The sequence below is a fragment of the Medicago sativa genome, chromosome 8 (assembly GCF_051527215.1).
Source record: "Medicago sativa cultivar Bolivia chromosome 8, Bolivia_mono, whole genome shotgun sequence".
NCBI classification, from domain to species: domain Eukaryota; kingdom Viridiplantae; phylum Streptophyta; class Magnoliopsida; order Fabales; family Fabaceae; genus Medicago; species Medicago sativa.
Window position 1 is genome coordinate 73864244 of NC_140756.1, and position 144179 is coordinate 74008422.

A 144179-nucleotide genomic window follows, 5' to 3' on the forward strand; every position below is an offset into this window, starting at 1 on the left:
TCCTTTAGTAGGAGCAGCATCAGATTCAGAACTAGTTCTGGCCCTTTTTCCTTTAGGTGCATCAGAAACAGCAGCTTCTGACACAGCAACTGCTTTGGCCTTCTTGCCTTTTCCTTTAGCAAGAGCAGCTTCCTCCTGAGACCTCGCATCTTCCTCCAAGACGTACTCAGCTACTAATCTAGCTAAGTGTTCAGGATTACTTTCCTTAACTATGGAAGGAAAGTCTCTGATAATCTCAGATTCTTCTGTGGTCAACTCCAACCATTTCTCATCTTTAGGAGCTTCTTTGAAGAACTTCATAGAGTGTAAGCTCCTGCTACTGATAGTCCTTTCAGCAGTAGAGACTTTGAAACATTTATCAGAAGCACTCCTTGTCCTTTTTAAGAACTCCAGCACCCTTCCTTGATGAAAGATTTCAGACAGCAATCTTCCATAGGGTACTTGTTTTCTTCCTCTGATAGTGCTTTCATTTATGGCCCAGCAGAGATGATCCATTACATATCTTAGGAAGTTTATCTTTTCCAAAATAGCCATGAAGTAAATTGCTAGCTTCTGTTGATTGTTGGGTTGGTCAGATCCTCCTGCTCTTTGAAAGAAGCAATCATTACTGAATTTCACCAACATCCTGTTGTGAATCTCCATTTCAGAAGGCTTTGCATCCTTCTTCCCACCCAAAAGAGTGTTGTAGTAACCTTGTAGCAGGACATCTTCCTTCCTGACTATTTCTTGGAATCTTCCCTCTGCATGCCTTCTACAAGCTTTAGCTATAACTTCCTCAGTGATGGTTATAGGAATGCCCATCACTTCAGACCTTATTTCTAAGCTGTCAAATGATGTAGGATTCATATCCATGACCATTTTCCCTTTCTTTGACCCAGCTTGTTTGCTTACAACTTTTGGGGACTTTTCATTGTACACTTCAGCTTTTAACCAAAAGTCCTTGACCAAATTCACATATGTTGGCCCATTTAGCATTCTGAAATACTCAGACAGCTCCTGTGTTTCTATTAAGCCTTCCATGTTTACTTCGTACTTCTTGAGTGAAGTAAAATCCACTGGTGACTCTATTTGGACTATCAAGGATTCCCATGGAATATCCATAGTCTTTTCTTTGTAGATGGACCCAGATTCTGATACGCTTTGCTTGTTTGAAGTAGATTCTGAAACTTTTCGTTGCGAGCTTGATGATGCCATTTGATGATTGACGAAGATTTGAAGAAGATGAAGATTTTTAGGGTTCTAAGGTTGAGAGAATGCGCTTACTTCGCAAACGGTTTGAGAGCAAATGTGTTTGTTGTGAGTGAGTAGTGTGTGAATTGACAAAGTGTTAAAAGTAAAACGATTGCAATTCAAAAGAGACAAACAAACATAACATTAATGACAAAATTGGGGGCGCGTGAAAAGTACTTTCAAAGCTTTTAAATCATCATTGCCCTTTTAGTTATACACCAACACATACAGGCCACGTAAGAAGTTCACAGAGTAACTACCAAGTTAGTGGGCCAGAAGTTACTTTAAAAAGTAACTCCTAACGTTTACACTAATCCAACTATTCAGAAGCAACAAATCCAGCTTCTGGACTTCAGATGCTGATGTCATCATCAGAAGCGAGTTTTCCTCAGAACCTCAATAAAGAGCTTCTGATGGACTACTGCTTCTGAACTAACTTCAGAACCTAAAATCCTATTCAGGAGCAAGCAAACATTTAATCAGACACGAAGTGCATGTTCAAATTTTTCTTAATAAAATCAAATCTTTCAACAGTTAAAGGCTTAGTAAATATATCAGCCCATTGATTTTCAGTATCAATGAATTGTATATCTAAAATTCCTTTTTGAACATAATCTCTGATAAAATGGTGTTTGATTTCAATGTGCTTAGCTCTTGAATGCAAAATTGGATTTTTAGACAAACAAATAGCAGCAGTATTATCACAATAAATGGGAATACTGTTAGCAGTTATCTGATAATCTTCCAACTGATGTTTCATCCAAAGTAGTTGTGTACAACAACTTGCAGCTGAAATGTATTCTGCTTCTGCTGTAGACATAGCAATAGTTGTTTGTCTTTTGCTAGCCCAGGATATAAGATTATCACCCAGAAATTGACAATTGCCACTGGTTGATTTTCTTTCAATCCTATCACCAGCATAATCAGCATCACAGAATCCAATTAGCTTATAATCTAAGGATTTCCTATAAAGGAGTCCAAGATTAGTTGTTCCCTTCAAATACCTGAAGATTCTCTTGACAGCAGTCATATGAGATTCTCTAGGATCTGATTGGAATCTTGCACACAAGCATACACTGAATAAAATATCTGGCCTAGATGCAGTGAGGTATAACAAAGAACCAATCATACCTCTATACAGCTTCTGATCTACTTTAGCTCCTTCATCTTCTTTGCTCAGGTTGCACGTAGGATGCATTGGAGTGTTCATCACTTTACAATCTTCAAGTTTGAACTTCTTCAGAAGCTCCTTTGTGTACTTTGATTGATGAACATAGACTCCATCTTTGCATTGATTGATTTGAATGCCAAGGAAGAACTTCAGCTCTCCCATCATGCTCATTTCAAATTCATCCTGCATTAACTCAGAAAATTCCTTGCAAAGAGATGCATTAGTAGAACCAAATATTATATCATCAACATATATTTGCACAACAAGAATATCTTTCCCAAGGGTCCTTCTGAAGAGTGTAGTGTCAACCTGTCCTCTCTTAAAATCATTTTTGATTAAGAAATTACTTAGTCTATCATACCAAGCTCTGGGAGCTTGTTTCAAGCCATATAGTGATTTCTTCAATTTAAAAACATGGTCAGGATATTTAATATCCTCAAATCCAGGAGGTTGCTTAACATACACTTCTTCTTCTATGACACCATTGAGAAATGCACTCTTGACATCCATCTGATATAATATTATGCCATGATTAACTGCATAGGAAAGAAGTAACCTGATTGCTTCCAATCTTGCAACTGGAGCAAACGTTTCAGTGTAATCAATGCCTTCTTGTTGACTATACCCTTGTGCAACAAGTCTGGCTTTGTTTCTTGTTACTTCACCTTGCTCATTCAGCTTGTTTCTGAATACCCATTTTGTTCCAATAATGTTCTTGTGCTGAGGTTTGGGTACCAGATCCCACACATCATTTCTTTGAAATTGATTCAACTCTTCTTGCATAGCTAGGATCCATCCATCATCTGAGAGTGCTTCATCAACTGTTGTAGGTTCAATCATTGAGATTAGTCCAATCATTGACTCTTCTTGTCTGAAATGTGATCTTGTTCTTCTTGGACTATCTTTGTTTCCAATGATTAGCTCCTCAGGATGTGAAGACTTGTGTTTGAATGTGTTTCTGGGAGGATCTTCTTGATGTGAGCCATCTTGTGCTTTATCAGAAGCAGTTTCATCTTGCGCTTCTGATGTGGGTTCAGCTTCTGGACTATCTTCAGACTCAGCTATCTGATCAGGTTCTGGAGTAGCTTCAGGAACCTGTATCTCTGCAAAACTTTCACCCTGCTTTGAAGTTTTATCTTCAAGCTCCTTGTCATCAAATTTAACGTGCATAGATTCTTCAACACAGAGTGTTTCTGAATTATACACTCTGTATGCCTTTGACCTTTCAGAGTAACCTAAAAAGATTCCTCTTTGGGCCTTGGCATCAAATTTCTTTAGGTAGAGCTTGTTGTTCAGAATGTAACAAGTACATCCAAATTGATGAAAGTAAGAGATATTGGGTTTTCTTCCTTTAAAGAGTTCATATGCTGTTTTCTCCAAAATAGGTCTAATATAGATCCTGTTTTGAACATAGCATGCTGTATTCACTGCTTCTGCCCAAAAATGTTTTGGTAAATGGTTTTCATGAATCATGGTTCTGGCCATTTCTTGTAAAGTTCTATTCTTTCTCTCTACAACTCCATTTTGTTGTGGTGTTCTAGGAGAAGAGAATTCATGGAAAATTCCATGTTTTTCACAAAAAGCTTCAAATGGCTCATTTTCAAATTCTCCACCATGATCACTTCTGACTTTCAAAATTTTTGATTCTTTTTCAGATTGAATTTGAGTGCAGAAGCTACTGAATACATCACACGCAACATATTTACTCTTTATGAATTTCACCCAAGTCCATCTGCTGTAATCATCAACAATGACTAATCCATATCTACTTCCATATAAGGATGCAGTACTTACTGGTCCAAATAAATCAATATGGAGTAATTCTAAAGGTCTTGAGGTTGAGACAATGTCTTTGGTTTTAAAAGATGATTTCACAATTTTCCCTCTCTGACATGCACCACAAAGTGCATCTGAATGATAGTCAATGTCTGGTAGCCCTTTCACAAGTTGTAACTTACTAAGCTTAGAGATTAACCTCCAGTTAGCATGTCCCAACCTTCTGTGCCACATCCATTTCTTATCATTCACTGATAGTAGGCAGATCACCTTCTGATCAGCCAGTTCAGAAAAATTGATTTTATAGACATTGTCAACTCTCTTTCCCTTGAACACAATGGATTTGTCTTTCTTGTTGATTACTGTACAGTTGGGTTTTTCAAAAAGCACATCATAACCATTATCACAAAATTGACTTATGCTCAAAAGGTTATGTTCAAGACCATCTACCAACCATACATTATTAATTGAGGTAGAGGAATTACCAATAGTTCCTGTACCTATGATCCTGCCTGACTGGTTGCCTCCAAATTTCACATTTCCTCCCTCTTTCATTGTTAGGCTGAGGAACATGGACTTGTCTCCTGTCATGTGTCTTGAGCAACCGCTGTCTAGGTACCATGATCTTTGCTTTGGCACTGCTCTTAGACATACCTGCATCATTGACATTTTTAGATTTAGGTACCCATTGTTCTATGGGTCCTGGAAGGTTAGTACTTAAGGCTTTACTCTTCACTTCTTGTACCTTGTGCTGTGAGTTGGGTTGCTTCTGATTAACCATCACCTTAGGTTTTGGTACTTCAGAAGCAGCAACTGTCTTCTTCTGAAACTTAGACTTCAGAACCCCAGATTTTGGTTTCACCAGACTCTGAGGAATAGGTTCTGATCTTTTCAGGATCCTAACCTTTGAAGTTTTGGAATCAGATTTGATCATAGCCTTTGACTTAGAGTTCTTTGGCTTTGAAGTAATCTTAGCCTTAAAACTGGAAGCTTCAGGTTCTGATTGAACAACAGTTTCCAACTCAGCCCCTTCTGGTACAAAGAATGTTTTCAGACCTTCCTTGATGCATTCACAACAAGACTTTAGATTGGTTTTCTCCAGTTTCACTTCTGGAAAACCAATTCCTCTGCCATTGTTCTTGTAAATGCTATAAATCATAGAAGCCACTCTGCTTCTGTCAATGCCAGATATAATGAAGTCTTCAAGAGCAATTTCAAGATTACTTAAAGGTTTTTCATTACACTTTTCTTGTAGCTTCTGACATAAGAACCTGAGCTGGTCTTCATATGTTTTACACATGAAGTCAAAGCCCCTAAGTCCCTGTTCAGAAGCTTTCAGATCCAATAGAGTTGATTTTTGCTGTTGTACCAAATCAGCATATTTTTCTTTTAAATCCTTCAACTCATTGGTTCTTACTTCAAAATGTGTAAGAAGTTCTTTAAGTGACTCAACAAGTTCATCTCTGGGAATTTTGGAATATACCTCATTTTCATCTTCTGAGTCTGAATCTGATCCAGCTTCTGAAGTTGCTGTTGCTACCAACCCAACAGCTACCTTTGCATCTTCATCAGCTTCCTCTTTATCAGATCCAGATTCACTACCCAAATCATCCCAGGTTGCCATTAAACTCTGCTTAATCTGCTTCTTGAGTTTGCTTGGTTTGAAGGTAGACCTCTTTGACTTGTCCTTTGACTTTTCTCTTTGAAGATCAGGGCATTCAGCAATGAAGTGACCTGGCTTCTTACAGTTGAAGCATCCCTTCTGATCTTCTTTCCTTGAGCTTCTGGAGTTACCCCTTCTGGAGAGAAACTTTCTGTTCTTCTTGGCCAGATATTGAAGTCTGTTTGAGAGCATGGCCATTTCTGCAGCATCTGGTTCAGAATCTGAACTTGACTGTTCTTCCTCTTCAGATTCAACCACTTTGAGAGCTTTTGATGACTTGCCTTTGGATGGAAGAGCTATTGATTTACTCTTCTTAGTAGACTCATGTTCATTAAGACTTAACTCATGAACTTTGAGAGAACTAACAAGATCTTCGACACTTAAAGTGTTTAAATCTTTAGCTTCCTCAATGGCAGTCACTTTTGGTCTCCATCTGGCAGGTAAGCTTCTGAGTATCTTGCTTACATGATCAGAAGCAACATAGCTCTTCTTTAGAATCTGTAGACCAGAAACTAAGGTTTGAAACCTTGAGTACATCTCCTCAATAGTTTCATCATCCTTCATTTTGAATAACTCATACTGATGTACAAGCAGGAGAGCCTTTGCTTCTTTGACCTTCTTGCTCCCTTCATAATTTGAACAGAGAGAAGCAAACATAGCTTTAGCAGTGGATTTGTCACTCATCTTCATGTATTCTGCTTTGGGTATGGCAGTGACAAGAGCTCCTCTGATAATATGATGCTTCTTGTAAAGTTTCCTCAGTTCTGGAGTATGTTTCTTTCTATCCACAGCAGCTCCTTCTTCATCAAGGACTAAACTACCAACGCCGTCTTCCAGAATATCCCACAATTCTTCATCTAGGCTCATGATGTAACTGTAAAAATTGGTCTTCCACCAAGAGAACTCTTCAGCATCTCCATTGAACTTTGGAATTTTTCCAACACTGGTTTTCTTACTATCACTATAATCATGTGAGACATTTTTATAGCTAGTATCACCATCAGGAGGAGGAGTAGTCATGTTTTTCTCAGATCTTTGACTGTTGCACGGTTAAGTGATACACAACAGACCAAGGCTCTAGATACCAATTGAAGGTGAGAAAAAACACAAGAAGGGGGGTTGAATTGTGTTTTTGGAAAATTCTTCGTTTCTCCTAAAAACTGAACACACTGATCAGAAGCTAAGTGAGACAGCTTCTGAAGTGATAATCAGAATCTAAATGCAGCGGAATAAATCAGAGAGAGAGAAGAAGAACGACACAAAGCAATTATACTGGTTCCTTCCACAATCCGGAAGTAGTCCAGTCCCCCTTGCACTTCCAAGGAGATTTCACTATGAGTAATATCTGATTACAAATGCTCAAGCACACAAGCAAGAGACTTCCAATGCTCAAGCACACAAGCAAGAGACTTCCTTTGCTCAAGAACACAATCAAGAGACTTCCTGCTCAAGCACAACTGCAAGAGACTTCCTAACTAAACAAAATTACACAGAAAATTGTTTAAGGTTGAACACTTGATATACAATCAGAGGTGCTCACAATACAAATCAGATACAGACTCAATGGACTTAAGAATTTCTAAGATATGACTTTGAGACACAGAAATTCTAAGTGAATGCAGAACAATTTCAGCAGAGGTTTGGTACTTGTGAAAATCTTTTTGAGTCTTTCGTTCAGCGTTCTTGCATTACCAATTCTCTAGGTCTTCACTCCTTTATATAGAGGTGTGAAAGAGACGTTGTGAAATTGCCAGCACACCAAAGAGTCGTTGTTGAAACTTGATCTTTCACCAATGATCTTTTGCCTGATTTGGTTGTTGTCCTATGAAGAACCAATTTGAAATCCATTCCTTATCCAAAGGAACATCTATGCAGGCGAGACCGTATTCTGGAGCTGTTTTCTTGTCTTGAAGTGCAGACACAAAACAGAGTAGTGGAGAACGTGGTTGTACAATTCGTACAAAGTACAATGTCAACGCTTTCGTCCAAATTGCAAACACATGCCTTCAAACACCTTTGAAATGACCGTTGCAAACTCCACTAATCCTTTGTTTGTGTTTTCGAATCCAATAGACAGCTTTTGCATTGATGATTCTTCAATTCTTGATTCTTTGCAAATCCAGTTGATATTCAGCTTCTAGTGAAATGGCTTCTGATGAGGCAGCTTCTGATGATGCAGCTTCTGATGAGATGACTTCTGCAGCTTCTGATGATGCAGCTTCTGATGATGTGACTTCTGGACCTCTTGTCTTCAGGAGCACTATTCTTCAGGAGCAGCTTACTTCAGGAGCGCTATTTCTTCAGGAGCAGCTTGACTTCAGGAGCGCTTTTTCTTTAGGAGCAAGTTGCCTTCAGGAGCGTCCAAGCTTCAAATTTTTGTTGTTTCCATAGCTCTTTATTTGCTCATTCAGAACCAATGATGATGTAACTTTATAATTATGGTCCTGTACACTTGAACAAATATTAGCTAATCCAATTTACAATTTTTAATACCTTGTTATCATCAAAACTCTTTAAGGTTTATTGTTAAACACATTTTGTTCCAACACCCTTAACCAGAAGGTAGTCCTTTTCTCATTTTGTTTTGTTTTTATAGATCTATAAGTTTAGGTTTCGTGTTTGGGAGTTTTGGAAAAAGAATCACGTAGAGGAGAGAAAAAGAGTGAGGAAATCGCAAAAAAATAAGAAAAGAAGAGGTTTAAACCTCCGGTGCGGTGGCGCCGCCACTCCGGCCGGCCAACCACCGTACCGGATAAAAGAAGAAGAAGAATGTTGAGGGGAGAGAAGAGAGAACGGAATAGAGAAAGGAGAGAACTTCTCTCACTAGAGAGAAGGTTAGAGAGAGAAAGAGGGTGTAAAAATGAAAGAAAACCAGCAAACCCCTCTTTATACTCTTCTCCTTGAACCGGTTTTATTTAATTAAACCGGTTCACTCTAAAAAACCGAACCGGCCCAACACCCAGCCTGCACTACTTAAGCCCAATCAGCCTTCATTTTAATTCCTGCACCCCCCTTTCTATTGCCTGCACACCCCAGCATCTAACTTTATTTATTTTGCATGCATTTTAACATCCTCTTGCAGTTTCATATTTTCTTTTGCATTTTTATTCTTTTACTTTTATGTTTATTACATCATCATGCATATTTAAATTTTGTCCATTCCTCAATCCAGAGTGCTCTGGTCCATTTTATTTTCGCATGCATTTTATTTTACTTTCGCATTACATTCTATTATCTACTATTATCATATGCATATTTAAATTTTGTCATTAAATATACGCATCAATCCAGAGTGCTCTGGTCCTAAATTAACTATTAATATTATTTTATTCTCCAGAACAATCTGGTCCTTGTTAATTAAATTTATCCAGAGTACTCTGGTCCTAAATCTATTTTCTTTCACGCATTTTAATTTCTCTAGCATTTTTATTTTCGTTCTCATGCATTTCTATTTTATTTCTTGTTCGTATCTCATCTCATCTTATTTTTTTTATCGCATGCATTTAAATTATTGTTATTTCTTTTATTTGCAAAATTTAGCATGTAATTAGGGCCAATGTAAACATAAACGAAAAATAGCGTGCGTGTGTGGGTCTTTTATTTCTTTACAGCTTTATATATTAAAAAATGCAAAAAGATTAGGTTAGGGACTATGTAGTAATCCAATGTCATTACAAGTCCACACGTTTTTTTATTGCTCTGTTAAGTCTAAATTTCAATCATTATTCAAAAACAACAAAAAACATGCAAATATATCAAAATCACAAAAATATTTTCATAAACAAACCTTGATCTTAAATCAAGTGATCGTGCATTTTTGTTTCCTTTCTTAATCAAATCATCAAATCAATTTAATTCTACTTTGAGTCATCTTTCTTTAAATATAAAAAAATACAAACAAATTCTAATTTGCCAATTGGCTTTTTTTATTTCAAACCCTTTTTTAAACTAATATAAAAAACACAAAAACAAATCAAACGTCAATTTCTACCCCGAACTACGAGGTTTTGATCCCTCACGGGTACGTAGGCAAGGGACACGCGTCCTTCCAAATCAATAAAAATGTAGATAAATTAGGTCTCTCTTTTCTTCCATCATTGCAAATTCCATTTTTTTAAGCAAGCAAGTTTATAGCACAAAAGTTTAAATAAAACAAGAGGTTCTCGTAGAGTACTACGAATATTTAGGGTGCTTAACACCTTCCCTAAATATAACCAACCCCCGAACCCTTAATCCCTAAAAATGTGGTATTTGAACCTTTTTCCACTTTCTCTTGAAAAGAATTAAATGTTCAGTCGTGAAATCAAAAGTGGGTCGAACGCCAATCAAATGGCTTTTCGACCGTCCGAAAAATGGCGCGACAGAAATGGCGACTCCGCTGGGGGAATAAAGTAAGAGGGTTAAGCCTAACTTGGTTTTATTTAAATTTTGTGCTATAAACTTGCTAAAAAATAAAATTTTAGTAAAAGATGGAAATATGTGTATATATGTTCTTCCTTCTTGTTTCTTCTTTCCTAAGTATGAGTGGTGAGATAAGTCCTAACCCGGGCTTGAGAGAAATATAAGATAGGAGTGGTAAACTCATAGTGTCATACCGAGGGTATACTCGTGTCTTGACGCATGTGATATGACCACACTTGGCGGAGGAGCTTAAAGTGATATATGTCGGCGTGTGTTTTCACGTTTAGACTTTATTACTCTTAAGTTTCCGTTTGAACGCTAAGGACCTTTAGTAACCCTTAAACCCATCTTGGCTTTTTAGGACGTAGTGCGGTGGCTAACCGGGTGTTTTCTCGGAATTAGTCGACACGCGATACTACACTCAAACGAGACTTTCCTACGAACGTTGTTGGACCGGGTGTTTTCTCGGTATCCGATAAAATTCGGAGGGGGTTGGACTTTGGGAACTTGGTAGAACCCTTGTTACAAATGCAAATTAAACCATAGTCCTTACCAAATGGCGTTGTTACCTTTGACTCCAAAATTATGGACTTATACTTCACCATGTTTTCACCGTTTGTGTAGCATAAATCATGCATACATGCATTCATCCATAAATTTTTTTTCCATCCATTAAAATATCGAAGGACTTATATAGGATTTTCTTTGTAAACATCATAGGATATGGAGGGTGTCGGAAGAAGAACTCACGGGTATAAATTCAAAAGTCCGGATGTAGAGAGTTTAAAGAGTCTGACAAAGATGTTGAAGGATCCGGATCGTTTTCAGAAACGGTATGGTAATTTACTCGATATTCTCAGGACAAAAGTGGATGTGGTACTTCTCAATACTTTGGTCCAATTCTACGATCCGATCTACCATTGCTTCACATTCCCAGACTTTCAGCTTGTCCCTACTTTAGAGGAATACTCTCATTGGGTTGGTTTACCCGTGCTCAACGAAGTACCCTTTCATGCTTCTGGACCCACTCCTAAGATCCCTACCATCGCAAAGGCCCTTCACCTTGAGGTAGCCGATATAAAAAACGAATTCACCCCCAAAAATGGTCTCCAGTGCCTACCATACAACTTCCTTCACCAAAAAGCCACCACTTGTTTTGAGAAATCCCAGACCGTTGCCTTTGAATCTATCCTCGCCCTGCTTATTTATGGTATGGTCCTCTTCCCAAATGTTGACAATTTTGTTGACACGAATGCCATTCGGATCTTCTTAACCCAAAACCCGGTTCCTGTTTTGCTAGCTGACACCTATGTTTCTATTCATGAACGCACTCGTAAAGAAAAAGGGACCATCGTTTGCTGTACACCTTTACTCCACCGCTGGATTACTTCACACTTACCCCGTCCCAAGCTTAGACCAGAACGTCTCCCTTGGTCTCAGAAGCTCATGACTTGGACCCCGAAGGACATAGATTGGTTTAACCCAGTTTGTGACCCAGAGTTTGTCATTAATAGTTGTGGGGACTTCAACAACGTACCTCTTCTCGGTACGCGTGGAGGAATTAGTTATAGCCCGGTTCTTGCTAGACGACAGTTTGGTTATTATATGAAGATGAATCCCGTGTACCTCATCCTAGACAGGGATTTCTTCCTCTACAAAGAGGATGATGGGAATCAAGGAGCACAGTTCGAAAAAGCTTGGTATTCCATTGTCAGGAAGGATAGAAATCAGTTAGGAAAAAGGTCGGTTATCGCTCATGAAATTTATGTCCAATGGGTCATCGATCGAGCTAATAAATTGAAGATGCCTTACCCTCGACAAAGACTTGTGACCTCAACTGTTCCAGCTATACCTTTACCTTTACCTCTTGAGTCCTTGGGAGGGTATCAGGAGCAGTTGGACATCGAAAGGCGTGAGAAGTCCATGTGGGAAGGGAAATACCGCGAGAAGGATCGAGAATTAGATACTGTGAAGAATCTATTAGATCAGCAGATTCGGGCTAATCGCAAGGAAAAAGATGAAAATGCTAGATTGAAAGCCTTTATCCAAGAAGACCAGGATTTGCTGGACAAGATTTGTCCTGGGAGAAAGAAGAGACGCATGGATCTCTTCGCAGGGGCACACCCAGACTTTGAGGAGTAATATGCTTCAGGGGTTCAAGAATTTCCCATTTGTTCTCTTTTCTTTCAAGCTTTCCATCATGTACTTGGGAGTCTATCCTTGGCTCGGTTTTGTTAAAAGGAAATTACCTTGTGTTTATTTCAATAAAATTTTTTGAATCATAATGTTTACGGAAATTGCTGTTATAAGTCCTTCGATAAACAAAACAAAAAAATAACATATATGTTTTTGCATAAACATATCATGCATCATCCTGCATTTCATAAATTCAAAACTCGAGTCTCACCAAATTTTCTTGTCCAAAAGGTCAAAAGTGGTCCGATGTCTTCATCCATCTTCGGCTCGCATATGCAAACACTCGTGCAAACACATCAACTTGATCAGCTGGAGCAAGAAGTCCATGAACTTCGTGGAAAGGTAACAACACTTCGGGTTGAAATAGGGAAGTTAACTAGTCTAGTATCTTCATTGATGGCTACAATGGAACCACCGTTTGTCAAGCAAAGGCTTCAGCCACCATATCAACCAATGTGTATGCAACAGCCTCGACAACAGGCTCTGCATCAGCGCACTCCTCCGAGTCCGGCCCCTCAGTCGGTTACTTCTCAGAATCAGGCTCAGGGAGTATCGCAATTCAACCCAATTCCTATCAAGTATGCGATTTTGCTTCCTATCTTGCTTAAGAAGAGACTTGTTCAAACCAGGTTACCGCCTCGTGTGCCAAACCCCTTACCATCATGGTATCGCGTTGACCACACATGTATTTTCCATCAGGGGGAGCCGGGTCATGACACGGAACAGTGCTATGCTTTGAGGGATGAAGTGCAGAAGTTAATCAAAGATGAATCATGGTCCTTTGAGGACCCAGATATAAAAGTACTACTTCAACCACATCATCTGGCTCCTCACTCTATTGCCGCTGTTAGGCCCACCATGGATGCTGTTCAAAATCCGGGTCATCAGCCCCAGTTTCAACGACATCAACAACAGCCTCGGCAACAGGCTCAGAAAGCTCCGCAATATGACCTGATCCCTATGAAGTACGCCAAGTTGCTTCCGTATTTGCTTGAGAGGAACCTTGTTCGGACAAGGCCACTTCCTCTAAAACCAAAGAAATTGCCAGCTCGATGGAGACCTGACCTCTGTTGTGCCTTTCATCAAGGGGGACTAGGTCACGACACTGAGCAGTGCTATCCTTTGAAGGAAGAAGTCCGAAAGTTGATTGAAGACGATCTCATACCTTTTGAAGAGTTTGAATTGGAATGTGCAAGTTAATCCGCTATCGGATCTTGGAACCTGATGTTGATGCATTAGCTGCAATTGGGTTTTTGTTGATGTTTATTTCTACTACTCATTTGTTCAAATAATATGTTTGTTTGTTGCTTTATGTTTTTTCAAAACAAAAAAAAATCCTCCCGTCCCACCCGAAACGGAAGTGAACTTGTTTAGGGCTTTCTGCTTTATGTATTTTCATCATTAGTAAAAAGTCGCTTCGATCCCGACTTTGTTTTATTTTTGTGCTTTTCTGGAAAAAATGGTAATACAGAAAACCAAAAAATATTTTCCTTTAATCATCTCCACATATCTGCATAATCATAATGTTTATATCAATAATCAAATCATGCATTATTAAACCCGTTGAACACTTAAACCCTGTACTCTCTCTCGACTTTGAGTTCCTTATATCCAAGACTGAAGAGGAGGATGATGAAGAAATTTCCAATGAGATTTCTCGCATACTGGGGCATTTTGGTCGTCGAAGCCGCAATTATCAAGAAAGATTTGTCCAGGAGAGGACATTCATGTACAAAGACTGACACAATTTGCCTCACATGGGTATTGTACTTCAGTACACACTTCAACAGGGGCAATCCCCCTCTATCCCTCAATATACAACGTAAAGGCAGTGCTTCTCGTGGAAGTCAAAGTCCCGTCAACAGAAGTTCCAGTGATATAAAAGTGTTGCCACTGTATGTCTTGGACAGTTATGTCAAAAGGATAAAGCAAGTATGCGACAAATAAAGTTCGTCCCCCGCGAATGTCAAAAAGTGACTTTGTGCTCAAAAGTGTTTTACCCAATTCCGGGGGCAAATGGATGCCAAATTACAATCCATGGTAGCAAACTTGTATGTCCAGATGCAGTCAAGAAATACTTTGTCAAAAAATGAAAGCTCGATGAGTCACAAACATGATAAAGCGACTCAGGCAAAAATGAGCGTCTCGGTGGATTGAAAACCTGAAAGGGCGGTCCAGGCAAAAATTAGAGACATAAACAAAAATGATTATCCTGATAGATTGAAAACCTAAAAAGGCGATCTATGCAAAAATTAAGGATCAAATGACAAAGTAACTACATCCAATCAATAACAATCCGCTTGGGGCATGCCTGCTATCAAAGAACATCCAATTCGAAGCTTGGGGCATTTCAGTCGTAAAAAGTCCTCCAATTTATGGCAAGGAAACTGCATCAAATCAGACATGGTTCATCTGGGGCATTTTCAACTGTCAAAAGGATCTCCGCTATGAAGCATCTGCAAATCAATACTCGGAACAGTGGAATTCAAAGTTGTCAGGGAGTATAACGGTTATTGTGTTCAACGTACCTTTCCCTTTATAATTACCATTTTCCAAATTTTTTAAAATCTGTGGAGCCACGCCTTTGGCATGCTACCACTCCATTACATTAATTTGAGCCTATGCCTATTTATTTGAAATTCTCGTTTATTTGGTGTGCAAAAGTTTTCCTCTATTTTTTGATATGAATACTTAAAGCAAAAAAATTTTAAAACTTTTTCATGTCTTTTGGAATGCATAAGCAACTTGTACGGTTTCTTTGAACTTGTGAGTAGAGGAAACATACATCAACATCCATCTCAAGGACATTTAAACTCTGCAAGTCTGACCAAATGTTGGATGATGCCTCTGTCAAAAAAAAAGAAAAAAAAAAGAATCAAAAAAAGAGAGAGCTCGCTGAGTCGAAAACCTGAAAAGGCGACTTAGGCAAAAATGAGCATCCCGGTGGATTGAAAACCTGAAAGGGCGATCCAGGCAAAAATTAGGGATTTTCAAAGCAAAAAGCATGACTGCTGAAGCATGCCAATGAAGGAACACTCTGCGTTGGTCTACAAATGACAACTTCTTCCAGACTTCTCGTCAGCAATGGGCTTTATCCCCAAAAGGCATCAGTTGCTACTTTGTGCCAGATTTTACACCGTCAACGGCTCTATTTGCTCACAATAGTATCATCTTCAAGGAAGTTTGCCGAGTGTTTGTACTGCGTCGTCAGTCCACCTCCGATCTTACTTGTCTTGTCTCGTTTCACCGAGTCACCTGTCATATACAGTTCATACATGCATACATTCCTACATTCATAACAATCATATATTCATACATTAATATTTTCACATTTCATTTATTCATGCATACATAACACGTATACAACATCATTCATACATAACTACATCAGTCACCTAGAATCTCATTTCGGTCGTGTCTCCTCAGTCCGGTCTTTACTTATCATGGTGTCAAGCCGCAAGTTTCTATAAATGAACATCTTGCATTTACCTTCTTGTCATCAAAAGTGTCATCCCCAGTGTGTCTGGTCCAGAGATGTCACTCGTTATGAGCCCGTTGGATTCCGGCGAACTCTTACCAAGCCGGGTGGATTCTCGCAAATTCCAGCAAGTACACAAAAAAAAAAGAGAAAAAAAAAAAGAAAAAAATACATTTCATAGCAAAGATTATTATTCTAACCGCGATTTCTACGAGAACAAATCTCCATAGTCCAAGCCAGGATCAGTAACGGTAAACCAAGCAATACCGCTATTGCGACTTCAATCTCTCTTAGAAACGCCATTTCTTCATCTATTTCTTCATAATGGAAGATGTCGATGAGTAGAAGAACGAATGCAAGGAGAGTGATGACAATGAGAAGGAATATAGTCATTTTAAGAAAGAATGAGGATGGAGGTTGTGAAAAAATAAGAGATGAATGTGAAGTATTTATAGAAGGAGGGAGGAATGTAGCCGTTAGGGGGAAAGAAAAAGGGGTTACTTTTCACTATTCATGACCGTTAAAAGGGGGAATATAACCGTTTATTTAGACGCTGGAAGGCTCGAACGGTACACACAGATAAATCACCTCATGGTAATGAACAAAGATTAACACTTCACATATCAATCACGTCAAGCTGTCAGTTCACCAACGAACGCTTGAGTTTACTTTTTGTTTCAAGTCACAAAGTTCACCAACGGACGCTTGGGTTTACCTTTTTATCTTGTTTCAAGTCACCAAGTCCACCAACGGACCGATCAGGTTTACTTTCATCATGTTTCAAACGGCCAGTTCCAACTAATGAACAGTTTGAAATCACAATTCAATTTCAATAGTGTCATCCCCAATAGGACTGATTCAAAGAGCGTCACCAATCAAATTTGTTTCAAGTGGCAGGTCCCACCAAATATTCATCTTTACCAATGTCTATCCAAATCTCCCCAGTAATTGTTCAAACCTTATCTCAAGTGTCTTTTGTTAAACACACACGTCTTTACTAATTCAAAAGTAATAGACGGTTTCATTTCTCATTATGTTCGTCTTTGCCATTTCAAAGGTAATAGACACGTCTTTACTACTTCAAAAGTAATAGATAGTTTCTCTCCTGCATTGTGGGTCTTCACCAGTTCAAAAGTAACAGACATTGTCCTTTACTAATTCAAAAGTAATTGACAAATCTACTTCTTGCACGTCTTTACTAATTCAAAAGTAACAGACATTGTCCTTTACTAATTCAAAAGTAATTGACAAATCTACTTCTTGCACGTCTTTACTAATTCAAAAGTAACAGACATTGTCCTTTACTAATTCAAAAGTAATTGACAAATCTACTTCTTGCACGTCTTTACTAATTCAAAAGTAACAGACATTGTCCTTTACTAATTCAAAAGTAATTGACAAATCTATTTCTTGTTCGTCTTTACCAGTTCAAAGGTAACAGACATTGTCCTTTACTAATTCAAAAGTAATTGACAAGTTTACTTCTTGCACGTCTTTACTAATTCAAAAGTAACAGACATTGTCCTTTACTAATTCAAAAGTAATTGACAAATTTACTTCTTGCACGTCTTTACTAATTCAAAAGTAATTGACAAATTCTACCATGTCCATTTTTACTAGTTCAAAGGTAACATACTTCGTCTTTACTACATCAAAAGTAATAGACGGTTTCTTTCCTCGTAATGTTCATTATTACCACTTCAAAGGTAATTGGCATTCTCTCCTCCCCAACAATCATTATCCGTTTGTCCCTCAGTCGGCATATGTTCATCTTTGTTGCATTCATAATTGCATCGCATACATACATACCATGATATTCATAAGCATTGCATTCATAACATCTTAGGTCAAAATTGGTGCACTTTCGGTATTTAAGTCTCTTCGGCCCGTCAAATCAAATATTTCATCTTCAAATCGCCGGACGAAGAAAACTTAAATAGGGGCATCTGTCATACCCCAATTTTTGACCCAAGATATTACAGACACGTGTCCTCGAACCCTGATCAGTCTTAGACTTTTCAGCGAAAAATTCGGCAGAGAGGTATTTTAAAATACCTCATATTTGGTTCCGAGTCGGGCCCTCTTCTCTCTTTTTTATTTATTATTACTTTTAGTTTTATTTATTATTCTCATTATTATTCTCATTATTATTCTCATTATTATTATTATTATTATTATTATTATTATTATTATTATTATTATTATTATTATTATTATTATTATTATTATTATTATTATTTATTTTAAGTCCAAAAATATCCAACACAGGCTGTCGCAGGCCTGTCAAGCATTTCCCTTTCATTCCTCTCCAAGCCAAAACAGCCTGTCGTGTTCCTCTCCAAGCAACACAATGTCTCAATCCAACTCTATAAATGCAAGCACCTGCAACCAACAAAAATTACACAAAATTTTCCAGCAATAAACACAAACACATAAGCCAGAAACAGAGAGAATTTTCGACACAATTTTCCAGTAAGAACAACAATAAAAATTCTTCCAACAATCCACAATTCATCAATCTGAAATCACAAACACATATCGGCTTCCACAATCAAACCAGCAAGCATATTTCCAATCAATTCACAACACATACACAAACACACGCACACAAACACACTCACGCATACACACACACACTCACGCACACAAACACACGCACTGCGACACATACACCGTCACGTACACACACACTGTCACATACACACACCGATTCAAACACCCAACCACCAACATCTTTCAAACCAATAGCCACGAATCCCTTAACCAGAAGGTAGTCCTTTTCTCATTTTGTTTTGTTTTTATAGATCTATAAGTTTAGGTTTCGTGTTTGGGAGTTTTGGAAAAAGAATCACGTAGAGGAGAGAAAAAGAGTGAGGAAATCGCAAAAAAATAAGAAAAGAAGAGGTTTAAACCTCCGGTGCGGTGGCGCCGCCACTCCGGCCGGCCAACCACCGCACCGGATAAAAGAAGAAGAAGAATGTTGAGGGGAGAGAAGAGAGAACGGAATAGAGAAAGGAGAGAACTTCTCTCACTAGAGAGAAGGTTAGAGAGAGAAAGAGGGTGTAAAAATGAAAGAAAACCAGCAAACCCCTCTTTATACTCTTCTCCTTGAACCGGTTTTATTTAATTAAACCGGTTCACTCTAAAAAACCGAACCGGCCCAACACCCAGCCTGCACTACTTAAGCCCAATCAGCCTTCATTTTAATTCCTGCACCCCCCTTTCTATTGCCTGCACACCCCAGCATCTAACTTTATTTATTTTGCATGCATTTTAACATCCTCTTGCAGTTTCATATTTTCTTTTGCATTTTTATTCTTTTACTTTTATGTTTATTACATCATCATGCATATTTAAATTTTGTCCATTCCTCAATCCAGAGTGCTCTGGTCCATTTTATTTTCGCATGCATTTTATTTTACTTTCGCATTACATTCTATTATCTACTATTATCATATGCATATTTAAATTTTGTCATTAAATATACGCATCAATCCAGAGTGCTCTGGTCCTAAATTAACTATTAATATTATTTTATTCTCCAGAACAATCTGGTCCTTGTTAATTAAATTTATCCAGAGTACTCTGGTCCTAAATCTATTTTCTTTCACGCATTTTAATTTCTCTAGCATTTTTATTTTCGTTCTCATGCATTTCTATTTTATTTCTTGTTCGTATCTCATCTCATCTTATTTTTTTTATCGCATGCATTTAAATTATTGTTATTTCTTTTATTTGCAAAATTTAGCATGTAATTAGGGCCAATGTAAACATAAACGAAAAATAGCGTGCGTGTGTGGGTCTTTTATTTCTTTACAGCTTTATATATTAAAAAATGCAAAAAGATTAGGTTAGGGACTATGTAGTAATCCAATGTCATTACAAGTCCACACGTTTTTTTATTGCTCTGTTAAGTCTAAATTTCAATCATTATTCAAAAACAACAAAAAACATGCAAATATATCAAAATCACAAAAATATTTTCATAAACAAACCTTGATCTTAAATCAAGTGATCGTGCATTTTTGTTTCCTTTCTTAATCAAATCATCAAATCAATTTAATTCTACTTTGAGTCATCTTTCTTTAAATATAAAAAAATACAAACAAATTCTAATTTGCCAATTGGCTTTTTTTATTTCAAACCCTTTTTTAAACTAATATAAAAAACACAAAAACAAATCAAACGTCAATTTCTACCCCGAACTACGAGGTTTTGATCCCTCACGGGTACGTAGGCAAGGGACACGCGTCCTTCCAAATCAATAAAAATGTAGATAAATTAGGTCTCTCTTTTCTTCCATCATTGCAAATTCCATTTTTTTAAGCAAGCAAGTTTATAGCACAAAAGTTTAAATAAAACAAGAGGTTCTCGTAGAGTACTACGAATATTTAGGGTGCTTAACACCTTCCCTAAATATAACCAACCCCCGAACCCTTAATCCCTAAAAATGTGGTATTTGAACCTTTTTCCACTTTCTCTTGAAAAGAATTAAATGTTCAGTCGTGAAATCAAAAGTGGGTCGAACGCCAATCAAATGGCTTTTCGACCGTCCGAAAAATGGCGCGACAGTAATGAATCGACATTAATTGTTCAATTTATTTTTGGTTAATTGGTAAACCATTGACCCTAATCTTTACCATTCAAATTATGTATCGTTGGGTCTTGTTAATTGGTGCCCCCAGGGCACTGGTTAAGGAATCCATAAATAAAATTTCTGTCTTGAAAATATAAACTGTCACTTTTTATCAAGTAATAATTACATTACTTTTTGATAAAAACTTACACCCTCCGGTCACTATTATAAGCAAAAATCTACTTTTTAGGTTCATTCAATAAATGATGTATGTGATCCATTAAATAGACCACATTCATCATTTATTGAATGAACCTAAAAAGTAAAATTTTGCTTATAATAGTGACCGGAGGGTGTACTTTATTTGGTGCTTAACCAATGCCCCGGTGACACTGGTTAACATTCTCCTTCAAATTAATTGCTCGGTTTTTTTATATTGGCAAACCATTGACACTAATCTTTTTTGGTTAATGATAAACCGTTGAAGTTAATTGGCATTGACCTATAGTAAGCCACTCATATGGCATTGACTACAATTTATTAATTCACATTAAAGTTGCTCTGATCTTGGCATTTGGACGAAAATAAAATAAAATAGAAAAATGTTAACTTGTGCCCTTGGGGCATAAGTTAAGGAACCAAAAGTAGACGTTTTTCTTTGAAAATTGTGTGTTCAATGTCTTGAAATTTTCAAAAGTTATTTTTTCAACATAAAATTTATTACTTAATTCTATTTTAAGTTCCTTAACTTGTGCACAAGTTAACGTGACCCTATTCATCAGTGAAGATCTCCTATCTCTTATACATACATTTTAACTTAGTAAACATGAACAATCCACTTGAAAATCTAAAATCTCCTAACAAATCAAATTGTCAAATTGTTCACATTTTTTTTAAGCAAACTATTCACTTGATATTTTTTTTGTAGATGCTAAACCCTTCAAATTAAATTGCGTTGCCATATGGTTAATGAATCAACATTAATTGTTCGGTTTTTTTTTTTGTTTAATTGACAAACCATTGTCCCTAATCTTTAACATTGAAATTAAGTATCGTTGAAATAATTTATTAATTCACATTAAAATTTCTTTGATATAATTGATAAATATATGCGCACGAGTTTCTTTCTTTATGAAATAATTGATAAATATTAAAAAAAACACTAGACAAATATTTAAAAAAAATGGGGAAATATTTTTTTGACAAGGACAAAAAAAAATACGAGGACAGGTATTTATCGCAAATTTTTTATGAAGTTTTTATCAGTGATAAATATGTAAAAAAAATGGGACGTATATTTGTCAATAATAAACAGATAACAAATATTTGTCATTATAAATATAAAAAAAACATGGGACAATTATTTATTATTGATAAATAAAAAATTATGAATCAAATATTTTTCACTAATAAAAAAACTATTAAAGTATGGGAGAAAAATTTGTCATCGGTAAATCTAGGAAATAAAGAAAAAAATTGTGATTGATATATAAAAAAAGGTAAAAAAAAATATCGTTGAAAAATATAAAAATAATAGCAATATATTTTTCATATTTTTTAATCAAAGTAAAAAATTAAATTAAAAAGATAAGAAAATACAAGAATGAGGGGGGCAAGGACAACCACAAAAGAAAAACCCAACAATTCAGTACAAAAGTGGTAATAAAAGAGAACATCCTTGAACAACCACTACCACATACAATTCAGCGAACCCACACAAGGGTGTAAAACCGAATTGTAGAAAACACATAATGAATATTTTGAGCATTTAACTAGGCGTATGAATCGTCTACCAACACAGAAATGACACAAGTTCCAACACCTCCCTTCAAAGTATCAGCAAACCATAAACGCCGTTTTGAGCCAAAGCAACCAATTGTGAACCGAATCCACAGAGTCCCAGTGGTCGTAAAACTTTAGTCACAGTCCAGATTGAGGGATGAACAAACAACATAAATCTATCATTATCCACCAATGACGCAAGAAGCAACCACAACGAATAGAATCCTTTAAGTACGATGAACGACTACTACCGTCAACATGGAGCATCTACGCACCTAGCCATTTCGAGCAACATCATAATAAAATTAGTCATGTTGAATCGAGATATGCATCCAACATAACAACATCGAAATCTCCTATACATACATTTTAACTTAGTAAAAATGAACAATCCACTTGAAAATCTAAAATCTCCTAACAAATCAAATTGTCAAACTGTTCACATTTTTTTTTGCAAACTATTCACTTGTTTTTTTTTTTTAGATGCTGAACCCTTCAAAATTAAAATGCTTTGACATATAGTTAATGAATCAACATTAATTGTTCGATTTTTTTTGGTTAATTGACAAACCATTGACCTTAACCTTTACTATTCAAATTAAGTATCGTTGACATAAGGTTAGTAATTCACATTAATTGCTCGTTTTTTATATTTTTATTTTTTTGACAAAAACAAAACGATATTCATTCATTCAAATCGATAGAATACATCAGAATCAAGATCGCTAAAAACGTAAAGGATGAATCTGCGAACAAACTCACATCACCCAAGTTAATAGCATACAGCGGCAAAATGCCTACAAATAATATGATAAAATCTAAATCACCAGAATACTCTTGCTTCTGGATCTGCAACGTTGACGTCCAAATCATTGATTGAATCTATGATTGACTGAAGCTGATCTTTCAATATGAACCAACGAAAATCGCAACAAGATGCCAAACCAAACAACGCCGCACAAGACGACGAACAACACAAGGTCGCACTCAGACGACAAAATCACAAAAAAAAAAACACAAAAGAAAACGCTTGATATTTGTGAAAATCACTTATTTAGATCGAAAGAAATGGAAAAAAAAGATACGATAACTTAGAAATAATTATATCACTTTGGACACGAAGGGTAGTTTAGAATTGATTGTGATAATGTTGCTTATAAAGCTAGAATTCGTATGGATCATTTGGTTACGTGTGACGCTTGGTTAAAGAACGCTACTCCTAACAAGTTTCAATCCTTATTTATCTCATTTTTACTTTTCGCAATTAGTTTAGCTAGTTACATTTCAATTCAAACAAACAAGTACTCTTAATACTTGGAATGATAATTGATGTTAAACTGTCATTGATAACACACTATTCCCTGTGGAGACGATACAAAAATACTTACCTTGTTTGATGCTAAGAACGACTTTCATCAAAATGGCGCCGTTGCCGGGGATTTTCTTAGCTTGATATTTTCTTAGTTTCTCTCTTAGGTTTTAGCTTTAGATTTCTTTAAAGAGAGAAGTAAGGTAGATCATATAGAGTGAGAGTGGTTTTGGAAGTTGGATGCTTACTCCTTAGTTGAGACATCACAAGTGTAATGAATCCTTCCTTTTCAAGCTATCCTTGCAAGGCTTCCATGATGATGTGTAGCTAAACACTCTTTGTTAGGATGAGAGGTACTTGATCTTGCTAAACATGTAATCCTTTTGATCTTGCAATATATGATTCTAGCAATTTATATTCAATATTGTTGTTATTCTTGTGTTAATGCTTTCTGATGAAGTAGTTTTGCATCAAAAACAAGATAAGTATTTGTATCGTCTCCATAGGGATTAGTTCGACATCACGGATATTTCAACATCAAATATCATTCTAAGTAAAAAGGGTGATTGTTTGTTTGAATTTACAACTATGTTAACTAAATGCAAAAAGTAAAAGATGAGATTAATAAGGATTGAAACTTGTTAGGAGTAGCGTTCCTTAACCAAGCGTCACACGTAAACTAATGATCCATACGAATTCTAGCTTTATAAACAACATTATCACAATCAATTCTAAACTATCCTTCGTGTCCAAAGCGATATAATTAATTCTAAGGTATCGTTTAAACATTCGTGTCCAAATCCCTTAAACGATAACAAAGTCGATCGAATAACCTAATCGACCGTGTCCAGCCTGATTAAGTATCCGAAAGCATTTAACTCTTGATTATGGTGATTATCACAAGATTAACAAACTTGTCAAGAATGATATAACCTAAGATATATTGCTACTCTAGCTCTAGATTCAAGAGTTTGTGTCCAAATCATCTTGAATCTCATTGAAAGCATTAACACAAGAATAACAACAATATTGAATATAAATTGCTAGAATCATATTTTGCAAGATCAAAAGATTACATGTTAGCAAGAATCAAGTACCTCTCATCCCAACAAAGAGTGTTTAGCTACACATCATCATGGAAGCCTTGCAAGGATGGATTGAAAAGGAAGGAACCATTACACTTGTGATGTCTCAACAAAGGAATAAGGATCCAACTTCCAAAATCACTCTCACTTCATATGATCTACCCTATTTTCTCTCTAAGATATTACAATGAAAACTAAGAGAAAAGCTATGAAAAACTAACTAAGTTACTAAGACTAATATGAACTATATATCTCTCTAATGAAATTCTAATAATATATAATATATCAAGCCCAAAATATCTAAAAAATATCTAACATAATATCTAACATAATATCTAAATAATATCTAACATAATATCTTCCAAGAATAGCAAGTGGGCCACTTGAATTGAGCAAACCGCCTAACTTACGCTAATAGCGCCAAAATCGCTAATAGCGAAATTTCTTTAAGCTCCAGATACGCCAATAGCGTATCTCTCTGGACTTTGACACTTCTTTGAACACGCTAATAGCGTAGAACACGCTATTAGCGCCATTTCTTCAAGCTTGCTGGACAGCTTTTACCATTTTGCACTTTTTCATGATGAATTGGACTTTGATCAGTGTCTCGAGGCTAATTACTGCACAAAAGGATAGAGTAATGATAAGTAAAGCGTAATAAGGCATTTAACGCTTATTTCTCGGCTTTTCCTTCAATTACTTGCAAAGCAAGCAACAAAAAGTGCTTAAAATATAACATGAATTTAACACTTTTATGACACTTATCACTCTCCCCAACTTAACTCTTTGTTTGTCCTCAAACAAAGGATTGAAAATCAAACAAGTTAATGACAAGACACAAGTACAAAAGGCTTTGAAAACTTTCTCAGATGAATGATTCAAAATGAATGCGCGTGCAAGGCTAAGTTTCCAACTAATTTAGAATTCTACTACTAATATGAGATGAGTCCTATGTACAAAGCTCATGCCAAATAGTTCAAAACAATAATACATATATTCACGAACCACACCTAACACACTTCTTTGAAAGTAGATAAACAATTGACAACAAATAAGTGAGGGTTATGAACACACATCCGGAAATCAAGTTAACATTCCAATCAAGTTATGTGTCCATCCAAATATCATTTCAAAAGGCATAAAAACATGGATCAAAAGGTCTTTGAGGGTTATAACTTGGCTTGGCTATAAAAGAAATGTCATATGTGGGGCAATTGAAATCAAAAAGCCTATCAAAGAGGAACATTCCTTGTATCAACCATTAAAATTCACAATCTTTCCTACCAATCATTACAAACCCTTGGTGCTTAAACATGACAAACTTTGATCTTAACAACTTATTTTCTTTTTGGATTTTTCTTTCTTTTTCTCTTTTTCTTTTTCTTTTCCTGTACACATTGTTTTTCTTTTCTTTTGTATTTACAACAACATGTTGTCTTGATCAAAGATAAAATTACACCATAGTACTTGACATAAGATTTACATCTACCTTCTCTCCCCAACTTGAATCAAAATACACCCTATTTGAATGTTCCTTTACTCTAAGGCAAAAGGGACAAATAACAATGAAAGTTTAGGGTTCAACAATTAAAAACAACTCAGAGTCCTAAAGTGCGTCAAAAATGAACTGGATATTGAAAAGTTTTAAAGGCAAATTCATCAAGCATTGTGCTTATGAATTGACAGTTCATAATTGAGGACTCCGATTCATTTGGCTTAAGTGGGTTAGCAAATACTCGCTCTTCTCACAAGGTAGGCTATTTGTGGTCAAGTACGTTTCTCTCATTAACAAAAATATGCCTTGATCACTTCCATGCCTTCACACAATTTTAAAACAAATATCGGATTTAAAATAACACAATTGAGTTAAACAATGAATCCGGTCTCCTTGCATATGTACAAACATTTGAGGTTTCCTCACTTTTAGGCTAGTACTACGTGGTTCACAAACAAATAAATTATTGTAAAGAACTAAATGAAATGAAATTTGCACAAAGTACTCGTTCCATATTCGAGTAAAAACCTAGAAAAACTGGAAACTTGTACCTTGGCTTTGTGCTTTAATCACAACTATGAATCATTATCAATCATCTGCGATTTGAAATTAAGCAAGAGTGATACAAATGAAGCTTCCATGATTCTCAAAACAAAATGAAGTACTTAATCAACAAAAAATGCTAACACATTATTCAACATAAAACATAGTACTAATAAAACAAAATACGAGTTCATGTGCCAAAATGAAACAAACAACAGAAGCAAACTAGTGTTTAAAGGTATCAAGAAAGAAAACAAAAAACCAAACTATGCTTGCTCGCAATTGCGAGCTGTTTTTACTCGCCATTGCGAGTTGTGTCAGTTCAGGATTCTGCTCTCTGTTTAACTTCTGTTTTTTCTGTTTTGATGCATGCACATGACTCCTAGACTTATTATGCATTAAAACAGTAAATGAATTGGGTTGCCTCCCAACAAGCGCTTGTTTAACGTCGTTAGCTCGACGCCTTTTTCGTTAGGGTGGCCAAAATGAGACGGACAACACATCATCCTTTGTGTTCCTTCTCTGTGGGAGGAATTCCATGAACTTTAAGTACAGATGATGTGGAGTCCATGTCCTCCTTAACTTTGATTTGAACAAGGCGAAAATTTCATCAATGACCCGGTCAATTTCGGCCTTGCTCACTTTCTTCCCCTTTTGTTCAAATGTTTCTTCCATGCTAAGTAACCGTTCCTTTCTCTCTACCACCTCTATCACTTCTCCGCTATCAACAGTTTTGTCCTCTTCAGTAAATGACCTTTCTTGAGGAAGTTCGATTTCATGTGGTGGACCACATTCCTCTACTATTGCATCTTCCTCAAGTTCAACAACACCTTCTCCAACAATCTCTCCGTCATGAGTGGATTGAATGTTGACTTGATTATCCATGATTTTAGCTTGAATCATCTCCAACTGAATTGATAAATTCCTCAATCTTTGGTTGGTATTTTGCATGTTTATCATGGATTGTTGCATGAAGATATTCAAAGTATTTTCCACATTGGTCATTCGTTCATCTTCAAAAGGATATTGCTGATGCTGTTGATATGGTTCATACTCGGGTGGAGTGTAGAAGTTGTTATAACCATGATCAGCCATGATTTTGTCTAGGTGATGATCTGAAATGGAAACAACTAACAAGAAACTTTTCTTTGTTTATCAAAGAGGGGTTAGTGGTAACAACTATTAAGTAAAGAAAAATATTTACGGAATATATACGAATACTTAAAACAATAAATCAATCGTTCTATCTATGATATCTAAACACCAATCCCCAGCAACGACGCCATTTTGATGAAGTAGTTTTGCATCAAAAACAAGATAAGTATTTGTATCGTCTCCATAGGGATTAGTTCGACATCACGGATATTTCAACATCAAATATCATTCTAAGTAAAAAGGGTGATTGTTTGTTTGAATTTACAACTATGTTAACTAAATGCAAAAAGTAAAAGATGAGATTAATAAGGATTGAAACTTGTTAGGAGTAGCGTTCCTTAACCAAGCGTCACACGTAAACTAATGATCCATACGAATTCTAGCTTTATAAACAACATTATCACAATCAATTCTAAACTATCCTTCGTGTCCAAAGCGATATAATTAATTCTAAGGTATCGTTTAAACATTCGTGTCCAAATCCCTTAAACGATAACAAAGTCGATCGAATAACCTAATCGACCGTGTCCAGCCTGATTAAGTATCCGAAAGCATTTAACTCTTGATTATGGTGATTATCACAAGATTAACAAACTTGTCAAGAATGATATAACCTAAGATATATTGCTACTCTAGCTCTAGATTCAAGAGTTTGTGTCCAAATCATCTTGAATCTCATTGAAAGCATTAACACAAGAATAACAACAATATTGAATATAAATTGCTAGAATCATATTTTGCAAGATCAAAAGATTACATGTTAGCAAGAATCAAGTACCTCTCATCCCAACAAAGAGTGTTTAGCTACACATCATCATGGAAGCCTTGCAAGGATGGATTGAAAAGGAAGGAACCATTACACTTGTGATGTCTCAACAAAGGAATAAGGATCCAACTTCCAAAATCACTCTCACTTCATATGATCTACCCTATTTTCTCTCTAAGATATTACAATGAAAACTAAGAGAAAAGCTATGAAAAACTAACTAAGTTACTAAGACTAATATGAACTATATATCTCTCTAATGAAATTCTAATAATATATAATATATCAAGCCCAAAATATCTAAAAAATATCTAACATAATATCTAACATAATATCTAAATAATATCTAACATAATATCTTCCAAGAATAGCAAGTGGGCCACTTGAATTGAGCAAACCGCCTAACTTACGCTAATAGCGCCAAAATCGCTAATAGCGAAATTTCTTTAAGCTCCAGATACGCCAATAGCGTATCTCTCTGGACTTTGACACTTCTTTGAACACGCTAATAGCGTAGAACAAGCTATTAGCGCCATTTCTTCAAGCTTGCTGGACAGCTTTTACCATTTTGCACTTTTTCATGATGAATTGGACTTTGATCAGTGTCTTGAGGCTAATTACTGCACAAAAGGATAGAGTAATGATAAGTAAAGCGTAATAAGGCATTTAACGCTTATTTCCCGGCTTTTCCTTCAATTACTTGCAAAGCAAGCAACAACAAGTGCTTAAAATATAACATGAATTTAACACTTTTATGACACTTATCAATGCAGAGGGGTGATTTTAGGTCAAAAAATGACCTAAAACCACCCCTCCTCGATAAGGGAAAGAGAAGGAAAACTTAGAGAGATGTTGGAGTTTCTCTCACTACGGTGTGGTAACTTTGCTGAAAAATGCTCGTTTTTTTTATATTGGCAAACCATTGACACTAATCTTTCTTGGTTAATGATAAACTGTTAAAGTTAATTGGCATTGACATATAGTAAGTCATTCATACAGCGTTGACTACAATTTATTAATTCACATTAAAATTGTTTTGATCTTGGCATTTAGAAGAAAATAAAATAAAATAAAATAAAATTTCTTATCTCCTATCTCTTATACAAATATTTGTTTCCGATAAACATTAAAAAAATACAACTTTTTGTCACATATAACATAAATAAAATATGAAACAAATATTTATCAGTGAAAATTATATAAAAAACACAAGACAAATATTTATAATCGATATAAACAAAAAAACACGAAGCAAATATTTTCCACTAATAAATATCAGACGCACGAGACACATTTATCTTTGATACATAAAAAATATCATTGGTGAATAACAAAACACGCGTCTAACATTCGTCATTGATAAGTATAAAGAAAAACATTTCTTATAGTAAGCCATTCAAATAGCGTTGACTTATATATTTGTTAGAACTACTTTAAAAAAGACACGGCACATACTCATCGCTGACATATATTTGTCATCGATAAATAAAAAAATACATGAATCTAGGTCATGAAAGCCTAACTTATATCTTATGTAATCTAGGTTAATACTATTAGGAAGAAAAGGGATCTAACAAAAAATAAAGGGATAAACTAATGTTAGCTAACCTATATGCACACGAGTTTATTTTTTATGAATTAATTGATAAATATTAAAAAAAACACTAGACAAATAATTAAAAAAATGGAAAAACATTTAATACTCATACATAAAAAAGTACGGGGACAAGTATTCTTTTATAAGACACTATCCACTTTCTTTATAAGACTTGCAATTTTAAGTAGATATTCTTTTGTAAGACTTGCGATACTGAAACATGAGTACGTTTTTATTTTTATTTTTTTTATAAGACTTGTAATTTTGCTGCACGATGAGTTGTGCTTAGTTTGTTTAAAGTCTTCCACCCATATTGTATAACTTGAATTCTTTCTTAGTCAAAACATCACAATGTGAGTTTGTCCGGTATTCATATTATGAATTATTCTCTCCGTTTTAAAATGAGTGTCGTTTTAGGAAAAAATATATTTGAAAATGAATGTTATTTTCAGTTTCCAATGTAATAATAACTTTTTATTTTCAATTGGACCCTTCAATTAATACTATATATATGCACTACTTCCAAAGTATTATTTTTTTTTTAATGAAAAACAAACCAATAGTTGATTAGGATATTTGGTAAAATAACATCTCTCTTTCATTTAATTAATGTATTACTTAATATGTGTATAAAAACATTAAACGACATTCATTTTGAAACGGAGAGAGTACTTATCGATTTTTTTCTCCGAAAAAAAATTATTTATTACTATTCGGTGCCTTTGTCTTGGGACTAATCTAAATCTTATATCATCTCTTCATTAATGAACATCTATACTGGTTTATGCGTTTAATGATTCAGTTTAAGTCTAAAAATTGGTTGATTTACTATTAGAGCTAGTGATAAACACACGCAACCTGACCCAACTTGTCTTTTATAAATACAAATATTTTGTTAACAAATACTCCCTCCGGTCTTATTTATAAGAAACATTTGACTTTTTTGATTCATTGCATAAATGATGTATTTGGTCTATATTCTATACCAAGTACATTAATTATTCAATGAATTTAAAAAGTCAACTTTTTCTTATAAATAGGATAGGAGGGAGTACACCCCTAACTAATGTAACACTATACACCCTCCGGTCACTATTATAAGCAAAACTCAACATTTTAAGTTCATTCATTAAATAATGTATGTAGTCTTTATTATTGACTACATACATCATTTAATGAATGAACTTAGAATGTTGATTTTTGCTTATAATAGTGACCGGAAGGTGTATGTGCGTACAAACGTGCAACACAGGTTGATTCTTTTTTTGTTGAGGGAAACACAGGTTGATCTTAAAAACAAGTTAATAGAAGAAAAAGTATAAAGTATTCATTTAGATCACGTAACACTAGTATGACTTTGAATTGATAGTTACTTGAGTAGTCGAACCGGGACTATATTGTATATCTTTTAACTACTTATGCTAAACTCCATGGATGGTCTCCATGTCCTGCTTCTACCCATAAGTAGTAAAGGTATTACATCTAACATTGACGTGCTAGATGCATTCCCATTTCATTTGAAATTGATAAAATGATAAATTTGATTAGAATATATCTCATATGAATCACACTATACTATCATACCATTTTTTGGGGAAAATATAGCATATGCCATATGAATCACGTTCGTAATACATAGTGGATAGTAAAAAAGTGGTAACACTATAACGCGCAACATGTAATCAACCATATTTTTCAGTTGAGAAATAGAGACCACCGACCCACACATCGTAAACGTGTAAAGTGAAAGCGACAAGCAGGGAACATGATTCTAAATTTTGAAATATGAAAATCGATGATAAAGACAAAGAAACAATTATAAATATAGGATTAAAATTTGAAGATTTAATACTATACATTAAATTTGAAGATTTAATACTATACATTAACATTGTTCTTGTTTCAAGGATAAGTGTTCATACTAGCACACCGTGTTGATCATCATGAGATGTATGAATATCATCAGAGTTAACAAACAACCATTAGATGCAACTCGTTTAGATGAAGTTTATTTTGAACTTATGCAAAATAACTTATGTACATAAATAAGCTTTTATGTCAATAGTTTTTATTGACAAAAATTGTTTCTTGATAAACTGTTTTTCATAAACTACATTTACATATTTATAAATAATACATAAAAACTTATTTATTTACATAAGTTGTTTTACATAAATTCAAAATAAGCATAATCCAAATTCCAAACTGGCCCTAAGTAGTGAGAGGGGCTAAATAGCAAAACATATAATCTCTCTTCAACAAATTACTCATTCCATCCTTAATTATAAACATCATTTGAAAAGAAAAAAAGTTGTTATTGAATACAAGTCTTTTTTCAAATTATTACTAAATGGATCTTTTTTTTTTCCAAATACAATCTTAATTAATACAATTAATTTATCTTAAAATATGAAATACATTTGTACACAAAAGATAATTTACTAATAATTATATACAAAATATACATATTAATTACACTACTAACTTTTATTATTATATGTGTAATCTTTCAAAAAAAATATTATATGTGTAATCTACAAAAAATACTTGGAAAACGAATAAGATTATATTCAAGATTTATAAAAGGCAATGTTGTTTGTACAAAAAGAATAAATAAAAGGCAATGTTGGAAGATACTGAATAAAGCTTTGGATTTAAAATAAGAGGATTGTTATTTGAACAACCATTTATGTGACAACTTTTGGGACAACCATAAATTTACAAAGAAAAGCAGGTACCGACACGGAAACCAAAACAATAGAGAGAAAGTAAAAACATAATTTGAGCATGGAAGAGAAAGTTGTCACAAAAATTATCACAAAATGGTTGTACAAATATCATTTCTCTAAAATAAAGGAACCACCTAAGACACATGTGACCAACTTTCAAGTTTCAATATAATAAACCACACTAAATGACAGCCTCTTGAGAAAAAGGAATAGATGAGAACATCACCTAAACTAAATTTTGATTGGAACAAAAGTTGCAGCCACATCTTTATATATTTCTCGGTTGATTGTACAATTGGTCCGTAGGGGTCGCTTGAATTTTCGTCTTTGTAATTTCGAATCATTTCAATTTGACAATGTCAAATGATGAATGGAATTTTCCACTTTGTTGAATCATCTAATTTAATTATAGAATGAAAAAACAAAGGCCCTTAATTAGACTCGAATAACTCATTATAAAAAGTTAATTCACGCTTAGATATTTTAACGTTTTTTTGTTGATGTACGATTTAAACCTTGGTTTTTTGTTGATGTACGAACAGATGTTTCATCTACTATTATGGTTCATACAACATCTCTTATGAATACTCATTGATTAGGATTCAATTCGATAAAAGAGTACATATTCATTGATTCAAGAACAACAAAAGTACATAATCATTTATCATAACAGAGTATATTACACCATAATCGAACACCTAAATTACATTGTTCCAGTTATATCAAGTTGAAGGTGATCAGCAACCAAGGTGATTATGATTTAGCAGCTGATGTGAAGTTATCCTATATGACAATGTTGGAGGGACTAGGCAGACCTTCCAACATTGTACAGTGCTCTTCCCTTAAAATCTTGAAGTATAAAGTCCTAATATGGATCTTAAAAAGATGTTCAAAGGTAGACTTAATTTACATTTTTTTTGTAAAATAGTAGATTATATACTCCCTCCGTTTCAAAATGAGTGTCGCTTTAGCAAAAAAAAATTGTTTCAAAATGAGTGTCGCTTTCAGTTTCCAATGCAATAATAACTTTTTCTTTTCAATTATACCCCCCAATTAATACTCTGCACACTACTTACAAAGTATTACTTTTAAAACTAACCAATAGTTAATAAGGATAATTTCGTAAAATAACCATTCTCTTTCTCTTAATCATTGCATTTCTTAATATGTGTGTAAACACCTAAAACGACACTCATTTTGAAACGGAGGGAGTAATAAAAAAAGGGTCTTGTTAACGAGTGCCCCCGGGGCACTCTTTAAGCATCCTATATTTAGTACACCCTCCGGTCACTAATATAAGCTAAAGTTTGATTTTTAGATTCATTCATTAAATGACGTATGTAGTCTTTATTATAGACTACATACGTCATTTAATGAATGAATCTAAAAATTAAACCTTTGCTTATATTAGTGACCGGAGGGTGTAATTATTCTTTTAAAAAGTCAACTATTACAATTTTCAATGCATTCAATGCACAACTTTTTATTAAAAACTTACTAATTAAAGTGCTTAAAGAGTGCCCCGGGGGCACTCGTTAACATTTCCCATAAAAAAAGGGAAGATACGTAATAAATTGTTAAAATTTACTAAAAATGTTAAGGCTCGCCTTTAAAAAAAAGGGAAATGTTAACTTATGCCCTTGAGGCATAAGTTAAAAAGGCTAAATGTAGAAAAAAATCTTGGAAATTGTGCATTCAATGCATTAAAAGTTTCAAAAGTTGTATTTATAATATAAAAGTTGCTTTGACTTTCCATTTTAAGCTCCTTAACTTGTGCCCTTAGGGCACAAGTTAACATGACCCAAAAAAAAATCATATTAGATCCATCAAACTCTTTGGTTGAAAAGTTCATATATTAACATGGGCCAGCTGAGGCTACTGTGAAAATTTCAAACATATCATTGTACTGCGTACAACTTAAATTGTATAAACTTGCTAGCTGCTAAAAATTTGTTTAAGTTGGGACTTCACTTGCGTATAATATGTGTTAGAGCCACACGCACACTTCACTTTATTTATTAATTGGTCTTGGTCTCTTTATAATTCAAATTATATTGAATCGATCTGTCATAAAGTTCAAAACAATTTTGGTCAAGGCATTCCATTCTGTATGTCTAAATTAGTTTCCATTCTCATTTCCCTACTGAATGATTCACGACGATAACAAGCAAGGACACTACATACCTTCTAGTCTAGTCAAGAATGTGGTACATTAATTTTATTTTGTGTAACATAAATCCCTATTTGTATTAAATTCAATGTCTAGCTATTTTATTTTATTTTTACAAGTAAAGTTATTATATATTGGGGGTATTGGGCTATATTAATTGGAGACACGACCAAAGGGCAAAGGTGGAGTACTGCCCAACCCATCAACTTATTTTTATTTGATTATTTATTTGATTCAACATTACATGACATAGTTTTTTCATATCCAATGTTGACGAGGTAGGGAGCATGGCGACATCAATTTTCTGTGTGTCTTTGGTTTGGTTTTAAAATATAATAACCAATAGTTAGTATTACTTATAGAGATTGGAGATAGAGAAGTCTTGTTATAAGTATTACATAAATGAGCAATGATATTCTAACAACAAAAAATCAACAACTTTTGTGACAACCACCAATGCAATAGAGAGAGAAAGTAAAAAGATAATGTGAGTATGAGAGATAAAGTTGTCACATAGGTTGTCACAAAATGGTTGTTAGAATATCATTTCTCTACATAAATACATGCATCATAACATATTTGTATATTATTATCATATTTTTGGTTCAAAGAAATCAAAGTGCTCTTTTTCAAACATAACAAGAATAAAAAGACATAATCTGACATCTTGCTTGAATCACCTTGCTTGAATTAGTAGTAGTGTTTTCTGGTGTAAATGGCTAGACTTAGGACTTGGATCGATTCAAATACATCATAAAATATTGATTTACTGAACAGGTCAATATTGATTTTTTGAAGTTCCATGCATGTAAAATTCTTTGTTAATTTGAATAAATGGGTGTTGCAAAGCATGTAAAGTTTTTCATATATAGTATAGTTGATTCTTTGAAAAATAAAAGCAATATTTTTTTGGTTACATAAGATAAAAAAAATATAATAAAAGCAATATATGATCATCTAAGTTTATTTTTGAAGGATATGATCATCTATGTTATACATCATTATTAAATTAAATTTATAAAATTACAATGTCAAATGTATTGAATCATTTCATAGTCAAGTCCATAGTATAGTTGATTTAGACTCTGTTTGGTAAAAATAGCGGATAGCTGATAAGCTAGCTGATAAGCTAGCTGATAGCTTTTAGCTGATAAGCTAGCTGATAGCTTTTAGCTGATAGCTTATAGCTGATGACTGATGACTGATAGCTGATAAGCTAATTGAAGTGTTTGGTAAAAATAGCGGTTCAACTAGCTGTTAGATGTAAAATGACATAAAAGGACATTTTTATTCATACTATAATTCATTATTATTATTATTATTATTATTATTATTATTATTATTATTATTATTATTATTATTATTATTATTATTATTATTATTATTATTATTATTATTATATGTATATGTATTATTAAATATTTACCAACAATGCATAGTTACATAATATTATCTTGAGTAATTTTATTATACTGAATTGTTATAGTTACGTAATAAGACTTTTTTTGAAGGAAGTTACGTAATAAGACTTAACAACGAAAGTAATATTCAGCTTTAAAAAAAATGAAAGTAACATTCTTATAGGAAAAAAAAAATCGAAACGTACTCTATAAAAAAAACTATGGAAGGCATTTTCTCAAAAGAAAAAAAAGACGGAAGCGCAACTGATAATTATTTCATAACTATTTTAGTTTGAGTTAAAAGGATAAAAGTGGACTTTAAATAAAAACATAAGGGTAAAACTGGAATTAAAAGTGAGACGCTATAAGCTATAAGCTCAAACGCTACTTGAAGTAGCTTCTGAAAAATAGCTTATAAGCTCATGGAAATTCGTGAAATAAGCTATAAGCTCGTTGTAAAAAATGTTACCAAACAGAACTTATTTTGTCAAACGAGCTTATAAGCTATAAGCTATAAGCTATAAGGTAGTTATGTGGCCTTACCAAACAGTGCCTTAGTTCTTCGATTTTGAAGGAGCTAAAGGACTTTAGGCAACAACGTTTGACGTCATGTTTTTAAATTCTATTTTTTTTAAGTGAAACTAAAATATGTAGTCCTTTTACTTTATATTCCATTTTTTTTGTTAAATAGTCTAGTGACTAAAAATTTATCTTTTTAAAATGAACAAATGAGATGTCTGAAATTCAAACATGTTTCATTAGGTATTTGACGGGGATATTAGATGTTTTCATCAAAATGGGCACGCTATACATACCTATTGATTTTGTAGTTATGAAAATGGAAGAAGATTCTCATCTCATATCTAAATTCTTCTAGGATTTCAAGAAAGTAAGAAGCTTTTGTGTTTGATTATTTGTGTCTTATCCTCCTAGCTGAAGAAAGGAAGTAAGAAGCTTACGAAGGCATGCATGATTTTACCTCTGGTTCATAAATGATTTTTCTAAGATTTCAAAGCCACTAACCAGACTGATCCTTAACGATGAAACTTTTGTGTTTGATTATTTGTGTCTGGAGTCTTTTTGCAAGTTAAAGGAAGCTTTGATATCAACTCCAATCATGCAACCTCTAAATTGGAATCTTCCATTCGAGATTATGTACGGTGCAAGTGACTGTGTAGAACAAATGAAATTTAGTAAGGTTCATGCTAGTTACTATGCCAGTTAGACCTTAGATGACACATAAGTAAACTATGACACCACGAAGAAGGAATTATTAGTTGTGGTATTAACCCTCGATAAGTTTAGACAACAATACTTGATGGAAAAAAAAAATATTTGTCCACACAAATCATCCAACCCTTTAATACTTTTATTAAAGAGCGTGTGAAACAATATTTTCATTTAGAAAATATCTAAGATGAAAATTAAACTTCTGTCTTCATATTCGCTAGTGTTTTTTTTTTTTGAAAGAGTACTTTATTTTTATGAATAACGTTTAAGTTCGTGAAACAAGCCCCTTCCCCTGAAAGTACATTTGTTTTAGATTTAAAATAAATGATTTCATTTTAAACAAATTTGAAGCTAATTTCTATTTGTTTAGTATGATATGTTTTTTTAAAATCTAAAATTATAAAAAAAATGGTAGATTATTTGGTTGAGTTAAGAGATTAAAACAATTAAAAGATATATATCTAGTTAAGTCCCTTATATTAATTAATTTAAAAAAGTTAAATGTTTATTCTGTCAAATTAAAAAAGATATTAGATAAATATATAGTATGATTTCACCGCTTAAAGTTTCTCTATTCCACTTGTTACCACAGGAACATGCAAGAAGGATCTGATACGACGGCGAATCTTCGGTGCCGGAGATAGTCCCGTCACCAGAACTAACGGTAAACACCATCGATCGCTATATATTCTCATCATCAATCTTGAATTTCTTCTCCACCACTTATATTATTTTTGTATCATTCTCAATTCTTCGTTTTTTTTTTATTAGGTAATACTCTTATTTCACTCTTGTTTACACTTTTCAATTAGAAACTACTTTATAAATTTTAATTACTACATTAAAAAGATACTTAGATTTTATTTTCCATGAGTAACAACCACAAAGATATTAAGATACCTAGATTTTACTTCGCTCTTGTTATTTTGTCTATAAGTTGTTTTTATAAGTTAGGTTAAAGAATTTACAAAAATAAGTTGAAAAAAGCTTATGAAAACTGTCATAAGCTGTTTTCATTATTGTGTGCTGCAATTTGCTTGATTTCATTATTGTGTGCTGCAATTTGCTTGATTTCATTATTGTATCATGAATGGGTCAGATTTATTTTCATGTTTTTAATTAGGCTATTTTCTAGGTTTGTGTTGCACAATTAGCTCTGAAGCATGGGTACTCCAAACATGGAGAAGTACCGGTACCGGGTACGCGTATGGTACTCGTAACTTAGTACCAAACCGTACCTATTTTTACATCGTTATTTTGTCGTAGTTGGTGCAGCAAAAACGTACGTGCTGAAAAAATAACCAAAATTATCTTGCTTTTGATGAAAATAGTAGAGGGGATGCACAAAAAAAATAAAACTCTCAAGCAACATGATGATAGAAGTGTAGTAATTCACTTGAAAAATCTTTTTTGATGTTTTATACGAATGTACCCGTACCTTCATTTTTATAATTTGTCGTATTACGTACTGGTACCCGCACCTATGCATCATAGACAATTAGTGTAAATGCAACAGATTATGCCGCACATATCAAATTTATTGGTGCACTTAGTGATTATTCATATAATTGTCTTTGATATATATTTCTTCACTATAATTTCCTAAAAGATATAGGAATTAGGAAATGCTATCAAACTTTGTAATATGGCATTTTTTAAAAACCATTATAAAAAGTGCCAATGCTTGTTTTATTGCTTTCATTTTAAGTAGTCGAAGGATGTTCAACTTCACCGGTGAGGTTAAGGTGTACCTTGACTCTATGTGAAGAACAATATATCTAGTAATCAGTGTTGTTGATGGTGGACCATGGTGGAGAGCCAAAAATCCGACGTATGGTGCGCCATGTTTGAGTATGGCGCCGCCATCCTTCACAAAATCGGCCATGAAAGAAAGGCATAAAGCCAAAAACCCGCCACCGATATCCGCCGTGGCCGATATTTGACAACACCGCTAGCTAGTAAGGTCAGAAATATAACAATCGTGTTCTTCATAGTTTTAAGAAAGGAAGATTGAATGGAGATGCATTATTGTTTGGTTTGATATTGTGTGTTGCAATTGCTTGAGTGAAGGATTTGTCGTGATTTCCATCCTCTCTTGGGTATGTGAATAAGCAACTCAATGTTCTTAAGATGAGATATTTGTAAATGTTTTGTGCTCTTTTTCATGAACAAATTCTGAAATTGGATCAAACAAACACAAAGTTCAATGTAATAAAAGTCTAAAATTGATGATGCCAAACAAGGGTATGAACAAAATCAACCTATTTTACTATTGTCGTATGTAAGAAAAATCAAATTTTACATAGCAAAAACCCATTTGGGGTTGGCCTAGTGGTTGGCTTGGGATCTTGGAGTTTGCTCCTCCAGAGGTCTCAGGTTCGATTCCCTCTGGTGCCAATTTCGGTGGGCTAAGTCCATACAGAGCTTGCTCTGGCTTTAAACGGGGCCCCCGCAAGTGGGCGGTGGGATTGGTCCCCTCGGAATAGTCGATTCTTGGATCGGATACCGAGTTTTCAAAAAAAAAAAAATTTAACATAGCAAAGACTGCATTGAGACTTGGTTGCAATGATTTAAATAAGGTTTTAGTATAAAATACAAAATGCTACTGATAAATAGTCAAAATACTTGAAAATAATTAGATTCAACAAAATAACACGAGTCTCAAACAATGCATAATTTAACATAATAATAAGTTTCTTTTTGAAACAACAACCTAAAAAGTTAAACACTTCAAATGTCTACATCAAGAGAAAAACATGTAGAAACAATTCAGCCACAACTCTGCATACTACCAAATCCAGTCAAACTTCACCAGTTGTACTAATGATCCCTTGCATTTTTTCTACTCATCTTGCTGATCCGGCTCTAAATTCAAGTCCGGAAGTAGTCTCCTTGGAGATTCTTGACCAATCTGAATATCACCTTGAGCACCGTTCTCACCTGCAACATTTTCTTCACCTGATGTTGAGCTTCCACTTGGTATGTTACTTGTTCCTGATCCTGCATTCAAATTTGTATTAGATTCCACCATTTCAGTCTCCATTGCTTTTTGAGCTACCAAAATGGTGTTGTCAGCTGTTGAATCGGCTCCTGAGTTCTGCAAATCTGTTGAGTCTGCCAATTTATTATCATCTGCACTTGCACCATCAAAACTCATGTCCAAGTCAATTTCAGAATCGCTTAATTCTTCATAGCTTGCTCTTTTACTGCGAGCCCTAAGATTGTAGGCAATCTTTTTGGATGTTGTCCCTGAAAGTTTTGATCAAACAATATCAACTTTATGTGTCTAAATAGTCATGACAAATTATAATAAAGATAGTTTAAAATATTATATTTGTATAAGAAACATTTGCACAAATGTTGATTCTGATATTGAATCTGGAATTAGATTATCTGTTGTAATTGTGTGGTGCAATTATTGATCTTGATTGTCTGATCGAAATCAATGACAGATATTATTTGAAGTTGATTTGTGAATATACATAATCAGAGCCCTTTGGTCATAAATTAACGACCGAAATTATTTACTATGTAACGCAGTTACAACAAATTTGAACCCTTTGAAATTAGAGTCTGAATACAACTTTGGTGTAGTTACTAAGAAGTGTCAGCTTGCCTTTGCTGAAGTTCTAACAAACTTCAACATTTATGTATTGACTTTTGTTGAATTTCTATGCAAGTATATAAGAAGAGCCTTATGTCACAAAATGATATCATGTGAATATGCTGTTATTTCTAGTATGGTCATGTCTATAAATATTACACATTATATATGTTTTTGTTTTAAGTACACATGTTACTTTCTACCAAAAAAAATTCCCTCTGTCGGGATATCCATTTTGATTAAGAAAAAAATCATTTCTCATTGCCAGGAGGGTACAAGAGGAAAACTTACATCTATAAGATTCTTCAAAAAAACTAGTTGTGGCAAGGCAATCAACAAATACCGATAAACATTTGTTTTTTTTTTTTTTTGCTTTCGCACCGGTTTTCGACCCACCAATGGTGGGCGACTAATCCGGCTCGTGCGTAGAGGCATGCACACTGACCAAACGTTGTTCCTCTTGTGGATCGAACCCGGTATTCCCCGGGTACGCCCTTGGAAGGAGCTCCTTGCTACTGGAGCCCAAACAACTTGGTTAAAGGTCTATGAATTGATGTAACAAAATTGATTGATGGCGAATTAATTGTACAGAAGAAATAAGCAATTAACAATCCACTTGAATGAAGTACAAGTCTCAAAATTTCAAAATCAATTAGGTTAATGACGACACGATCAACACTCGAACGAATTTAAAATATGTACATTAATCAAGCAAATCAAATAACGAAGCTTTCGAATACATTAATGAAGTTACATCCAAACAATTTATATTTCAATTGAAGAGATCGGAACACTTCCCCGACGGAGGAGGTGGTAATTATCTACTACATAATAAAATCTCAACCATTGCGCAAATTACTGAAAAGAAGTGAACATACCATCGATTTCGGAATCAGATCTACGCTTTACGTTTTTCATCTTCAAATATTTTGGACTCTTTGGAAGTTTGGGTAGAGACCACCGAAAAAGCGAATGATCAATCAATCAATGAAATATCTGCACAGAAAAATGTTTTCAAAAATATGCAATGAATAATCCAATGAAAGAATTGATGTCGCATCTACGAACAAGAATGGAAAAGTTCGTACCAGAGAAGGTTGAGAAAGTGCTTTTCTCGTTCCCTAATTTAACAAAATAAAATGGATATATCACTCTGTCGAGCAAAAGCAAGTCGCCTGACAACAAAATTAGTCCCGAGTCGTATTCTTTGGCTAGGTTTGTGTCTCTAGCATTGAACTAATGACTAAAGTTGAATGAAATTGGTCTAAAATTACAAACCCTAAGGCAAAGGCAGAGCCGTTGTATTTATATCGAAGAGAGTCACTCTCTTCTTTTGTTCTTTTTTTTTTACTAAGAAATTATTTTGTGAATAAGAAAAGTGTTACTTTTTATAAGTTAAATAAAATTTATCTTAAAATTATTGTAATGAAATCAAATCGAAATTAAACACCTAATTGTATTGGATAAACCCTCACCAACAACATCAATCCTTAGCCCACTAAATAGGGTCAACTACCTGAAAATTGTGTCATAATATTTATCATAAATTATATTTGGATCCAACTCATTAATCTCTAAATATTTTCTTATAATTTTTCTAGATCTTTCTCTATCACTTTTGATCTGAATATTTTTCATTTGATTCATTTTTCTTAGTACATAATCTACATGTTGAGTCCTCATAAAAAAAATCATCATAAAGTAGCAAAAATTTATGAATTGCCAAACTAACAACGATGATGATTCCACCATTGTTTGTTGTTGAGTCAAAATTGTGTCATCTTTTTTCAAGCAATTAGAGTGCAAAAATATCATGTGACGACTACGACATCCCAACTATGTTGACACACCAAAACCATTATCTATCATTTATTAGCACTCAAAATTTATTAATAAAAAGAAATAAAGTACAAACTTGGAGCGACTAGGTCAATATCTAAGGCAACATGCAAGATACATAAAAATCTCTGTCTCGTTAAAAATTGAAAATACATTAGGTTTATCTATGTTTAGATTCTATTTAATGTTGTATATATATATATATATATATATAAACTAGTTGGTTTGTTCTAGCAAATCCTTATGAGGTATGCATACACCCACTAGTTTTTCTTAAGGTGTGTTTTAGCAAAGATATAACTAAAAAGTTGTTAAATACACCTTAAGGTGAATGTTGCTAAAACACACCTTCCAAAAAATAAGTCGGTGTATGTTAGCAACTCCTATAGGCATTTGCTATAATACACCCACTTATTTTTTAGAATGTGTGTTTTAGCAAGTTATAACTAAAAAGTAGTTAAATGCACCTTAAGGTGTACCTTGCTAAAACACTCCCACATAAAAACTAGTTTGTGTGTTCTAGCAAATCCTTATATATATATATATATATATATATATATATATATATATATATATATATATATATATATATATATAGAGGACATATCTAGTGAGAATGGTCTTTTTATATGAGAATATGAGAATGTGTTTTCAGCCTTTGGATTAACATTTAATGGCTGAGATTAAAATGCTCTATTAAAACAACTATGTGCTTCTCCATTTCTTATAACAACGTTCACCCCTTCTTCTTCCATATAGCTACTGCTTTTTTTTTTTTTTTTGGAACAAACCAACAAACTTGAATGATTAAAAAACGTATTACACCTTCTTATCTTTTCTATAGAATGAATATATCTCTTTTTTCTTGTTCATATTATTTTTTCTCGTTATCAAAATTGCTGTAACAATCATCCATATTAAAAAAAAATATATATGCCTCATTCATCAATATTTGTGAACCCATTCAACATCTTCAAATTCATGAATCCAAATTTAATATCGATTATTTTTCTTATTTGTGAACTCAGATATTGGTCAATCCCTAAACTAAAAGTAAAAGAGAAATAGAAACAAATCAAAACCCTAATTCTCAATTTTTTGAATCTGAACAAAAAAAAATCAAAAATGGAGTAGTTGATCTGAAAAGATGATTTCAAACCTTTTTTTTTTTAACTGGAAAACAAATTTAAAAAAGGGGTTGTTAATGTTGATGACCCTAAATTTTCATCTTTAATCTTCTTTGCCTTCAACAGATTTTTTTTTTGAACAGCTTGCCTTCAACAGAATAGAAGAGAGAAGTGTAACCTTTTTCCAAATCGCGATGCCGTTTAGAGATAAGCAGAGTAATCTTAATGTGTTGTTATTGGAATATGACAGCAAATTGGAGAAGATGAGTAGGGGAATAGGAAGCAGGTATGTGGAAGAAGAAGAGATGAGCGTGGTTATGGGAAAAGGAGAGGCACATAGTTGTTTTAATAAAGCATTTTAATCTTGGCCATTAAATGTGAATCCAAAGGCTGAAAATTCATTCTCATATTCTCACATAAAATGACCATTCTCACAAGATATGTCCTCTATATATATATATATATATATATATATATATATATATATATATATATATATATATATATATATATATATATATATATATATATATTAACTCTACACCCTTTTCCCTATACCAGAATTTTGATCTAGCGAGTTTTTCATGACAATGGAAATCATCCCTAATGGTAATTTGAATATTTTCATACCAATTAGAGTTTGAAAAGAGTAAATCAGTGTTAGCAATTTTATCGGCACAACAATTTTCTTCACTGAAAATTTGAGAGACCTCTAAAGACATGTTTCTAAGCAAATGTATGTACTTTTGCTATCTATTGTGTTAAATCCAAGGAATAACATTAGGCTGCTTGAAAGATAAATTAATTAACTGAGAATTGGTTTCAAGCCAAAAGTGAGTCTATATTTTATTAGAAGCTACTCCGATAGCAAGCATATCATCCATAGTTTCATCATTCATAGCATATAATTTACCAATGTAAAAAGCAAAGCAACTAAGAAAGATAGCATGATGATCTTTGAACAAACTTGATCTTTAGAACATTAGGAGATTAAATCATCACAAAAAAAAGTTTTTAGAATCATAAATTTTGACATGTTGGGAGCGACAACATTATTGGAGAAATTACCACTAAAAAAACATTTGGAATGATAATATTGATGAAAGCCTTTCAAGGAATAAGCTTATCCTAAAATCTACAAATGTTTATACAATACCAAATACCAGCAAAAATATTAATAATAGCACTACAAATTAACAATTTGCATTGAATAGACAAGCCCTAGAACAAGTAGCAATGATGTTCAAGACCAAACTAGTATATCCAAATGCACATTGATGATGCTTCCCAACCATCTCCAAAAATTAGCGATATAAGAACAATCACATAAAATATGGTTCTTGATCTGGTTGGATCTAAAGATGGTTTGCTTATTGTAGAAGATTGGATGTTGTCGTCGTCGTCCAATGCAGTTTGTCATGAGTCTGTCTCTACCGGAGAGGGTGGTATACCTTCATACACTCTAACTCTCAAGTTTGTGAGATTTTAAGAGAGTCCGGATAATGATAGGGTAAATAGTGAGATACCTGACCCAATGTTGTTCATAAGTATTTATAGGGAATAAGTAGAGTTTTAGTTGTTAAGCCTTCGCCTGGATAGATATCCATACGGAACAGGTGTTACCATCTGAGGGGTACTGCACCATCATATCCAGGATAGACAGTTAAGATATTGGTAAATTATCCCCCATTTTTCTATATGGGTAACCTAAGTTCACCTATAAAAAATTGCATGTATTTTGAAATTAGGTTATTTGTGCAAATTATTGATCAACTCAATCACCTTTAGCGGGATCTCCCGTTCGAACTATATTCTTTCTTTCCACAATGCTCGAACACAGACCTTTACTTAGGATTTAGTTCAACGCCATACATACCAATGTAATGTTGATTCAAACCTGTTTGGTATTTAGTTTTTTCATGGATAGTTATTACTGGCTAAATCTGTAAGCAGAATCATCCATCATCGTATGCAAACTATCAAGTTCTAACACAAATATGAAGGACATATAATAGTATCATATTATCCTCACAGTCACAGAAACATTGTTTCTAATTGATAACATTATCTAGATTCAACAAAACAGGTACATAAAGAGAGCAAGAAGTTCAACAAAATAGACACAAAAATCCAAAAAGAGATTAAAACAGGTACATTGCTTCTAATTGACAGTATTAGGCTCAACATCCCCGAATGGCTCATTCAAGTCCAGTAGAAGTCTTTTGCTTAATCGTATAGCTCCGGGGAACATCAAAAGGTTATATGAAGCCATATCTTTCTTCAACTTTTTGTCGTTGACCTCACTGAAGTTATATTTTTGCTTCCACATTTCAACAGTTTGTGGATTAGATGGAATGGTCAACCTTTCAACTTCAAGACTTCGAAGAAACTGCAAGATGAATATTGAAACTAAAGTTTAGATGATTTTTTTATAACAAAGATATTATAACCTTAAAACAAGTGAATTAAATTGAAACAAACATTATACAATGAATGAATGCAATTAAGTTCAATGGAAAAGTGGAAGGTTATGCATCAACATATCTCTCTCTTCTACAAGGAGTGTTATGGACACTCTCATTCTAGTTGTAACTCTCTTATTTGATGAAACTTATGTGCATATCACATTTTGAAAATGGATCACACACATATATATGATTGAATGACATACAACATGCATGAGATATAGGAAGCTGTTAATTACTCACCGATTCAATTATCTCCATTAACAAATGGCAAATTCGTTTGCCTCTGTATGCCTCATCTGTGGCAATGAAAGGCATTTCTGCAAGTTCTCTCCCATGAAATCTGTAGAGTCAAGGAATAACAATTCAATGATAATGTGTATCACAATATTTGATAAGAAAATAAAATTATACACCCGTGAAGAAATAACAAATTATTACAAATTAAACTCCATAACCAAAACAAAATAGTTGAAAAAGTATCAACAATTGGAAAGAGGACATACCTTACGGTAGCTGCAGCAATTATCGCGTCATCTTCTTCGATGATAAATGTATAACATCGACGAAAATCGAGCCTCCTCAGATTTGATCTAAGCAATTAAGGATAACAATGAGTAGCTTGAAATTTTTTTTTTTTTTTTTTGGGTTAATATGCTTGTATTATATATAAGAAGAAAAATATTATGAATAATACTAATAAAAAAAAGTTTGTATCAGAGACAAAATATGATAGATAACAACACTAATGCATGTCGTATAAGAAAATAAATTAATTAAATGTAAAGTGTTGTATTGTACCTCCACTTTGTTAGACACCCGATACTCTTTTAATCTAAAGTGTCATTACATGGTATATAGTGAGTGATAAATGCAGTGGTAAAAAATATATTTGGTTGGTGCGGTAATGACTAATGAGAATGTACACTAAACATACATAAGAATTAAGAAGTGCTTACCTGCGGTTGTATAGAACACTCTGCACCACATTGACGCCAGTATGTGTGTCTGTTATCATCCCAAAAGCTTCTTCCATCAACATGCAAGCAGCTGCAACCTTTGAATTGCTTATTACATAATGATCCTCACTTTTCGTATCCATTTGTTGGAGGACTCTCCAAGAATACCTCTCATTCCCATTGATATTATTTTGGATTCCGATTGATCCCTTCAATTTCTCATCAATCTTTCAAAAAAATCATAACCCACAAATATCATGTATTTGATTTTCATATTCGATGTACAAATCATAATCCACAGAAAAAATGAATGCATACCTCTTTACAACTTACGGAACAGTGAGTCCTTAATAAATCTTTCACAGTTTTTTTTAGGCACTTCCAATGACCTACAAAATCATTTTGTAAACTACTTCAGAGAGTTATGGTCATGAAAACAAAGGAGGTGAGGTGGATGAGTAGGGAAGATTTGAATTTGAAATATCAGATGATGACCGGAGAAAACTTACACTGCTTGTTGCATTGGCTGCACATGATGTCTAAAGGATAATCCTCTTCATCATCACCCTTACAGTATTTGCACTTGCAGTAAGAACATAACCAATGGTTGTCGTTTTCCTGAGAAAAACCCTGCAGTATAAAAATGAAAAGAAACAATTCACACTTATTTATTAATTCATGTGCAAGACCCTTCATGTAAGCAAAAGAAAAAAAAAGTAAATTAATTAATTACCTGTATAAAAGCACAAGAACGGTGATAAGTGGAGGGACACTTTGTACAGTTAATAAATCCCCCTTCATCTTCTCCTTTTCCACAAACTAAACAAACAATGTCATGTATGGGAGCATACATGAACATGTCCCGACGTTTTTGTTCATCCTCTTTCAACCATTTACTAATCAGGATGTTTTGGAGGAAGGACTTCCGCTTTGCCACCGAAATGCGTTTGTATGGTTGCATATTATCACTTTCAGCATGCATCTCAAACTTCCATACAGAGATTTCCTCGTCGCAACAGCTACATAAGATGGCTCCATTGAAAATTCGACCGGTTATCGGTTTTTCCCCATCATGGTAACGCACCTCGGTCCCTTCATCAATTTCCTTGCAAGTTGTCAACCATGCTAGGATGGTTTTTTTATAATGTTTTATTTCTGGTTGACGCGATGAAGTCCCCGCTGTTGCGCTTGGAGTTTCTTCTGTCATCAAGCTATGTTCCAGATTATGACTTGTTTGTTGAACATTACTTGTTTCGTTCATTGATGATGGAACTGTTTCCATTGGCAAACTTTGTTCCGGATTAATACTCGTTTCCGGAACAATGGTAGCTATTTCATTCACCGATGATGGAGGTGTTTCAGTTATCATACTTTGTGCATTATTTCTTGTTTCCCAGAAATTACCTATTTCAGGTCTTGGTCTACGAGAAAATGACCGTCGACCTCGTCGACCTGGTTTTTCCCAGTTTGCTTCTAACCCTTCAATATTTGACTCACTTTCTGATTCTGAGTCACTTATTTCCACATAATTTGGTCTTGTGCGTACCCTCAAAGTATATGCCATCTTCACTGAAGCTATATTATTAATTTGATCAAACAATGTAAATGTAATATGTTGAAATACTGTGACACAATTATTAAATAGTGCAAAATCAAGTTTGGATAACAACAATTATACACACATTTTCATCACCCTTATGAAATTAGAATTTTTTTACTCTACGTACAAGTAATTGAAAAACTATTACATGATCAGCTCATAATATGCTTCTTCATAGTTTTTGTACTACAAAAGATGCTTACTTTCACTGTCTTTGAACTCCTCTGGAAAAAAAATCTATGAACTTGTCAATTTATATTATTTGACTGAATGAACCAGTAAAATAAAATACAATTAAATGAGAAAAAAAATTCTTAAGAAGAAAATCTAAGCAAAACATAGGACCGAATAAAGATATAAGACATCCATTTTAATGATTTATATGTAAAAAAATTCAAAATCACAAAGATACAAGACATCCACTTTAATGATTTATAAGTAAAAAAATTCAAAATCAAATAGGCCACAAAGGTAATATATTCAAACAAATCTTAAAAGTTGTAAATTACTCCGGCAAAAGAACTAATGTAGCTTTCAAATACATGGATTTTAAGGTAAAAAATTATTTGATCCAAAGATTAAAATTAAATGCGGTTGTGTTTAATTTGGATGACTCCTTTAAAAAAATATGATCTTTTTTTTTTATCAAATTAAAAAAAAAGGTGCTTAATTTGATGACTCCTTTAAACGCTATTTTTTCCCGTTGAGCTTAATTCAGTTGGTAGGAACAATGCATAATATATACAAAGGTCGGGGTTCGAACCCTAGACATCTCACTTATTCACTTGAAAAAAAAAGTTGAATTTCTAGCTACTCGGTTATTTGACACCAAAAAAAAAAAAACACCAATTTATGCATCTATTGATTTTTTTTCTCATTTTTCGAAAGACTCAGGTTCAAGTCCCGACAACAGAATTTAAAAATATATATGTATGATTTGATCCGATACAATTAAAAGATGTTTTGTTTAAATTGGTTTCAGTTGATCCAAATTACAATTGTAAAAATCTACTAATACAATTTTAAACAAATTTAATGAAAAAATTTAACATATATATACTAAAAATTAACACTATGGAATAACAATGTCGATTGTTTTAAATTAATAAGTGTTATTAAAATTAATCAAACCAATATATAATATATTAACATACTAATTAAAAAAAGGATTAAAATTTTGAGCAATGATATTTGTACATCTTAATAACAACTTTGGTGACAACCATGGGGGGGGGGGGGGGGGGGGGGGTTAAGAATAACATGTGAGTGTGAGAGAAAAAATTGTCAAAAAGTTATCAAAACTGATGGTACAAATATCATTTCTCTAAAAAAATTGTATGCGATTCAGTTCAATTTTGAAAAATAAACATGAAATACAGTTCAATTTGAACGGTTTTTACAAAAGGCATTCAATTATATTTGGTTTTGTGGTGTTTTTTCAGATCTGTTTGTGGTTTAGTTTAGATCGATATGAATACGAACATCCGCATTGTCACGACAACGATGATTGTTGGATCAAGATTAAACGATCCTCGTATTAGGTTCGGTATTTTAAATTTTAAAAAATGTGATGTGCATGTTTTTTTCGCTGATTAATTTTGATCGAACGACCATCGATGTCATGAGCAAGGATATCTGACTATATGCAATCTAGATCTACAATTATCAATCATATAATAAAAATGCGGCCATGGAATAAATTGCTATTGAGGAGATAACATACCAACAATTATGGAACCAAATCCTTCCGTTAGATTCCCTGCTTGTCAGATGTTTAGAATACGCCGTAGTGGAGAAAATTGACATAAAGTGTTGCGTCGTTAAGAGAGAGTTACTCAGAACCACCTTAGACGGCGATTCGCCTTCTCTTGCTAGGTATACGATGGTTGTGAACTAGTTACTCAGAAACACCTGAATTTCGTAAGACAATTTAGCAAGACGATATCATGAAGATTGTGTCTTGGAATGCCAGGGGTTTGAGGGTTTTTGAGAAGCAGAATGAGGTTAGGTATATGGTAGGGCATATTTATAAGAGTAAATTACACTCCCCTCCCCTTAAAGATGCTTGAATTACACTCCCCTCCCCTTTTATGTTAAAATATACACTCCCCTCCCCTCTTATACAAAACATATTAGAAAATTTTTCATTCCCCTCCCCTAAAATATCATGTGAGTATGAGAGAAAAAATTGTCAAAAAGTTATCAAAACTGATAGTACAAATATCATTTCTCTAAAAAAATTGTATGCGATTCAGTTCAATTTTGAAAAATAAACATGAAATATAGTTCAATCTGAACGGTTTTTACAAAAGACATTCAATTATATTTGGTTTTGTGGTGTTTTTTCATATCTGTTTGTGGTTTAGTTTAGATAGATATGAATACGAACATCCGCATTGTCACGACAACGATGATTGTTGGATCAAGATCAAACGATCCTCGTATTAGGTTCGGTATTTTAGATTTTAAAAAATGTGATGTGCATGTTTTTTTCGCTGATTAATTTTGATCGAACGACCATCGATGTCATGAGCACGGATATCTGACTATATGCAATCCAGATCTACAATTATCAATCATATAATAAAAATGTGGCCATGGAATAAATTGCTATTGAGGAGATAACATACCAGCAATTATGGAACCAAATCCTTCCGTTAGATTCCCTGCTTGCCAGTTGTTTAGAATACGCCGTAGTGGAGAAGATTGACATAAAGTGTTGCGTCGTTAAGAGAAAGTTACTCAGAACCACCTTAGACGGCGATTCGCCTTCTCTTGCTAGGTATGCGGTGGTTGTGAACTAGTTACTCAGAAACACCTGAATTTCGTAAGACAATTTATCAAGACGATATCATGAAGATTGTGTCTTGGAATGTCAGGGGTTTGAGGGTTTTTGAGAAGCAGAATGAGGTTAGGTATATGGCAGGGCATATTTATAACAGTAAATTACACTCCCCTCCCCTCAAAGATGCTTGAATTACACTCCCCTCCCCTTTTATGTTAAAATATACACTCCCCTCCCCTCTTATACAAAACATATTAGAAAATTTTTCACTCCCCTCCCCTAAGAGAAGCTTGAATTACATTACCCTCCCCTCTTATGTTAAAATCTACACTTTACTCCTTCAATATTTTTTTTTTATTCTAATAATCTTGCAAAAATAATAATAATCTAACACACTTCCAAAAAAATAGTACTACGGGTCTATTTTAGTATAATAAAAAATTGAATACATATTTTTAGCTATTTTTTATTCACAATTTCATTAGCATGTAGTTTTAAACTTTATTATAAAATACAAAACAACCCAAAATAAAATTAAAATATGTGAAAAATTACTAAAGACAATAAAACATGGTTATTTAAAAGTAAATTTTATACTCTAAATTATAAAATCAATAGCAAAATATTTAAATTTAATTATCATTGACATTTAAATTATAAAGAAATGAATTAGTTTTTCTTAAATGGTGGTTCAAAATTAATATATATCATAAAAATAATTATTTATGTTAAAATAGATTAAAGTATAGTGCATATTTAATGATTAAGGAAGAGGGTTGTAATTCAAGCATCTTATAAAGGAGGGGAGTATAAATTTTATTTTTCAAGGGAGGAGAGTGTATATTTTAACATAAGAGGGGAGGGGAGTGTATTTCAAGCATCTTTGAGGGGAGGGAAGTGTAATTTACTCTATTTATAATGAAGACATCTACCTTTTTCTTAATCAAATAACCTAATGGAGAGAATCCAACACATTAAATGTTGAAATCAAACACCAACATATGAAATGTCAAATGTCCATGCAGTACCATTTTACCCACATTAAATATGATTTATCTTCAAATAATTGAAATATAACCAACAAAAAATAACAAATTGTATTGAAAAAATCTACAAAAACAAATAAAATATAAATCAGTAAAAAAACTTAGTAAACTGTTAAACTGACAAACACACTGATTATACCATCAATTGTTATTGAATTGTTTTAGCCCATGGTCTTAGATAAGCATAACATACGTGAGATGCTACCTCAATGATAATAGCCTAGTCTTGTTTTAAATTTATTGTTCAATCCACTTTCACCTAAAAAAATTTACTTTACATTCAACTTAATTCAGTAAAAACTAATTTACATAAGTAATTCATTTACTCAAAAACAATTTTACATTATTGAGAGGCAAGTGTTGATAGAGTAGCTTTCGTTGGGGGTGTAGTGTGTGTGTCATGAAGACTGTGTCTTGGAATATTAGGGGTTTGGGGGGGTTTGAGAAGCGGAAGGAGGTTAGAAATTTGGTGGGAGAAGAAACCGATTGTGTTATGTATTCAAGAAATAAATTTAGCAGTTATTGATGAGGGTTTTTGCTCTTCCATTTGGGGTAGTTCATCTTTTGATTATTCTTACTGGCCTTCAGTAGGAGTGTCAGGTGGATTGTTGACCGTGTGGGATTTTTCGGAAGTGGAGGTTTGGTCAACATGTAGTTTTGAGCATGTTATGTTGATTCATGGTAGGTTTCTTACTAATAATGATGAATTTTATTTGTTCAATGTCTATGCGCCTTGTGAATATGTGGCTAAACAATTGTTGTGGTAAACTTTATCTGTGAGGCTCAGAGCTTGTGTGGAGATTTCAATACGGCATGGTGTGTGAAAGAAAGAAAATCGAAGAGGGTATTAGTTCGTTTTGAGGATCTTGCCCCTTTCAACAATTTTATTGATGAGAATTTGTCAGTTAATCTTCCTCTTGCTGGTTGATCGTTTACTTGGTATCGAGGAGATGGTCGGTCTATGAGTAGGTTGGATAGATTTATGGTATCTGAGGAATGGTGCTTAACTTGGCCTAATTGTGTGCAGTTGGCTCAAATTCGAGGGTTATCGAATCACTGTTTTATTGTGTCGTCTGTCGATGAGGTTAACTGGGGGCCTAGACCAAAGAGAATGCTGAAGTGTTGGGCTGAGATTCCTTGCCATAAGCAGTTTGCGTGTGATCAGTGAAGATCTTTTCAGGTTGAAGGATGGGGTGGGTATGTGGCCAAGGAGAAGTTTAAACTGATTAAATCGACTCTTAATTTATGGCATAGTAAGCATGTTCAAAACTTACCAGGCAAAATTTCTTCCCTCAAGGAACATATAGCCCTGTTAGGTTGCAAAGGTGAAACTAAGATGTTGTCAGATGGAGAAATCAAGGAGTTATGTGGGCTGACGAACGATTTACATTCATTATCTCGGATAATTACTAGTATTTGTTAGCAACAATCTCGACTCTGATGGATCAAAGAAGGAGATGCAAACTCTAAGTTTTTTCATGGTGTTATATCGAGTCACCCGAAGGGGAACAATATTTCTTCTATTACGGTGGATGGTTCTCAAGTGGAGGGAGTTCTAATGTGCATAATGCAGTTTTTGCTCATTTTGCAGATCATTTTAAGGGGCGTCATGCTGATACACCTGTTGTGAATGATTTACACTTTTGCGCATTTACACAGATGGATGGCGGGAACTTGATAAAACTGTTTTAGCTTGGAGGAAGTTAAAGTCACGGTTCGAGATTATGATAGCTTCAAAAGCCTTGGTCCGGATGGAATCAATTTCAATTTTATTAAAGATTTTTTTGTCTAAGATTAAAGATGACATTATGTGTTTTATTTTAGAGTTTCATCATAATGGAAAGTTGACCAAAGGTATAAATTGTACTTTTATTGCTTTGATACCTAAGGTTGATAGTCCCCGGTGCTTGAATGATTGTAGACTCATCTCTCTTGTGAGTAGTTTGTATAAGATTTTGACTAAATTGGTCGCAAATAGATTAAGGATAGTGATTGGTTGGGTGACTTCAGATACGCAATCAGCTTTTGTGAAAAACTAGCAGATACTTAATGGGATTCTGATAAATAATGATGTAGTGGATTAAACTTCAGATATGTTTAAGGTCAATTTTGAAAAGGCCTATGATTCGGTGGATTAAGGGTATTTGGATGATGTTATGAGGAAGATGATGTTTCCGACTCTATGGAGAAAATGGATCAAGGAGTGTATCAGTACGACGACGGTATCTATCCTGGTTAATGGCAGCCCCACGAAAGAATTTCCATTAGAGATGGGGTTGCGGTAGGGAGATCCTCTTTCCCTTTTCTTTTTATGTTAGCAGCCAAAGGATTGCATGTGATGATGAATTCGATGCTGGCCCAACATGTTCATTGGGAATCGAGTTAGTAATCATGATTTTTTTGTCTATTTCTTATTTACAATTTGTTGATGACACGTTTTTTTGGGAGTAAAAGTTAGACAAATGGTCGAGCCTTGCGTGCGGTTTTAAATTTGTTTGAGGAAATGTCTGGTTTAAAAGTAAATTTTCATAAGAGTTTGCTCGTTGGCGTTAATATCAATGATTCTTGGTTAAATGTGGCGGCATCGGTATTGAATTTAAAAATTGGGAAGCTTCCATTTGTTTATCTGGGAATGCCGATTAGGGGTAATCTGAAACATGTTTTGTTCTGGTAACCAGTGCTTACTCGAATCAAGTCTAGATAGTCCGGGTGGAGGAGCAAAAATTTATCATTGGGTGGTCGTTTAATTCTTCTGAAGTCTATCATGCCCTCTTTTCCTGTCTATGTTCTTCCCTTCTTCAAAGCCCCGTCAGATATCATTTCCAATATTGATTCTATTTTATGTCGTTTATTTTAGGGTTGGTGTTGATATTAGGAAAGTTTCCCTGGTTGCCTGAGATTCCGTTTATTTGAGAAAAGAGGAAGGATGTTTCGGGGTGCGACAGTTGAGGAAGTTTAATGTCACCCTTCTTAGTAAATGATATTGGATGATGTTGATGGAGAGGGATAGTATGTGGTATCATGTGTTGGTTCTGCGGTATGGTGAAGAGGGAAGGCGTACTGTGAGGAAGGGGAAGGAATGGGTCAGGTTTGTGGAAGGAGATGGTGAGGATTTGTGATGGCGTTGGCTTTGAGGGGGGGACTTGGTTTAACTATAATGTGACTTGAAAGGTAGGTGATGGGACATGTACATTTTTTTGGACGGATAGGTGGTTGAGGGAGGTTATATTGTGTTATAGGTTTAGAAGGTCGTTTGATTTGACGAAAGATAGGATGGTGACGGTGGCAGATATGTTTACATTAGGTTGGGGTGAGGGTTGTAACACCCTATTTTCCCAACATGTAAAATAATACATAAAGATCAGAGTATTCAACTTAAAACAGGATGTCACACTTCTTACATAAATTTCAAATAGGATAAAGTCACTATTTATTCAAACAGCACCTGTCAATATTTCAATTACTTTGCAGCAAAAAATAAAACATCTTAATTAATTCATCATAATGGCACTATGGCCTCAACATCATTCAACTTATTAAAATCTAAATCAAAGGTTCTTCAACATAATTCATAATCAAAACATAGTTCATGATAAAATAACATCGTTCATGGCAAATACGTAACACATGGAAACAAGCAATATCCCCATCCCGTGACATATCAGAGCAACCTAAGACGACACAACGGAGACTACTCAAGACTGTGAAGAAGATTTCCTTCTTAGACTTGGCTGGGTTTTGATGATAACAATCTCACATCACAAAAGAAGAAAAACTATGGAGGCACGGTATGAAGATTAAGAATGAAGATTAATGCCTAGGCTTCTTGGTTATACATTTTGTAAGTATGGCAATTATTTTTTGATTTATCATTCTTAACTAATGGAACAACTTAGAATGCTCATAAAATAATTCCTAACATTTTTCTAAGTCTCCATATGAAGCAATGTTAATACTCATGAAAATAAATCACACACTCACAATAATTCTTATTTAAATATGTTTTTGCTAGAAAATGTTTTTGCATGAAAATTCATAATTTATCTTTCAAATTGCATAATTGGTTTTTAAGATTAAAAATAGTCGTATATCAAAAAGTCCTATATCATTTTTCTCATGCAAAATAGCCATGATTTATTTTGCATGAAAATATGATTCAACGGCTAGTAATTTAATTATGCAACGGCAAATTATTTTGGAAAGACATAACTTTGAATTATGCAACGGCAATTCTTTAGTGAAACAGCATCCTTTTTAAATTGCACCTTTTCATATTTTTTTCATAAAGTAGCATTGCTTCATAAACATCTCTTTAGCCTCTATAAATTCAATTGAGAATTAAAACAATATATACACAACAACTTTCATTATCTCAATTGACATTTTCAATATCACTTGCTTTCAAACTTTCATTCAAATTGTTTGGAAAACTTTGCTTACACTTTAACATTTATTAAAAAGTTTTCTGAGCACTAAGTTCATTTGTTAGAGTGATATTGATAAAGATATACAGTCATACAATTGTTATTCTTCAATCATTTTGTTGTAAAGTTTCTTGCCATTGTTGGTGAGAATTATTGTTAAAGATAGTGGGGTGCTATCTTGCGATTGCTGTAAAAGGTTCTTTGATTCGGGAAGATTCAAAGTCCACCAAAAGTGTTTGGTGTTTGTGTTGTAATCAAGAGAGAGGGTTTCTTTCTTGTGCTTATGTTAGAAAGATTGTTAGGGGGTCTTGGGGTGAGATTGCTTGTAACAAAGATTCTAACATAGTGAATTCCTTCACGGGGTGTGAAGGGAGTGGATTGACCCTAAGGTTTAGAGGGGAACCACTATAAACTCTCTTGTGTCTTTTCTTCTTCCCTTACTCTTTTATTTTTCCGCATTCATACTTTCATCATTATTTACCGGAAAAATAATCAACAACGCGAAACTCTTAAAAATTGACCAATATTCCTAGAAACCTAATTCACCCCCCCTCTTAGGTTACAATCTGAACTTACAATTGGCATCAGAGCAAGAGTAAAGATAACTTACTTCTTTGATCCAGAAAATGGCTTCCGCTAAACCATTTCTAGCAGAAGGTCCTAATTCAAATCGACCACCATGTTTCACCGGAGATCATTATGATTTCTAGAAAATTAGGATGACAACGTATCTAGAAGCCCAAGGTGAAGAAATTTGGGATGCTGTCCAAAATGGTCCTTATGTTCCCACTACAACTGTGAATGGTGTGACTAGTATCAAACCACAAACATCATGGGATGATGGTGACCGGAAAAAAATGTTATTTGACAAAAAGGCAAAGAACATTCTTCAATCCTCTCTTGGGATGGATGAGTTTTTCAGAATTTCTAACTGCAAAACGGTCAAAGAAATCTGGGACACTTTGGAAACAACACATGAAGGAACGGAAGAAGTAAAACGTTCCAGATTGAATACCCTCTCACAAGAGTACGAGATGTTTAGAATGCAACCAGGAGAAAAGATTCTAGACATGCAGAAGAGATTTTCACATCTTATCAATCATCTTGCAGCCCTTGGAAAAACCTTGTCCAACAATGAAATAAACTTGAAGATTCTCAGGTCACTAACAAGGGAATGGCAACCAAAAGTAACAGCCATATCTGAAAAGAAAAGTCTTTCAAACATGTCGTTGGCAGCACTTTTCGGAAAATTACAAGAGCATGAAATTGAACTTGCAAGACTAGAACAACATGAAAAAGGAGTAAAGAAACATAATAATATTTCATTGAAGGCAGAATCCAGCGTTCTCCAACAAGATGATAGCACCGATGATGATGAAAACATCATTGTTCTTGTGAAGAAATTAGGAAAATTCCTCCAAAAGGATAAAAACTTTAAATTTGGAAATAAAAGAAAATTTCACAAGAAGAACGATGTTTCTACATCAAGTCAAAGTTTCACATGCTTTGAATGTGATAAAGAGGAACATGTGAAGGCAGACTGTCCAACCCTTGCAAAGAAGAATAGCCTTAAGGGAAAGAAAGAATTCAAGCCAAGAAGGGCCTACATTGCATGGGATGACAATGATATAAGTTCATCTTCAGAATCAGAGGATGACGAATATGCAAATTTAACATTAATGGCGTCACACCACTCTGATGATGAACAAGAGGTAAGTGATTCTGAATTAAATTTTAAACCTTCTTATGAAGAATTACAAAATGCATTTGATGAATTGTTTGAAGAATTCATTAATCTTTCTAAAACTTGTGCAAAGCAAAAGAAACAAAATGTATCTCTAGAAAGAAAAGCTTTTGATGCACAAGAAGAATTAGAAAAGGTTAAAAGTTCTTCATGTAATAAATGTAAAGAAAATGAAACAAAAATTGTTGAATTAAATCAAGTGATAAAAAAATTTGAAAAAGGTCACAATGGTTTGGAAGATGTGCTTAGTAAACAAAGATATTCCAACAACAAATCCGGGCTTGGTTTTTCTAAATTTGATAAACCAAACACCAATAAAACGGTTTTTGTTAAAGCAAGCACAAATCCCAACAACATAGAAACTAAGAAAATGCATGTTGTTAATTCTTTCAAGAATGTGAATCAAAGAATTAATTCTAAAAGAAGAAATTATTCTAACAATTCTTTTAAGAAAAATAATTCAAATGTTAAGAATAATTTCTCTAAAGGAAATAATTTTGGATCACATTATGTTCATAATTTCACATGTTTTTATTGTAACATAAAAGGTCATACTCCAAATAATTGCTACATAAGAAACATTGGTGTTCCTTATGGTGAGTATATTTGGATAAAGAAAGGTATTGACCCACAAGGACCCAAAGAAAAATGGGTACCTAGAAAGTTCTATTAATTGCTTTGTAGGTACTTGAAGAACATATGCAAATCTTGTCAAATTAAGATTGGTTTTTCAAGATACATGACCATATGATATGGTAGGATTAAGATAGTTTGAGAAAGATTGACACTTTGATAATGCTTTGAAATTTATGTACACTCTTTATCATGTTCTTATTTATTCATGACTACGGTGAAAGGTACACATTTAATTTTCACGGAAATTATCTGCATGCATGAAAGTTGTTTCTTTGGACTTTGAAAATAAGTTTTATATGAATTTGAAATCATTTTCATGCACGTGCCATTTTATTCATACAGAGTTTTAAGATTTAAAATTTTGGTAGTTAACTGGTAATGCATTTAGAGAAAGTATTATGTATTATATTAGTAAAAAAAATGGTACAATGATTTTTTGAAGGAAGTAAACTTGTTTTTTTTGTCTCTAAAATTTTGTAACTGAATTGATATGTTTCGTTTATAAAGCATGTGTGTATGTTTTGCTTTGTTATAAAAGTAGTGGATATAAATTGTCTCATATTGAAGTGCATGCCTGAGTGATTTTTTTTTCGTTGTAATTTGCTATTTGACCTATAAATTGAATATTTGGAGAGTTTATAGCAACATGATGATAAGGTTGCATGATTGAAAGTCAATTGTATAAATGGTCTATAGATAAATTCAACCTTTCAGTTTTCGAACTTTTGTTCTTTATTTGTTCATGATGTTCTGTTAACAACTTAACATGTCATATATAAATATTTGATATGCTTGTATATTTTATAGCAACATGATAATAGTATATCTAAATCAGTTTAAATATCAAGAACAAGTTTTATCAGTATTGTTGCTTTGTGTAAGGAATTATGATATTTATAATTGATGATCTCGTCATATGTGCAATATATATGTGAAAGATTATTGAATATTCATTGTGAAGAAGATTAATTATTTTTACACAAAATTTATTATTTCCCTTATATTACGACCTTTGGATTTTACTCTTTTTCTTCTTTTTGATGATGTCAAAGGGGGAGAAAGTGTATGTTTGTGTTTTGTGCTTAAATTGTTTCAGGTTATCCAATTGCAAAACAAAGGGGGAGATATACAAGATAGGGGGAGTTTCATTGAGCAAACATTGTCAAAAGGATATGGTTTGTCATCATCAAAAAGGGGGAGATTGTGAAGAAGATTTCCTTCTTAGACTTGGCTGGGTTTTGATGATAACAATCTCACATCACAAAAGAAGAAAAACTATGGAGGCACGGTATGAAGATTAAGAATGAAGATTAATGCCTAGGCTTCTTGGTTATACATTTTGTAAGTATGGCAATTATTTTTTGATTTATCATTCTTAACTAATGGAACAACTTAGAATGCTCATAAAATAATTCCTAACATTTTTCTAAGTCTCCATATGAAGCAATGTTAATACTCATGAAAATAAATCACACACTCACAATAATTCTTATTTAAATATGTTTTTGCTAGAAAATGTTTTTGCATGAAAATTCATAATTTATCTTTCAAATTGCATAATTGGTTTTTAAGATTAAAAATAGCCGTATATCAAAAAGTCCTATATCATTTTTCTCATGCAAAATAGCCATGATTTATTTTGCATGAAAATATGATTCAACGGCTAGTAATTTAATTATGCAACGGCAAATTATTTTGGAAAGACATAACTTTGAATTATGCAACGGCAATTCTTTAGTGAAACAACATCCTTTTTAAATTGCACCTTTTCATATTTTTTTCATAAAGTAGCATTGCTTCATAAACATCTCTTTAGCCTCTATAAATTCAATTGAGAATTAAAACAATATATACACAACAACTTTCATTATCTCAATTGACATTTTCAATATCACTTGCTTTCAAACTTTCATTCAAATTGTTTGGAAAACTTTGCTTACACTTTAACATTTATTAAAAAGTTTTCTGAGCACTAAGTTCATTTGTTAGAGTGATATTGATAAAGATATACAGTCATACAATTGTTATTCTTCAATCATTTTGCTGTAAAGTTTCTTGCCATTGTTGGTGAGAATTATTGTTAAAGATAGTGGGGTGCTATCTTGCGATTGCTGTAAAAGGTTCTTTGATTCGGGAAGATTCAAAGTCCACCAAAAGTGTTTGGTGTTTGTGTTGTAATCAAGAGAGAGAGTTTCTTTCTTGTGCTTATGTTAGAAAGATTGTTAGGGGGTCTTGGGGTGAGATTGCTTGTAACAAAGATTCTAACATAGTGAATTCCTTCACGGGGTGTGAAGGGAGTGGATTGACCCTAAGGTTTAGAGGGGAACCACTATAAACTCTCTTGTGTCTTTTCTTCTTCCCTTACTCTTTTATTTTTCCGCATTCATACCTTCATCATTATTTACCGAAAAAATAATCAACAACGCGAAACTCTTAAAAATTGACCAATATTCCTAGAAACCTAATTCATCCCCCCTCCCCCCTCCTAGGTTACAATCTGAACTTACAAAGACTGCAACTATTCTTGGTCACCTGCAAGTTACCCATGTAAGGCAACAATTTCCAAGCAGAAGGGGTGAGATTTCACATTCAATAATAATAAGCATATAATTCATCAGCAGAATTTAACAACATATATAACAGTTATTTAACTATGTTACATCTTCATAATACTTCTTAATTCAACTCCTTAATTTATTGATAACTTGACAACAACGACAATAGATCAACTACGACATCCACAACTTCGACTAGACATCAAGGACGATGCAACAACAACTCTTTAACTTCGACAATGCAACAACAACTAAGACATCATGCATGTGGTACCATTCAGGGCATAAACCCTCGTCTCTATTGACCATAAAAGGCTCCCAGGGCTTGAGCCCTCGTCACTTTTGAGCACAAGGCTCCAGGGCTTGAGCCCTCGTCGCTATTGAGCAAAATGCTCCAGGGCTTAAGCCTTCATCGTTTGTATGAATAGACTCAACAACTTGACGTCTTAACATCCTAACATCTTAACAACTCAACAACTTGGCATCTTAACATCTTAACAACTCAACAACTAAGACATCATATAACATCGTATTCAAACATCAACAATTCATCATGCATCTTTGTAAAAACATAATAAATTATACATAACATATTTTCATGTCAAACCAAGGCTACTAGAAAGAAATCGCAATTATCAACAACTTTCATGTTTATACCAAAGACCAATTCAAAACAGAAACATATGAACAAAACGCAAAAACATGAAATAGAGAATGTTGTCACTGTGCAATTTCGCTGTGACCTACATGCAGTAATTTGACTATAACTCAAGTTCTATAAATCATTTTGACGTCAGATCAACGACATTAGAAAGCTAACATCCATACCTACAACTTTCGTGTTTACACCTAAGACCAATTCGGCACCGATCAATACCAGTTTTCATATTAAAATTCGGGGCAGAGATGAAAAGAATCAGAAAAATCAACTTATATTATTCAAGCTTCACATTCATTCAAAATCATCACAATAAACAACAACAACTCAACATAATTCATACCCAATTCATAATATGACATTAACAACAACAATCATCAACAACCACAACTCATAATCATGAATCCAACCACAAATCAACAACAACATAATATAAATCATCAACTGAGCATAATTTATCAATTAAATTGCAATTCAAAACCCTATCTTCTTTTCAAACCCTAACTTCTCTAATCATCAAAATAAAACAACAACAAACATGTTAAACCTTATTTCAGAACCATATACTTATGATTAAAGAAGGTTAGTGTAACACCCCGTTTTCCCAACGTAAAAATTTCATAAGAATTATCAGAGTTTTTCATCACAAAACGGAATGTCACATTTCTTAAAAATCATAAATGGAATAAATTAATATTTATCCTTCAAAATTCAATCAACAATTAATTAATACTTTGCAGCGGAATTATTCATCATCTAAAATAGTCTTTGGCACGAAGGCCTCATCATAAAAGTCTCATAAATAGTCTAAAACATAATAATTAGTTCAAATCAAACAACTTCATTATAAATCTCTTAAAACAATACGTAAGGAATAGAAAACAGTGTCAAAATTCACATCCCGTTACGTATCAAAGCACCTAAGGACACAGTGAGAGATAGTCACCCACGGCCGCAACTAATCTTGATTACCTGCAAGTTACCCATACGAAGAGCAACATTTTCAAGCAGAAGGGGTGAGATTTCTCAAACAATAATATTAAACTCATAAATCATAAATTACATTTAACAATATAAACATCTTATAATTTAACAATTATAATCAAATACATAGACATCATCATTTCATCTTAGCAATATATCATCATATAACAGTCACAATCATCGTCACATATCATCATACTAAAAGGCATCACAAAGTAATTCGTTAAAACATCACAACTTAACAACTTGACTTGACAATGCATCTAGACTCGACTATGCAACTCTTAACGCCTTAAAACATCTTTGATCATCATGAAAATGCAAATGCATGTGGTACCAATCTAGGGCATAAGCCCTCATCGTCGTTGAGCATAAATATACTCCTAGGGCATAAGCCCTCATCGTCGTTGAGCAAAAGCTCCTAGGGCATAAGCCCTCGTCGTCGTTGGGCAAAAGCTCCAGGGCATAAGCCCTCATCTTTAAATGAGTATGCATGGACTCAACATCTTACGTCTTAGAAACTTCATGAACATCTTACAACTCTTTGACTTAGACCGACATTTACATCTTAATAAAGATCAACAGCAACATATGCAGCACTTATAAATTCATTTCATATCAGCATCACAACATAACAGTATCAAATGATAATAATAGCGTCTTAAGCATCACATCAACATAAGCATCATAATAACACATAATGCATATACGATTATATATATCATCAGTAACAACATTAAATCATCTTATAACAACTTCACAGATCATCATTAATATTATATTCAAACATCAACAATTCATCATATAACATCGTATTCAAGTATCAACAATTCATCATGCATCTTTGTAAGAACATAAATAATCATGCACAACATATTTTCATGTCAAACCAAGACTACTGGAAAGATATCACAATTATCAACAACTTTCATGTTTACAACAAAGATCAATTCAGAACAGAAACATATGAACAAAACGCAAAAACATGAAACAGAGAATGTTGTCACTGTGCAATTTCGCTAAGACCTCCTTGTAGTATTTTCATCATAACTCAAAGACCAAACATCATTTTCACGTCAAACCAAAGCCACTGGAAAGCTAACAAAATTATCTAAAACTTCCATGTTTACGCCTAAGACCCAATTCTATACCGATCAATACCAGTTTCCATTTTAAATTCGGAAAAGTTGTGCTGAAAGTCCATAAAAATTCACTGTGACCTACGTGCAGTAATTTGACCATAACTCAAGTTCTATAAATCCTTTTGAAGTCAAACCAACGACATTAGAAAGCTAACATCCATACCTACAGCTTTCGTGTTACACCTAAAGCCAATTCAAAACTGAAATGTGTGAAAAAGATGCAAAAACATGAAACAGAGAATGGTGTCAGAGATAGCTCTCGGGGAAAACTCCATTTTTCATCCCAAAATCCCAATTTTGAATCCCCTAAGCCTAAATTTGGTCCCAAAGTTTGTTTAAACGTTTCTAAACATGTAAAGACACCCAAATCCATATAAAACTTGAACTAAAACACCCTTTCAACAAAAATCATCATTTGACCCATTTTTCATGAAAACCTTCAAGAACAACATAAATTCACTTCAAGCTCTATGATTATGATTACCCATGGATTATCTAAGGTCTGTACACAATTTCCTCTATTTATAATACTAACTTCTCTTCTTAAATCTAATTAGGCCCAATAACTCTCTTCTTTCTATTTCAGCCCTCAAATCTACTTATTCTAATAATTATATTTCTCCACTAAATATATTCTTCCACTAAATATATTCTTCCACTAAATATATACAATAGGGGCTACTTAAATATATTTCTACACCAGATAACATATATATTTCCACACAAAATAACAAATATATTTCTACACCAAATAACATATATATTATACTAGTAAATACCAGCGTATAACATAACAAAATATCACTCATCAAAATAAGTCGACTAAATTATAAAAAGACATCTAATCTCAATAAAATAATAAATAATAAAAGTAGGGTGTTACAGTTAGTCTCACCCTTACCTTAGATTAATTGACAGCAAGGTTCTACAGACTTCTCCTTCTCTGACTCTTCTCTTCTCTTCGTTTCTCCTCTTTCTCCAGGTTTCTCCTCTTTCTCCAAAACAGTTTTGCACGTAATATATTTTCTAACTCTAGCTCTCCTTTTATATAAACCTTAACCTATTTATTTTCTCTTAATTCCAATTCTGCCCCAAAGCCTCATTATTCTAAATAATTATATTTCTCCACTAAATATATTCTTTCACTAAATATATTCTTCCACTAAATATATAAAATAGGGGCTACTAATAAATATTAACACATAATAAAACTATCACTTATCAAATATATTAATTAAATTATAAAAAGACTCTAAACTCAATCAAATAAATAAATAATAAAATAAAGCCACTTAAATAGACTCTAACTCAACAAAATAATTAAATAACCAGAAGGCCGTTACAACTCTCCTCAACAAAATAATTAAACAACCAGGAGGACAATACATTTTTTTTAAGAAATAAAATAATACAAAATTTTAAAAAACATTAATAATTATTCATGATATAATAAATGAAAAATAATTAAATATTTTATTGATATTGTAAAACTATATATAAAATAAGAACCACTTCCTTTCAAAAAAAAATATTTATGGAAAAATGGCTAATTAGATTTACGATTTAAGTAATAATTACTACTCTGGTATTACCTATAAGCAAAAATTAAATCCTCTCATTTTTTTTTTGTTCAAAAAAAAAAATCCTCTCATGTTTTTATAAGTCAAATGTATCTAGTCCAAAACCCTTTACAATTCACTCTATTTTTTCCAAGTTCACTTTAAAAAATATGTTATGAAATATAGTTAAAATTTATCATAATCCTTGTACCAATTTTTTATTATCACAATCCACACTATTTTAAAATTCACAATATTTTTCTCGTTAAAAAGCACAATATTTTTTAATACTTTGAAATAACTTATAAATTAAAACCACTTCATACACTTATTTTTTTTGAAAGATCCACTTCCTACACTTGATGTGTTAGTTTGGTGGTAAGAGTTTAAAATTGCAACATCTATAAATTTTGTAAAATAATCATTAGTGCGATTATAATTAATAAAAATTTCTCCTTAAGTTTTTAAAAATATATTTTAATCATTTTCTAGAAAAAAAATTATAATATGAAATTAAATAAGATGATGGCAAATAACATATTTATGATATTCATTCAGAAAACAAAATTCAATCTATACTTCCTTCAAAAAAAAAAAATTCAATCTATACTAATAATTTTATAAATTTATTTGAAAAATATTTTTTTTTTGAAGGATTTTGAAAAATATTTAATAGTGTGAATGAAATGTATTATACATTCCCTCCTTTCCCATAATATAATTAATTGTCGCTTAAACAATTTATCTCACTCATTTTATTTGTCATTTTACAATACAAATTGAAAGCTGAAATTTTCATCTTTTTCCATCAAATTGGTCCTCGTACACGTGGCTTCTTGTTGACACGTGTACGAGACAACATAAGAGCATTTGAACGAAGGAACTATTTTGATGGACGTCTAATAAATTTAAGGATTATTTTGATATTTCGTTAAATTGGGGGACGAATTTGATCAGTAACAAAGTTGATGATTCACTCATTATCTATGTGTAGAGGATTATTTGCAGCAAAAGGATCAAAACACAAACATCTTGTTCTTGTCCGAAAAAGCATTGAAGAAGTGAGCTTCAACTTAATTCAATTCAATTCAATTGATATTAAACAAAACAATAAAATGTGTGCTTTGAGAGTGTTGAACAGATTATCGAATACAACCTCCTACTTCAAAACTTCGAAACCCTATCATCAGCACCAAACCCATAGAACACTTATCTTGGACTCTTCAGCTTCTCAATTTGTCAAGCTTCACAATCTCACTGGCTCAGATTCCGGTAACTTCTCTCTCTATTTTGTTAAATTAAACTTTGTTATGCTATTGTTCCAGTTTTGTTAGAATTAGTTGAATATTGTTTAAATTCGTTACAAGTTAGTTATAATTAGTTGATCACTATGTAAAGTGATCGGGGATATAAGAATAGCTTTGAATTTTGTTTGTTTACAGGGATTATTGAAGTTAGCTTGGACAGACCTGAAGCTAAAAATGCTATAGGGAAAGAGATGCTGCGTGGTTTAAGTAATGTGTTTGAATTGATTAATCAGAACTCTAATGCTAATGTTGCTTTGATCCGCAGTTTAGTTCCCGGGGTATTTTGTGCTGGGGCTGATCTAAAGGTTAATTGCTTTTTTTTTTTTTGTTATTAAATCTTAAAATGAAAGAGACTTGATGCTTAGCGTAATTTGTCAGGTTAATTTTGTTCTGAAGAGATTCTCATTGCAGTAAAATAAACTGAAATGCTTAAAGGAATGATTGTTAGACAATTTATTCGCTTCCGTAATAGATTCTTGTCGTCATTCAAACCAGTGTTGTCAAATAACGGCACTATAATGCTGTACCGTAGTAGATTTTGAACGAATTGCTATTGTTCCATGATACACAATTTAGTACAAAGTGTTGTCAAATAGCGGTTATAGTGGAGTTATAGCATTACAGCGTTGTGGAGTTTGAAAATACTGCTAGTTTTCGCGATCTGTGATTGAAAACATTAATTCAAACTAATGGAGATTCTTGTTTATCTGATCACAGGAACGCAGGACCATGGATCAATCCGAGGCTAAGTTTTTTGTGAATTCTCTTCGTTCCACATTGACATTTCTGGAGGTTAGTTTGCATTGTTCAATCAATTGTTTACATTCTAGCTATGTACTTATTAACATCATATGATGAATGAATGAATGACATATGAAGCATCATGCTATGCTATAGAGATTTTTAGATATTTTCACAAGCTACTATTGTTTCTTTTTGTGGGGAAGGGGTTGGTGATTTAGCTCATGAGCTAACCTTTCATATTCATTTGCTGTGTCTGTACTTACGTTTCCCATTTTGTTGACAGTCGACACCGAGCTTTGAAACCAGCATAGTATTTTTTTATTTTTTATTCAGGCAATTCGTGTACCCACTATTGCTGTTATGGAAGGAGTAGCTCTTGGTGGTGGACTTGAAATGGCTTTGGCATGTGATATTCGAATATGTGGTAGTCAACTATGTTGTACTTTTGCGAATTGCATCAATTTGTTTGTAGGATAGTTTGGATGATTCTGAGTGACATGTAAGTAATAGTCTTTCTTTTGAAATTGTTTCTTTTTTCATTGCGTAGGAGCAAATGCTTTGATGGGTTTGCCAGAGACAGGACTTGCTATAATCCCTGGGTACGATGTTTACAAATTCTCTTCAGCATATTGCATCTTTCTGCCACGCGTCTCTTTCGTTCAGCTACCAAAATAAAATAATAGGTAGATATAAATTTTCCAGATACATAATGGAGAGTATATCTGAAATATGCAAAATAATTATAAAATTTCAAATTTTTAACGAATGAGTGCAATGAGTACAATACAATATGCTGAGAACAATAGTTTCTTCTCTTGCTATGATACCAGTGACTTGCTTTTTGTTTGAGTTGAGAATGGTATCAAGTTTATATGTGCTTGCTCTGAGAATGAGTCGAAGCCCCTAAAGCCTGCAATGAGCATAAATAACCAACTTGTGTTTGGAAAGTTGTCTCTAATATTGCAGACAACACTTCAGATCTTTGTGATAGATCAGATCTCATGTAATCTTGTCATGCACAGGGCAGGTGGAACACAGCGACTACCTAGATTGGTAGGAAAATCAGTAGCAAAGGATATTATTTTTACTGGTCGAAAGATTAATGGCATTGAGGCGCTATCAATGGGTATGTTGATTGGTCAATTGACTCATTTCTTTCTCAAATTAGTAACAATATTATGAAGCGCAAAGATATAAGAGGATCATTAGAGTCACTATTTAACTTATAAAAACATTCAAGACATTCTGAAGTTGAAGTTTTTGTCTGTCAAACTTCCATTGTCTTGGAGGGTTCACTTGGCAATTGTATGACTCTATTACTGTTAGTCATCTCATGTTGAACTCCAGGAAAGCAAAGAAAAAATCCACCATAACAAAAACTATATTTTTTGTCACCCAAAAAAATTACTAAATTCTTGCTGCTCCGTTTCACAAATAAAGTAGTCCAATCATCTCTCTGCTTTTCCCGACTAACGGCGATGATGCTTAGCTGAAAGATCATATGTTCTCGCAGGTCTTGTCAATTACTGTGTTGCTGCTGGTGAAGCCCATTCCAAGGCACTTGAAATTGCTCGGGATATCAATCAAAAGGTATCTCTCTCAGAATTATATTATGTTGAAACTGATGCAGTCTATTTTATGACATTTAGAAATGTAGGGATCAGGCTTTTTGGGCCATTACAAGTCCATATATAAATGGCAGTGACTGTTTTTTTTTTAAAATGTTGATTTTTCATTTTTCAAAGGGGTCTATTGTGAAAGAGGAAAAGACGTTACATACAGATTTTAACTTTTGATGAACACATTACTAAACTTTTCTTTCGCAAAACATACTTTAATGATTCAATTGGCGCAATTGACCCTGGTAATCTGAATATGCCAGTCAAGACTCAATAGAGTATTGTCCGAAATTACTTTTAATTAGAATATATTTTGGTAGAATTTTTCACTGAACAATATTTTTATGTTTGAAAATGTTAGCCTATAATTAATTTTCATAGAGTTGTTTGGATAGTATAAAGAGAAAATACTTGTAGGTATGAAATTTCAAAAAGAAAACAATCCTTTTTAATTGAAAATTTGACATTTGAGATAAGGCATGGTTGCTATTGTATATGCTATTAAGTTAGAGTAAACTTTTAATAGGGCCCTGTAGCAGTAAGGATGGCTAAAAGAGCTATTAACGAGGGAGTGGAGACTGATCTAACATCAGCTTTGGTTTTGGAAGAAGATTGCTATGATCAGGTGTTGAATACCAAAGATCGACTGGAAGGCTTGGCTGCATTTGCTGAAAAGCGGAAACCAAGGTACACTGGCGAGTGAAAGGAATATTTGGCTGATTATCTGTCTGTCTATGTTGCTAGAGAGCAATGTCTATCATGTAATGATTGAAGTGATGTATAGAAGCTTGAGGCAACTTAGAAGAGAAACTGTCACCACTCTTTGCCTCTACAAAGATGAGAAACTGTTACACCACTCTTTGCCTCTACAAAGATGAGAAACTGTTACCACTCTTTGCCTCTACAATCATGCAATTTGAGACACTGTATTCCCAATGAAGCAATGAATTTCATCTTTCATAAGGCTTTGTGCTTTTTCTCATAATTTATATGACCAATGTAAAGATTCAAAATTTTATTTCTCTTTTCTTTTGATGGTTTCGAAATTTTACTTCGGATATTTCCAGGCAATAATTAATCTGTCTGGTAATACACTTGTGATTCAACTTAAAATTAAAGTCCATTTGGATGATTAAGCAACCCTTACCAACCTATTGGACATCTGATAGGTATGACAAAAAATTTGTATATTCCGGGGAAAATAAATCGATATTTGTTTTATCTACTACTTAATGGGGGTAAAAAAAATTGTTTATAATAAAAATCGAGTTATTTAACTGGTACATAATACAATTATAGTACAGCAGAACGGTAACAGGGGACTATTATCTAGGTTGATTTGATAATACTGTCTATTGTGGCATCTCTAACCAAATTAAGTGTTGCACTCTTTTCAACAACAAAATGAAGGAGTTTTCTGTTCGAGAAGCCAAAGCTCTAAAGCAAAAACAAAGTACTGTGTAAATCCACCCCTAAAACATCTTGCATAAGGTAGAGAACATCCAGATGAAGGGATGGATCCCAACATTATGCATGTCTGCATAATTTGCTAGATGCACCACCATAAACTCCCACTCTTTGGAGGAATTAAATGGGGTTCATTTCTGGTTTTAAGTGAGTTGGTTCAAATATGAAGCAATATTTTGTTGGATATTCATTTTTTTTCCTAATTAAATCTCTCAACAATGAATTATGAGTTTTATTCCTTCATAATTTTCACGCGATTCAATTTAGTCTTTGACAACAATATCAAATTAGTCTCTGATATTTTGCAAATGACAAATTAGTCCATAAATCATTAAAAACAGAGTCAAGTGTGAAAATATTATGGACTAGTTTAAGTATTACTTGTTATTGAAAACTAAATTGGGTTGCGAGAAAATTGCAAGAAACCAAAATATATCTTCACTCATGAATTATTTATGGTCAATTTTAAAGGTAAATTATATAATCTGGAAACCAACTAACATTTCTGATTATATAATCTGAAGCATGTGTGGAGGGTGGGAAAAGAAACACTCTTTTCTTTTGGCAGTTATTCTAACAGGCCCGTTAAGATCAACACAACACAGCGCAAATCATATATACTAGCATGGACACCCGTGCCAAGCGCGGGCTAGAATGTCGTTATATTTGATGGAGGGAATATTGTGATGTATCAGGTGTTACTTAAAATTTTAGATGGAGTTTTGGTTGTATCATTATCACTTGTGTGGTTTCTCTTTATTCAAATTGTCGATCTACATCAACGTAGGCTCCCACAGAAAGCCCAACGGTGGTATCACATCCGGGTTCGACGTTGTGGGGGATCGAGAGTTGTTCTTGGTGGTGGACTACAGACACAAAGATCCTAACACTTAATGGAGAGATGTTAATGTCTCAAGTGTGAGTTAAAATTCCGTATTGTATGCAAGAGTAGATGTGAGAAACATATAAGTGAAATGACTCATATACATAATGCCTTAAGACTTTGAAAGAAGATAGGATGTGAATCTCACTTCTGTGATTGATCTTAGCTTAATGTGATAATACAATCCATTGTAGGATCCTAACCTAATGTGATGATTTGTTTCGTTATTTTTTGAGTGTCATTTGTTTAATTTTTCATCTTAAATTTTAGTTTTTGAATGTGATTAGCTTTCATGCACAAAAAAAAATAACCTTTGCCATTTCAAATTCCTTCACTTATGGTATTTCATGGGATCTTGCAATGGAAAAATGTATATGTATGATGAGTTGACGAAATACATATTCGTTAGACGTTTTAAATAGATGTACATATTTTCAATAGATCTAATATTTTGGTAGCATAATTGCCCAGTAATATTCAACTTCTTCAACAAATCCATAAAATCACCAGCAATTCATTATGTTTCCTATGCTCTCACGAATAAAACGCACACTCCTTATTTTTTTTCTCTTTTCATTTCTATCAAGTTCAAATTCATTTTTAATCTTGTTTTCTTTTATAATTTACTTTATCTCTTCTCATGAAAGAAAGAAACAAACACCCCTCTATGAAACTGCCGCCAACCCACTTTTTTTTACCATGTCGTGTCCCTGACCTTATGTGATATCTCACCAGATCACATACATAATAGTCTCACACTTAAGGGAGAGATATTTATGTTTCATATGTGAGTTAAACTTGTGTGCAATAATATACATTGAGTAACATATAAGCAAGAAGAACAATATACCTAATGTCTTAAGATTTTACGCATAGATGTGATGTCAATCTCACTTGTGGAGTTTCTCACAGTCAAATGTGATGGTCCAACCCATTGTAGACTCCCTCAGAACTCTAAACATTATAGTGAGTTAAACTTGTGTGCAATAATATACATTGAGTAACGTATAAGCGAGAAGAACAATATACCTAATGTCTTAAGATTTTATGCGAAGATGTGCTGTCAATATCACTTGTGGAGTTTCTCATAGTCAAATGTGATGGTCCAACCCATTGTAGACTCCCTCAGAACTCTAAACATTAAATTTGTTTTTTTTAGTTTTTGAATTTCATTTGATTAACTTTTTATATCAAGTATAAGTTTTTGGATGTCATTTGCTTTCATACAATTTTTTTATCCAATCAATATTATATCAAATACCTCCATATTTGGTCTTTGGGTGAACGAACATGCGAATGGAAAAATACAAATGTGTTATGCTGAATTGAAAAAGTACATTATTATTAAACATTTTATAAAGATGTGGCTTTTTTTTAACCGAGTCTATTTTTTGGTGAAATATTTACTCTTAAATTTTCAACACTTTTTAACTGACCCATAAAATTGTCAGTAACTCGCTATATTTCCGATACTTCCATGGACAAAACACACACTATTTTTTCCCTTATCATTTCTTTCATGTTCAAATTTCTTTTCATATTCTAATTTAATTTTATTGTTGCTAAATTTATTTCTCTCGTTTCATGAAAGATGGGAACACAAACTTCCCTCCACAAAAACACCATCAATCCATTTTTTTTAACCATGTTGTGCCTTCGCCTAACCTTATTTGACTATCAACAAATTACAGACTCATTGAGTCTCACACTTTAGAGATATATGTTCATGTGTAAATTGTGACTTAAAGTTCCACATTATTGGATGCCAAAGTAGACGTTGAGAAACATATAAGTAAGATGCCCAATACACCTAATGCCTTAAGGTTTTGGATAATGATGTGATGTCAATCACAATTGTGTGGTTTTACTTAGCCTAATGTGATAGTCCAACCTACTGTAGACACCCTTAGAACTATCAACATTACGATAAACGGTTTCGTTAGTTTTGGGATGCCAATTATTAAATTTTTATATCAAATTTATGTTTTTGGGTGTTGTTCACTTTCATGCAATATTTTTTAATCAATCTCTAAGATATTAAATTCCTTATCCTTTGATCTTTGGTGGAATTTAACCATAGATAAACACTTAAGTGTTATGCTGAGTTAACAAAATATGTGCTTAGTAAATTCTTTATATGTTGTTGCGTTTTTTTACCCGAATCTTACTTTTTGGTAAATTAGTTTTTTTAACGCAATCTAACTTTTTGGTAAATTAATTACACAAAAATCTTCAACTCCTTCAACAATTTCATAAAATCACTTGCAACTTACTTCGTTCTTTATAACCTCATGGACAAAATGCACAATTCTTATTTTTTTTAACCGGTATCAGTTCTCTCAATCTCAAATTTATTTTTCATCTTCTAATTTCTTTGATCTCTTCTCATGAAATAAAGGAACAAAAACACACTTTTAATAAATTACCATTAATCTACCTTTTTGATCATGTTGTACATCGGTTTGACCTTATTTTGCTATGTCACGTAATTACGGACACAGAGAATGTCACACTTGAGGGAGATATGTTATCGTGTAAAATAAGAGTTAAAGTTCTACAATAAAAGGAATAGTAGATATTGAATAAGATATAAGTGAGATGACTCACAAACGTGTGCCTAAATAATTTGGGAGAAATTGTGGTGTCGATATCATTTGTCTAGTTTCTTTTAGCCTAATGCAAAGATACAACCCAATGTAGGTTACACTTGCAGTCCCGAAATTATGATGATTTGTTTTGTTAGCTTTTGAATGTCATTTGTTTAATTTTTTTATGTTAAATATTATATTTTGGAAGTCGTTCGCTTTCATGCAATTTTTATTTGTCAAGGCGATAACTTTTTTTTATTTAACCTCTATTATTTTAAGTTCCTTCACTTTTAGTCTTTAGTGGGATATGACAAAGGAAAAACGTTTATGTGTTATGCTGAGTTGAAAAATACATGTTTATTGTACATTTTAAATTGATGTGACATTTTTAATGAGTCTAATATTTTTGGTAGAATAATTACTCCAACTCCTTCAACAAACTCATAAAACTACCCACAACTCACTCGTTTTCCTTGTCATTTCTTTCTAGTTCGAATAATTTTTCTAATTTAATTTCTCTCTTCTCATAAAATAAATGAGAAAAAAAAAAACACATCTCTATGAAACCACCACCAAGCCACCTTTTTTACCATGTTGTCATAGACATAGAGAGTCTCACGTTTAAGGGAGAAATGCTAATTTGTCATGTGTGAGTAAAAATTCTATATTGCCAGCAAGATTTGATATTTATGAACATATAAATGAGATGAGTAATATACATATTGTCTTAAGGTTTTGGATGAAGATGTGGGGTTTCTCATTTTGAAACACAATACCTTGGTATATGTTCCTCATCAATATTATTGGACATCCAACTTTAAATCTTAATTTGTGGTTTGAAATATGCAACTGTTAATATCATTCAAGAACTCAATTGAATACCATTTGCTTTGTAGCTTTTTATTTTGGTCAGATTGACAAATCAAATCAAAGCTAATATTTTCCTTCTCGTTTTCTGGAAACATCGATAGAATAATATTGTTAAAGTGCTCAAATGGGTCCAAAGTTTGAGCAAGTATCCCTCGCTCTTGATTTTTTTGGAGATCTATATATTTTCCAAATTATTTGGATAAACAAAGTCAATAAGGGAACACAATGAATAAGTTTGATCTAACCCACTTGTTTTGGCCTGTGACTACTTTTTAAGGTCTCGTGTTTGATTCTCTCTGCTGCCTTCATATCAATTTTAAGGTCTCGTATTTTCTTTTCAAATCCATGTATCAATGCTTCATTGATTTTCAATGGAATATTGAAGGATGAACCGGTTGTACGAACACCTGGAATTAACATGTAAGTTATGACCCTAGGAAAAAATGGACAAATTGATAATAGATTAGAGCCTTGTAAGTATGTGGATAGCAGTTCAATTTCTGCCTCATGTGTATGGAAAATATTCGGCTGAGATGAGAGAACTCGTCTTATGTATCCCACAGGTTTTCCAACTAAGATTAGTCACTGCTAAGCGGTGATGTAAGCTTTATACCAATTTCATGATAACTCGAAAAAATATCAAATATAAAATTAGTTACCAAACTTAATTGATACATTTAATTAGTATATCTAATAAACATTAAAAATCAATATTTATTATTATTAATAATAATATAATAATAATAATAACAATAATATTTAAAAATTGATAATTTCAGCAAGCATTTATTTTGTATTATTTTCGACCAAAAATTTTCATCAATAAGTTAATCGATTGTTAGAGCATCCACAATGGACCTCTCCTTTTGGTTGCTTAAATGAGTCTCTATGTACATGTCACTTGCTCTTATAATTAATACTTAATAAGATTTAATCTTTCAAACTCTAGGAGTATATATGTTACCAGAATAACTCAAGGACTTTCTCTTAGTTCGTTCCTTTTATTTTTCTTTTGGTTTTCTTTACTTTTTATTTTCTTGTTATTTACTTTTTTCTTGGTTTGGTGTTTGCCCCTCAGCTTTTTGCTTAGCTTTATTGAGAAGGATTTCGTCCATCCCCCAACTCCTTTTGTTCTTGTTTCCTTTTATTTATGCATTTATAAAGTGATGCAGCTGGTTCATAATTGAACCCCATTCAACTAAAAAAATAAAAAATCTCTCAAACTCAACACTTCAAAAAATATTAAATGGGTCTTAGTAATAAATAATTGTTGTGCATTTTATATTAAATGTGTAGTTTTTTTTAATAAATAATAGTTGTTTTCAATAAGAAGTTATTACTTTCAGTTGATTTAACATGTGCAATATTGCATCTAAAAACCCATAGGTCTAGCCACTGTATATGTTCTACACCTAATTTTCTAGTTCTATCTAGTGGAGGTTCGGTTTAAAATTAACATTAATAAAAAAATACACATTTGTTGGCTAGTGCCCCTTTTAAAATAGATATATTTTGATTAATGTGTATATACACTCTTTACAACTTTGTTTGTATGAGAGGTAGTACAATACTTATATTATTGAGTAAACGTGTTTTATTCAAAATATTGATTGTTATAATGATTTTTTTAAATTACCATTTACATGCTCTTCAAAGTCAAATGAGGTTTGGGTTTTATCATTTTTTAAAAGTGAAAACGAACCAAACTGAATCGATGGTGTACGGTTTGGTTCGACCAAAACTGCATTTAAATAAAAGAGGAATTCCCTCAAAAAAAATAAAAGAGGAATTTTTTTTTCTTCAAATGTTTGTATTTATTTAATACTAAAAATAAAATATATGAAATTCCGTGAGAACACATAATTCAGAAATAAAGTTGCAATAAAAATTTAGATTTTTTTTTTAGCAAAATTCAGAAATAATCATAGTAATAAAATTCAGAAAAACTTTTGCAACGTAAGAATCTAGAATATGTCAAAAAAGAAACTTAAGAATCCAGAAGAGAAGTTGCAACAAAGAAAAATGAAACCCTAATTCAAAATTCTTATAATGTAACACTAATCCAAACAACTCAAAGAAGAAAAATAAACAAAAGCCTTAAAAAGACTAATATACACACTTATTACATATGATTCGTGGTATAAAATGAGTAAATGACAAATTACCAAAAAAACTAAAGTTTGGCCCTGAAGTTAATATAGGATGCGCGACCTTGAACTGAATATATAGATAGGAAACTACTTTGTTCTCAATATTATAAAGGTCTCTGCAAAATAATGAACACATTGTAAACAAAACCGATAAAAGAAATTTCAATAATGTTGAGTTTCCTCCCAATTAGAAGAAACACAACCAAACTGGAAGGAATTAAAGTCGATTAAACTGAGATATACTTTAGTTATAAATCCGATAAGTTCTTTGTAAATTTGAGGAACATTGAGTAGCAATATGGTCATCCGCAAACAAATATATGGGAAAATAAATATGTTACATTAATAGCAAAAGAAATTTAATGAATAAGATCATATCGTTATATGATGAAAATAATGTCTCAAATGAAGCATTTTCAAAAATGATATATAGTAGACAATTATTTGGAACAAAATATAAATCATGAGAGAATTGGAACAAAATATAAATCATGAGAGAAGATTAAAGATCCCTTTCGTTTATGCCTTTCTTCAGCTTCAAAATCAATTTCTCAACAAATTATTTGATAACTAACATTCTCCCTCTTATTTTCTCCTGTACAGCTAAAAATCCAACTATTAGCAATAAAATCCTAAACCATGGTCACAAACCATGATGAAGGGGAACGGTCTGATGCAATCAACAATAAAATTTGAGGAAATTGTAGGAACTAAAGGTGTTCTTGATCTTCTTACCGTTCTCAAAACCATTTTTGAAAAATAGTAATAGTGATGAGAATAGGATGGGAGATAAAGATCTGAGCTATTTTATTTCCTTTTTGTGACAAAAAGAATCATTACCTTTCACTATTTTATTTTGGTTTTAATTTGATTTTAATAGGTGAGAAACAATTCAACGATAGTCTTGAATTAGACCAATTGTCAACATTCTTTTTTAGGACTGTTATAAGTGTTGAATAATTTGAATTTAATTTCATTAATTGGCAGTTGATAGTTTCTTGTTTGATTTTTTTATGGGCAGTTTCTTGTTTGATTTGATATCAGGCAACTAAATTTCTAGATATCATTTTGATCATAATAATAAATCGAATGATTTCTTAAAATAGAGGCAGTATATGGAAGTATGTGTTGAGACTGAAATACCTGGTGCTAAGCATGTAATGGAAATTTGAATTTTTCTAGCATTAATTAGCCTGACATTAATTGGAATGAGACTATAACATGCCACATGTACTTTTGAATGAAAATGGTTTCACTTGTTTATATTGTAGATGTAGATGTAGATTGTAGATGTAGATAAGGATACGGATAGAGATATTGATAGTTTAGCCGAGATTGTTGTCTTCTTTTTAATATAATTTTAAAATAAATAAAAAAATATGGGTATGAAATAAAGGCAAATAAATATTATCGATGTTGATGAGTGACTCAAACAACCATAAGTATGTGTTTTATCATGCAATTTGTAAAAAAATTAACAAAGAAGTTTGAGTATGTGTTGATGGCAGAAATAAATAAATATGGGGAGATAAAAATGGAATGCTTGATTAGGTGATAAAGAGTATTTGATGCATGTGAACTAATTTATCAAATGAAATGAATGGATGAGATTTGATGTTAAAATAATTTATGTGAAATAATATATATCAACGCCATGTTTAGTGAAAATGAGTGATTGACAATAGAAACGAAAAAACTTAATAAATTAAATCAGTTCTTTTGAATAGGAGCAAATGAAAATAATAAAGAAAATAGTGAGGTTTAGTTAAAATTCATTGAAAAAAAAATAACTAAAATAAATTTTCTACATTTTCGCAGGGGTCGGTCTTGTTCTACAACATACATGAATAGTTTGCACCACAAAAATGTAAGATAAAAATATAATATCTTGAGAACTATCAACTAATATGTTACCCAAAAATACTTGAGAATTCTCTGTTTTTTTTTAAGGAAGAATTCTCTTTTATATGCACAACTTCAATGTTGGAAGAACAAAACATTGACATGCCTTTCACATATCTCACATTATTAATAGTGGCAAAAAAAATAGTTTTGGAATGAAGAAATCTGATTCAAAACGTCTTTCAATTATGTCGCTTCAAATTAATAGAAAAATAATGAAATTCATTAAAACGTGAAACAAACTTTTTCAAAAGGTGTAAATATATATGGGGATGAAAACTCTAAAATTAACAGAGCCGACAGCTAAACCTATAAAAGGGAATCAAAATTCGGAAGGAAAAAAAAAGTGCCTAAATCAATTTGATAATAATGAAATCAATAAAATTGAATTGGTCAGGAGGTAGAAATATTTGCATTTCAAATAAAGGATATTATAAACAATTTGTACGAAAGGAAGATGCATATACAAATGATGAAAGACAAATTGACTATATATAGGAAAAAAAACTCAAGACTGACTAACTTAATATGATGATGTGTTGATTACAATTTGATTGGATGATAATTAAGAATTATGTACCAACATGTAATTGGTACATATCTTGTCATAAGCCGTTAGAACTCGAGGGTATCATAGGATGAATATGTGAATTTGAACAAAATACATGGATATATACAACATGTAGTGGAGTAATATCATAAATTGAATCAATTTTTGAAATTAGAGTGATGAAAAAAATATGTTAAGAAGAAAAGTGTTTCAATAAAATAAAAGAGAGATTTTGAGAATAATTTTAAAATTTTAGTATGAATTCTAAATGATGTGAAGATGTTTGAGACAGACAAACAATATTTATAGGAAAAAAGAAGCAAGTCACATCAATTATGCCATTAAGTTAGTAATGAAATTAGTAACACATTAAATAGCAAAAATAATTTGAATAAAATATTCCATTTATTTTTTTGTCATTATAAGCCTTTTAGTCAACTTGCATAATCATGTTAATTACACAAGTCTTGCACAAATCACATACTAATATGTTTCAATTACACAAAACATTAAATGCACCTTTCAATATAAAGATGTCATGTGTACTATCAAAATAAAATAGTGCAAATATATATAATAGAGATAGAGTCTCTTCATTGAGTTCAGATCCTCTCCATTTGGAGAGTAAATGGCCATCTCCCTTTACTTTCATATCCAAGTGACATGTGGTTTAAATGAAAATCAATGGCTCAGATTTAATAATCAACTTAAATCATTTATTTTAAAAATTAAAAATCGAATTTTTTCAGATCCTATCCTCTCTCATCATCTTCGTAAAACGCTTTTCCCTTCTTCTCTGGAAAACCCATTTCTCTTCTTCTTCTTCTTCTTCTTCTTATTCTTCATGATATCGGCCATAAAACATGGTTCCTTTCGTCTGCACGAGACTCACCGGACGACGGAGGTCGCTCAAGTGTCTTGTCAATTCTTTGTCGTTGTCGTAAAATTCCACCACGGGGTTCTTGATGGTGTAGTGATTGTTAATTGCGACGGCAGAAGAACAGGTCGGTGGTAAGCGTAAAACTTCGATTTCGGTTTACAACTAGTGTGGGTCTCATTTTTCCATTGTTATTGCCTCTCTCGTTCATTCCCTCTCTCTATTTTACCTGTGTGGGTTATTGTTATCATATAAAAGGGGACTGAGATAAATTTGAGTGAATTCAATTTGGATAAATTTTTCTCTATTTTGCCTAATGTATTGATGTAACAGGTGTTTAACAAGGTAGCTGATTATGAAGCACACCTTTTAGTTAACTTGATGTAAGAAGACGGATTAAGGGATTAGAAGACTGATTCCAACATAATTTGGAAGAAGACTAGAAAGGAGAAGACTACTATATACTATAGAAGAATTGGAGTTATAGATGTAGTGAATTGTAATCAAACATAGGACTATTGATTTGTGTTGTTCAAACATGTAGTGAATGTATTTTGTATTTTAATCTTGTTGAGCTTTTGGGGGCTGCTATTTGGTTTTCAAACAGCACCTGCTGTTTTTTTTGTGCTGATGTAGCCGAGCAGCTGCTGAGATGAAACAGCAAGTCCTTTGTTTTAGGGTACCTTAGAGAGTCTTTTGGATTCTTTGTTTGGAGTCCTTGTGGAGGTGTTTGTTTGTAATGTTGTATTTGGTTGCGGTGTTCCGTCTATATGCGGCACCTATTATTAATAAATTTTTCCGAATTCAATGTCCTGAATTGTGTTGCTGTGTTGTGGTGAATATATTTGTTAAGCAATTTTGCAATTGAACATAAAGCTAAACTCGTTGTATCTGTTGATGTTGTGTGAATTCAAATATATTTGTTAAGCATAAGGCTAAACTAACTTGTGAACAAACCAAAAAACAGCCACATGAAGCAAAAAAGACTGTTGTAGCTGTTGGTTTTATATGACATACATACACAGCAGAAAAGCAGAAAATTGAAAACCGGATGAACAAACCAAGCATAATGGAAAATCAATGTCTTGAATTGTGTTGTAGCAAATATAATTGTTGAGGAATTTTGCAATTGAGTATCAGGCTAAACTCATTGTATATGTTTGTCACCCCCGGCACAAGGCATGTTAAACGGGAAGGTAAAGATTCAACAAACAGGCCGAAACAGAAGCTGCAACAATAGCTTACAGCTGCTGTCATGCAGCCATCTGTCACGCCCGAACAGCCAAAAACAAAGCCGAACAAGCCCGTAAAACCAAACCCAGCGAGGCACTAACAAACCAAGGAGGGAGCAGCCTACAGGGACATATCCCAGCTGCTGTACTAGCAGCCACCAACACCAAAACTGACGCCAAAACAGTCCCAAAAATTGACAGACCAGCTGCGGAAAAAATTATATGACAAACATAATACACAACAGAAAATTGACAGCAGAAAATGCAATTATATAACATACATACACAACAAAAATTTGACAGCAGAAATAACATAAAACTAAAATAACACCTCTGAAATGCTTTAAAATAACAGATGTTTCACATCAGCAAATGGTTCAAACCAGTACATCATTAAATCTAGTAAATTTTGTCTAAAGCTTGTGCTAGAAATGCAATACATGTCCCCCAAAAAATGACTGACAAAAGTCTCACAAAAATTGAAATTCAAAGCAAATATTATAAGTGTCTTAAGATCTTCATCTTCATATCTTGCAGAAATAATCAAAAGAAGTTGAACATCCCTAAAGTGTTAACTTGGTTTGCATTGACATGTTGATTTGCATTTCCATGTTGACTTCCACCTTCATATTCATTTAAATTCAGATGCAGACTTGCAATGCCATGTTGATTTGCAGTCCCATGTAGACTTGCAGTGCCAAAATGATTTGTAGTTCCATGTTGACTTGTACTCCCAATTCCTTGTAAACTTGCAGTGCCAAAATGATTTGCAGTTCCATGTTGACTTGTATATCCAATCATTTCTTTTCCACCAACTTGCCTTGACACATATTCATGGAAATCTTTTGGTTTCAGTCCAGATTCATCAGCTAACACAATTTGAATAGCTTGAGACTCGTATATGCGTCGATGAGAGCGAATCAGTATATAACAGGGACATACAACAATAGTAACAATAAAAATCAGTATATAACAGGGACATACAACAATAGTAACAGAGACATGTAAAAAATGAAAGACATTAGATGTTACATAACATAGTAACATGAATAATAAGATCAAAAGAGGGCCAAATTGACAGCAAACTAACAATAAAAACCAGTATATAACAGGGACATGAAACCAGTATATAACAGGGACATGTATAAAATGAAAGACATGAGATGTTAAATAACATAGTAACATGAATAATAAGATCAAAAGAGGGACAAATTGATAACAAAATAACAATGCGGAAAGTGACGCATACATGAGCCAAAGCGACGATGCGGAAAGCGCCGGAGTGAGATAGAATGACAAATTGTAGAGAAAGATGGTGCTCCAGGTTAGCAACTCTGCACTGATGAAGAAGAGTGATTTTTGGAAGCTCTGCAAATTGAAGGAGAGTGATTTTCTGGGAACCCTGCACTGATGAAGAAGAGTGATTTCTGGAAACTCTAACTCCTTTCCCGCGCGCGTCTCTTCATTTCCTTTTTTAATTATTAATTAATATGAAAAAAATAAATTTAAATCTGAGCCATTGATTTTCATTTAAACCACATGTCACTTGGATATGAAAGTAAAGGGAGATGGCCATTTACTCTCCAAATGGAGAGGATCTGAACTCCTCTTCATTAGACTCATCGAGAGTTTGAAGCATAAAGCAATTAAAGCATTAAACACAAAGTTGAGTAGAAAGTTGAAAGCAAAGAATCATCGCATAATGGCTACTCCTTCTTCCAAATCTTCCAAAAGATGGCTTCCTCTTGAAGCTAACCCTGATGTCATGAACCAGGTTTCTATCCCTTTTCATCCTTCATTTCAATCTTCTTCATTGTTTTTTTTTGTTATCAATGTTTGAACCATACATATAATTATTAACATAGTAATTTCAATACATACCCATACAACAAATTTCGAAAAAGAATCAATTTTTGTTATTTAATTTTGCTGTTGATGTATAGAACTGAAGTTAGCATCATGCACCGACCCTCGTGCACCGCCACCAGACCGTCTTAAAACATTTTGGGAACATGTTCTAATCTTAAAAATTGGTCCCTGGTATTAAAAAAGTATCAAATTGGCCCCCCTAATACGGTGGCATAATCAATGATCAAACAGTTATAATTATGAGTGTTGACATGTCAATGTCGTGTGTGTCTGTGCTAATAAGAGCAAAACATCAAACTCGTAATTTTGATTTTGATATACAGAAAACATAATCAGGACATATCAATTTAAAAGGCCCCTAATCTTGAGGCCCTGTGTTAAGGGCCTTGATGCCACTTGCAGAGGATTGGCCTTGCGCCACATCTCTTCCACTAGTCTGGAGCCTTCCCTCCTCCCTTTTTGAGGTGGGGGGTTTGTTCTCTGGTTTCTATTTTATGTTAACGGGGTTCCACATTTACAGGGAAAATATTGCACACTATGTGTTTGTTGGAATGTCAAAACATTTTATTTTGAAAAGGAAGGTACCCTTAAGTTGGTTGTTAGGTTCTAGATATTGGTTTAGTCATGCCAATTTGGATCTCAGTCACTCTTTCTGTATTGATGTTTATGTTTGTTCAGGCTTAACTCGTAGAGTGTTTCTTTTAAGTGTATGGTACTACATTGTAATCACGACTTTTTCTGTTGAATGAATTTGTTTTTATTTACCATTAAAAAATAGAAGTTAGCATCATGCATGATTAAACCCTATAGTTTTTTTTTTTTTTTTTTGACACAGATTAAACCCTATAGTTGTTTTCTTTTCTGTGAGTTGCAGTTCCTTTCTGGTCTTGGTCTTCAAGAGAATCAAGCAGAGTGCCATGATGTGTATGGATTAGATGATGAGCTTTTGGAAATGGTTCCAAAGCCTGTTCTTGCCGTGCTTTTTCTATATCCCCTTACCGCCAAGGTTATTTTTTCATATAAACTTCATTTATGTCCCTCCTTATCTGTGTATTTGTTTATTGATTTTTTAACCGTTTATAGTTTTTTTTTATCTGATTTTATGGGTTTTTATTTGTTATCAGTCTGAAGAAGAGAGGTTGCAACAGAATAATGAAAAAAGGGTGAGTGCACATATCTAATTATATGATATTTTAATCTATTATTTGTTTTATTATTTTATTGAATTTTGTCTATGAAATCTGGGTAGCATATTTCATATATAATTGGTCATTAAGATGAAACCTTTGAATAGGATTTTCATGTATTTTTCTGGTGTAGGAATATAACAACAAAGTATATTTTATGAAGCAAACTGTGGGTAATGCTTGTGGTACAATAGGGCTTCTTCATGCTCTTGGTAACATAACTTCTGAAATCAAGTTTGGTAAGTTTTAACAATCCAATTACCTCATTTTTTTTGGGTGCATCAACAATTACATATCATTTAGTTTAGGTCAGTGTTGTTAAATAGCGGTGCTATAGCGTTATTGCATAGCGGAATTTGAAGAAATTGCTATTACCTGCGATACGCAGTATAGTACAAAATATTGTGATATAGCGGCTATAACAGCGCTATAGCACTGTTGCGTAGCATAATTTGAACAAACCGCCATTTTTTCGCGATCTGCAATTGACAACACTGGTTTGTGTTGCTTTTGTTATCAGTTGAGGAGTCATTCTTTGATAAGTTCTTCAAATCCACTGCAAACTTGGACCCAATGCAGGTTACGTGTTCCTACCCAAACCTCCTCTATTTCTTTCTTATATTTCGCAAATGCAAGAAATTGTGACTTTTGCTCAGATAAGCGTAATGTTCATTTTGCATTTTCTATCTTGTGTATCTTGCAGCGTGCTGTATTTCTCGAGAATGACACGGAGATGGAGGTTGCTCATTCTGTAGCAGCCACTGCTGGTGATACAGAGGTATTTTTTATTGACTAAATTTAACTTTTGAGGTAACAGTAAATTCGAGTGAAAGATTCTGTTCTGATGTGATGTATAGATATAACTAATGATAAAAGGTTCTTTTTTGTGGTGGTATATTAAAACTATGATCCTATGCATAAAAAAATCTTGCTCTGTGTTACTTTTTTTTATTTTTTTTTATTTTTAGAAATGCTCTGTGTTACTTGTTTGTTGTTATTGTTATTCTCATGTTATGATAAACTGATACTTATGCAAAGACCTTTATAGAATGTAGTTTATGTTTATAGGTCCTTGTATGATGACTGATGAGTAATTATGGTGTTGTGGATTTTTTCCCTTTAGACTAAATTTGAACTTATCCTCAAATTTTGTTGTATGTAACTGAATTTGTACAAATTTGTCTCTGGAAAGTTACATTTTCAGGGCTTTGTTCACCACGTCATTAGACCCAATCTTCTCTCTGTTATCTCGTGCATCTGTTTCACCAGTTCGACACTATAGTCGCCACGTTGGTCTTGGTCTTCTTGCAATCTCTAGCTCTCAGAATTTTTCTTTAGCTATTCAACCGCAACCATGACTTAAGAAATTCCCAAAGCCACCCTCTAGTCTAGTTTAGCACAGTCCATACCTCATGACTCCCAATGATCTCCCAATCTAGCACCCGATCAGTTCTCCTTTCCTAAGTCCTCCCATTTCTTCATCTAATGCAGAAAACAGCAAAACACAATCTGGCTCAACGAATTTTGGCATCTGAACTCACTATGAGTATTGGAAATAATAAGCCTTTAGCCTTATGCCTTTCCTCTAATTTTTCGTGTGATTAATGCTTAAACACTCCTTTGCATAATGTGACCGAGACTCAAATAATTACTTTGAAAAGGAGAAAAAGTTTTGCATCAAGTACCCAACAACAACCAAGCTTTATCCCACTAAGTGAGGTTAGCTACATGAATCAAGCGACACCATAGTCTTAGTCTTGTGATTTTTCTAGATTATCATTTCTAATTCAATCTTGTTTAGTTGTCATTTCTAATCCAATCTCGTTAGTCTTACCACACATCCAACACAACATCCTCATCTCTGCTACTCTTAATTTATTTTTTCCAAAAAAATTGGTTGGTGGAATGTTATTGATCAAGATCATGCTAGATGCTTGAGATAGCCTCAACTTTATCAAAGAGAAATTGAATACTTGTTGGTTAGTGAATTTTGGGTGGGAGAGACCATGTGTTAATATACTTGGTGATTTCTATTTTCCACTAAGAGACTACCACACTTTTGGTTACCTACTTACCTTGACCCGAGATAGGAGGAACGGATTAGTAAAAATATTTCTTTTTTGTAATTGCAACTTTCTGGGATATTATACTCATCAATTTGTTTTTTTATCCTGAAGAGGCAAAACTTTGCAGTACATTTTTTTTTAAATAAAAAAATGTACTGCAAAACTTTACAGTACATAAAACACTTATATTAATAACAGTAACACTACCAACCAAAATGAAAACAAAAATAAAGTTGCTTATTTCAATTTTATTTCCTTTCGTGTATTGACAATGTTTTGTTTGAAATATTTGTGATGCAGGCAACAGATGATGTCAATACTCATTTCATCTGCTATGCTTGTGTGGATGGTAATTTCTTTTTATGTACCTCAATAACATTTTATTCTCTGTGGTGTTTATAAATAGAGCTAAACAATATATCAGGATACAACAGTAGCAACAACAACAAAGTAAGAAACCTCTAAAACATAGGAGCTAGCTGTATAAAGCCTATATCAAAACAAATTTGGCTCCTGTACATGTCCAAAACTAATTATGAGCTCTTCTTCTCCCTTCTGCAGTTGCCTATGCAGTGTTGTTAAATGCTGGTTATAGCAGTGTTATACAATATTTTCTATTTAGTACAAAATGTTGCCAAATAGCAGTTATAGCTGTGCAATGGCACTGATGCTCAGTGGAATTTGAATTAATTGCTATTTTCTGCGTTTTACAATTAACGACACTGCCTATGTTTGTCTGATTAATTTCTCGTTGCAATGTTATTGTATGCAGGTGAACTTTATGAGCTTGATGGAAGAAAGTCGGCACCAATATCCCATGGTCCATCCTCACCAAGTACTTTGTTGAAGGTAAATATCTTAAAATGTTAAGGCTTTAATTGTATTGTTCCTGAAAGACATGTGTTTAATAAAAGGAGAGAATTTGATTTGATCTGCAAATTCATATAAAGAGCAAAGATACCATGATGTTGTTGTCAAGTGGTGCTTTTGGGTTATGCATGAAGAAACAATTGTCAATGACCATAATTCTGTAGGAAAGTTATTGTTTTTAATTACTAAAGTATATATATTTAAATTTTCTGTAGGATGCTGCTAAAGCCATCCAGAGCATGATTCAGAAGGATCCAGATTCTCTGAACTTCAATGTCATTGCAATATCAAAGAAATCCAGTGATGGATATTAAGGCAGTCATTTTGGGCTTTTTAGGTTTACTTTTGATTTTGAAGTAATTTCTTGAAGTTATATGTAGTATAATATCCAAGCATTCATGCTGCTTTTTATTCACTTTATGTGTGTTCGCTCAAATTTTTAGTTATATTCAGTAATCTTGTAAGCTGAGCCACTTCGATTAAAATTTGATGCTGTAACATTTCACGATGAAGATCATGAATTTAATAAGTTATTTAATCACTTTATCAAAGCCAATCACGAGGAGAAACACAATAAACTTTTTCGACCACAGTTAATTTTTTAATAAGAGTAAGAACTAAAATGCTTGTTTGAGTGTCACATTTGCTCTTAATATTTGTTCTTCTTTCCCCTTAAACCAAGAAAGTACAACAAGTAGTTTGCTAATATTCGTTAGGAATTAACTCATATCCCACATGAGTTTAACTTTCACTACCAGCATGAAGACTTCTTTGATGAGTAATCCGTCACTTTGAAAGTATCTTTGTCAGCGTTCTTCGAGCTTTGACACTTGCCTTGATCTGGTTGGCCATCAGCATACAACTCACCCAATTTTTTCTTCCCGACAGATATCCGTCTGCAGGCTTAGAGCTTTGCCACCAATGAATTCATTATCATACTATAATTATAATAGCTTAATTGGTTTTGCTTTGGACTCTGCTCTCACTAACGTCGTAGAAAGCCATTCTTAAAGCGACCAAGCAATCTGTTTCAATGTACTCTATCCGTACCCCGATACCTATTGAGGAGCAAATCCCTGCACTCTCGTAGTAAATTATCCTTTCCTCCTCTTCCTGCTGAACCAATGAGCTCCAATCGGGCGCCTTTACTTTCTCTAAATATAACGACCATAAATATAACATTAGTAATTTAGTGTTATTCTTTATTCATTTTGTTGTTTGATGCCTTTTACCATTGTTGTTCTTGTGAATCCCTCCTCCATGGCTCCACCATTATCCTGTCAAATGTTTGATCACCACCGTCACCAGGACTCCCAAACACCTTCGGAACAAATTTACTAGGAGCACCTCCAACATTTTTTTTAAGAGGCACATCTACGACAATGTATTCAAGGTGCTAATACTTTTTCACCTCTTCTATTTATGAAACAATAAATTTTAAATCTTACATCTAGTCCATCCCCTATCACACTCTCTTACTTAATCTCAAAAGTATATACAAATTATTAGTTCTTAAAATATATGAAAATTGACCGGTATATGAAAATTTGTCAATGTAGTAGTCTGTATCTGTAATATCTTGTAAATACGTAACAACTGAGAGGGTTGAGAGACATATGACATTATATGAGTGTTTTTTTTGTCTCTTATTTGAGAGATTGATACTTGAGTTATTATCCCGTTTTCAAAATTATTAGTAATAATATTATAAAAAAATGGTAATCGTGACAAAAAAAAAATTAGCCATTTTTGTCTCTGAATATGTAGTGAGCCACCAGAATAATATTTTTAGTGAAATTATAAAATAACTTTCGATTGTCCACTCTATTAGTCAAAATAATCCTTGACAAAAACAAATGCATCTAATTCCGATCAAGAAATCCTCACATGCCCTCTCTATTTTAACCCTCCGTGTGGTAACTCATCACGCTTCAACTCTCCAAGAGCTCCAAGGCCATGGTGTTAAAGGAAATATTTTAACGTTAGAAACTATTTGACCAACGGAGTGCACAATTAGAAACTACTACACTCAAATACTACTATGGTTACTCACACATTCAAAGACGAAAATGATTATAATTTGTTCTTTTGAAGAAAAAAAACATTTTGACTAATTCAATTCGACTGCAATATAATCAGGGTCAGACCAACTAACAAAATGATCGATTTTCAGTTCCACTCATCATTGATACGATACGTCAGATTTATCCAATTTTTAAAACATTGTAAAGTATGAATAATTAGACAATAAAGAATAATGTGATAATTATTTAATCATTTTCTTTGAAAAAAAAACAACGAACAAATATATATTTGTTGTTTAATATAAGTTGGCTAATCATATAATCATCTAGTACTCTAGAAGCCGCCTCATTGCACATGTCCTTTTAGCGTAGAAAAACACAAATTAAAAACCAGCTGACACATAGCAACATAGAGGATGGATTGTTCATGAACTGAATTCAATTCATGGAAAAACAATCTTAACCATGTTTTCCTTATCTTATTTCCAAACTCTAAATTATCAAACTCCTTTTTCTTGAAAACTGAATAACTAACACAAAAGAAAGCTAAGAGGATAGATTTTGACAATTATATGCAGCTAATTTACATTTAGCAAACGCTAACAAATATTTCAATGACAAAAGTTAAGAAATTAAGTATATTAATAATGTTTTAGTGTGTAATTAATTTTTTCACACAACTTTTTTGTTTACTTAATCAATACTCTAAGGGGTTGTCTTAGCAAACTCTTGTTGTTAGGGTGGTTGTTTAAAATACTCATAAAATGAAATATATTTTATAGATATAACTTAAACATTTGATAAAATAATAAATTCACTAATTTTTATATAAAATATACTTTTTTTCTTCCTAAAACAATGCTATGCAAAGACATTTTTAGTATTTTTCATTACAACTTAGCATAGCATGTGTTTGGTTTTGCCATGGGAAGAATTGATTTTAATATAGGGTTAATTATGTTTCTAGTCCCTATAAAATAGCGACCTTGTAAGTTTAGTCCCTACTTAATTTTAATAGCATTTTTAGTCCCTATAAAAAAAATTTACTTATAATTTTAGTCCCTGCTAAAACAAAGTTTGATTAATTATCCTTAAACTCTTAAATTTTTGAACGATTTTTTTGAGACAAGATTAGAACACTATGAAAGGTTCGTTTACTAAAATTTAGAATTTTCTGACATGAAATGAATTAAATATGAATTTTTTAAAACGACAAAAGTTAAAGATAAAAAGTAATAAAATCTGGATGTAGAAATCAAATTTTGCGATAATTTTTTGCGGACGAACTTTTAGTAATGTTCTAAACATGTCTGCAAAAAATTGTTCAAAAATTTAAGAGTTTAAGCATAAATTAAACAAATTTGAATTGAGTAGGGACTAATACTCAATGCAGAAAAACAAAATTAGGGACTAAAAATGCTATTAAAATTAAGTAGGGACTAAACTTACAAGGTCGCTATTTTATAGGGACTAGAAACATAATTAACCCTTTAATATATATAATTGATTTGTAGAATGAATTTTGGGTAAAAGTAATTTTGATTAAAGGTTATTTGTGTTTGAATACATTCATGTAAAAGTGAGATGAATTATAAATTTGTAAATGAAAATCAATTTTATAACAAAAACTACAAATCCTAGCTTCAAGTAGAATCAACTCTAAAGGTAGAATCAATTCTACTCGACATCAACCAAATATATCAAAATCAATTCTACACCTTCAAAATTAATTATGATTTCTCTTAAATGAAACCAAATATAGCCTTAATCTTAATATTTCAAAAACTTCTGGAAGCTATTTTGTGACTCGGGTGCAGTAAAAAAGTAGTAAAAGACATATATTTATGAATTTATCTATTAAATAATATGGTTGATGTTAGACAACGTCATCTAATTATATGTATCTAGAAGCAGCCACACTGCACATGTCGTTTGTAGCTTATAGAAACACAAAAATTAAAAAACAAGTTAACACAGGACACATAGCAACATAGGGGATGGATCCCTTGCCACTTGGTGTGGCTAATTATTAGTAATTTAGTATATGCATCATACTCCCTCCGTCCCTATATGTAACCACCCATTTGATTTTATATTTCTTCTTGAATGTAAACTCATTTTCAAATTACTAGATGCATTTATTATTTTTTTCCTAAACATGCCCCTAATTAATACCACTAACTTGTCTTGAAATATGTAAAGTCAAATTTAATACACATACAAACAAAGGACAATTTGGTAATATTAACACACAAAATAGACACATTAATTACACTAACAACTTTTCATAAGAAATGTGAAAAAGGCAAAGGGGGTTTACGTATAGGGAGGGAGGGAGTATAATAAGAGGTTGCTTTTTTTTTTTTTTTTTTGACACATAAGAGGCTGCTTTTAACAAGCCCTCGTGTGCATGCATTGTTTAAAAATTGATGCTCAATTCTCAAAACTTCAAAACTTCTGGAAGTTCTTTGGAGAATCAAGTGTAGTGTGTGTATAAGTTTAATCTACTGCGTTTTAATTATTGAAAAAGCCATAACAAATTTGTTCTTGCTTAGTTTTCTTCTTATATTATATTGAATTATTTTTATGCTTCAAAAATGTCTTTGCTTGCACTCTAAATCCTTGAAAATTCATAGGAGAAAATGGAGAGAAAATGGAGAAAAGTCAAGGTCAAAGTTTGAAAGTCCACGGTCGAGGATAAGATGCAAACCTGCAATTCAAGGTCTACCATACTGTCGTAAGAACCCACGTGCGGTGTCTTTTGGCAGTTGACGCTATGTCGCTAATTTCTTTAGCTTACACCAATCTTTCTTGGATACTTTTTTTAAAGAAAGGATGTTGTAGAACAATTTTTTTGGGTATTTTGAGACATCTATTTCATATTCTTATTGTATTTCTATTTTTTCTTCTTCTTTTTCAAGTAATTATTTTTTATTTCATTATTATTATTTTTTATTTTTTTTAAAAAAAGGTATTTTTTTTTTTACGTTGAAAAAATATTTTATTAACAAAAGTCTAGTAATAAAACAAATGACGATATTACAAAACTACAAAGCGAACTCTTTTTGATACATATACAATCTAAACTATGAATAACATATTTAGTTAAATAATGAACAGTTTATTTGGTTTCACGTCTAACATAAAGAATAAAAGTTAATCTACTAAACAAACATTAAAATTAATACAATCTCTTAAAAAAAGGAAAGAAGAATATTATTTTAAGGGTATCATAAGATAATTCTGCAAATATATTATTATTTTTATTGTACTGTTTATTAACGATTACCTGTGAAATACATATACTTTAAACTTGATGACGCATCGTATCTGATACGTATCATGCACCAATACCTATCTGATAGGCCCCGATACGTATTGGAAGAGTATTCAATGATTAAATTTTATTTAAAAAAAATTATCCGATACATTTCAGATACGCCTAAGATACAAGAGGGATACCATGGTGGAAACCGAAACGCGCAGGATACATGATTTTTCTATTATTTTGTTTTCGTTTTTTCTTATAATAAAAAATGAAACATGGTTTTTCTAGATTTGGTTTTTTCTTTAAAAAGATATGAGAAAAATGAAAAAAAAACATTATAATAAATACATTAGATAATTATGTTCTTTTTGGAATATATTTTTTTTTGTGGTGGTCAAGGTTTGAAACCCGGACCTTACATATATTATGCGTTGTCCCTGCCAACTGAGCTAACCTCACGGGAACATTTTGGATATAATATAGCATAATGATGTTTTATTTTTAAAAATATATATAATTGATTAAGTAATGACGTTTTTGAGATATATGTAATTGATTAAGTAATAATGTCATTCTTTTTGGATGTATGTAATTGTCTAATTTTTTTTTAGAAGGAATATGTAATTGTCTAATTGGTATCGCTTTCTTTATTATCAATATTACTTACATCACCAATTTTTTTTATCAATATTACTTATATTTATATATTTTGTATTTAGATATTTAATTTAAAATTTATTTTTTATTAAAGTATCCCGGCCGTATCGTATCTTAAATTTTAAAAAAATAATGTTTCGTTGTATCTATATTTGTATCGTATCGTATATGTATCGTATCTTGTATCCATACTTCATAAATGATTACGTGCCAACCTATAATAATAGGGAATATATTTTATACTCCCTTCGTCCCTATATCTAAGCACTGATTTGACTTTATTTTTGTCCCTAAATGTAAACCACTTTTCAAATTACTAAATGCATTTATTATTATTTTTTCTTAAACATGCCCCTAATTAATAATACAAACTTTTCTTGATATTTGAAAAGTCAAATTTAATACACATATAAACAAAGGACAATTTGGTAATATTAACACACAAAACAGACATATTAATTACACTGACAATTTTTCTTGTGAAAAATACAAAGAAGACTTACATACAAAGACGGAGCGAGTATTAACAATTCTTGTGAAAAATACAAAGAAGACTTACATACAGAGACGGAGCGAGTATTAACAATTACGTACAAATCTATAATAGGGAAAATATTTTATCCTGGCATGGCTTGGCTTTGTTTACTACACGTGTCGATTTTTTCTTGTGTTTCGGACCGTTAGAGAACCAATTTAGGCAAAATTACACTTTTAGTCCCTTAACTTAATTTAAGGTAACAGTTTGGTCCTTTATTTTTTTTCATTTTAATTTGGTCCTTTTTGTCCATTTTCATATACATTTTCAAGCTTCAAATTTAATATTCTTATGCAAACATAGACAAGGATCATAGATTTGAAGACTAAAAGATCATAAGAAAATAAAATCATGAATTTTAAGCTTAAAAATTCATATGAAAATGGATCAAAAGGACAAAATTGAAATGAAAAAAAGATAAAGGACTAAACTGTTACCTAAAATAAAGTTAAAGGACTAAAAGTGTAATTTTGCCACCAATTTATTAGTAACTCGAATGCCCAATTCTTCAATTCATAGGGTGAACAAAGTGGGGCTTATCATCCAACTATGCAATATATGTGCCCCTTCGTCTTAATTTAAGTGAGTCTTATGCTCATTTTATACTTATTAAGAAAAATGTATTAGTGAATGAGAGAAAAAAATAATTTTAATTGTTTTTGTTAAGTATTTATGCATTTACCATTATCATAAATGCAAAGTAGAATATATTAAATTGTGAGTGATGAAAGTTATGTTAATTAGAGTTATAATTGAAAAATAATAATTAATATTGCATTGAAAAGTGAAATGAATAAGTTATTATAGGATAATATTTTTTTACAAAAGGCTCACTTATTATGGAACGAAAGGAATAATATTTGTGTTAATATATTTAAAAATTAAATTAAATTATGAATGAGTCTTGTCTATAAAATACAAACATCCAACCAAACTTCAAATACCTAAGAATTCTCTTTCATCAAGACCTCTTTAAAGACTCGTTTTGTTTTGGATTGAAAATAGATTAAACCAAGTTAGATTTTACAATAATTAAATTTGATTTGTTAAAAGAGTCAGCCGTTGACACCAGGTGTAAGTCAAAACACTTACACCAAATCTCAACCGTTAAATCTAATAGATCGTACGGTTTAAATTATATCCACCAAAAAAACGGAAAGAACACCTAGTAGTGGATCTTAACATCTCGTTAAAGCATTCCCTCTTTACCAACTGCAACCTTCGCAAGAACAAACGACATCCAAGGGTTGGGCGTGATAGAGCAGAAATCAAAGGAGTTGAAATTGAAAGGAATTGAAATTCAAGCAATCGTAATACTAATTTGATGCAGTGAGACAATACCCATACATGGTCTTGAAAAGAAACTCCAAAGGATATTAAAAGAGAAATTGATTTTCTCATATTACTTTGGATTGATAAATTTGATTAAATATCTTGATTGTTGTTTGTTCTCGTAGTTGAAGATTTATGGAAGACTAGCAATATTTAGGTAATTGACCCAATGAAGACAATCAAGGCAGAAATTGTGTGTAGCGGTGAGATTGCCGGATCGCAAGAAATTACGAAACAGAAATTACAAACTTCCACAATTTGATAAGAAATTACGGTGAGGGAGGGGAAAGAGTGAGCCGTGGTCTAATATTCTAATTTTTATTATGACCGTACGATCTATTAAGTTTGAAGGTTGAGATTTGGTGCAGATGTTTTGACTTACACCTGGTGTCAATTGGTGTCAATGGATCCTAACTCTTGTTAAAAATCTTAAAGTCTAAGTCTGGTTTATGACATTTTATAGACTTACATTTTCATAGTCTAATATGTCGTGTTAGATTGGCTAAAATATGTTTTTGGTCCCTACAAATATGGCTCATTTGGGTTTTGGTCCTTGGAAATTTTTTTTTTTGAAATCCATCCCTGCAAATTTTTTTGTTTTTTAAAATAGTCCCTGGGCCCACTTTCTTGCTTATTTGGCAGGTTTTTGTCTATGTGGCAGGTGATGACTGTGTAATTATGTACAGGTGGCATTTAACTTATTTTTAATTATTTAAAAATCATTTTAATAAATTTTAAAAAATATTTTCGAAATATAAAAGAAAGATTTAACTAAAACATATTGAGATTTCCTTAAAAAAATAAAAACAAAAACATATTGAGACTGTGCAGCTTCTGCATTCACGTAAATTTCTCAAATTGAAACAGAAAAAAACATCAATCCCTTCAATTCCTCTTCATTCATCTTTATCCATAAAAATTGATCATCCTTTATATTTTCCTTAATCCCTCTATTATTTTCATTCCTAAACTATCTATCATCAAACACATGCCCACAAATTTCTGGATGTATCAACACCACAACACACAGATCTGTGCGAGGATGAAGAGTCATCGCCGCATGACATGCTTCATTGAAGGAGGGGATGCAATCCAATTGAAATTTTTCAACTTTGAACTTTATCAAGTTACTGCACAACAACACACAGATCTAGATTTTCGTCGCTGAAAAAAAGGTGAAATCAATCTCCGTAAATCGCAGTGTTTATGAGCAGCTTCGCAACTGTTCATTTTCTTCTTCCCCGCATTCAGACCCTAATGGGTTGATTTTCAGTTGGACCAGTAGTCTTATACTCCTCTTCTTTCATTTTGCGACGGATTTAATGAATCTTTGAGGCTTTAGCTTTGTGATGGATGCACAAATTTGCAACTTCCCACACGCAAGATTCTCTAACATTCATTTTTCTGCAAATTTAGCCCTTTCCCTTCAATTGGATGAACTACTGATTTTACTGATTTCTTGTGGATACCATGACTACTGCGGATCTGAATTTATGCAGAATGGTGTTTAAGCTGTTGTTAATGTGTATACGGTGGAGGGAATTTTCTTTCACTTCCTTTCGATGAAGATGGGTTTTGGGAATTTTTTTTTCTCACGCTGCTGTTAGTGTTTGTTGTTTATAAAAGTCACATAATATCTTGTATTTGACAATGGGTTGGAGATGAATTCGGTGGTGAATTTATTGTGATTAATGGTTGAAGATTTTTTGTTTTTTGAAGGAATTAATGCTTGAAGATGAAGATGAAGGTTGATGATGAATTAATGCTTGAAGGAATTTAATTTCAACTATTTCAACAATTTCAAAAAAATAAATAGTTGAAATTGTTGAGCAAAATCTATTATAAAAATAAATAAAAACATTTTTTGATTTATTAATTTATTTTCTATTTATTTAAATCAAATTAAATGCCACGTGTACAGTTTATATACAGTCATCACCTGCCACATAGACAAAAACCTGCCAAATAAGCAAGAAAGTGGGCCTATGGACTATTTTAATAAACAAAAAATTTTGCAGGGATGGATTTCAAAATTTTTTTTTTCCAGGGACCAAAACCCAAATGAGCCATATTTGCAGGGACCAAAATCATATTTTAGCCTGTTAGATTTGATATTTGATTTGATGGTGAATACTGAATACTAGTATTATCAGTTTGGCTTCAGGTTAATCGAGCTTGACTTCCGTTGACTTCATACCCAACCAATGACATTGAGGTTAGCTATTTTAGGATAACACAAACCTACCCAAATTTTCTAACTTCTATGAGATTTGTGAAATTGAAGGGTCAATTAAACTTCTTTTTTGCAGGCTTTGTGGTTGGATAGTGGTTTTGAGTGAGTGGTTTGATGTTTAGCGTGGTTTCTACTAAAAATGTTCTAATGCTTGAAATGATTTACAATGATTTTGGTATCAAAGGTGATGGATTGGAGAAGCTTAGATATGTGTGGTAAGGAATATATACTTCTTCCGATCACTATTATAAGTAAATTTTCGCTTTTTAGATTTATCTCAATGTATCTAAAAAGTGAAGTTTTGCTTATAATAATAACCAGATGAAGTATATTGTAAATGGAGTTTATCATCTGCTTATGGACATAGACGGATCTGGACTCATAATATTAGTTAGGTAAAAAAATTATGTCAAATAATTAAATAATACTAAATTTAATAAGAAGTTATATTAAAAATAGTTGTAATAACCAAAATTATAAAGAAAATAATATATTTTTCATCTGTTGGAAATGAACTAAAATTGCATCATTACTAATTATTTTAAGAACATCTCTTTTTATATACGTTACAAGAAATGAATCAAATGCTCTAGCAGGATATCCGTGCATACGAACGGGTGAGCGTGTTATACTCTTTTTTTTTTTAAGCAAGTCCCAATTGAGTAGAAACTAAAAAAATAACATTTGTATTGATATATGAATAAAAGTATAGACAGATGTACAAATTTTACAAAAAATTATTTCGATATTAAATGAGTAAAAATATAGACATGTTTATATATTAAAAAAAAATTGACCCCCGTATTAAAAAAAAAATAGGCACATGTATAAATTAAAAAAAAAGGCACATGTATATATTACAAAAAAATAGGTCCCCATATTCATATGAGTAAAAATATAGGCACGTGTATAAACATAAAAAAAATAGGTGTCTGAATTAATATATAAATAAAAATATATAGTGAATTGATCAAAAAATTTAGCCTGAACTAGTGTGGCACTTGCCACACCAAGCCTTGATCAGGTCTATCCCTGCTTATGGATGACAATGAAGGCACATATTCATTTTGCAAAATCATTTAGAATTATAAAGTGATTTTGTTGAAAATGTCCATTTTTTTAGACTCTTTAATGATTGACTTTCACCTAGGCATGATAATGGGGAAGGATGGAGACAAGTTTTGTCCTCCCCGTTTTTATACCTTACTCTCTTATACTTGAAGGTGAGAAAAACACAAGAAAGAAGGTTGAATTTTGTTAGCTTTTTCTTCGTTTTCTCATAAGCTGAAACTACTGATCAGAAGCAGATAGAATTCCACTTCTGAAGTAATGTTCAGGATCTAAATGCAGCGGATAAAACAGAGAGAGAAAAGAAAGACACAAAGCAATTATACAGGTTCCTTCCACAAACCGGAAGTAGTCCTGTCCCCTTGCACTTCCAAGGAGAGTTCACTAAAAAATGTAATATCTGATTACAAATGCTCATTGCTAAAACTAGCAAGAGACTTCAAACTACTCAAGCACAACTGCAAGAGATTTCCTATGCTCCTGAACACAATCAAGAGACTTCATATGCTCAAGCACAACTGCAAGAGACTTCTATTCAAACAGAATTACAGAGAAAATTGTTAGAGGTTGAACATTTGATATACAATCAGTGGTGTTCACAATACAAATCAGATACATACTCTTAAGACTCTAGAATTTCTAAGATATGAACTTTGGTAAGAAACTCTAAGTGAACTTTTGATGCAGAACAATTTCAGCAGAGTTTTGGCGTTTGTAAATTGTTGTTGAGTCTTTTACAATTCTCTAAGTCTTCACTCCTTTATATAGAGGTGTGAAAGAGACGTTGTGAATTGCCAGCACATCAAAATAAAGTCGTTTGAAGCTTTGATATGGTTATTGTCCTATGAAGGATCAATTTCAAATTCATTCCAAGTAAGAAGGAACATCGTTGCAGGCATAACTGTTTTTCTTGTCCTGTAGCAGAGACAAAAGTAGAGTAGCGGAGTTTGTGGTTGTACACTTCGTACAATTGTACTTTGTCAACGCTCTTCAAAGAACAAGCATCCAATATCTTCAAATACTTTCAAAATAGCCGTTAATACACTCTACTAGTCTTCTGCAATGCTAGGCGTGATTAAATCCTTTGAACAACCTTTGAAGCTTTAAGTCTCTCACCTTCTGATGAACTTCAGCTTCTGGTGATATAGCTTCTGATGAGGTGCTTCTGATGAACTTGCTTCTGCTGACGACATCTCTTTAGGAGCACTAGACTTCAGGAGCACTTTGACTTCAGATGCTTCAAGCTTCATCTTGTTGATTCCATTGCTCTCTTTTGTTCTTCCAGAACCTATTGAAGATATCAAATTTTTTTCTATGATCATGTACACTTGAACAAATATTAGCATATCCAATTGACAATTTTTAATACCTTGTTATCATCAAAACTCTAAAGGGTAGTGTTAAACACTTTTTGTTCCAACAATACATACTTGTTACCTGATAAGTGCTCAAAAGTAACATATTTTATGTGTTAATCTAGGCAATTTAGTGACTTGTTCTGCAAGTTATCTAAGGAAAACAACCATTTGAGTGTATTTGTACCATTTATGCTTTACATGCCTAATTCCACCCAATTTATGCAGGAAATGACAAGCAAGGACCAAAAGAAGGAAGCTCCTGAACCAAGGTCAGTTCGCTTGAGCGAACCCCTGTTCGCTTAAGCGAACCAGTTCCAGAGAGTACCAGGATGGTTCGCTTACTAGCTCGCTCATGAAGAAAAGTCCAGTTAGCGACCTCATGTTCGCTTAAGCGAACCAGTTCCAGAGAGCTCAAGAATGGTTCGCTTCCTGTACGCTTACGGTTCGCTTGAGCGAAGTTCATCAAACTTCAGAAGATAAGGACCATGTGACAGCTTCTCAATGGACAATGGAAGATTCCCTGGTTGTTCGCTTAAGCGTACGTTGCTTCTCTTAAGCGAACTAGCACGAATATGGCCCATATAAATAGTTTTCTCTTCTCTTTCCAACTATTATTTTACATTGTCTTTTATATTTTTCTGGTTTTAGAGAGAGACTAGGGCATTTTCTAGAAAGAGAAACACAAAGCAAGGTAGTTAGGAGTAGATTCAACCAAAGATTTATTGAGACATCATGAATCTAGGCATGGAATCTTCATCTTTTCTTCATCCTTTCCAAAGCTATCATAGACATATGTAGCTACATCTACTCTTGTGGTTTTGAGGTATTCAAACAAGCTATTATGTAATTTCTTGATCTTTTAATATATGGTTCTAGCTTATTTATTCAATATTGTTGTTATTCTTGCATTTAATGTTTTATTGAGATTCAAAATGATATGGACACATACTTTTGAATCTAGAAATAGAATAACAATATATCTTAAGTTATCACTCTAGACATGGATGTTAATATTTGATAATCACTTTTAATCTAGAACTTAATGCTTTTGGGTAATTTAATCGGTTGGGAAATCGTCAATTAAACTATCCAATCGACTTTGTGATCGTTTAAATGTTTGGGAAATCGATGTTTAAATGATCCCTTAGAAATAGCTAGAATCCGTTAATCGATTGAGAGATTGCAGCTGTTATGCTTGGCTGATATCTCTGACCCCAAGCGAAATAGTCCTATCTCTTCTCGTTTTACTTTTATGTCGAATAGTTAAAAATAGTTTTGCACAAACAAACAATTTATACCCAAACACTTAATGTGATAAATATTGTGAAAATGCTTAAGATATGCGCAACTCCCTGTGGATACGATCCTATATATACTCACGTGTAAATAGTTTTATGAGATGTAAAAGTCATACATCATTACCCTACCCATATTCAGCGGGGATGAGAAATCGAATCTCATCCTCATCCCCGACGGGTTCAGGTATCCCCGTCTCATCCTCATCTCTGCAGTGAATATTTTTTTTAACAAAATAAAAGTATTTTTCAGCTTCGAGTGCAATGTTGTAATGCATTATCCAACAAAGAGATTATGGCGATTGATGACTATGATGATGGAGAAGAGAGAAAACTGAGAGTGTGAGAAATGAAAGGAGAAAAGAGAGAACTATGGTAAGCAAGTGTCGTCTGAAAGTCTAAGACTCTGATAGTGTGATGAAATGATCTAGGATTTGGGTTTCTATTTATATAAAAGGGGTATAAATTGATTTTCTACATTCGTGACGGGTTTGGATTCGGGGTGGACACATATATCTCCATTACCCGTCCAGTACCCGTGTTTAGAAATCAGAGAAAACTCAAACTCAAACCCAATCAAAACAGAGAAAACCCATTAAATTGAATTTGGTTCGGACGGTACCCACGTATATGAGTTTTGTTGTCATGCCTACTTTCACTAAAGATTAATATTGTCAGAAGCAGTACTTGAAATTCAAATTAACTTTTTGTTTTAGGGTGCGAGTGTGACAAATCATCTTATCCTTTAGTGTATTTGATTTACATGGTGTTAGTTTAGCAGTTTATCTTGTCATTAATATGCATTTGGTTTTTTTTTTTTACGTTAAAGACAAATTCATTAATGAAAGTCTGGCAATAAATCAAATGCCGAGACTGCAGAAATACAAGGTGGAGTTTCTTCGATCCATATGCAATCTAAATTCTTAAGAGCATATTTAGCTAAATAATGAGCAGCTTGGTTGGCTTCACGCCTAACATGCAAAAAATTTAAACTACGAAAACTACCCTTAAAACTAACACAATCTTGGATAATAGAGCCGACATAGTTGGGAGATTGTTGGTGAGCATTCAACGCTAAAACCACATCAGAAGCATCTGATTCTGCTATAAGATTCAGAAAAGACATGTCTTTTGCAAATTCCAAACCCTTTCGCATAGCTAAAACTTCTGCAACCTCTGAATCTGGTAATGAAAAGACTTGCCAGGAACTAGCACCAACGACAACTCCTTCATTATCTCTCACCACAACACCAATACCCCATTTATCATCCTCTATCGGACCTGCTGCATCAACATTAAGCTTATAGAAACCACTAACAGGAGGTGTCCAATGAACATCAGATATTGGCAAAGTTGGACCTCCACTTTGTGTCTCCACCAACATCGTACTAGCACTCTTAAAATTCACAATAGATCTTTGTGCCTTTTGAACAGTGGCAACCACATCAACATCAGTCCACTCAAAACATTTCTTATTTCTAGCACACCATATTTCATAACATAAGGCTAAAACATGGACTATAATATCCTCATCAACATCAATAATATTTTCCTCCAACCACTTATGGAAAGGAACGTACCTGGAATCATGCGAATTAAATACCACGCCTAAAGAGGAGGCAAACCATATTTGCTTTGACCAATGACATTCCATAAAAAGGTGTGAAATTGTCTCATTATGTTCCCCACAAAGAACACACAATGGATCGCTACTTATTCCTTTTTTAAAAAGATCATTTTTAACTGGCAGTTTTTCATGTAGAATCCTCCAAGAAAAGTGGATATGTCTTGGAATACTTTTTATTTTCCATAATTTTTTCCACACTTGATGATTATTGTCCTGCATTGAGCTATGTGAGTCATTTGCTTCACGCCTTGCCTTTAAAAAATGGTATGAACTCTTCACAGAAAAAGTAGCTGAACGTGAAGCACCCCATATAAATTCATCTTGCAATTGAGAGAAAGAAATTGGCAATTGAAGAATTTGTTGAGCCTCAAAAGGGAGAAAAATTTCATTAATTAAAGGGGCATTCCAACATCGAATATCATGGTGAATGAGGTCTGAGACAAACATAATATCACAATTAGGGGGTTTAGGGGACCAAATCTTGTGCCCATTTTGATAAGGAAGCCAATTGTCTTCCTAGACATTAATTAGACGACCGTCTTCTACTCTCCAAATACCAGCTTTCTCAATAACATCCACTCGTGCTTGCAAAATACTTCTCCATGTATAACTTGGGCAGTAACCAGTTGAAGCTTTCAAGAAATTGTTTCTAGGAAAATACCTTGCTTTCAAACATTGTGAGATCAATAAGTCGTCGTTGTGCATAATACGCCAACCTTGTTTAGACAACATTGCAAGGTTAAACTCATGAAATGTACGAAAGCCTATTCCACCTTTCTTTTTTTCCTTACATAATGTCTCCCATTTAATCCAATGAATTTTACGATCACCTTGTTTGCTACCCCACCAGAACTTACTAATCATACTTTCAATATGCTCACATAATCCCATCGGATGTAGAAAACAACTCATCACATACGTAGGAATAGCTTGAACCACTGATTTGATCAAGACTTCTCTTCCAGCAGTTGATAGAAATTTTTCTTTCCAACCTTTTAGATTCTTCCACACCCTATCTTGGACAAAATTGAAAACATGTTTCTTAGACCTACCAACAAAAGCAGGCAGCCCCAGATACTTTGAATGACACTTAACAACCTTAATTTGCATCCAACCTTGGAACAAGATTTTACGATCATCAGGTACATTTCGGCTAAAAGAGATTTCAGATTTGTCCAAACTAATAAGTTGACCAAAAGCCGATTGGTAAGTATTAAGAATTTCTTGAATGGTTTGAGAATCTTGAAAAGAATCCCTACAGAAAATGAGGCTATCATCTGCAAAAAATAAATGATTAATTTTTGGAGCTCCTCGAGCAATTTGAATTACATGAAGGCCCTTTTCTGCTTGTGCCTTATTTAGAAGCCCAGAAAAAACCTCAGCACATAAGATAAAAAGGTAAGGAGATAAAGGGTCCCATTGACGGAGGTCTCGTTGAGGATAAAACTTCTGACAAGGACTTCCATTCAACAAAACAGAAAAAAAAACAGTGGAAATACAATTGAAAATCAAGTTCTGCCATTTCTGAGAAAAACTCATAGACTGAAGCACCTCAATCAAAAAATTCCACTCGATACGATCATATGCTTTTGACATATCTAGTTTTAACGCCACACACCCCTTCTTGCCCTTTCTTTTTTTTTTTTTTCTCATATAATGAAAAGATTCAAAAGCTAGTAAGACATTATTAGTAATTAAACGTCCCGGCACAAAAGCACTTTGGAATTTTCCAATAATATCCGGAAGAATCAATTTCAACCTATTTGCAATTGTTTTTGTAATTATTTTAAAAATAACATTGCAAAGAGAAATAGGTCGAAAGTCACCTGGCACCTTCGGCTTCTTCTTTTTTGGAATGAGACAAATATATGTATAATTAATGTTGCTCGGATTTCCACCACCATTGAGAATCTTCAAAGCAAAAGAAGTCACATCTTTGCCAACTATACTCCAAAATTGTTGATAAAATAAAACAGGCATTCCATCCGGTCCCGGGGCAACATGAGGCTTTAAATTCCTAGCAGCTAAGAAAACCTCATTTTCTGTGAACTCATCTTCCAATATGTTACGCATAGCATCCGACAATCTATCTTTTACCACTTGCACAACTTCAGTAATTCTTTCTGGGTGGCTTGTAGAGAAAAGATCTCGAAAGAAATCATTAAAAACCATGGCAATGTCCTCCTCATCATCAAATTTTTCCCCATGATCGTCACATATAGATTCCACCCAATTTCTAGATTTTCTCTGAGAAGCTTTTTGATGAAATTTTTTTGTATTTTTATCTCCATGCTTTAACCACAAAGCACGAGACCTCTGAGCCCACCAAATTTCTTCACTCTCTACCAAGTCAGTCAATGTAGCCTCAATTCGTCTAATTTCCGACATCACCCCATCATGTTGAGTTTGCTTATTAATATGCATTTGGGTTATATCAAAAGCACGTAATAATGTTTTTCAGGAATCATGAGAGCGTTGTTAGTCGATTAATTGATCCCATCAAGTTATTATCTTGGTGTTGACGTAAATCTATGGTCAAAAACCTCAAATTTAAATTAAATGAGTGGTGGTTTCATCCTCAATGTTTTAACATTCGTAATCATTAAGTTGCTAATATTTGTATTTGTTAATGTGTTGTGGGGTGTGCAAGGTTGGTGTTATAGTGTTTGATATGGAGTTTTGACAGTTTTGGATTTTCTTTGCTAAAAAAGTTAAACTTGGCTTGTCTTATCCTTATCTTTTGTTACAATGGTGTTACTATTTAGCGTGCATGCATGTTTCATTGACCATTTTTTTGGTTATACTTCTCATTAAAAATAACAATTGATATAACTGATCCTGGCGATGGTCTCATCAAAAATAGAAGGGTCGTTTCTCATTTTATTACTCAACTTTACACACAGTTTTGGATCATTAACAATTAGGAAATAGAAAAGCAAAGGTGGGTCTCATCTCATCTCATCTACCACAATTAACACATTCATAACGTTGATCAAACAAATAAGAATTTCTATATTCACAAAGTTACATTGCATAACCCTACTTCATTCACTATCCTCTAAACATCATTATTTCATTTCTCATTTTTTCAATTTTTGTTTTTCTCTCCCGCATTTTTGTCTCCCTCATGACTCACCATTTTGCTACATTTTTTTCATCTTTTTCCTTGGTTCCAAAATTGTGTAGGCACAAAAAAAGGAATAGTTGCATAGTGCTATACACAGTACACATATGTCTTCAGATAATTACAAATTGCATTGAAGAAACACAACAAAACATTAACCTAAACATTTTTTGTTCCTAGTACGGTAGAACCGTATATTAAGAGACCAGTAACTGTCCTCCACGTGTGCATTGTTGTGCCACTTGACTTCCCACTTGTCCTGTTTTTAATCCCCTCTGAGCTGTCGTTACTTTCTTTCTCTTCGCCGGAGAACTACTTTCCGATGAAGAAGAACGTTCCGGTGAAGAACGTTTTGAAGCTATTCTAACCGGGTCGGGTTCGCCGGAGTTAACCCGAAGTGGAAAATTCAACAAAGCTCTTGACCCTCTCATCCTATACGCAGCTCTATCATAAGCCAAAGCCGCATCCTCAGCGGTTTCAAATGTTCCAAGCCAAACCCTAGCTCCGTTCTTCGCCGGATCACGAATCTCCGCCGCGAATTTCCCCCATGGCCGTTGTCTCACGCCGCGGTAGTGTTTTCCTTTCACCGGAGCAGCTTTTGGTTCCTCTGGAACCACTTGCTCCGCCGTAGAAGCCACCGGTAGGACATTCTCCACCGGCATAACATCCGGCTCCGGTTTCACCGTCATTTCTAACGGAAAAACCGATGAGACACTTTCGGGTGACCCAACTTCAAGAGACGGAACCCACCCAACATTTACGGCGTCGCGAAGGACGCCGTAAAGTACCATATCTTCAGAATCATCTTCTTTGAGTGGTAGTTCACCCCAATTGTCACTTAAACATGGGTATAAACTGCTGAAACTGGAGCTCCGAGAGAAAACCCGGGTATTACCCGAAACATTTGTTGGAGCACCGAATATAAATTCGGATTCTCCTAACAAGTGGCGGCGAATAGAGTCTAAAAGGGCAAGATCGGAATCAAAATTACTATTTCCGTACATGTTGTGGCCTTTGGTAAAGTTTTTGGTGTTGTAATTTGCTATGGAGATTTGTTGAGAGTGTGGAAGGAATGAAATTTTTGTGATGTTTTTTAGAGAGAGGATTGAATTGAATATTCGAAGTTGAAATGTTGAGAATAAGTGAGGTATTTATAGGAATGTAGGTTCATGAATTTAGATATAAGGTATTGAAATTTTGGATTTGATATTTTATTAAAGTCTAAATGGGGATGGTGACTATTATTTTATTGGAGAACCATAATGAATTACATCGACTAACTAAGGTTCGATGAAGTTTCGCATGTGTTAAAAGTTGCCCAAGTGGGAGGGGATTTTCATCACGTGGTTAATTTATCTTGCTTTTCTCATTTTATAAAGTTAATTTTCTTCTCCATTTTCCACAATGGAAGTGTATATGTGTGACGTCATTCATCGTATAGCCGCTTACAACTTGCTCCTCTCTTTGTCATCTTTCTTGTCCAACAATTGTCCCTTTCAATGTCTCCAAGTAATCTTTCTTTTTGGTGGTATTTATCGATAATTTTGTCCTCTCAATTTATTAAAACAATACTTCTCCGTTACATAATTTTTAAATGTAAATGCATGACCCCTAAACAAAGATGTGTAAAGGCATGGCTAATGTCATCAATTTTCTGAAATATATAAATAGTTATATTATATCATTAACGGAAAGTCAACTCATTTGACTTGGTTTGTTGGTGTTGAACCGATATCTTAGAATATACTCATATTATGATCTTGATTTTGATTCGTCGATGATTAGCAAATCAAGATGGACTATGACATAAGAATCCAAAATTTTGTTGCGGATAAACATGGTTTTAGAAGGCTCTAGTTAATTGTGTGTGTGTGTATAGAACGGTATAATGGGATACATTCTATTTATATTTTCCAATAGAGTAATGATATTTTGACATCCATTTGATGACAACTTTGTTGACAACCTTGTTTTTCTCATTTCTTATTGGTCAAAAACAACGGAGAGAGAAAAAGGAAGAGAGAGGATAACAACATCATGTGAGTATGAGAGAGAAAGTTGTCTAAAAGTTGTCAAAAAGTGGTTGTCAAAATATCATTTCTCTTTCCAATATTACTTCTCTTGTAATACAATTGTTTCTATTTCAATGTGATTTGGATAATATAAAAAAATGATAAAATCATAAATACAATAGTTTAAATGAATGGTATGACTGGATATGTACACCAAAATATTGCATTCCTTCTATATATCGTACAGAGTTATTTACTTCTAAACTACATTTACGGACATCTCAATTTCCTTTGAAAATTTGAGAGGATTTTATTCTTAACTAAGGGTTAAAATAGGCTAGATTGATATAGATTTTGCAAGGTATAAGTCTGACTTAACCATAAAATTTAATGCTAAAGTTTGACATCCTACTTGAACGGAACTTATATTAGAGCCTAAGTGTGATTTTTTGGAAGTCTTGTACAAGACATGATAGCTATTTAAAGACCTAATTCATAATTCATTTTAACATCTTTAAGTAAATAATTTGACATAAAATTAAATCGACTTAAAAACTAACATGTCAATGAGATTAAGTTCTATTTTAAAACTTAACACGAGATTTTGAGGCTATAACTTTAGTCTCTTTGTCTTTTTTTAGGAATTTGTATATGCAACTTATTTTAATTATATTTTATAATAATATATTAAAATATGCCCATAATTAATATAAGTTTGTCGGGTCATGAGGGGAGTCAAGGGGACCGTCCACATCGATGTCAAAACAACCACACAAGTGAAAGATACGCCACATTCTTACCCAAAATCTCAATGCAATGGGTTTATAGGTCCTCTTACTTATAAGATATTCAACATTTACTCTTCTATCCAATGTAGAACATATATTCACACTTGCACACACCAAAGTTAATAAAAACTTACTATTTAAAGTTATTAAAAAAAACAATGTTCTAAGAGTACTAATTAGTATTTCTCTTATTATTATTATTATTATCATCATCATCATTATTATTATTATTATTATTATTATTATTATTATTATTATTATTATTATTATTATTATTATAGTGATCCTCTTAATTTCTTAAAACAGTTGTGAAAATTGATTTTTAATGAATTGATTTTTTTATAATTGATTCTCATAAAAAAGTAAATTGAATGTTAAGTTATTATGTTTGTATATATTTAGATAAAAGTGAATTGTACAATAAATTGAAGATAAAAATTAATTGTAATAATCAAAAGTTATAAACTTTATCTTCATATAGAACAATTCTATAAACAAAATCAATTATACATTAAACCATTCAAAATCAATTATACTCTTTCAAAATCAATTTAACCATTTCAAAATTGAAACAAAACTTATTATATAGTTAAGTGTAGTAGAACATTAAATAAACAAGGGAAAGGGAAATGGGGCGACGAAATTGGCGAATATGACTATGAGAACGACATTTATCAAGCAAAACGGATACAAAGATTGTGGACACATTTGCAAGTTTGCAATGGATAAGTGTATCTTTCAAATTCAATAACCTTCCAACAACCTATAAAGAGGCCCCCACAATGCTCACAATTTGCATCTATGCTTTATGCTTTATACTGCCTTACCCATGGATTCCCACGAATTGCAACTTGACAAACAAAAACTTACCTTTTGATTTCTTGTCATCATTTGCTATTAACAACACTATGCAAATATATATGATCAATTTTTAGTTGCCAAATTGACCATTATTTTATTCCATATTTAGGTGTCGACACTGACTAAAAACAGCTATAATCTTATGCAGTTGCATATTGATGTGAATAGGGGTTGGGCTGAGTTGATTTTGAACGTAAATGAGTGTCGGTAGATTTTGAACTTTTTTTTTTTTTTTGAAGGGAGATTTTGAACATTTTCTTTTCAATTTTTCATTGATTATCGTAAAACATTTTATAAAATACACAGTCATTAAACTAAATAGTTGAATCAAGTAATATCATTTTCATTAACATGTTGAATATTTTAGGTGACATAAATATGTAACTTAATTGTCTACTCGATATATAGTAGTATTAACATTGAGGAGTGATATTTGGACAACCAAAATCAAACAACTTTAGTGACAACCTTTTTTCCTCTCTTCTTATTGGACAGTAACAATAGAGAGAGAAAAAGAAAGAGAGAGAATAAAAGTATAATGATAGTATGAGAGAGAAAGTTGTCACAAAAGTTGTTTAAAAGTGGTTGTTCAAATATCATTTCTCATTAACATTTACCTTTTTTTTCTTTCTTAACATTTACTTTATAGTTACTTTTGTGATCCCTCACCAGGTAATAGAAGCATTCAATTTTTTGTCCGCAATCCAAATAGATTTTCCAAGAAGAGTCATTTATGATTCTAACCTCATGAATATCAAGACCCCAATATCATTTAATGGTAGTAACAGTATGTCAATTAACATGGTTCCAAGTCCTTGATGCACCATCCCATAGAAAGCCTCTTGCTATCTTGTTAAGCTAGTTGCACACATTAGTAGGGATATGATGGAGTTGCATTGTATATACTAGGATAGCCGTAGTAACAAGTTTTAACCAAACAAGCCCTACCGACTTTATTTAACATATTACCCTTCCAAAAAGCTAATTTCTTCGGAATTTTATCCAAGATATCATTCATTATACACATCAATGAAAATCAATGATTTCTCGTAAGTTGATTTCTCACAACATAGTGTTAGCTTGATGAAAAATCAACGATAATATATTGTCAAGTTGATTTTTCGTCAAACAAACAACTAAGAAAAACCGCAACAATTTGGCAAGTTATTCCTTGCTACACATAACTCCTTTTGACGAAAACCAGTGACAAACTTGTAAATCTAATTTCTTGCAAAACTTGAACTCACATAAAATATTTTTGATGCGTAAGATCACCACACAACTTGTTATATTTATATAATTTACTTATTAGACATTGTTGTTAGAAGTGGTAGTTTTAGACAAAATTACTTTCGCAATTTCTTATTATGACTCAAACCAGCCATTCTCCGCATATGCTACGAAATTGACACATAAGTAGCATAAATGACACATTGATAGTTTTCAACGAAACTCATTTAAAAATTTAAAAAATGCCAATATTGTTATTGTTCTATAACCTAAAATACCAACTTAAAAAAAGAAACTACATGAGGACTGAGGAGTTGTAAATAAGAAGTCGTGATTAACAGGTAACTTACCAGCATTTTTGCCTAAAACTACAAGAGTTCTATTCAAAAAAATAAATACAAAAAAAGTACAAGAGTAATTTATCCAAGTTTATATCGAACAAAAAATTGTAAACAGAAATACAGTCCACGTAACATAACTAACATAAGCACAACTAAGCCCTTGAAGCTGACCATTGACCGTAACAAAGTGAGACATTTGACTTTGACTTGAAAAATTCTCAATTAAAATATTATTGTCAAGCATATACTTTTAATTACAAATTAGTCACTACGTGCCAACCACCAACTCGTGCGGATCACCGCAATCTTTGAGTATTCACCTCTTTTCCTCTACTGCTATATAAAAATCGATAATAGTCTGAACCGATGAAGTACGAATACTCTTTAGATTAGACGTATTTGATGTCCGACACAGATACAATACCAATAAATATAATTACAATGAATTATTTGATTTTTTAAATTATTAACGTGTCAACGTATCAATGTATGTATCATGTCCGATGTCTATATCCGTAACCGTACTATATATATATATATATATATATATATATATATATATATATATATATATATATATATATATATATAAGCTAAAAAACATATTAGCTTGAACATGAGAGGCCCACAATGGATTAACCTTTTCTTTTACCTGATGAACTTTGAAATTGAAAACAGACACAAAATAAAAAAATAAAAATGTTCACGTGTGTGCTGAAAGCGAATCATATTAGCAAATTAGCAATTGAATTCCTAATTTGATTGAATCATGAAAAATATAGTAATATATTATCTGCATTGTTATTAATTTAAGAACAAGTTGTTGAATATTCCAACTAAACAGTTTGGCCATATCTTTGCAAAGTTACGTAAAATATTTTCATTCAAACAAGTTGAAATTCTTTTCAATATAAAAAATATATCTTCAGATCAAGTTGCTGATCTTTTAATAATTTATGTTGTCGTCAGGACCCTCTCTTTGGAACTGTTTTTTGAAAGCTAAATAATTGAGGGGATGCATGTGTTTTTCTCCAACAGTAGAACATATTTCAAAGTAATTACATCAGAATTAATAATGCAATTCGCTAATGGTCAAATAAACAATATTTTAAATATCTAGCTATGATTGAACTATGTAACAAATCTAAATTCATTATTGATCAAGCTCAGGAACTAATCTGTGACTATTCTTGATTTCTTTCTTAAATTCTTCGATTCACAACAAAAAATTCATATTAAAAGTCTAAAAAATCGAAATTTAGAGTTGATTATAACAACAAAGAAACTCAAACGCACAAATAATACATATTGTCATATTAATGTATATATAAATGAAATGTTAAATATGTTTGGATCTCATCCCAAAAGCTACTTCATAAAATGAGGGGACCGAACATATTTATGCATTCAACAACCTGAGAACATGGACGGTGTGGGACTAACAACAATCTATAAGCAACTTTAAAATCAACTTCAACATCCACCCTCACGTCTAACATGGGTCTGAGTCCAATTCCCACATCGCAATCATTAACTGGCTATAATACCATGTTAACATAGATAATCAGGCATAAACATTTGAACAGGAATAAGAGAATAACCCATGCAGGCTAGGGTTTCATAAACATAAGTGTAAATGCATGGTCTTTTTTTTTTTGTGGTCAAGGTTTGAACCCCGAACCTTGCATATATTATGCATTGTCCGTACCAACTGAGTTAAGCTCACGATGACAATAAATGCATGGTCTTACAATGAAAATATATACTAGAGAATAGAAAAATCTAAAATACCCTTAAATAGTAACTATATTATCTAACAAACTATTATTCCATCTTCCCTAAAAAAACTATTATTCCATCTATTTCGCATTGGTTAATGTTTAAGACTTGTGTACATATACGTAAAAGAAGATAATAGTCTTTGAAGATAAAAAAATAACGAATTGATTATTTGGTTCTCAAATTCTTTTTTCATAAATTGTTTTAAGAATTTTTAATTTAATTTCAACTAAGAATATAGTTGAAAAAAGATTAATTAATTGTACATTAATCGAGTTCTAAAACATCTATGGTCATACAACCAAGTATTTCCTCTCAAAAAACAAAACCAAGTATTTTTTGCGCCATTTTGTTGAAGACAATCAAAGCATATATATTTCTCTCAAAAAAAAAAATCAAAGCATATATATTATTTTCAATCGCAGGCCCTACAGCTTTAAGGTAGGGTTGCTCTGTTTCCTTTTAGTTCCTGATTAATTTGATATTTTCATCGTCTAAAAGAAAAATAATAATAATTCAATTCCTCCACATTTGTAGTGGACAAGGCAGCTAGCCAATATCTGTCAATAAAAATACTAATAGCTTATAGCTGAATTATTATACTATACATTTCAAAATTTTAGTAGATTCTTAAAAAAACAAAAAAAAATTAGTAGGATGTTAGCAAATAAAAAAAACTATTGGTAGGAAGATAGCAAAGTCGCGCACGAACATAACAATTCAATTCTATATCATTTTGCTTTATAGTAGCATAATCATTGCTTCTTTTTTGTGTTTTGATGAAACAGCCAAAATACTTAATACTAAAAAATAATTGTCCATGCGTGCATAGTTCAATCGACAAAGACATTGCAGTATAGTAAGATCAGAGTTCAAGCCTTATACTTCCCACTTATTCGCCTTAAATAATGAATTTATAGTCACCAGGCTTATTGACAAAAAACATATTACAAAAATACTATTACAACACATAGACATTTGATTAAGGGTTTCCACTTCTTCAATTTGTGATGAACGATTTCCACTTCCTCGGATCCTCAATTTTCCACTTCACAATTGCGATGAGTGATTTCCGTAACTAAGTTATTTGATTAATTGTTTATGATGGATTGTTTTTGGAAATATGTAATCTATAAAAGATATATTGAAAATATTGGAGTTCATCACAACAATGACCAATCTAAATGCCAATTCTTTCTAATGATATGGAAAATCAAAGTCTAAGTGTGAGGTAACTCAAAAATAATCTATGTCCTCTCTCAAGCTACAAATGCATGCCTTAAAAACATAGCCCCTTATACTCATGGTTGTTATGTTGCTTCCCATTATGTCCTATTGCCCATATCACCCAAGGATTTATAGATTATTATTGTGTTTCAAAATCCTTGTCTAATCTTACAAATCGAGCAACATCCTTGTCTTAACATAGGATGTTGCCTTGATTTTTCTAAAAAACAAATAAGATTAGATTAGCTTTTTGAAATCCCACAACAAAAGAAAAGATTGAAATCATAGAAAGTGCATCCTTTGACTACTTACCATAATTCCAAGACAAAATTTTCTCACTCATACTCACATGATGCTCTTATCCCCTCTCTTCCTTTTTCTCTCTCCTTTTCTCTTTCGATTGTTTTTGACCAATAAAAAGAAAGAAAACAAGGTTGTCAACAAAATTGTCATCAAATGAATGTACAAATAACATTACTCTTTATTTAATAAAACATAACAATAAAATAGGTAAATACACATCTTATCATCCTTACCCTAATGTGTTTGATTGTTCCTTCCTCGCTTGACTTATATAACTTGAAAATCCTCATATTTGAGTGACAACTAAAACATATGACAAATATGTGAAATGAAGTTGGTTTATAATATAGACCACATACATCACTTCTTTAATGAATCAAATAAATAGATTGTTTTGCTTATAATTATGAGCGAAAATACACATTATTGGTCTTGCCATCTTCCCATCCATTCGTCTATGTTTTTTCTCTCTCTTCTGAACCAATTTTTTCTTACTTTTTAATTTTCATTTTTTTCTCAACTGTTGGATTGTGCACAAGAGAGAAAGCAGAATATAATTAGCAAGATACAATTCCCTTTTATTGCCACGTTCGTTCAATAGCTAATTTGAAAATACTCTGTAATTGTGCCATGCATGACCACGCTAACCGTGCCAAAATAACCATGTCTAATAGTCGGTTATTCTTTAGAGCATCCACAATGGTGAGGTCTTCACCATTTAAGACCTAGTACCTAATAGGTACTCCCATTGTGGGAAAAAAATTTGGAGGTCTTCTAAGACATGGGGTCTAACTTAAGACCTCCATCTTTAAGTGGTCCCCACACACTTTTTTATTAAAATAATATGTTAGTGGTAGAATTTAAATGATTAAGAGTTAGTGGTGGGACCCATTTAGACTTTTTGTTAGGAGATCTCTATTGGAGTGACCGAGTACCTATTAGGTACTGTTATTATAAAATAATAAAAAAGTGATGTGTACAAGTGGGACCCGCTTAAGACCTTCAATTTGAAGGTCTCCATTGTGGATGCTCTTAGTGCACCATCACTTAATCGGAGTTAAAGACGTCCATTTATATCAACTGTGTTTTATTAAATTTGTGTATTTTTGTACATAATACCGATGATAACCAACATATGTTAAAGACTTGGCAATGTTGAGCAATTGATGGGGCATATTGTTCAATTCTCTTCTTAAAATGATTTTTAAATGAAGTGTCTAGGCCTTTCGTTTTTGGTATGTGTAATTGTGTTAAGGTTTTGGGTGAAAATGTTATGATCAGTTTAATGTGAATGATCATTCGGGCTCTCCTCGTGACCCAATATTGGTATCAGAGCTGAGGTTTTTTAACCTGCTACTTGTGTCGAAAGTCTTCGTGACAAAGTGTTTAGACGGCGTGTTCGGTTGTATATGAAGGTGAGAAAAACACAAGAAGGGGGGTTGAATTGTGTTTTTGAAAAATTCTTCGTTTCTCCTAAAAACTGAACACACTGATCAGAAGCTAAGTGAGACAGCTTCTGAAGTGATAATCAGAATCTAAATGCAGCGGAATAAAACAGAGAGAGAGAGAGAAGAAGAACGACACAAAGCAATTATACTGGTTCCTTCCACAATCCGGAAGTAGTCCAGTCCCCCTTGCACTTCCAAGGAGATTTCACTATGAGTAATATCTGATTACAAATGCTCAAGCACACAAGCAAGAGACTTCCAATGCTCAAGCACACAAGCAAGAGACTTCCTTTGCTCAAGAACACAATCAAGAGACTTCCTGCTCAAGCACAACTGCAAGAGACTTCCTAACTAAACAAAATTACACAGAAAATTGTTTAAGGTTGAACACTTGATATACAATCAGAGGTGCTCACAATACAAATCAGATACAGACTCAATGGACTTAAGAATTTCTAAGATATGACTTTGAGACACAGAAATTCTAAGTGAATGCAGAACAATTTCAGCAGAGGTTTGGTACTTGTGAAAATCTTGTGAGTCTTTCGTTCAGCGTTCTTGCATTGCCAATTCTCTAAGTCTTCACTCCTTTATATAGAGGTGTGAGAGAGACGTTGTGAAATTGCCAGCACACCAAAGAGTCGTTGTTGAAGCTTGATCTTTCACCAATAATCTTTTGCCTGATTTGGCTGTTGTCCTATGAAGAACAAATTTGAAATCCATTCCTTATCCAAAGGAACATCTATGCAGGCGAAACCGTATTCTGGAGCTGTTTTCTTGTCCTGTAGTGCGGACACAAAACAGAGTAGTGGAGAACGTGGTTGTACAATTCGTACAAAGTACAATGTCAACGCTTTCGTCCAAATTGCAAACACACGCCTTCAAACACCTTTGAAATGACCGTTGCAAACTCCACTAATCCTTTGTTTGTGTTTTCGAATCCAATAGACAGCTTTTGCATTGATGATTCTTCAATTCTTGATTCTTTGCAAATCCAGTTGATATTCAGCTTCTGGTGAAATGGCTTCTGATGAGGCAGCTTCTGATGATGCAGCTTCTGATGATATGACTTCTGCAGCTTCTGATGACGCAGCTTCTGATGATGTGGCTTCTGGACCTCTTGTCTTCAGAAGCACTATTCTTCAGGAGCAGCTTACTTCAGGAGCGCTATTTCTTCAGGAGCGCTTTTTCTCTTCAGTAGCAAGATGCCTTCAGGAGCGTCCAAGCTTCAAATTTTTGTTGTTTCCATAGCTCTTTATTTGCTCATTCAGAACCAATGATGATGTAACTTTATAATTATGGTCCTGTACACTTGAACAAATATTAGCTAGTCCAATTTACAATTTTTAATACCTTGTTATCATCAAAACCCTTTAAGGTTCATTGTTAAACACATTTTGTTCCAACAATCTCCCCCTTTTTGATGATGACAAACAAAAGTATTTAAAATTGATCAATTGTTGTTAATCTAATTAACAAGTTGACTTTGGGGTTCTGAGGTTTGTAAGCTCAGAATCTGAGGTTTGTAAGCTCAAACTCCCCCTGAGTCTGATAGTCTTTAAGGTGAGGTTTGTAAGCTCCCCCTAAGTTCTATCCAGGTTAATTAAATTCATTTTTCGCACAATAATATTATCAGAGCTTAAAAACAAAATTGAATCATTGAAAGAATTAATTTATAGATAAGAGAAATGGTTCAATTAATTTTACTTGAATTTTGATACTCCTTCGTTCGTTCATAGCTTATACCAATAAGGTAAGAAAAAATGATAGAAGGTTTTCAAAAATTTCAAATGCCATTAATGGGGCTCAGAGCCTTTAAATACTTGTCACATATACTCCCCCTTTTGTCATTATCAAAAAAAAATTAAAATAAATTTAAGCATAAAAGACAAAAAGATATGAGAAAAACTCAAACAGGAGAGAGTATAAAAGAAAATGAACTAAATAAGTCAGAGCAAAATATATGAACATGTATATCAATTGTCAGAAGCAGCTAAACAGTCAGAATCAGTAAGCATTCAGAAGCAAGAGAAATAAGACAAGATGGTTTCAGAAGCAAGGACTAAGAAATTTTAAAACAGACAACAAACAAAGAAAAACACAAGGGTGTGCAACTAAGGGTTGGTTTGTTGTTGTTTCTTCATCTCTTCCATTTCTTCAATCTTCTTCTTCAACAGTTCTTCAAGTTGTTGTTGCCTCTGAAGAAGAGCTTGTTCCCTTTCTCTAGCTTCTTGCTGCTGCTGTGCCATCTGTTTCTTCAGAAGCTTACACAACCTGGCTTCTCTGGTCAAGTAATCCGTTTCAAAGAAGAAAGGCTGGTTTGCCAGGAGCAGTGTAGAACTTCTTACTCTAAGACTCTGATTCAGATTTTCCATTAGCCTACTGACTGAAGCTTGCTTGATTCTGATGCATTTAACCCTTATGCTTTCAATTAGCTCAGTTGCCCGGTTCTGAAGAGATGCCCAGGAGTCATCATATGCACTTGTGAGATCAATTGTCCTTCGTTGATCCACAAGATTATGCAACTGACTCAGGATTGAGAGAAGCTCAGAATTAATATATCCAGATTCCAGGATGTTTGAGGGTGGTTGTTCAAGGATTTCAAGATCAGAATCACTGATTTCCAAATCTTGAACAGGGTTAGGAACTGGAATGGTAAAGTGTGATTGTGTGTTTGAAGATGAAGGCTGGTCAGAATCAATGTGAGTGGTGGAGGTTGAGTCTTGAACATTGACTAGAGAGATGTCAACATCCATGGGAGTTGGTTCTGGAGAGTGTTCAGGTAAAGGTTGAAATTCAGTTTCAGTTGGTGGTTGTTGTGGTGAAGTTGTTGTTTGATTGTTGAGTTGGGGGTCAATGATGGCTATTGGTGATTGTGGGGGTGTTGTGGGTTTTTGTGGTTCAGGTGTTTGTTGATGGGGGTTTTCTGAAACAACATTTTCAGAAGCAGCTGCTTCTGGAGTTGTTTCAGAGGCCTTTTCTGTTGTAGACTCAACATTTTCTGGAGGAATCATGTTGAGAGGTTGAATGTTAAGAGGTTGAGGGTGAAGGCGAAAAATAGTATCAATGACTCTTTCTCTCTGCTCAGCCAGTTCAGCCAACTTCTCAATAATTATGTGACCAACTGGTTCATAAGTAGTTGACTGAGAGGGCTTATCGTTGGTTTTGGATGATGTTGATTGGCTTTTTACTGGTTTTCGAAACAGTTGAGCTAAAGGTATATCATCATCAGAATCATCAGAGTCTGATAATGATTTGGATGCGGAATCTGATGATATATTAATTACCTTCTCTGGTTCAGGATCAGAATCCTCTTGAGCAAACTCACTGGTCATCTGCAACATTTTCTTGGCTTCTGAGACTACAGACTCTTGTAGCTCAGCAGCAATTTCCAAGACTTTTTCAGCTGCTGCCTTCTTCTCTTGTAACTCCTTTAACTCCAAATCAGAAGCATCTTGAGCTGTAGAGGTGATATGAGGAAAATCCTTGGTCCTCCTCAAGGCTGGCTTCCTCTTCCTCTTTGGTATAGCAGGTTGATCAAGAGAAATGCCAACACCCATGATCAACCTGGAATCCATGTCTTCAATGGCTTCTTCAATAGAAGGTACTGATGAACTACCAATTTTGAGCTTGTCAGTAGCAACTTTTGCCTTTTTAGCAGGTTGTTCAACCTCTAGATATTGCTCTGCAGTTATCTTCCTTTTTGACTTTCTGCCTCTGGCTCGTGGCAGAGCACCACCATACATTTCCTCTGGAATATCTTCCAATCTGATTCTCTCATTGGTTGCCTCAAAATGTTCCTTGATATAGTACATCTGCACTTCAATGGGATCCTTCTTGCAGATGGGTGGAAAGTCCTTCATAAGATCAGACTTAACAAATGATTCACTTAAATCAGTTTGAAGTTTGGTGACTTCACTGATTAGCTTCATATTCAAGAGAGTATGAGCATTAATGAATTTTCCAGTTTTTGTGTCAAGTAGCTGATCTGTGAAGCCTTGAGATTGACTGAGACTGTCCAAGATACCTCCTTGATAGAATATCTCTGAGAGGAGTCTTCCATAAGGAACCAAGGGTTTATCCAGTAGCTGACTCTGTTTCAAACACTCTACCAAGTACTTGAACATGTATTTGGGCACATTCACCTTTTCCTTCTTGATGAAGTGCTGGAGAAGGACCTTCTGAGCTAGATTTGGTTTCACACAGTCACCACTTGGAAACAGGTTCTCATTCTGAATCTTCAGAAGCATCTTAGTTTCCATGCTCAATTCAGCATATTTCTTCTCCTTCTCAGAATTGTATATCACCAAGTTGGCTTGCTTTTTCCAAATGCGTTTTTCAGCAGCATCTGAAAGATCAATTCCAGAGTAGTATCCAGAGGCTGCAGCCTTGAGAACATACTCTATGTGCCATTGTGCAAGTCTTATTGGAATACCACAGATGCTGGACCTGATTTCATCTTCCACAAATGGCGCAAGACCCATTTCTTCTCTTGTTTTCCCTTCTAATTCAGGATACATTAGCACCATCTGACTTTCCTCAGCTAAGGATGCCGCTTTGTTGTAGAATTTTGCTCTTACCCAGAAGTGTCTAACCAGAGCTTCATATGTTGGTCCATTCAACATTTTGAAATAATCCATGAGTCCTTGCTCTTCATAGTAGCTTCTGATTGAACACCTATGAAAATTCAGAGAATCAAAGTCCACTGGATTCTCTATCTGAACCTGCAAATCCCATTCTTCCAATTTCATGCTTCTTCCTCTGTAGTCATATTCAGGGACCATTCGTGAAGTAGACACTGAATCTTCTCGTTGCGAGCTTGATGATGCCATTTGATGATTTACGAAGATTTGAAGAAGATGAAGATTTTAGGGTTCTAAGGTTGAGAGAATGCGCTTACTTCGCAAGAGGTTTGAGAGCAAATGTGTTTGTTGTGAGTGAGTAGTGTGTGAATTGTCAAAGTGTTAAAAGTAAAACGATTGCAATTCAAAAGAAACAAACAAACATAACATTAATGACAAAATTGGGGGCGCGTGAAAAGTACTTTCAAAGCTATTAAATCATCATTGCCCTTTTAGTTATACACCAACACATATAGGCCACGTAAGAAGTTCACAGAGTAACTACCAAGTTAGTGGGCCAGAAGTTACTTTTTAAAAGGTAACTTCCAATGTTTCCACTAATTCAACTATTCAGAAGCAACAAATCCAGCTTCTGGACTTCAGATGCTGACGTCATCATCAGAAGCGAGTTTTCCTCAGAACCTCAATAAAGAGCTTCTGATGGACTACCGCTTCTGAACTAACTTCAGAACCTAAAATCCTATTCAGGAGCAAGCAAGCATTTAATCAGATACAAAGTGCATGTTCAAATTTTTCTTTATAAAATCAAATCTTTCAACAGTTAAAGGCTTAGTAAATATATCAGCCCATTGATTTTCAGTATCAATGAATTGTATATCTAAAATTCCTTTTTGAACATAATCTCTGATAAAATGGTGTTTGATTTCAATGTGCTTCGCTCTTGAATGCAAAATTGGATTTTTAGACAAACAAATAGCAGCAGTATTATCACAATAAATGGGAATACAGTTAGCAGTTATCTGATAATCTTCCAACTGATGTTTCATCCAAAGTAGTTGTGTACAACAACTTGCAGCTGAAATGTATTCTGCTTCTGCTGTAGACATAGCAATAGTTGTTTGTCTTTTGCTAGCCCAGGATATAAGATTATCACCCAGAAATTGACAATTGCCACTGGTTGACTTTCTTTCAATCCTATCACCAGCATAATCAGCATCACAGAATCCAATTAGCTTATAATCTAAGGATTTCCTATAAAGGAGTCCAAGATTGGTCGTTCCTTTCAAATACCTGAAGATTCTCTTGACAGCAGTCATATGAGATTCTCTAGGATCTGATTGGAATCTTGCACACAAGCATACACTGAATAAAATATCTGGCCTAGATGCAGTGAGGTATAACAAAGAACCAATCATACCTCTATACAGCTTCTGATCTACTTTAGTTCCTTCATCTTCTTTGCTCAGGTTGCACGTAGGATGCATTGGAGTGTTCATCACTTTACAATCTTCAAGTTTGAACTTCTTCAGAAGCTCCTTTGTGTACTTTGATTGATGAACATAGACTCCATCTTTGCATTGATTGATTTGAATGCCAAGGAAGAACTTCAGCTCTCCCATCATGCTCATTTCAAATTCATCCTGCATTAACTCAGAAAATTCCTTGCAAAGAGATGCATTAGTAGAACCAAATATTATATCATCAACATATATTTGCACAACAAGAATATCTTTCCCAAGGGTCCTTCTGAAGAGTGTAGTGTCAACCTGTCCTCTCTTAAAATCATTTTTGATTAAGAAATTACTTAGTCTATCATACCAAGCTCTGGGAGCTTGTTTCAAGCCATATAGTGATTTCTTCAATTTAAAAACATGGTCAGGATATTTAATATCCTCAAATCCAGGAGGTTGCTTAACATACACTTCTTCTTCTATGACACCATTGAGAAATGCACTCTTGACATCCATCTGATATAATATTATGCCATGATTAACTGCATAGGAAAGAAGTAACCTGATTGCTTCCAATCTTGCAACTGGAGCAAACGTTTCAGTGTAATCAATGCCTTCTTGTTGACTATACCCTTGTGCAACAAGCCTGGCTTTGTTTCTTGTTACTTCACCTTGCTCGTTCAGCTTGTTTCTGAATACCCATTTTGTTCCAATAATGTTCTTGTGCTGAGGTTTGGGTACCAGATCCCACACATCATTTCTTTGAAATTGATTCAACTCTTCTTGCATAGCTAGGATCCATCCATCATCTGAAAGTGCTTCATCAACTGTTGTAGGTTCAATCATTGAGATTAGTCCAATCATTGACTCTCCTTGTCTGAAATGTGATCTTGTTCTTCTTGGACTATCTTTGTTTCCAATGATTAGCTCTTCAGGATGTGAAGACTTGTGTTTGAATGTGTTTCTGGGAGGATCTTCTTGATGTGAGTCATCTTGTGCTTCATCAGAAGCAGCTTCATCTTGTGCTTCTGATGTGGGTTCAGCTTCTGGACTATTTTCAGATTCAGCCATCTGATCAGGTTCTGGAGTAGCTTCAGGAACCTGTATCTCTGCAAAACTTTCACCTTGCTTTGAAGTTTTATCTTCAAGCTCTTTGTCATCAAATTTAACGTGCATAGATTCTTCAACACAGAGTGTTTCTGAATTATACACCCTGTATGCCTTTGACCTTTCAGAGTAACCTAAAAAGATTCCTCTTTGGGCCTTGGCATCAAATTTCTTTAGGTAGAGCTTGTTGTTCAGAATGTAACATGTACATCCAAATTGATGAAAGTAAGAGATATTGGGTTTTCTTCCTTTAAAGAGTTCATATGCTGTTTTCTCCAAAATAGGTCTAATATAGATCCTGTTTTGAACATAGCATGCTGTATTCACTGCTTCTGCCCAAAAATGTTTTGGTAAATTGTTTTCATGAATCATGGTTCTGGCCATTTCTTGTAAAGTTCTATTCTTTCTCTCTACAACCCCATTTTGTTGTGGTGTTCTAGGAGAAGAGAATTCATGGAAAATTCCATGTTTTTCACAAAAAGCTTCAAATGGCTCATTTTCAAATTCTCCACCATGATCACTTCTGACTTTCAAAATTTTTGATTCTTTTTCAGATTGAATTTTAGTGCAGAAGCTACTGAATACATCACACACAACATCTTTACTCTTTATGAATTTCACCCAAGTCCATCTGCTGTAATCATCAACAATGACTAATCCATATCTGCTTCCATATAAGGATGCAGTACTTACTGGTCCAAATAAATCAATATGGAGTAATTCTAAAGGTCTTGAGGTTGAAACAATATCTTTTGTTTTAAAAGATGATTTCACAATTTTCCCTCTCTGACATGCACCACAGAGTGCATCTGAATGATAGTCAATGTCTGGTAGCCCTTTCACAAGTTGTAACTTACTAAGCTTAGAGATTAACCTCCAGTTAGCATGTCCCAACCTTCTGTGCCACATCCATTTCTTATCATTCACTGATAGTAGGCAAATCACCTTCTGATCAGCCAGTTCAGAAAAATTGATTTTATAGACATTGTCAACTCTCTTTCCTTTGAACACAATGGATTTGTCTTCCTTGTTGATTACTGTACAGTTGGGTTTTTCAAAAAGCACATCATAACCATTATCACAAAATTGACTAATGCTCAAAAGGTTATGTTCAAGACCATCTACCAACCATACATTATTAATTGAGGTAGAGGAGTTACCAATAGTTCCTGTACCTATGATCTTGCCTGACTGGTTGCCTCCAAATTTCACATTTCCTCCCTCTTTCATTGTTAGGCTGAGGAACATGGACTTGTCTCCTGTCATGTGTCTTGAGCAACCACTGTCTAGGTACCATGATCTTTGCTTTGGCACTGCTCTTAGACATACCTGCATCATTGACATTTTTAGATTTAGGTACCCATTGTTCTATGGGTCCTGGAAGGTTAGTACTTAAGGCTTTACTCTTCACTTCTTGTACCTTGTGCTGTGAGTTGGGTTGCTTCTGATTAACCATCACCTTAGGTTTTGGTACTTCAGAAGCAGTAACTGTCTTCTTCTGAAACTTAGACTTCAGAACCCCAGATTTTGGTTTCACCAGACTCTGAGGAATAGGTTCTGATCTTTTCAGGATCCTAACCTTTGAAGTTTTGGAATCAGATTTGATCATAGCCTTTGACTTAGAGTTCTTTGGCTTTGAAGTAATCTTAGCCTTAGAACTAGAAGCTTCAGGTTCTGATTGAACAACAGTTTCCAACTCAGCCCCTTCTGGTACAAAGAATGTTTTCAGACCTTCCTTGATGCATTCACAACAAGACTTTAGATTGGTTTTCTCCAGTTTCACTTCTGGAAAGCCAATTCCTCTGCCATTGTTCTTGTAAATGCTATAAATCATAGAAGCTACTCTGCTTCTGTCAATGCCAGATATAATAAAATCTTCAAGAGCAATTTCATGGTTACTTAAAGGTTTTTCATTACACTTTTCTTGTAGCTTCTGACATAAGAACCTGAGCTGATCTTCATATGTTTTACACATGAAGTCAAAGCCCCTAAGTCCTTGTTCAGAAGCTTTCAGATCCAATAAAGTTGATTTTTGCTGTTGTACCAAATCAGCATATTTTTCTTTTAAATCCTTCAACTCATTGGTTCTTACTTCAAAATGTGTAAGAAGTTCTTTAAGTGACTCAACAAGTTCATCTCTGGGAATTTTGGAATATACCTCATTTTCATCTTTTGAGTCTGAATCTGACCCAGCTTCTGAAGTTGCTGTTGCTACCAACCCAACAGCTACCTTTGCATCTTCATCAGCTTCCTCTTTATCAGATCCAGATTCACTACCCAAATCATCCAGGTTGCCATTAAACTCTGCTTAATCTGCTTCTTGAGTTTGCTTGGTTTGAATGTAGACCTTTTTGACTTGTCCTTTGACTTTTCTCTTTGAAGATCAGGGCATTCAGCAATGAAGTGTCCAGGCTTCTTACAGTTGAAGCATCCCTTCTGATCTTCTTTCCTTGAGCTTCTGGAGTTACCCCTTTTGGAGAGAAACTTTCTGTTCTTCTTGGCCAGATATTGAAGTCTGTTTGAGAGCATGGCCATTTCTGCAGCATCTGGTTCAGAATCTGAACTTGACTGTTCTTCCTCTTCAGATTCAACCACTTTGAGAGCTTTTGATGACTTGCCTTTGGATGGAAGAGCTATTGATTTACTCTTCTTAGTAGACTCATGTTCATTAAGACTTAACTCATGAACTTTGAGAGAACTAACAAGATCTTCGACACTTAAAGTGTTTAAATCTTTAGCTTCCTCAATGGCAGTCACCTTCGGTCTCCATCTGGCAGGTAAGCTTCTGAGAATCTTGCTTACATGATCAGAAGCAACATAGCTCTTCTTTAGAATCTGTAGACCAGAAACTAAGGTTTGAAACCTTGAGTACATCTCCTCAATAGTTTCATCATCCTTCATTTTGAATAACTCATACTGATGTACAAGCAGGAGAGCCTTTGCTTCTTTGACCTTCTTGCTCCCTTCATAATTTGAACAGAGAGAAGCAAACATAGCTTTAGCAGTGGATTTGTCACTCATCTTCATGTATTCTGCTTTGGGTATGGCAGTGACAAGAGCTCCTCTGATAATATGATGCTTCTTGTAAAGTTTCCTCAGTTCTGGAGTATGTTTCTTTCTATCCACAGCAGCTCCTTCTTCATCAAGGACTAAACCACCAACGCCGTCTTCCAGAATATCCCACAATTCTTCATCTAGGCTCATGATGTAACTGTAAAAATTGGTCTTCCACCAAGAGAACTCTTCAGCATCTCCATTGAACTTTGGAACTTTTCCAACACTGGTTTTCTCACTATCACTATAATCATGTGAGACATTTTTATAGCTAGTATCACCATCAGGAGGAGGAGTAGTCATGTTTTTCTCAGATCTTTGACTGTTGCACGGTTAAGTGATACACAACAGACCAAGGCTCTAGATACCAATTGAATGTGAGAAAAACACAAGAAGGGGGGTTGAATTGTGTTTTTGAAAAATTCTTCGTTTCTCCTAAAAACTGAACACACTGATCAGAAGCTACGTGAGACAGCTTCTGAAGTGATAATCAGAATCTAAATGCAGCGGAATAAAACAGAGAGAGAGAGAAGAAGAACGACACAAAGCAATTATACTGGTTCCTTCCACAATCCGGAAGTAGTCCAGTCCCCCTTGCACTTCCAAGGAGATTTCACTATGAGTAATATCTGATTACAAATGCTCAAGCACACAAGCAAGAGACTTCCAATGCTCAAGCACACAAGCAAGAGACTTCCTTTGCTCAAGAACACAATCAAGAGACTTCCTGCTCAAGCACAACTGCAAGAGACTTCCTAACTAAACAAAATTACACAGAAAATTGTTTAAGGTTGAACACTTGATATACAATCAGAGGTGCTCACAATACAAATCAGATACAGACTCAATGGACTTAAGAATTTCTAAGATATGACTTTGAGACACAGAAATTCTAAGTGAATGCAGAACAATTTCAGCAGAGGTTTGGTACTTGTGAAAATCTTGTGAGTCTTTCGTTCAGCGTTCTTGCATTGCCAATTCTCTAAGTCTTCACTCCTTTATATAGAGGTGTGAGAGAGACGTTGTGAAATTGCCAGCACACCAAAGAGTCGTTGTTGAAGCTTGATCTTTCACCAATAATCTTTTGCCTGATTTGGCTGTTGTCCTATGAAGAACAAATTTGAAATCCATTCCTTATCCAAAGGAACATCTATGCAGGCGAAACCGTATTCTGGAGCTGTTTTCTTGTCCTGTAGTGCGGACACAAAACAGAGTAGTGGAGAACGTGGTTGTACAATTCGTACAAAGTACAATGTCAACGCTTTCGTCCAAATTGCAAACACACGCCTTCAAACACCTTTGAAATGACCGTTGCAAACTCCACTAATCCTTTGTTTGTGTTTTCGAATCCAATAGACAGCTTTTGCATTGATGATTCTTCAATTCTTGATTCTTTGCAAATCCAGTTGATATTCAGCTTCTGGTGAAATGGCTTCTGATGAGGCAGCTTCTGATGATGCAGCTTCTGATGATATGACTTCTGCAGCTTCTGATGACGCAGCTTCTGATGATGTGGCTTCTGGACCTCTTGTCTTCAGAAGCACTATTCTTCAGGAGCAGCTTACTTCAGGAGCGCTATTTCTTCAGGAGCGCTTTTTCTCTTCAGTAGCAAGATGCCTTCAGGAGCGTCCAAGCTTCAAATTTTTGTTGTTTCCATAGCTCTTTATTTGCTCATTCAGAACCAATGATGATGTAACTTTATAATTATGGTCCTGTACACTTGAACAAATATTAGCTAGTCCAATTTACAATTTTTAATACCTTGTTATCATCAAAACCCTTTAAGGTTCATTGTTAAACACATTTTGTTCCAACAGTATACGGTTGAGAACATGACTGAGTTATAAGTCTCACATTGCTTAGAAAAGTGGTGGCCTTAAGATTTCTGATAAAAATGTGAAGTCTAACTCATTTGTGTGGTTGCTTTAAGCCAAATATAGATGATCCCCGAGCTCCCCTTGTGACCCAACAATACGAGAGGGTTGCGGAATCCTCGTCGTGTTCTCGGTGGATCGGCACCTTTCTAGTTCTTCTTGAATTGGACCTTTTGTTGGGACGGATGCGGTTGTTTTTGCTTGTGTTTGTATTTTGTGTTAGGACTTGTTTATTTTGTATTAGTCTTTTCTTTCCTATGCGGTTTCTCTCCGTCGTTTCCATGCATTGTTTTCCCCCGGCTCTTTTGGTTGTGACCTCCTTTTGTTGGTTCCGCTCCCCTTGTAAAGGGTTGAAGTACATTTTGAATTTCCTTTGTTTTTTTTCTTCTTATATATGTCATTTATCATTAAAAAAAAAAACATCTTGCAATGTTTGCGTATGTATCTTACTAGTTTTATTGAAAAGTAGAAGTCTGGTAATTTGATTATCATGTGAGTAACCTTCGTTTTAAATAAATCCAGTGACAATTTCAATCTTTAACACATGTTTTGAAAGTGTCAACCAAAATTCTGAACCATAAATGCCATCGTCCAAAATTCTACTTGACGAGTTATAGGTCAACTCATATAAACGTCCGAGAATCATGTATGATCATGAAGACATAGTCGACACAAAAGTTACGTTGATTATTATGATATATGAAGCCAATAATGGAATTATATAACTAATCTTTTATCGTGTTCAAGACTTGGCAATATTTTAGTCTTTACTACTATCTTTCTGTTAGGATTAGAATTTCAAAAAGGAATGACCCAGATTGGGTTGTTCTCACCTATAGTAGTGGTCCCTAACAGCTAATTAATATACATAAGAGTGGTTGAGTTTGAGACAGGCTTGAAGAAGCAAACAAATGGGTGACTTAGGGATCAACCGGCATTGACTCCTTCACCACCTTTCATTTTTTTAAAAATTGGAAACCTAAAAAGGGCTCAATTGAGAATTTCACAAACCAATTATAAGCGGTGAAACTCGACTCAGATTCTTTAAGCAAGATTTCATATTCGAGTCTTGTGAATAAAAAAATGTCATCGGAAAGAGATGCATATCTACTAAAAAAATATTAACTTCCCCTTAAAAAACCAGTCCAATTAAAGAAACCTAAAATACGAGATGATAAAGCATAATTTGTATGATCAAGGAGGACAGTATGTATTCTTAACCTTTTCTTTTTTTCTTTACATTTTATTTCATGTAGTTATATAAATTTTATCACCTTGTTACTTTAATTTGCATGGAACATGTATAAAAGGGGATGTAACCAAAAAAAGAACATGTGTAAAAGGGGTGTGTGCAGTGGTGGATCTTTACTTATTTTCTTGGGGTGCCGAACTATTATGGAATATATATTAAAATGATTCAAGTAATATTTTTTTTGAACAAACTAAAATGATATATATAAACAACAATGAATCACCCCGCACAAGGTGTGCAAATGGTGAAACAACCAAGAGTATTTACAAAGTCAGGGTGCCAAAATTATAAAAGCACCATCAAAACAAGCAAAAATAAAGCTAATGAACACTCATACACGATGATGTTTCCACCAATCATGATAGCTGCAGCTAAAAGACATCTGTTTTGATTTTAACCATAAGAATGAATTTAGCTTGACTTTTTCTAGGAGAATAGAAGGATTAGTAAATAAAATTTAGGAATTTTTTTACAGAAATAAAAATAAAAATAGTTGGATCACAAAGGCTCAACAAAACCAAATTATTAAGATCCAAAGAACGTTAAGAGAGGAATTTATAGATTATTCATGCATAGTATGTAAATTTCTGATGGTGCCACAACTGAGGTTTTTATATCGACAATAGAAGTTGAACTCACATCTATGAACTAACCCCTTTATCAATTGCATAAACCTATGTTTTTAAATTTTAGCGAAATTGTTAGAAGGAAAACTATGAATCCATATTTTAAAAAGAAAGCTGCATTATTAACTTTTGTTTATCATATTTTAAAGATTGGGAATGATAATGTAGCCGGCTGACAGAAGAGCAGATAATAATATAATGGAAATGGAAGACAAAATCAATTTACAAAACAAAAATGCAATCAAGGATAGTGGTGGAGCCAATTCAGTTCTGCCTGAGGGACCTTATGTACGTTTGATCAATAATCCAGTTATCTATCATTGTAAAGCATTTAAGGCATGTCTCTTATGTTGTATATCCATGGATACTCATACAAGTTTCTCATCGAATATCGAATAGTTGAAAGAAAGAAAAAAAAAAAAAGTAGAGTTAATACAAATAAAGAGTTATATTAAGCATGTTTGATTTTGTGTCCTAAGAATTGATTTTGAAGTTATTCATAAAATTGATTTTGATTAAAAATGAGTTGAGAGTAAAATGATTCGTGTAAAAATGAGTTGAAGTATAAATTTGCATATAAAAAACAATTTAGATTCAAAGACTATAAATCTTATCTTCAATTAGAATCAATTATGAAGACAAGATCAATTCTACTAAAAAACGACCAAATAAATCAGAATCAATTATACACCTACAAAATCAATCTTAGCTCCTCTAAAGGTAAAATCAAACACACACTAGTTTTTGACCACAACAACCGTAATCATTTTGGGTGTATTAGGAGTTTGGATAGTTGTGTTTTTTAAGAGAGTTTGCAAATTTTTGTGCAAAAATTGTAATTGATATATAGGGTATTAGGGTTTGCAATTTTCTCTGTGTAAAAATTACACGTTAAGCAATAAATTTTTGGTTATTTTTGTTTCTTATGTGTAGATTTTTTTCAAGATGCTTTTCAACAATTTGAATTAGAGCAAATGTTCTGATAAAGGAAGGAATAAAAGTTGCACTCCACCATTCATTTAAAGAGAGACTAATTATCATCTTATTTGTGTATTTTTTTTTTACATAATGTTATGGTTACATTGTAGTTGGAAGTTTCTTTATTCGATGGGATGATAAACTTCTCCTTATAACAATACACAATCCAAAATTATTTGGTCCAACAAGATCTTGATTGTGCTTTAAAAAAGGAAAAACCAAGTGAGATGAAAGATTCATAGTGAAGTATAATACGAAAAAAATACATAAAGGAACTTCTCTATTGATAAATTGTGGGATTTGTTAAAATTCAAATTTGTGTCAACAACATTAACCATTCAATTTTTTTAGTAATTTAAACTTATGAATCTACATTAATTGTCACATATTTGAATGCATATTTGAATGTATTGTTATATATTAGAATTGAATTATTTTTTTTTCATTAATTAATTAGGGACAAATGGAAAAACATATTAGAATTGAATTATGATATTATAGATAGTCAAATTCTCTAAAATATTTTCTTAAATATCAAAATAAATTAGATGGGTTGTTTGTTTAGAGGTTGTTTGTTTATAAAATATTTACTGATTGAATTAGATGGGTTAAATTTTGTCATAAAAGATCATCTTTAATGGGAGGGTCTTAATCATAAGCTTTAGTACATATTAGGTACTTCCATTGAGATTTTTTTTCTTTCTTTTTTTATTGATCTTATAAGATGTAGGGTCTCACTTAAGACCATAAATCTTAAGTGAGATATAAATTTTTTTAATATTAATTAAAAATTAAAATGTAATGATATAAAGTTATTGATAGATGTCCCCATGAGCTTAGCTCAGTTGGCAGGGACATGCATTGTTATATGCAGGGGCCGGGGTTCGAACCCCCGGACACCCCACTTATTCACCTTGAAAAAAGTGAATTCTAGTCATTAGGCTACCTGACAAAAAAAAAGTTATTGATAGATGATCAGGCCGTCCCTATGAAATAGGAGGCTCGGCTCTCTATTTAAGGCTACCTGACAAAAAAAAAGTTATTGATAGATGATCAGGCCGTCCCTATGAAATAGGAGGCTCGGCTCTCTATTTAAAATAGGTCCCCAATAAAATAAAAACGCAATTTTTTTGTGTGTAGCTAAGCTTTATTAAAAAATCAGAATCAGAAGGGATTCTAAACATGAAACGAAATACAAAAAAATTAAGCGAAAGAGAGGTAAAATTTACTAAATGCGTCGTTTGGATTTGTCACTTATCCGTTGTGGGAAAGGGAAAAACGAATGGTTTATGTGAAAAAGAAATGATTATTGTGATTCTTTTGAAATAGGTTTTCAAATTGACTGCTTAAGTGATTATACAAATTGGGGGTGGTTTGATAGTACTATATTTATGTCCAGTTAGAAGAACTAAAGTCTAGAAAAAATTCAAACGTGTAAAAAAGTAACACATATTTTTTATTTAAGTGGGGGTGGGTATTAGAAATAATTTTTTTTGAAGTCCATAACTTTTGGAGATCCGGCTTGATTGAGCAACTTGCACTCCCTCAAGGCCAAGCCTGTAGATGATTAATGAGTCTCATTTAAAAAATTTGTGTGAGATGTTTGATTTGAGAGATTAAATATTTATTATATTCTACTATTAAAAAATTATAAATAAATGATGTATACATGATACCCATTTCTACATTGTGATGCTTTAATAATCAACTATATATATAAGATGCAAAAAGACAAAATAACAAAACAGTGACGAATGGATTAATATTAACCAGATGCAGTTTATATGGACAAGATAAGGAGCAAATTTATAAGGGTGTTTCCCGGAATAGAATATTCAAACCGCAAAGATAGAATTTATCAAAAAAAAAAAAAAAAAACTTAAACTCAAAAAATGAAGAATTGTGAGAAAAGGAAATAGGATGCTTCCTAGTAGCATCATCGTAGCGCCACAGTAGAAAGACGCACACTCACTCACATTTCTCTTCTCTATATATACCCTTTTTCTACTCGACTTAGACAACACATAATCTCATCCTCTCTTCTCTCCTTCCCATAATTCAACACTTTTTTTACTTTTTCTAATAAAAACATTTTCAATTCAAGTAACAAACAAATTCACATACTTATGGCTAATTTTGAAGAAGTTTCAGCTCTTAAACGCATCAAAATGCATCTTCTTGGTGAATTTTCTCCACTTCCATCTCCTATTTCAACACCTTGTTTTGATTTTGATTTTGATTTTGAATTTCAAACAAACACAAACATATCTCAATCTGAATCCAACTCTTCCACTTCTGATTCCTCAATCTCTTTGGATCATTATTTAACTAACCTCCTTGAAACAGATGTACAAATTCCACTGTTTGAATTTGACACAAAACCCCACTTAATGGAAGATGAGAGCCCTAAAGCTCTAACATCATCTAAACCACAACGAACCGTGGAGAAGAAGCCTAAACTGAGCCGAAAACCTTCGCTGGAAATCGCTCTACCGAAGAAGACTGAGTGGATCCAATTCGGTAAACCGGATCCAAAACCTGAGGTGGTTGTTCAGAAGCCGGAAGTTGCTGAGAAACAGCACTACAGAGGAGTTAGACAAAGACCATGGGGAAAATTCGCCGCCGAAATCCGTGACCCGAACAAAAGAGGTTCAAGAGTTTGGCTTGGAACTTTTGAAACTGCTATCGAAGCTGCTAAAGCCTACGATTCAGCTGCTTTCAGGCTGCGTGGCTCCAAAGCAATTCTCAACTTTCCTCTTGAAGTAAACGCAGCAGCGGCGGCGGCGGAGACCGCAGTCGCAGCAGCGGAAACCACCGTGGAAGGCAATAAGAAAAGGTGCCGTGAACAAGAAGAAGAGGAAGAGGTGGTAGAAGTAAAACCGGTGGTGAAAAAGGAAAAAATAACAGAATATGATATGAACTGTTTTAAAGAGATGCCGTTAACGCCATCTTTTTGGACTGGTTTGTGGGACGGTGATGTTAAGGGTATGGTCAACTTTCCACCGCTGTCGCCGTTACCTTCAATTTGTTTGTCACCTTTAGTTGTTGTGTGAAATTTCTATTCTAGGGCTCCTTGCATTCTGAAAAATTAGAGATGTGAATTTGTACAATTCATGAAATGATTTCATTTATTCACTAAATGTTTCTTTAGATATACACTATTTAGATTGCTAACATTCAAAATGATAAGTTGAGACAAAAAGTTTCAATTCTAATCATAATTGTTACCGTGTTTGATTCGCAAAACAACAAGTATTAGATAGAACATCCATAACAAACAAGTATTAGATAGAAAGATGTTGGACAAAACAAAATAACACAAGTTAAAATAGAGCTGAATAACATAGATAGAGAGATGGTATTTTTATGTTGAAAAATAAAAATGGTATTTTATGTTAAAATAGTTTTACGATTTAATGAAGAACATGAATTCATTTTTTTATCCAATCTGCTGCTACATGTTTTGTTCGGTCTCGTGATCAATTTCTAAATCAAACACGATAAAAAATTATCATGATAAAAAAGTATGTTTTTAGTCGATTAATGAATAGCCTGAGTATTTTCATGAATTTTATTACAAAGTCAATGATTATTACTAAAAAAAATGTATTACATATGTATCAATTCTTGCATAAATCACTATTTACATTACGAAAGGATGGAGTAAAGGGCTCTGGGAGAAAGAAGAGAAGAAGTCCTATTTTGGAGTTGAAGGGAAGAAAATTATCAATAATATTTTTTTGATTTTGAAAATGTCATAAAAATATTATAATTTTTTTACATCGTTTCAAATATCTCTAAAGTCATTTCCATTTTGAATTCTTCGGACTAAAATTTTTAGAATTAAAAAAAAAAAGGAGATTAGTCACTTTAGTCCCTGAATAGGAAATGAGTCGTCATTTTAGTCCCTGAATGCAGATTAATTGCAAAATAGTCCCTGAATATAGACTATATTAGTCAATTTAGTCCCTGAATGCAGACTCCGTTAGTCAATTTAGTACCTGAATGTCGACTCTGTTACTCACTTTAGTACCTGAAATTGACTAACAGAGTCTACATTCAGGGACTGTTTTACAATTTCTCTACATTCAGAGACTAAAGTGACTACTCTTTTCCCATTCAGGAACTAAAGTGACTAATTTCCTTTAAAAAAATGTTAATATTCTTTATTGTCATGTGGAGAAATGGGTCTAAGCTTTTAACCTCAACTCCTACATGTATTATATATTGTTCTAACCAACTAAGCTAAGCTCACGACTCTAAAAAAACGTTAGTATTTAAACAATAACATTCATACAACTTAAAAAAGAGTACCATTATTTTATTTTATTTTTGAAGGAGAGTACCATTATTTTTAAAATGCAACAAATTGTAGTCGACAAAAATATATATATTTAAAAGGAAGTAGTTATCTTTCATTTTTTTTTTTTGTGATAGTTATCTTTCATAATTTAATATTGTCAAAAAGAAAATTTCATAATTTAATAGTCATAATCTATAACCGACTGTGTCATAAAAACCGACTACTATAGAAATTTTTGTTGCTTCTATTTTCCTCTATTTCCCTTTAAACTTATCTCCCAATCAAATTCTTAAGGTGTGACACACCACCTCTATCGTGCAGTACTTGTAATAATGCTGTATATTATTATTTTATTTTGGAGTGGTTCGTTCATTAGTGTTCTTGTATATAAGTAAAATTGTGAAAATAAGTAAAAGACATGGCTCTGTTTGGTAAAAATAGCGGATAACTTATAAGCTAGCTGATAAGCTAGCTGATAGCTTTTAGCTGATAGCTTATAGCTGATAAGCTAATTAAAGTGTTTGGTAAAATTAGCGGTTCAACTAGCTGATAGTTGTAAATTGACATAAAAGGACATGTTTTATTCATAATAATGTTTTTAAGAGTTTATAATACAATCTATACCAATTAATATTTAAGATGTTTAGTCATTTAAATTTATTAATATAATCAACATATATTTTTCATTAAGAAATTATTTTAAGTTTATTTCATTCAATTTTTATACTTTATGAATGATTAAAGTATAAAATTTTATCCTATAAACAAAGTTAAAAATAATCATCGATAAGATTAGAAGAAAAAAGTGTTAAAAGAATAACACAAAAAAAAAAAATTGGTAGTCAGTATATACCCAGGAAAATTAAACTTTTTTTTATTAGTTGGGAAATATAAAAAATTGCATGTGTCATTACATGAAACGAAATGGTGTCATTTGCATTGTAATACATTGAAAGAGTGCTAAATAAAAGCATGCATACTTTGTAGTATAAAAAATACGTCGCACAATAACGTTATATTATTAGTTTTCAAGTATAATAAATTATAAAGGGTAAATATGGATTTTGGTTAAAATAATAAGGGTAAAAATGGAATAAATGATAATAAGCTATAAGCTCAAACGCTACTTGGAATAGCTTCTGAAAAATAGCTAATAAGCTCGTGGAAATTCGTGAAATAAGCTATAAGCTCGTTGTAAAAAAATGTTACCAAACAGAGCTATTTTGTCAAACGAGCTTATAAGCTATAAGCTATAAGCTCATTTGGTGGGCTTACCAAACAGAGCCAAACCTATTTCAAAAACAGTAAAAAACAAACCTATCGCTATGACCCCTAAAAATAAAAAAATGGCAAACCTATGACATCAAAGCAATTGCATCGTGATGTGCAGTAATATAGTAATTCAAAAAAAAAAAAAGTTAGGTAAATCAAACGTATGTCATGGCTTCCCTTATTTTAAAAGTTTATTAGGTCTATCAAATCTAAATTATAAGTTTTCTCCTTTTATTTTGATGCATTAAATGATGGGTTAGTTCTTTCTACGTAACTATAACTTTTTTCAAGTAATTATACATTTACACTCTTTTATATTGTATCATCGATGTTTCCGTGAGCTTAACTCAGTTGGTAGAAATAATGCATAATATATCTAAAGTGTGTGGTTCAAACGCCGACTACTACAAAAAAATATTGTACCACCCTATGTGGCTTTCTTTTAATTTTTTTCTCTATCTCTCTTCACATCCATATCTCTTCCTTTCTCTCTTCTCTCTGTCTTATCCCCCCTCTCTCTCACATACTCTCTCTCGTCACCCTTTCTCTCCCTCTCTTTTTCTCTCAACTATTTTCTCTACTATTTCTTCTCCGACCAGCCCTCCACCTCATGGCCGCCGGCGCATAGCTCATCGTCGGCTCTCTCATGTTTTTCGCTTATATCTGACCATCGCCGGCATAGATCTGAAAAAACAAACCTAAATGTCGTGGTGGTGGTGATGGAGAAGGGGTTTCGATTCGGTGGTGGTTACAACTATAGGGTGGGGATAGAGAACAGCGGCGATGTTTGTTAGAGAACGACGACGATGGTGGTCGTGAAGTCACTGGTCAGAGAGAGACGAGATAGAAGAGAGAAAAGGAGGACAGTGGTGATGGTGGTGAGATTTAAGGTTGAGGACGGCCGACGATGGTGGTGGGTGGGGCCAGTTGTGGTGGTGGTGGCCGATGAGGAGAAGAAAGAGAGATAAAGAGGATGAGAAAGTTGATGAGTGTGTTGGACAAAATTTCCCCTCGTTTTCTTCTAATTGACAAAATTGCCCCTTTTTAATTAATAAAAAAAAATGCCACATAGGAAGGTGTACAAGGGGGTATGCCACGTGGGGATGTCAATGTATCATTGTTCTTTTTTTCCTCACAATTTGCTTCACTATATCCTGCTACCATTTGATTTTAAATTTTAATTTTTATGCCCCGCTATTTTGCTTGCAATAAATAATGCCTTCCCATCCTCCCTTATGAAAAGCCATTCACAACGCATCTAACAAATCCTAAATCTAAATTTTTTTCCTCCTATTTTTATGCATTAGATGATTGGTTAGTTCTTTCTATGTAACCATATTTTTTCCCTTTCATTTTGCTTCATTATGGCTTGCTATCATTTTATTTTGAATTATGATTCCCCTGTTATTTCACTTGAAATAAATAATGTCATTCACCCCCCACCCCCACCCCTCATCCTCCTCCAATGAAAAGTCGTTTATAACGGCTTTCACAAAACCATTTTGTATTCCACCTAGATCCGCGGTTCTAATAGGTCCATGTGAAGAAGTTTGAGAGTTTTTTGAGTCGAAACATCATCATTTGATTTAAAACTACTTTTGACTTGTTTTTCTCTTGTACATGTTTCACATATTTTATCTTTATCAAAAGACCTCTTACTAACTCAAGTTGTTATATTTTTGAAATAGGTTTCATACTTTCATAACCAGCTCTTTTGTGTCAAAGTATAAAACACAAAGGTTCACATGATTCAGCTGCGATGTCATCTAAGTATAAAACACAAAGGCTTTTCTTTCTAGAGCCACAGAAGAAACTTTTTCCTAAAGATGTTTGTTTTACTTAATGATCCAATTGGACCGAAGAGAATGGTTGAACTGCTTAAAACACCGTTTGTTAGGGCTGAGCCACCAAACTATATGTCGTCTGCCTGGTTCAGTTGAGGTGAGGTGAGGTAATGACTTTGTTGAAGTTGTTTGCATGCCCTCAGTGAGATGAAGGGGTTGTGTACCTGCACGCGCTCTAGCGCCCAAGTCAGTGGAGGGTTCAAGAGGTGCAGTCATTATTTAGGGTAAGAAGTGTCATATTTGACCCAAGGCTAAGGTATGTGTATAAATAGTTGTTCGGTAGGGCTTAGTTGGTAAACCTTATCCTGACAATCGTACCTGCAAGTACGGATGTGGGTAACTCTCGGTCTTGGGTGAGTTATCCTCGACCTGCGTGTGCGTGAGTAACTCCCGGGCCTCGCGAGCCACCCTCGGTCTGTACTGTGATCCGATGAGTTTTAGGTGTGTTCATTGTATGATGTCGTCTGCTTAATAAACTCGGGTCGGATCTGAGGGGAGCCGAATTGGGCTTTAGGCCAGCCCAGAACAATAGCCCTCCAAGCTATAGGCTGAGGGAATCAGATTGTAGCTTGGTAGAAGCTCTCTCTTTGGAGCCCGCCTTAGAGGTCAGATACTGCATCTGGTGTCGTGGCTTTGGGCTTTTAAGAGTTTCACGAGTCTTCAGAGTTTCCTTTCGAGGTTTTCAGAGTTACCGAAACCGTGGCTTAATGTCGTCTAGCATGGGGTCTCTCATGTGTTGCTCCATATGGAACATATCATCATAATACATCACTATAAATATGGGTTTCGCTCACATGTATGATCACTTCACTGACTGACTTTGCTACCTGTTAACATCTAAACTTACTTGGACGTCGGAGTGCCTTGTGCATGAACATCTCCCCCTTTTCCTTGTTCAATGACGATGCTTACAACCAATCGTGGTGGTCCATATCCCTAATAAGATCAAACTTTATACCCAAGAGGTCAGCTCAAGTTGGTCAGACCCCAACAATTACAATAGAAAATTTAAAAACTAACCATATTTTAGTTAGACATTTTTCTTCTACAAATTTTTTCCTAATGATCTAATCTATTATTTAAAATTTAAATTTTGAAACACGTAAAATGAATTAAATTAATATTTTATAATATAAGCATATACATTTAAATACAATACAAAAATGTGAATAAGTGTGTCATCTTTCCCTATTAGTAATTGTGTTTTTAGAAGTATTTACAAAAACACATGATGAACAAATAAGTAATAATATGCATAAATCAAAAGGACCGCCATCTAAAGTCAACAAAGTGGACAAGAAAAACAGTGAAAATGGACAAGATTTAGAAGTAGACATGGTCACATGGGCAAAATGAGGAGCAAATTTACAAAGGTGTTCCCTTTTGTAGAAGATTCAAATTTCAAATTGCAAAGAAAAGTAATTAGGATGGTTCCTGGTAGCATCGTAGGACCACAGTAGAAAGTCGCACTCTCACTCATTAATTCAACATTCTCCTCTCTATATATATCCTTTTTCCACTCAACTTAGATAACACACAATCTCTTCTTATCTTCTCTTCTTCTCCTCCTCCTCATATTTCAACACCTTTTTACTTCTTTCTATTCATTTTCTTTTCTTTTAAAAACAATTTCAATTCAAATAACAATTACACATACTCATGGCTAACTTTGAAGAAGTTTCAGCTCTAAAACGTATCAAATTCCATCTTCTTGGTGAATTTTCTCCACTTCCATCTCCTATTTCAACACCTTGTTTTGATTTTGATTTTGAATTCCAAACAAACCAAACAACATCTCAATCAGAATCCAATTCCTCCACTTCAATCTCTATGGATCATTATTTCACTAACCTCCTTGAAACAGAGACACAGATTCCAATTTTCGAATTTGATACAAAACCTCAATTAATGGAACATGAGAGCCCCAAAGCTCTAACATCATCTCATCCTTTTAACCAATCTCAACCAAAAGTAGAGAAAAAGCCTAAACTGAACCGAAAACCTTCACTGGAAATTGCTCTTCCGAATAAAACCGAATGGATCCAATTCAGTAAACCGGATCCAAAACCTGAGGTGGTTGTTCAGAAGCCTGAAGCAGTTGAGAAAAAGCACTACAGAGGAGTTAGACAAAGACCATGGGGAAAGTTCGCCGCCGAGATCCGTGACCCGAACAAACGAGGTTCAAGAGTTTGGCTTGGAACCTTTGAAACTGCTATCGAAGCTGCTAAAGCCTACGATTCAGCTGCTTTCAGGATGCGCGGATCTAAAGCAATTCTCAACTTTCCACTTGAAGTCAACGCAGCCGCGGCGGCGGAGACCGCAGTCGCAGCAGCGGAAACCACCGTGGAAGGCAATAAGAAAAGGTGCCGTGAACAAGAAGAAGAGGAAGAGGTGGTAGAAGTAAAACCGGTGGTGAAAAAGGAAAAAATAACGGAATATGATATGAATTGTTTTAAAGAGATGCCGTTAACGCCGTCTTTTTGGACTGGTTTGTGGGACGGTGATGTCAAGGGGATGTCCAGCGTTTCACCGTTGTCTCCGTTATCTTCCTTCTGTTTGTCACCATTAGTGGTTGTGTAATTTCTATTTTAGGTTTCCTTTTCTTTTCTTATGACATCCTAAGCAGAGATGAGAAATGTACATTTTATGAAATTATTTCGTTTATTCACTAATTATTTAATTTATTCACTGAATTTATACTTATTTGATTATTTATGGATTTTTTTTGGGAAAAGACTTCATATTCTTAAATTGACTACCAAATTGTTGTTGGAAGCTAAAATTAACTGAGATTGTCAGAGTTTTTTCAACTATTATTATCTTGCTTAAATGATTAACGTTGAAGAGGGAACTTTATTCCCCAAGCTATAAGTTTCTTAATTGTGTTTGAATTTTTTGAACTACATTAATAAATACATAAATAAAAGCATAAAGAAAAATGGATAAATCGTGAAAATAAGCTTGTTTTTGATTGATTAAATGTGTCAATTACAATGTATGAATATATTATTTACAGTAAAACTATTGTCTATTAGCCAAACATCATGATCTACGGTGCGTAACCTTATTCAGCTAATTTTTTGAGTTGTCGTATGATAACTCACTTGGTAGTGGGATCGTGGCGCTCCAAGTTTGGCCTCAACTTTCTCTTCTCAACATGATCCGTTGACAATGATCTTTTGTGCAGACCTCGATTTGAGATCATATCCTTCCCCTTATTCCTCATAATGGTTACTTGCACCGAGAGTAGGGATCATAGGTAAAACGTAATTATCGAGTCCCACTATGTCTTTGACTTATATTGAGTATTTGACGACCCTCATCAGCTCCCTCACTCAATTTCTCTAGCGTCGTTTATTCTTCACCCGACTTAGTAGCTTCCTCGCCTAACTATTTAATCGCTTAATTGCCGAATTCGGCTAGCAGATTAATTATTTTTAGGTGTAAACATAAATTAATAGACTAATGAGATTATGCTTCATTTTGATATTTAACATGACATATTTTGAGATTTTTATTTTGAATAAGTCAAACCAGTCCATCGAAATTGCCACAAGAAAAATCGAACCTGAGACTATGAGCTTGAAGAGGAGCAAACTTTATAATCACAAATGACCAAGCCAGCACTACCACATCAACCCATGTGGTTTACATATTTTTAGAGAATGTAATTTTATAATGATACATATTTGAATTCTAATTTAAAATAATACATTTAAATATGTAAAAGTTTAACGTTGGTTGATGTGCCTAAATTGCTGAAAATGTTTACAAATTTATAATTTAATATAAAATATAAAATCTAATAAAATAATAATAATAGTAGTAGGGAAAAAATATTATCTATATTTACTTAATAATTTAGTCTCACGGGCATCTCTAAAGAAAAAAATCTTACAGACCTCTAAAACTTTTTTATGTCAAAAATCTCAACTTCAGTTAATGTTGTATTATGCATATAAAACAATCATCATATTTAGATTCTTCTCTATTAATTCAAGAAGTTTTAGATGAAATGACACGGGTCCCTTTAGTTTAACTAAAGTCGTGAGTATAAATTCAGTTTTAGGATGCAATATCGTTAAAAATTTTAAGATGAGTTTGTTGTCCATTTAAATCCCACAAAGTTCGAAAATAATCTCTAAAGTTACACAAAGGATACCCGAATCACACTAAAAAAAATTCTCTACAATTAACTATACAAACTAGTGAACTGCATCACAACGATTTTTTTTGTTGTTGGTCGTAACCGTTTTGATTAAGAG

General features: G+C 33.4%; 8 protein-coding genes, 3 long non-coding RNA genes and 1 pseudogene across 13 annotated transcripts; 8 read left to right on the forward strand and 4 right to left on the reverse strand.

The window, feature by feature from the left end:
• Positions 1-10495: 10495 nt before the first annotated feature.
• LOC146901395 (uncharacterized) lies at positions 10496-12538 on the forward strand. The gene has a single exon (XM_085735830.1). The coding sequence runs from the start codon at positions 10965-10967 to the stop codon at positions 12381-12383; it is 1419 nt and encodes a 472-aa protein (XP_085591956.1). The 5' UTR covers positions 10496-10964; the 3' UTR covers positions 12384-12538.
• Positions 12539-38340: 25802 nt separating this feature from the next.
• On the forward strand, positions 38341-39843 carry LOC146901396 (uncharacterized). The gene is made up of 2 exons (XR_015021936.1): positions 38341-38416; positions 38888-39843. It is a non-coding gene; the product is annotated as an uncharacterized LOC146901396 (long non-coding RNA).
• A 465-nt stretch (positions 39844-40308) lies between these two features.
• On the reverse strand, positions 40309-42447 carry LOC146901397 (uncharacterized). The gene is made up of 2 exons (XM_085733674.1): positions 42235-42447; positions 40309-41001 (listed from the first exon to the last, which is right to left on the reverse strand). The coding sequence occupies exons 1-2, from the start codon at positions 42272-42274 to the stop codon at positions 40595-40597; spliced, it is 447 nt and encodes a 148-aa protein (XP_085589800.1). The 5' UTR covers positions 42275-42447; the 3' UTR covers positions 40309-40594.
• Positions 42448-46370: 3923 nt separating this feature from the next.
• On the reverse strand, positions 46371-49267 carry LOC146901398 (increased DNA methylation 1-like). The gene is made up of 7 exons (XM_085735658.1): positions 48480-49267; positions 48256-48376; positions 48065-48135; positions 47747-47973; positions 47294-47380; positions 47031-47130; positions 46371-46711 (listed from the first exon to the last, which is right to left on the reverse strand). The coding sequence occupies exons 1-7, from the start codon at positions 49113-49115 to the stop codon at positions 46484-46486; spliced, it is 1470 nt and encodes a 489-aa protein (XP_085591784.1). The 5' UTR covers positions 49116-49267; the 3' UTR covers positions 46371-46483.
• Positions 49268-58227: 8960 nt separating this feature from the next.
• LOC146901399 (uncharacterized) lies at positions 58228-59920 on the forward strand (annotated as a pseudogene).
• A 3948-nt stretch (positions 59921-63868) lies between these two features.
• On the reverse strand, positions 63869-66468 carry LOC146901400 (uncharacterized). Its single transcript, XR_015023717.1, has 2 exons — positions 66222-66468; positions 63869-64166 (listed from the first exon to the last, which is right to left on the reverse strand). It is a non-coding gene; the product is annotated as an uncharacterized LOC146901400 (long non-coding RNA).
• Positions 66469-67796: 1328 nt separating this feature from the next.
• On the forward strand, positions 67797-71512 carry LOC146901401 (ATP-dependent caseinolytic (Clp) protease/crotonase family protein). Of its 2 annotated transcripts, XR_015021252.1 has the most exons (9): positions 67797-68151; positions 68322-68491; positions 68904-68978; positions 69264-69354; positions 69478-69529; positions 69953-70056; positions 70444-70520; positions 71076-71376; positions 71449-71512. XR_015021252.1 is itself a non-coding variant. In XM_085731759.1 (8 exons), exons 1-8 carry the CDS (start codon positions 67848-67850, stop codon positions 71250-71252), a joined length of 1050 nt encoding a protein of 349 aa, XP_085587885.1. In that variant the 5' UTR covers positions 67797-67847; the 3' UTR covers positions 71253-71512. The 2 variants fall into 2 exon arrangements, 1 of the variants encoding a protein (XP_085587885.1); XM_085731759.1 differs by having other exon boundaries at positions 71076-71512.
• A 10201-nt stretch (positions 71513-81713) lies between these two features.
• Positions 81714-82653, forward strand: LOC146901402 (uncharacterized). Of its 2 annotated transcripts, none has more exons than XR_015022022.1 (2): positions 81714-81963; positions 82170-82653. It is a non-coding gene; the product is annotated as an uncharacterized LOC146901402 (long non-coding RNA). The 2 variants fall into 2 exon arrangements; XR_015022023.1 differs by having other exon boundaries at positions 81839-81970.
• A 2036-nt stretch (positions 82654-84689) lies between these two features.
• UCH3 (ubiquitin C-terminal hydrolase 3) lies at positions 84690-89601 on the forward strand. The gene is made up of 9 exons (XM_085731760.1): positions 84690-84842; positions 85812-85943; positions 86062-86100; positions 86258-86363; positions 86645-86703; positions 86828-86902; positions 88491-88539; positions 88963-89039; positions 89276-89601. Exons 1-9 carry the CDS (start codon positions 84771-84773, stop codon positions 89372-89374), a joined length of 708 nt encoding a protein of 235 aa, XP_085587886.1. The 5' UTR covers positions 84690-84770; the 3' UTR covers positions 89375-89601.
• Positions 89602-107445: 17844 nt separating this feature from the next.
• ERF-1 (ethylene responsive element binding factor 1) lies at positions 107446-108784 on the reverse strand. Its single transcript, XM_085731900.1, has one exon. It carries the CDS (start codon positions 108583-108585, stop codon positions 107779-107781), a length of 807 nt encoding a protein of 268 aa, XP_085588026.1. The 5' UTR covers positions 108586-108784; the 3' UTR covers positions 107446-107778.
• A 25730-nt stretch (positions 108785-134514) lies between these two features.
• On the forward strand, positions 134515-135647 carry LOC146901405 (ethylene-responsive transcription factor 5-like). The gene has a single exon (XM_085733561.1). It carries the CDS (start codon positions 134622-134624, stop codon positions 135546-135548), a length of 927 nt encoding a protein of 308 aa, XP_085589687.1. The 5' UTR covers positions 134515-134621; the 3' UTR covers positions 135549-135647.
• Positions 135648-141445: 5798 nt separating this feature from the next.
• Positions 141446-142607, forward strand: LOC146901406 (ethylene-responsive transcription factor 6-like). The gene has a single exon (XM_085733563.1). It carries the CDS (start codon positions 141574-141576, stop codon positions 142492-142494), a length of 921 nt encoding a protein of 306 aa, XP_085589689.1. The 5' UTR covers positions 141446-141573; the 3' UTR covers positions 142495-142607.
• The last annotated feature ends 1572 nt before the right edge of the window (positions 142608-144179 follow it).

Coding starts and splice junctions, on each gene's coding strand:
- LOC146901395 (XM_085735830.1), top strand. CDS start 10,965: ATGGAGGGTGTCGGAAGAAGAACTCACGGGTATAAATTCAAAAGTCCG.
- LOC146901397 (XM_085733674.1), bottom strand. CDS start 42,274: ATGAAAAACGTAAAGCGTAGATCTGATTCCGAAATCGATG. Junction 41,002..42,234: donor ATCTGATTCCGAAATCGATG/GTATGTTCACTT, acceptor CAAAACTTTCAG/GGACAACATCCAAAAAGATT.
- LOC146901398 (XM_085735658.1), bottom strand. CDS start 49,115: ATGATAACTGAAACACCTCCATCATCGGTGAATGAAATAGCTACCATT. Junction 48,136..48,255: donor CAGCCAATGCAACAAGCAGT/GTAAGTTTTCTC, acceptor ATGATTTTGTAG/GTCATTGGAAGTGCCTAAAA. Junction 47,131..47,293: donor ATTGCTGCAGCTACCGTAAG/GTATGTCCTCTT, acceptor TTGACTCTACAG/ATTTCATGGGAGAGAACTTG.
- LOC146901401 (XM_085731759.1), top strand. CDS start 67,848: ATGATTCACTCATTATCTATGTGTAGAGGATTATTTGCAGCAAAAGGA. Junction 68,152..68,321: donor TCTCACTGGCTCAGATTCCG/GTAACTTCTCTC, acceptor GTTTGTTTACAG/GGATTATTGAAGTTAGCTTG. Junction 68,492..68,903: donor GTGCTGGGGCTGATCTAAAG/GTTAATTGCTTT, acceptor ATCTGATCACAG/GAACGCAGGACCATGGATCA.
- UCH3 (XM_085731760.1), top strand. CDS start 84,771: ATGGCTACTCCTTCTTCCAAATCTTCCAAAAGATGGCTTCCTCTTGAA. Junction 86,903..88,490: donor CCACTGCTGGTGATACAGAG/GTATTTTTTATT, acceptor TTTGTGATGCAG/GCAACAGATGATGTCAATAC. Junction 89,040..89,275: donor CACCAAGTACTTTGTTGAAG/GTAAATATCTTA, acceptor AATTTTCTGTAG/GATGCTGCTAAAGCCATCCA.
- ERF-1 (XM_085731900.1), bottom strand. CDS start 108,585: ATGTACGGAAATAGTAATTTTGATTCCGATCTTGCCCTTTTAGACTCT.
- LOC146901405 (XM_085733561.1), top strand. CDS start 134,622: ATGGCTAATTTTGAAGAAGTTTCAGCTCTTAAACGCATCAAAATGCAT.
- LOC146901406 (XM_085733563.1), top strand. CDS start 141,574: ATGGCTAACTTTGAAGAAGTTTCAGCTCTAAAACGTATCAAATTCCAT.